At 45.0% G+C, this 144179-nt stretch overlaps 1 protein-coding gene across 2 annotated transcripts; it reads right to left on the minus strand.

The window, feature by feature from the left end:
- Positions 1–12849: 12849 nt before the first annotated feature.
- On the minus strand, positions 12850–94550 carry PER3 (period circadian regulator 3). 2 transcript variants are annotated; one of them, XM_068238923.1, is made up of 22 exons: positions 94432–94550; positions 74124–74713; positions 71193–71344; positions 70826–70941; positions 67429–67630; positions 65365–65413; positions 50854–50996; positions 49506–49584; positions 47225–47331; positions 44073–44229; positions 42271–42376; positions 39077–39205; positions 36524–36650; positions 34392–34533; positions 33572–33699; positions 30342–30539; positions 27151–27408; positions 25723–26474; positions 24472–24664; positions 16328–16505; positions 15325–15475; positions 12850–13465 (listed from the first exon to the last, which is right to left on the minus strand). In XM_068238923.1, the coding sequence occupies exons 2-22, from the start codon at positions 74423–74425 to the stop codon at positions 13265–13267; spliced, it is 3870 nt and encodes a 1289-aa protein (XP_068095024.1). In that variant the 5' UTR covers positions 74426–74713; positions 94432–94550; the 3' UTR covers positions 12850–13264. The 2 variants fall into 2 exon arrangements, with proteins under 2 accessions (XP_068095024.1, XP_068095025.1); XM_068238924.1 differs by lacking the exon at positions 30342–30539.
- Positions 94551–144179: the final 49629 nt, after the last annotated feature.

The raw sequence follows: 144179 nt of genomic DNA on the forward strand, positions 1-144179 counted from the left end.
CTGGCATTTTAGGGGCCCTAAACCGTGAGGAGTAGTCTTGAAACCAAATGTCGCAAAATGACCTGTGAAATCCTAAAGGTACTCATTGGACTTTGGGCCCCTTAGCGTACTTAGGGTGTAAAAAAGTGCCACACATGTGGTACCGCTGTACTCAGGAGAAGTAGTATAATGCGTTTTGGGGTGTATTTTTACACATACCCATGCTAAGTCGGAGAAATATCTCTGTAAATGACAATTGTTTGATTTTTTTACACACAATTGTCCATTTACATAGAAATTTCTCCCACCCAGCATGGGTATGTGTAAAAATACACCCCAAAACACATTATACTACTTTTCCTGAGTACGGCGGTACCACATGTGTGACACTTTTTTTCAGCCTAGGTGCGCTAAGGCGCCCAACGTCCTATTCACAGGTCATTTTGAAGCATTTGTTTTCTAGACTACTCCTCGCGGTTTAGGGCCCCTAAAATGCCAGGGCAGTATAGGAACCCCACAAGTGACCCCATTTTAGAAAGAAGACACCCCAAGGTATTCCGTTAGGTGTATGGCGAGTTCATAGAAGATTTTATTTTTTGTCACAAGTTAGTGAAAAATGACACTTTGTGAAAAAAAAACAATAAAAATTAATTTCCGCTAACTTTTGACAAAAAATAAAATCTTCTATGAACTCGTCATACACCTAACAGAATACCTTGGGGTGTCTTTTTTTTCTAAAATGGGGTCACTTGTGGGGTTCCTATACCGCCCTGGCATTTTACAGGCCCAAAACCGTGAGTAGTCTGGAAACCAAATGTCTCAAAATGACTGTTCAGGGGTATAAGCATCTGCAAATTTTGATGACAGGTGGTCTATGAGGGGGCGAATTTTGTGGAACCGGTCATAAGCAGGGTGGCCTTTTAGATGACAGGTTGTATTGGGCCTGATCTGATGGATAGGAGTGCTAGGGGGGTGACAGGAGGTGATTGATGGGTGTCTCAGGGGGTGGTTAGAGGGGAAAATAGATGCAATCAATGCACTGGGAGGTGATCGGAAGGGGGTCTGAGGGTTTGGCCGAGTGATCAGGAGCCCACACAGGGCAAATTGGGGCCTGATCTGATGGGTAGGTGTGCTAGGGGGTGACAGGAGGTGATTGATGGGTGTCTCAAGGTGTGATTAGAGGGGGGAATAGATGCAAGCAATGCACTGGCGAGGTGATCAGGGCTGGGGTCTGAGGGCATTCTGAGGGTGTGGGCGGGTGATTGAGTGCCCTAGGGGCAGATAAGGGTCTAATCTGATAGGTAGCAGTGACAGGGGGTGATTGATGGGTAATTAGTGGGTGTTTAGGGTAGAGAATAGATGGAAACACTGCGCTTGGGTGGTGATCTGATGTCGGATCTGCGGGCGATCTATTGGTGTGGGTGGGTGATCAGTTTGCCCGCAAGGGGCAGGTTAGGGGCTGATTGATGGGTGGCAGTGACAGCGGGTGATTGATGGGTGGCAGTGACAGGGGGTGATTGATGGGTGGCAGTGACAGGGGGTGATTGATGGGTGATTGACAGGTAATCAGTGGGTTATTACAGGGGAGAACAGATGTAAATATTGCACTGGCGAATTGATAAGGGGGGGTCTGAGGGCAATCTGAGCGTGTAGGCGGGCGATTGGGTGCCCGCAAGGGGCAGATTAGGGTCTGATCTGATGGGTAACAGTGACAGGTGGTGATAGGGGGTGATTGATGGGTGATTGATGGGTAATTAGTGGGTGTTTAGAGAAGATAACAGATGTAAACGATACATTTGGGAGATAATCTGACGGCGGGTTTGCGGGCGATCTAATGGTGTGGGTGGGTGATCAGATTGCCCGCAAGGGGCAGGTTAGGGGCTGATTGATGGGTGGCAGTGACAGGGGGTGACAGGGGGTGATTGATGGGTGATAGGTGATTGGCAGGTGATTGACAGGTGATCAGTGGGTTATTACAGGGAAAAACAGATGTAATTAATGCACTGGCGAATTGATAAGGGGGGGTCTGAGGGCAATCTGAGCGTGTAGGCGGGTGATTGGGTGCCCGCAAGGGGCAGATTAGGGTCTGATCTGATAGGTAACAGTGACAGGTGGTGATAGGGGGTGATTGATGGGTGATTGATGGGTAATTAGTGGGTGTTTAGAGGAGAGAATAGATGTAAACAATGGATTTGGGAGGTGATCTGATGTCGGATCTGTGGGCGATCTATTGGTGTGGGGGGGTGATCAGATTGCCCGCAAGGGGCAGGTTAGGGGCTGATTGATGGGTGGCAGTGACAGGGGGTGATTGACGGGTGATTGACGGGTGATTGACAGGTGATTGACAGGTGATCAGGGGGATAGATGCATACAGTAAACAGGGGGGGGTGGTCTGGGGGGGGGGTCTGGGGAGAATCTGAGGGGTGGGGGTGATCAGGAGGGGGCAGGGAGCAGGGGGGGGGGATAAAAAAAAAATTAGCGTTGACAGATAGTGACAGGGAGTGATTGATGGGTGATTAGGGGGGTGATTGGGTGCAAACAGGGGTCTGGGGGGTGGGCAGGGGGGGGTCTGATGGGTGCTGTGGGCGATCTGGGGCAGGGGGGGGGAGAAATCAGTGTGCTTGGGTGCAGACTAGGGTGGCAGCAGCCTGCCCTGGTGGTCCCTCGGACACTGGGATCACCAGGGCAGGAGGCAGCCTGTATAATACACTTTGTAAACATTACAAAGTGTATTATACACTTTGTATGCGGCGATCGCGGGGTTAACATCCCGCCGGCGCTTCCGTATAGCCGGCGGGATGTTGCGGCGAGCGAGCGGTGACAGGCGCCGGCGGAGGATCGCGTCACGGATGACGCGATCGCTCCGCCCATGCCCTTAAATGGACCGCCGCCTCTGTGGGTGAGCCGGTCCTTAAGGGCTCCACTTCCCGGCCGCCTCTGTGCGTTAGGCGGTCGGGAAGTGGTTAAGTACTTTGCAGTACTGGGCGGAGTCTCTTTAAAGTGTACCAGAGCTGGAATGAGCTAACAGTTTTATACAAACCTGGGGCTTCCTCCATCCCCATCCGCCTGGATCAATCTCACGCCGCAATCCTCAGTCTTCTCTGTCTTCTGTACCAGGTCCTATTACTTCCTCCAGTTGGGGCCGGTCTACGCAGGAGAAGTGCGCCCTCTACGTATCTCTCTGGCGGCTGCTGGAGAGATACGCAAATAGCGCACTTCACTTGCATCAGAATGGCCACGACTGGAGGAAGTAACGGGGCCCGGTACAGAAGACGGCGGAGCGGGAACGATCCATGTGCATGGCGCTGGAGGAAGCCTCAGGTATGTATAAAACGTTTAGTTTACTTCCAGCTCTGGTTTCCTTTAACCAGTACACTATCCAGCCACTACATAGACTCTTCGGACAGGATGTCACTGAAGATGATGAGAGGTCATCAGTAGGGATGCTTACCGAATTCTGCGGAATTCAGATTTCCGCGATTCCGATCGGAAATTGGCAATTCGTTTCCGTCACATTGGAACGGAATTGCTATATCGCTAAACAGTAATTCCGGAATTGCTATTCGGAATTCCGTTGGAATGCGGATTTTTTCAGCCAATCAGAAGGAAGACCCTAGACAGAAGCTTAAAAGTGAAAACAACAGGATTTCTGCATGAAAATCGGAATTTCTGCACCAATTAGAGTCTTAACAAAAAACAACCAATCCTACGTTAGCAACCAGCTCCCTAGCTACCTATCATCAGCTATCCCACCCATTTTGTATATAAGAGGTGTGCAGTCAGGAAGCTTGTGGGTTTCAGTCTGGTGTTGGAGAGAGAGGAGAGACAGACCCATACTAGTTGTTTCAACATAAAACAATAGTCTTTTTAAAGACTGTATATATAAACCAAAAGTCTTTTTAAAGACTGTGTGAGAGAGTTAGATTGGTGTGAGCTATATTAGTAGTAGTAAGCTAGGTGTATTTGTAAGAGAGTGACAGTTTGAGTGATAGATTGTACTGTAGTGTGCTAGTAGTTGCTGTGTGGAGAGAGGGTAAGGGCTCGTTTCCACTGTTGCGGTGCGGAATCGCCTGGATTCCACCTCTGATGAAATCGCATGCGGATGCGATTCCCCAATGCGTTTTTTGCCGCGAATTCGCATAGGTGAGGTATATGCGATTTTAACCATGTCACTGCCTGTGTGAATTTACATTGGTACCTATGCAAAAAACGCATGGGGAAAACGCATGCGATTTCCCTATTAAATACATTGCATGCGATTCGCATGCATTCCACTCCCCAGGCGAATTAGTTAGCTCTTTTGTGCGTTTTTTCACCGCTCAACGCAACGCAACAGTGGAAACAGGCCCATTCACTTGCATACCATGTGCGAAGACGCATGCGGATTTGCGATAGTGGAAACGAGCCCTAGACAGAGTCAGCCAGGCTGCAAGCTTAGGCCCGGTTCACATTAGCGGTGGCCGTCCGGAATCGCCGTGCCGGAGCCGGACCGCTTGCAGAACGGACGGAACGGACGCACGGCATAGCAATGAAAGCCTATGCGTCCGTTCACATGCGTCCGTTCTGCCGGACCGGAGCCGGACCGGATCCGGACTCCGGCGTCCGTTCCAACATGCGCTATTTTTTGGTCCGGCTCCCCTGGCAGCCGTATCCGGGGCGGAGCCGGACTGCACCATCCGGCCAATACAAAGCTATGAGAACCGGAGAGCGCACAACACACTGGCTAAAAATCCGGATGTTCTACCCCACTTCCTATGCGTATTGAAGCGGCGATTTTGGATGGGGACACATGGGCAAGCATTTTGGAGTGGAGCAGCAGTGATTTTAAACGTGCTGGAGATGTTGGCAGTATGTCGGAGGTGGAGGTGAGTGCTAAACAGCGGAGGGCCTGATTCCACAGGTCCACCTTCTGCTGACCTCCCAGACCCCAACATTTTTATTCCTTTTCTACTATCTTTTGCCAAACGGATCCGGATCGCATCCTGATGAACACCTGATGCAAACTGACCGGATCCGGATCGGATCCGGATCAGAACCGTACAGTTCCGATCCGGATCCGGTCCGTTTGGCAGAGAACCGCAAGTGTGAACCGGGCCTAAGTGTTTGACAGAGTGAGAGAGTTAGGTGGTGATTGATTAGTTGAGTGTAGTGCAAGTTTTTTTTTTTTGTTTTGTTTTCTAAGTTCATTTTTGTTGTTGTTTTTTATTTAATAATACAAACAAATGAATTCCATAACATTTACGTCAACCCTGAATTATTAGCCATCTGATTGGCCAGCCCTAATCTGTACCAGCAACGTTGCTGTGAAAGGCCTGTAAACACATTCAACAGTACTGCTAGCGAGGGGAAAGCATGTAATTCTCTGGAGTCACACTGAAATGAAGAGGGATATGGAGGTTGCCATGATCATTTCCTTTTAACCAATACCAGTTGCCTGGCAGTCCTGCTGATCTGTCATGCATCAATGTCTGAATCACCCACCTGAAACAAGCATACGGCAAATGCAGTCAAACTGAAGTCGACAATCTGATCACCATGTTTGTTCATGGTCTGTTGATATAAAGTTTAATGCTGGGCATACAAGGATAAGATTATGCGCCGGATCGAGCCGCTGGCACATCCCCGCCGGCGCTCCATATCTTCCACTCGATTCCCCGCTATTGTCCGCCCACGGGGATCGAGCGGGGAATCTATCCGGCGGGTCATCGGACCTGTCGGATATTATCAATCGAGCCATCAGCGGCTCGATTGCTAAGGAGCAAACGCTCCGTGTATGCCCAGCATTAGAGGATCAGCAGGGCTGCCAAGCAATGTGCACTCTGTACAAGGAAATAAATATGTAAGCCTACATACCCCTCTCAATTCAGTTATCCTTTAATGGTATCATCTAAGCCCACCTTTCAGCAAAATCAGACCAGCCTGGGATCCTTCCACCCTGAATACAGATATGCATTTAACCACTTCGGTACCTGCAGCCTCTGCTCCCTTAAGGACCAGAGGCTGATGGTACACTAAAATGCGCATACCGACTAATCGCCGCAATAATCTGTCGCTCTCGCAGGACACACCGCTCTGTCCCCGCCGCAGGCTGCTCTCTTTGCCGTCTCTATGACAGCAGAGCGCTGTGCGCCGGTCAGGAGCCGCTTTCATTGGCATCTGACCCTGTCACTCAATGTAATGCAATGGGATTGGCTTATAGTAATGACAGGGCCAGGAGCCAATGAAAACGGCTCCTGCCCGGCTCACAGTGCTCTGCCGTCATACAGGCGGCAGGGCAGCACATTGCGGCGGGTAGAAAGCGGCGAGAGCGGCGGGGAGGCGCGGTGAATGGGATGTAGAGCTTACGTCGGGTCAGAACCGCAGTTCCACCCGCCCGACGTAGAATTAAACTGCGTCGGTCCGAAATTGGTTAAACTACAAAACAACATCACCACATACCCTTTTTGAGAACATTGGAATGATGACCACATGACCAGTCTATTTACTATGTCACATGTTAGCTAAATCAAGGCGAGGAGATCGAGATGGAGCAGAAAATGCAAGCTGAGATCGTTTTTTTCTTTTGAGAAAAACAAAACAACAAACTGTGGATGCTACAAAACAAAAGTCATTTCGCATTTTAACAGCATTAAAAATTACCTTCGGATTTAGTTAGCAGCCTGTCAGAATTCTGCACACCTGTGAACAAGAAACCAAAACCTTCCTTCACACACACTGAGCTGTGGGCACCATAATTACCACATTCATTTCAGGTGCTCTGTCAACTCCACTGCCAAAGGAGGTTTTTTTTTGTCTTTTCCTTCACAAAAGTTTGAGGGCTCGTTTCCACTGTTGCGGTGCGGAATCGCCTGGATTCCACCGCTGATGAAATCGCATGCGGATGCGATTCCCCATGCGTTTTTGCCGCAAATTTGCATGCGAATTCGCATAGGTGAGGGTATATGCGATTTTAACCATGTCACTGCCTGTGTGAATTTACATCGGTACCCATGCGAATTCGCGGCAAAAAACGCAGGGGGAAAACGCATGCGATTTCCCTATTAAATACATTGCATGCGATTCGCATGCATTCCACTCTTAGGCGAATTCGTTGGCTCTTTTGTGCGTTTTTTCACCGCTCAACAAAACGCACATCACCAACGCAACAGTGGAAACAGGCCCATTCACTTGCATACCATGTGCGATTTGCGATAGTGGAAACGAGCCCTGAACGTTTCCTTTTGAAGTCTATATAAGGGCCAGTGCACACCAAAAACCATTTGATCCACAAACGCTAGCTTTGAAGCTGGTTTTTGAAGGGGTTTTTCAGAGCGATTCTAGGCATGTTTAGAGAGATTTTCTAAACATGCCTAGTGTTTTTTGGAACGTTTTTATGTAGCAGATTTTATATATTTTATATATTGTTACAGTAAAGCTGTAACTGAACAGCTACTGTAACAAAAAGGCTTGGAAAAAAAATGGCTCTGATCTAGCGTTTTTCAGAGCAGTTTTTCACTTTCCTAAACACTGAGGCAGAAATGCCTCAGAAAACCGCAACAATGCTGCAGGATCCGAGTTTGCGTTTGGGGGGAAAAAAAAAACTCTGGTGTGCACATTCACTAGCCCAGCGGTTTTCACCCTGCCAGCTCAAAATCCTAAAACAAAAAGTAGCCAGTCGGGGAAATGTTGACTTTTCTCTTGGTTAGGGTCGGATCTTGGCCGCCGCTATACCTGCAGTGCCTTTTCCTGTGGTTGTGGACACCACAGGTCATTTGGTGGGACGTTTGTAGCTAAAAGCATTAGGCCTCTTTCAGTGTGACGTTAAAGTTGCAAGTTAAAACATTTAGTGCAGAATAGCTCACTGCAATGAAAAATCAATGCCCCGTTCACAGTGCACACGTTGCGTTGTTGACTAACTCTGCACGTTAAGTGAAAGTACTGCATACTGTGCGTTAAATACGCATTATTAGCTGCGTTGGACTGTAATGACTTAGAAACACAGTTTTCATTGCCTGTATGCTCTACTGTATGTGACCGTAACCGGGCATAGCTGCGTTGCGACTTTTTTGGGGCATTGAGTTGTAATTTGCGTTGCAACTTTAACGTTGCATCAACATGCAACGTACTACTGTGAAAGAGGCCTAAAAGTGGTAGCCCAAACTGTGGGACAAAAAGCTGCAAATATAGCAAAGATCAGACCTCAGGCACTTTTTAAAGAAACTTTAGGGGCAGTGGTGAACTATCTGGTATGGGCTCAATCCAGTTGGTTATTTTGGCATTAAGGTGGATTTTAAAGGATACCCAAAGTGACATGTGACATGATGAGATAGACCGTCACTGATAAGAAATTCCCCGTTTTACCTCTTTCTTGCTCTCAGAAGCCATTTTCTGCTGGGAAAGTGTTTTATAGTTGGAATTTCTTATCAGTAAGGGTCACACTGTAGTCACTTCCTGTCTGAGTCAGGAATGAGTCAGCCACTTACATACCTGATATTTAACTCTTTCAGGCAGAGAAAGAAAAAAAGGAACACAGCATAGTTATTTGTGTGCTAGGCACTGTACATACACATATCTATCTCATTATGTCACTTCGGGTGTCCTTTAATAAGAGGGGGAAGCATATGGGACAAAAATCTAGATGTTTGAAGAACCAGGGCCCATATGCAATTCACTTTTTCTCCTGGGATTTCTTCAAGGAGATAATTTTTCATCTTCAATTTATAATAACATTTTAGCACTTTGCCATGGAAAAAGTACAAGAAGTAGGTGAAAAAAGTCAAAATTATTTTGAGTTTTTGTTTACTTGCTGGTCGTTTCAAAGGCATTTTATGTAGAAGTTTTGAAACTATCACCTGGGAGAAAACTCGGGTGAAAAAGTCATGTATATGGCCCCATCAGCCTTAAAGGACATCTGAAGTGAGAGGGATAGAGGCTGCCATATTTATTTCCTTTAAGTGGCCTGGCAATCCTACTGATCTTTCATGCATCAGTAGTGTCTGAATCACACACCTGAAACAAGCATACAGCAAAATCGGTGACACTTAAGTCAAACATCTGATCTGCATGCTTGTTCAGGGTCTACGTCTGATACAGATCAGCAGGACAGCCAGGAAATGTGCATTGTTTAAAAGGCAATAAATAAGACAGCCTCCCTAACCTCTTTCCTTTAAAGCGGACCTGAACTCAGCTCTTTCTCTCTGCTCTAAAAGATAAGAAACAGCATAATAACCTTTTTAGGCTACTACAGTGGGACGTTGCGTTTGATGCAACGTTAAGGTCGCACAACGTGGCCCTAACGCAACGCATATACACTTTCATAGTGCTACATTAAAGTCGCACGTCAGAAAATGTATTTACTATGGAACGAAAACGGCGCATGCGGAACATTTTTTAAAAAAAGGTAAAAAACATTACAATCTTTAATGGGAGCCGATTCAGAGTAACCGATTCTCCGAGAAGAGCCGGAATTCCCATCACTAGTGCAAACAGGAAGTGGGTAACCCCATCCCACTTCCTGTCTACTTCCCAGTGTTTCCATGGAGATGACAGGAAGAGAGGCGGGAAATCTCCTCACCGAGGGCAGCAGGAACAGTCTGTGAAAGGTTCTAAAAATTCATGCAAATTTGTTAATTTTAAAATTTATATAAATTGTAAATGTATGCGTTTTAGTTGGACCAAATGCAGTACCTGGCGATTTTTTTATTTGCCCAGTTCCCAGCTGTATACATTTACATAACATTTACATAACATTTTGCATCAATTTGAAGTGACTAGAAACTCCAATCACTGCTTGAGGGCTGGTGCACACCAAGAGCGGTTCTGAGCGTTTTTAAAAATGCTTGCGCTTTGAAAAGCGCTTGGCTAATGTGTTTCAATGGGTTGGTGCACACCAGAGTGATTGTTTTTTTCCCCCAAACGCAAACTCGGGTCCTGCAGCATTTCTGCTGATTTCTGAGGCAATTCAGCCTCAATGTTAAGTATAAGAAAGTGAAAAGTCGCTCCGAAAAGCACTAGATCACAGGGATTTTCCAAGTGTTTTTGTTACAGCAGCTGTTCAGTTACAGCTTTACGGTAACAAAGAATAAAAAAATGCTACAACAAAAACTAGGCTAGGCATGTTTAGAAAATCGACCTTGCACAATCTAGAATCGCTCTGAAAATCTGCTTCAAAAAGAGCTAAGCGTTTGCGGTTGCGCTAGCGGTTTTTAGTGCGCACTGTCCCTCAGAAGGGTTTATTCACTAAAGAACTATATAAAATCTCATCCCCAAATCATTTTGTACCTGGATGCCGCTAAAGCTGCACCATACACCTCTCAATCTGCCACCAGATCAACCATCAGATAGATCCCTCTCTGATCAAATCTAACCAGAGTGGGATCTATTGCCTGCCCACCACAGATGGATCAGGATGTAATAGGGTCCTGGGCAAGTTAGTAGATTTGCACCTCCTTGAGTCCTTTTGGTAAGCTGAAGTGTAGAGAGGTCAAAGAAGGCGGTGGACACCCACTGGGCCCCAAGCACCTGCTTAGGTTGCCTGGTGGATAATCCTGCTCTGCTGCTTTGCTCACAAACACTGGTCCACATGACAGCCCAGGGGCCCCAGGTCTCTCTCACTCGCTGGGGCCCCCAAACCACCATGCGACACCTAGAGGGAAGTGTGGGCAAGCCCGCACACTGCTGACAGATTTCCAATATATTTCAGCTCATATTGTCCTAGCGCCACAGCCTGCTGGGCTACTTACCTCCCCTGCCACCTCCTTGGACAAGTGTTGCAGACTCACCTTTCTCGCTGCTGTAAATCCTCCTCCTACGTCTGAAGTGTTTTGGAATTGCCACCGCAAGCGCCTGTTCCTTGCGACACTGCCGCATGTAGAGATATCAGTACATGCGACCCCTTCACATGATACAGCCCCCCAGGAGCAATAGAGAAAGACACAGGAAGAGACCAAGCATCCCACCCTCATGACAGGTGAGCCTGCAGCTCTCTCCACGGGCCCAAGGGTGGTGGTGGGGGTGTTACACTTGGGGGGAACCCAGCTGGGGGTCCATCGAAATTGAACCTTATTATTGACACAAAAATAGGGAGGGAGAAACAGAGAGCCCCAATGGTGCAGCATGTACTGGTTAGGAGGGATTCATGTAGGTAATCAATAGATATACTCACAAATAAGGGTTACCTCCCGGTAACCACTATGAAGGCAAGTGAGGAACATAAACCTGTCCTCATACAGGTAAAATGATCACTCTCTACTGTAGTAGAAGGAAGCTGTGGATAGCAAAAAACAAATAACCCTTCGCAGACTCGCACGCAAATGTTCAAACAAATGCATTTACAGATTCACTCATCCAGGCACCACTGTTATCCCTACAGCTAAGTTAAAAGCCGGGGTCTTAGTTCACAAAGGAATGCATTCTTATGCTTAGTCACCTATACTGCACAGGAGTACCCAGGTAATTGTAGGTGTCCTAACTCTAGCCCTGTAACATGCATAGTGCAGACATGCAAACATTCATTGCATCAAACCTATCTAGGGATTAGGAGCACACATCCTGACGTCCTCTCCTGGGACAGATAGTGCATCTTACCAATCGCACAAGGGAGCTATTGTAATGTGTCCATGCGCACCATGCACATACACCAGCATAAGCTGTGTGCATGCTGAAGCTGAGATAGCTGTAAGCTAGCGGTAAGCTGTGGATACACGTCTCCACCAATCACTGTAGCAGTAAAGTTTGATGGTACAGAGGCGCCAAAAAATTTCAAATCGTTAAAAAAAGAGAGATAGTGGTGGACTTACCCCCAGCCAGTGGGACAAAAGTGGTCTATTGTCAAAAAACAGAAAAGATGGAAGGGAGCACCGTCCAGCACAATTGAAGAAAGCAGCGTGTCAAAGTCCCAACCCCAGTGCCTCCTGGGAAGCACAGACCAATGTAGCACACAAGGACTGGCACCGCTGTATGCAATAAAGATCTTTATTTCATTAGTGTGGCAGTGGTGACAGACCGCTGTTCGCGATTAAACCCTTTATCAAACTGCAATAGCCAAAGGGTTTTAACCCGAAACAGCTGTCTGTCACTGCTGCGACACTAATGACATAAAGAGCTTTAATCTATACAGCAGTGCCAGTGCTTGTGTGCTACATTGGTCTATTTTCAAAAAGCAGATCTTTATTATTCAAAAGAAACCGGAACAGTAGTAACTCCACTTGTGAGGTGCTTCGCAGGCATACCTGCTTCGGAGGAGACAGGCCGATCTCTCTCGGACTAGCAGATGTTCCACATTATTTTTGCCTGAGGATGCGAGTATGCCTGCAAAACTTGTTGCAAGTGAAGTTAATACTGTTGTTCCGGTTTGTTCTGAACAATAAAGATCTGCTTTTCGAAAATAGACAACTTTTGTCCGACTGTCTAGGGGTTAGTCCACCGCTACCTCCTTAACGATTTTAAATGGTTTTATCCTACTTGGTGGCTTTGTACCATGAACCTCTATCACTACTGCCACGCACCCAATTGAGCCCTTTCGACCATGATTTTCCAGAATGGCCGATAGATCATTTCAATCCATTTTTGCCACAAATTAATTGAAACGATCAGTTGGGCGGCCATGTCGTGGCGTCGTTTTGCCAGATTCGATGATCGAATCAGCCGGATTTCCATGCTAAAAATCAAGTAACGCATGGGCACCCTATGCTCTGTCATCTTCCGTTCCTCTGATGTTTTGTATAAAAGGCTATTTCAACAAATCTACTCCTGGCCTTCAGAACCAAAGTTATGTCAAATCAAACCAATTTCATGACATGAGATACAAGGATATACAAAATTTATTCCTAAAAGGTCATTTTATCAGCAGAACCATTTACAAAGAAATAAAATCTTCATAAAACCACACAGTTCTATAACTCTTTTAATGTCAGTGATATTTACAGACGAAAATGCCTATTAACAGTAAGGTTGCACGAGGAAAGCCACCACGATCTAGAAAACATCGGCAAGAGTTCATGTTCGGAAACCGAATGACACACTTTCCAAAAAGTTTGTGCAAAGGGGGATCCAACGGGAAATGTAACAGCTGCATCGGTGGCCAAACGCCGGCTGGCTAGCTGCGAGGTGGGCAGTACAGCGTCTTGGCACAAAGTCAGACCACAAAAATAAAGACCTAGAAATAGATCATCAAAAGTCTCCGTTCCTTCCTCGGACTTGTACAAATTCCAGAAAGAGGGTAAAGCTTCCTGATCCTTTGTGCGGTGAAGAACGGACTTTAAATTAAAACTTTTCCTTAGAAAAACAATGGAGTATTTACAAAGAGTCAGCTCTCCGAATGTGTGGTTTCCCTCGGACCGCAGAGACTGCTCAGGTTCGGAGACTGTTGGTGTTGTGATTGTTGAGATTGTGATTGTTGCGATGATTGAGATTGTTCAACAGTTTTGTTGCAGTTCTCAGCAGTCTCCGCTTTCTCCTCCTCGGCATCGGTGCTCGCTATGCCTTCATTCTCACAGCTCATACAGCCCTGCAGACAGTACGGAGAAACGAGACATTTGTTAGGACATCTATGAAGACATGATTATGTTCTACTGAGTAAAATCAATGGGGTTATGAGAGCCAGCTCCTCCTCCTTATGCAGAGCAGTGCGGTGGAGAAGTGGAATCCAAGTGGATCCAAGGGGGCCCTATGATAATTCTGCTAGGGGGTTCTGTGGCCTGTTGCTGCACCCCAGGTCAAACTGACAATGGCCACAATTTACTAAGCTTAGCTCCTGTCTTTAATAACAATTCTGAGCCATTTTCCTTGTTATGACCATGGTCATAAAACATTTAGGGATATTTACTAAACAAGTTACCTCATGCAATCCCTAAATTTTGTATTCTGTCCTTAAAGAGGAACTGTAACGACAAAACGGCCCCTGGGGGGTACTCACCTCGGGTGGGGGAAGCCTCCGGATCCTAATGAGGCTTCCCACGCCGTCCTGCGTCCCTCGGGGGCCTCGCTGTAGCCCTCCGTGCAGCGGTGACGTAATATTTACCTTCCTGGCTCCTGCGCAGGCGCTCTGATGGCTGTCGGCTCCGAAGTAGGCGGAAATACCCGATCGCCGTCGGGTCTGCTCTACTGCGCAGGCGCAAGTTTCCAGGCGCCTGCGCAGTAGAGCGGACCCGACGGAGAACGGGTATTTCCGTCTATTTCCGTGCCGAAAGTCGCCACAGCGCCCCCGCTGGAGCCAGCAAAGGTAAATATTGAACTGACAGTCGGCACAGTCGCCGGCTGTTCGGAGGGCTGCGGCGAGACCCCCGTGGGACAGAGGATGGCGTGGGAAGCCTCATTAGGATCCGGAGGCTTCCCCCACCCGAGGTGAGTACCCCCCAGGGGAGGTTTTTGTTGTTACAGAGTCTCTTTAAGTTAAGGAGTGATTCCTATAGTTGATTGAATCCTTAAATTAATGTAAAAATTAATGTAAACTTGAGGATTCCTAGCTATTTTATTTTTTGGTACTTTTTACAAAAGTGGTATCTATGTAGAGAGAAATACACAGCAAGCACAATAGAGGGAGGAAGAGAGAGACATCAAGTGAATGTATACACAGACTAAGGGCTGAGACACACTGCAGTGCAATTTGAGATCAGTTTTTGGTTTTAAAAACAAGCTCCCAATGTCTTGCATTAAAATTGTGTTAAAATCTAAATAAAAAAAAAAACAATCATGTGATCACAGAAATTTTGCTACAATTTTAATGCAAGTCAATGGGAGTGTGTTTTTAAAAACAAATATGGATCGATAGATAGACTCAGCCCAGCCAGACTCAGCCCAGCCAGACTCAGCCCAGCCAGACTCAGCCCAGCCAGACTCAGCCCAGCCAGACTCAGCCCAGCCAGACTCAGCCCAGCCAGACTCAGCCCAGCCAGACTCAGCCCAGCCAGACTCAGCCCAGCCAGACTCAGCCACAACCTCTCCTCTCCCTGGCTGCCATACACAAGCTGCAGGTCGGCTGTATTCTCGCTGGCCGGAGGGGCGGAACTACATGCTGCCTGCAGTTGCTCCTCCTCTCCCTATCTACTGCATTTGAGAAAAACTACAAAGATGATAACTTAAGTGGATAACTTACTGGAATGATAAGATAACACTCTCACTGCAAAAGCTGTAAATGAACACTTAAAATACCGATCGATGTGTACTGATAAGTTTTCACGTGCCTTATCACTAGCATGGTCTTAGTGAATTGTGGACGATGTTTCAACCGGAAACACTCATCTGGGTGCTCCTTTAGATAAGGCTTACTTATGTGACAGGTTTGCTTTTGGGTCATGTGCAACAGACAAATCTATAAAATTATAATAAAATCCGACTCCTAACCAGGCAGACGCTGGTTTTACGTACTTGTGTGTCTATCTCATGCGGGATTGTGCGGTTACGGATCCAGGAATGTACTTCCGCCAGTTCTTCTTTCTGCTCCTCCGTGAACCACGGCTGCTTGCTCCTCATGGCCGCCAGCTTCTCCAGATCTGCTTTCAGAAGGGCCTCCTTATCCCTGCAAGAAGGAAGAGCGAAAGCCCAGAAATTATATAATGTGATGGGTCAAGCAAGCCAGCAGGCGGAACATTGTGCCGCTTCAACATTATTATATAATAAACAGAAATGTGTTTATATACAGGAAGGAAATGCTTCAGCTTCGGGATTCTCAGTATCTGTGTGTGATAAATGGGCGACAGTTGGTCACTTCTATATAGAATAAACCGGTCATTTTATCTGTGTATTGTTACTGCACAGACAGCTGTCTTGAAACTAACTATAGGTCACAAAACGCCTGTGTAGCCATGTAAACACTTATGATAGTTGGATAGTGATTAAAAGTTCAAAAGGTCATTTTCTCTGTGTGGGAGCTAAATGAACCAGATTTCATGTCACACTGACATGGCTGCTGTTAACACTTCAAGCCAAGATTTCCGGCTCTTAAAATGAAAACAACAATATAAGACTCCAGGAAAGTTCGGCTTAGGTTCAGATCTAGAGATAAAATTATTTAACTCATGAGTTTATTTTCACTTTAGGTTTGCTTTAATTTTGCCTACATAATCATTAGCAGAGATGGTAAATGACATGATAATAATAATTTCTGCTTGCGTGCAGGTCCGCATTTCAAGGATTTTTCCCCTTAAAGGGAAACTTAAGTGAAAGGGATATGCAGGCGACCATATTTATTATCTTTTAAACAGCTAATCCAGTCAGACATCTGATCTGCATGCTTGTTCAGGGTCTAGATTTTAGAACACTTGGGCATTGATAGTATTCCTTTAAGTTCGGCTTCAGACCGAAGAATCGGATAATTACAAATGACTGTAAAATGTTTAGGTGAACGCTTTGTCGCTGGCTGCGTCCTTACCTCTTGGGAACCTGATAGGTCATCATTATAGGGGTGGGGGTGCGCTCGATCATAGACCAGATGGAATCCCCGGCAGCTTTGGGGAAGGAGTCTGCCTCCATCGCTTCCGGCCGCTTGTGATCCTTCTTGGAGGTGTCCGAAGACTTGCTAGCAAAATACTTGCTGCTGTTACTACTCCCTTTAAAGGGTTAAACAAGAGACGAGAGAATTAGAATGTGATGCAATTACCCATGAAGAGTTATAACGCACACAGACAACATGACTGATTACAACTAGAGCTCGCCAGTGACATGCTAATCCGTCTGGCTGGCATGCCAACTGTACTTGGAGTTGGACCAATCAGAATGGACAGGAAGTGCGTCGGATTGGCCCAATTCCAATCTACGTGAAACTTGCATGAAAGACAGAATGATTAGGTTCTCACTGGCCATCTTGATTCAGAAGACGTGCTACATCACCAAAACAGTCAGCGTACTGGAGGCTTGAGAGAGCATCCAGCGCACCCATCCGGTACAATCTGAAGGCGTTATAGGATCGATAACCAAGCCCCATTAAGCCTTGCGGTAGCAAGCGTTCGCTTTCTGCAATTACCACAATAAAATGATCGGTAGGACACTAATCATTCTGCAAGCTTGGAATTGGGGCAATCCGAATTGGTTGGGAGGCATCAGTCGAGCCCCTTTAGAGGTTCAGGACTTCCTTATCAAGATGTAAGGCTGCACACTGGGCATTAAATCTCAGCAGCACTGATTAAGTTATAACGGTTACTGGATTACCACTTCCTGCATGCACCAAACCCCTACCCTAACCCCATCTGCCAAAATCGGTATTTGTGCAAAGGTCAGACGATGACATCATCCGGGTGGTGGTGGTTTCAATGCCCTACCATCACAATGTGGGGGGTGTTTACCACAATATCAGCCACACAGCGCCCCCTGATGATCTGTTTGAGAAAAGGTAAAGCTATCTCATGGGAAAGGGAGGGGGGAAATCAGTAGGGATGAAGTTCAAGCCTTGGTTAAAAGGTCCCTTCTCATAAACCCATGAGAGGTCTTGTAGAGTCCCTCCCCTCCTTAGTAGTCACAAAGTACGGATACAAACCAAACAAAAAAAACACAAAAGTAAGAGTCATTCTGAACCAGAGAAAGCAGAAGGAGGAAAGCACATACAAGTTTCCTGTAACACACAGAGACATAATCTTTAGTAAAGTAAGTGAAATACTCAAACAATGGTTAAAACTGAAAAAAAGGAAAAATATAGTAAAGAAAAATCGTTAACTGTAACCATTATCTAACAGGAAGTAGCAGCAAAAACATGCAGGGCCGTGGAGTCGGAACAAAAATCATCCGACTCCAACTTTTATGAAACCACCGACTCCAACTCAAGGTACCCAAAATTTCTCAGACTCCTCAACTCTACAGCTCTTGCAGGGTACAAGATTCATCCGACTCCCAATTCCTCAGTTTATAAAAACTACAGGTTCCAGCAACCCAAAATTGCTCCAACTCCATAGTGCTTGCAGGGTGCTGGAGTGGGTAAAAAACAGACTCCAGGTACCTGAAAATTGCTCCGACTCCACAGCCCTGAAGATAGGTCAGACTAGTTGACGAAACACCAAAAACTGGTTAGTTTCTGTGTGGAGAGCTACATGAGATTAGTCTAGTCCTGAGTATTACTTACCCCCATTTACCGGCTATACGGTCGATGGAGCGATGGCGTCCAGCCGCCACCTAGAACGTATGTACTTTATTAAGTAATGTACCGAGAAACCGCACTCTGGTGTACAGTGCAAATTCTACTGGCGGCCTCATGGAAAAACTGGAGGAAAGGATTGGTGGACATGTTGTCTGTAGCAGCCAATCAGACGCTAGCTCTCATTCAAACTTTTTTAAAATTTATTTAAAGCACACCTGCAGTGAGAGGGATATGGAGGCTGCCATATTTATTTCCTTTTAAACTATACCAGTTGCCTGGCATCCTGCTGATCTCTGTGGCTGCAGTAATGTCTGAATCACACACCTGAAGCAAGCATGCGGCTAGTCCAGTCAGAAATCAGTCAGAGCACCTCGCTCTGCATGCTTGTTCAGGGTCTATGGCTAAAAGTATTAAAGGCAGAGGATTGGTAGGACAGCCAGAAAATGCACATTCTTTAGAAGAAAAATATGTCAGCGTTTAGGTCCTTCTCACTTTAGGTGCGCTTTCATTGGGCTCCTATTCACAATCACACACGCGGTAAGGGATTTACTACCTCTATATTTTCAGCAGAGCTAATTTACGCATTTTTTTTCAACATTTACTAACATTTTTTCACACTTTTCCGCATGCGGGAACAATGCGTAAAAAAAAAAATAGGGAAACATGCGTAATCAGGTAGTAAACATGCGTAAACCATGAGTAAAAAAAAAAAAAGTTGCATTAAAAAAAAAAAAAATTGTCAAACATTTTGAAAAAAATTAAAGTCCAGTAAACAGCGCTCAAGGCTCCAGACTCTATTTAAAGGGACACTTAAGTCAAAAAAACAAAAAAAAAAAACAAGTGTTTTACTCACCTGGGGCTTCCAATAGCCCGCTGCAGTTTTCCGGTGCCCTCGCCATCTCCCTCCGATCCTCCTGGCCCCGCCGGCAGCCACTTCCTGTTTCGGTGACAGGAGCTGACAGGCTGGGGACGCGAGTGATTCTTCGCGTTCCTGGCCACAATAGCGCCATCTATGCTACTATAGCATATACCATATAGCAGCATAGAGGGTGCTAATGTGTCTGGGAACGCGAAGAATCACTCGCGTCCCCAGCCTGTCAGGCTCCTGTCACCGAAACAGGAAGTGGCTGCCGGCGGGGCCAGGAGGATCGGAGGGAAACGGCGAGGGCACCGGACAGCTGCAGGGGGCTATTGGAAGCCCTAGGTGAGTAAAACTCTTTTTGTTTGACTTAAGTGTCACTTTAAGTCAATGGGAAGCAAAATATATCACCTGCTACTTGTAGGCGAGATAAAATTGGTAGTCAATTCAGAAATAATGCACCCCTTTTTCTTTGTGAATTTTGATTCTTTGCAGGAATTACTGACTTTTGCGGACATTTGTCCACATTTGCGCACCTTTACTGCACTTGTTACACATGCGGGAAAAGCATGTGCAGGGGCTAGCCCCAAAGATCAGTGGCACGTGCCACGGATCTATTCTGGTGTGCCCTGAACGTCCTCCAGGCAGAGTCAGGGAGCTGTCAGCAGCTGGGAGCAGTGGTGAATAAATATAGGGGGCATGCTGGGTGTTGTGATGCCTTCATAGTGTCATGCAGGGCGATGTGGTGGCTTAATGGCAGGTCAAGGAATGCTATAGGGGGCTGCCAGACAACTTGGAGGCGGGCAGGCCAGCCCTCCCAGCAGAAAGCCAGACCAGCCAGCATGGGTAAGGGGGGGGGGGGCTTCATCCAACTTTTTGCTGTGTAGGCCTACTTAGACTGTTACGTTTGTGTACATTTGGCTCCACCCATAAACACCCACATTCTGTTGCATGGCCACACCCATTTTTTGGCTGGATAGCAACACTCCTGACCATGTGTACAATGTTAAATGCATGCGGTAAAAACATGCGTAAAATTTGGTGAATGTCAAGATGGTCTTATTTCGGTCCGTAATTTACCCCTGTTGCATTTCCGCATGTGGAGAAGGATTGTGAATAGAGCCCAAAGTGTCTGAAGCTAAAGACTTGTTTCGTACAGCAACCAAACGTTAAAAAAACACATTCATTTTTCCTACAAGAGTCTAGCCTTACGTTAACGTGAGGCGCTCAAACTTATTGCTTGACCCACTGAGTTGTGCTCCCATTTTTGCCTGAGGAAGCGGGGTCACGCCCGCGAAACGCGTTGCATTTGTGGAGTTGAATAAATTACTTGACAATTCTATTTTATTGAGACTCAAGTGAGTTTTCTTTTTTTGTAAGAGGGAGGTGAGTCCACCTTAACATCCCCCTCTCCTTTTAAGCGGTTTTTAAAACGTTTTACTCTACTCTGGCGCCTCTGTATACCGAGTTTTTGCTGATCTTCTAGTCCACCCTGGGTGGAGGGGTGCATCCCCATCTACTATCTACAGAGAGCGACTTCTTAACCTGAGTGGGGTCAGGTCCTAATGCTCCCCACCTGCATTTCCAGTAGTTGCCTATGGGTAACCCGTGTTTGTGAGTATATATATACATAAAATTGTATTGAACTCTTCATTTTACCTGACAATACTGCACCATATTGGGCTCTCGATTCTCTTCTTGTTTTTAAGCATAGCCTTACGTTAAAGCGGATATCCAGCCCATAACTGAGAAACCAGCAGTCCTCCTGTAAACGTAAGTTATAGCTGCCTGCGCTGTCTTCTCCCCTAAAGCCCCCAAATCCCCTGATTTCGGGTGCATCCCCCCCCCCAGTCTATCAATAGAGTAAACAGACTGGAGTTTCTCTTGGGGGGAGGGGGGGGGGGGGGGTGACCATTGGTTGGAAATCTGCAGTTTGGGGGCTGCGAGGTAGAAGACAGAGCAGGTAGCTATAATATTTTCTTTTATAATCGGACTGCTGGATTTTCAGTTACAAGCTGGATATCTGTTTTAAGTTTAAGTACAGTGAAAGGTTACGTTATTTAGATTGCACAGGCATACATTAAGCAGAATTCCAAGCAAACACAAAAGCAGTCAAAGGAAAGAGTATACTTACCTTCTCCGATAGCGCACCAGCTCACAGAATCCCCCCCCCCCCCCCCCAAATCATCCTTTTAGACAATACCAGTTGCCTGGCAGCCCTGATCTCATGGCTGCAGCAGTGTCTGAATCACACGCCTGAAACAAGCATGTGTCAAGTCCAGTCAGACTTCAGTCAGAGCACCTGATCTGCTGCATGCTTGTTCAGGGTCTATGGCTAAAAGTATTAGAGGATCAGCAGGTCAGCCAGGCAACTGGTATTGTTTAAAAGGAAACAAATATGGCAGGCTCCATAGACCACTTGCTACAGGTGGGCTTCTAAATCGCGTGAAACGCTGTCCATACACTTCAATATTGCATAATAATGCACACCGATTAGTGTTATCACATTATAGTTGAATTAAAAACTTTTAAAAGGACAACTCCAACCACACAACTAAATGCACCGTTAAGTTTCAGGATGAGGCAGATTCAGATTTGAAACGCATGAAACCAGGCATGGCAAACTTGGCCCTCCAGCTGTTAATAAACTACAAGTCCCACAATGCATTGCAGGAGTCTGACAGCCACAGTCATGACTCAAAGGCAAATGCATTGTGGGACTTGTAGTTCCATAACAGCTGGAGGGCCGAGTTTGCCCATGCCTACATTAAACAAAACCGGTTTCAGAATACCCCAAAGTCTTTGCAAAATAGAAGAAAACAAAAAGATACTTGCTGCCAATTGCCCCCTCAGTAACCTTTAGCTTACTTCCTAATCAGAATGTGGCAGGGAGGTGTGGCTATGCCGCAACGCACTGTCCCTCCCAATCAGGATGTGGGAGGGAAGCATGGTCGAGATGCTGCCCACTAACTCTCCCAATCAGAATGTGGAAGGGAGGTGTGGCTAGGCTGCTGCTCACCGCTTCTCCCAATCAGGATGTTGGAGGGGGTGGAGCTAGGTTTGCACTCAGAGCCAATGCAAAGAGGAAAAGGGAATTGGGCATTTGGACGACTGCAAACGAGATACTACCTTTAATTTTAAATTATGAAGCAGTTTTCTTTTAAAATTTTAACATAAAGGAATTCACAAGCATCTTTAATCATTTAGACATAACTTACATGACTGGAAGGAAGAGAAAGGGGAGACTGCACAGGGGCATTAAGCTCACACTGAAACGTTGCTTTCACTCAATGAAAATTTAAAGGACAACGATTGTGTAAAGTTATAAAATTTCAAATGCATACATACAAATGTGCATTTTGTAAGTCAAATGCACTTTAAATAACCTTTTTTCTCCTATGATGCAGTCACTTTCAGAAGGAATTGAAAATCTGAAAGATCTGTCCTGGACTAGTCCATCTCCAAATGGGAGATGCTCAGTTCTTCCTTTATTTTTAACAGCACTTGCTGAACTGCACCAGCTCAGTCCAACTGCCAAAATAGTGCACAAACAAGGCTGGCTGGTATCTTTGTATAGATCCTTTCCAGGATCTTTATTTTTACCTTTATTTTAGTAAAGAATAAAAGGTAATACCGAGAAGCTCCCATGAGGAGATTGTCTAGTCCAAAATCTGACAGATCTGTCAAGTTTTTACTACCTACTGCAAGTGACAGCAACATGGGAAAAAAGTAATTTGTAGTGCATTTTACTGTGAAAGAAATTTACATTTTAATTGTATGTATTTTACACTTCTTAACAGTGGCAGTCCTTTAAACTAGTCTGCATTTATGCCTGGATTGGAAGGTAACAGTTGTACACTAGAGGTATGCATAGGAATGGATAAGGGTCCGGGCACACTCATGCGTTGCATTCTGTTGCAGCATTGGCACCATTCAATTATAAGGAACTAGGCATTAGGCCCATGTGTGTATTATCGGGTGCTAGGTTGCCACATGTCGTGGCTGCGCAGCCCTGTGTAGTACGGCGGTGGCGGCACACAGATGCGGATACCTGCGGTTTTATTAGGTAGGATGGGACAGCTCTGCGTTGCACATGAGAATGCATGCAGCAGTGCATAGGTGAGCATCACACAATGATACTGCATAGCTGAAATCAGCTCAGTAATGGGGCAGTGTGGCCACGCCCTCATGCAGGAAACACTCCACATGACTGGACACACTGATCCCGCATTGCTGAAATCAGCTCAGTAATGGGGCAGTGTGGCCACGCCCTCATGCAGGAAACACTCCACATGACTGGACACACTGATCCCGCATTGCTGAAATCAGCTCAGTAATGGGGCAGCGTGGCCACGCCCTCATGCAGGAAACACTCCACATGACTGGACACACCGATCCCGCATTGCTGAAATCAGCTCAGTAATGGGGCAGCGTGGCCACGCCCTCATGCAGGAAACACTCCACATGACTGGACACACTGATCCCGCATTGCTGAAATCAGCTCAGTAATGGGGCAGCGTGGCCACGCCCTCATGCAGGAAACACTCCACATGACTGGACACACTGATCCCGCATTGCTGAAATCAGCTCAGTAATGGGGCAGCGTGGCCACGCCCTCATGCAGGAAACACTCCACATGACTGGACACACTGATCCCGCATTGCTGAAATCAGCTCAGTAATGGGGCAGCGTGGCCACGCCCTCATGCAGGAAACACTCCACATGACTGGACACACTGATCCCGCATTGCTGAAATCAGTTCAGTAATGGGGCAGCGTGGCCACGCCCTCATGCAGGAAACACTCCACATGACTGGACACACTGATCCCGCATTGCTGAAATCAGTTCAGTAATGGGGCAGCGTGGCCACGCCCTCATGCAGGAAACACTCCACATGACTGGACACACTGATCCCGCATTGCTGAAATCAGCCCAGTAATGGGCAGCGTGGCCACGCCCTCATACTGGAAACTCTCCACATGACTAGACACACTGATACCGCATTGCTGAAATCAGTTCAGTAATTGGGCAGTGTGGCCACGCCCTCATGCAGGAAACTCTCCACATGACTGGACACACTGATCCCGCATTGCTGAAATCAGTTCAGTAATTGGGCAGTGTGGCCACGCCCTCATGCAGGAAACACTCCACATGACTGGACACACTGATCCCGCATTGCTGAAATCAGCCCAGTAATGGGCAGCGTGGCCACGCCCTCATACTGGAAACTCTCCACATGACTAGACACACTGATACCGCATTGCTGAAATCAGTTCAGTAATTGGGCAGTGTGGCCACGCCGTCATGCAGGAAACTCTCCACACGACTGGACACAGTAGCGGCTTTTAATTTCATGACCTTTGCAGAGAGCCAGACATAAAAAATGGATTTCAAAATCAACAGTCTGATTGGTTGCTATGAGCAACACAGTCTTCCCTCACTCCAGCGGTTACCCCGAGGCCCAGTGTGTTAGTGAGTCCATTGTTTGAGCATTGTCTAAGAAAATCGGTACTTGGCATACTCACTACTACTACTACTACTACTACTATTACTACTACTACTACTACTGTCGCCCTGCTGTGCTCATTACCTAGGCCGCTCGCAGAGGTCCCGTTTGAGGTAGAGCCATTTGAACCGGAGCCCAATGAGCTGGAATTGGCAGATCCGCTTGCTGAGGCCGCTGACCCAGTGCCAGACTGGGAGTCCTCGTGTAATAAGAGGTCAAAAAGTTCACTAGAATTGGAGTGGCTGTCATTGTTCCCGCTGTCCTCTGCTGGGTCCGCCTGTGGGGAACAAATGTGAAGAAACGTTAAAAAAAAATGCACGTTGAAGCAGAATTCCAGTTTTTAGGGACTCCTGAAGCGAGAGGGCTATGGAGGCTGCCATATTCATTTCCTTTTAAGAAATACCAGTTGCCTGGCAGTCCTGCTGATCTTCTGCCTCAAATACTTTTAGCCATAGCCCCTGAACAAGCATGCAGCAGATGAGGTGTTTCTGTCATTGTCAGATCTGACTAGATTAGCTGCATGCTTGTGTCTGGTGTGATTCAGGCACTACTGAAACCAAATAGACCAGCAGGGCTGCCAGGCAACTGGTATTCCCTAAAGGAAATAAACATAGCAGCCTCCATCTCTCTCTCACTTCAGTTGTCCTTTATTTTTTGCTTTTATTTACAAGTGCTTGTAAAAGAGCAGATTTAAGTACCCCACAAAATGTCATATTTGTGTGTACATTTTTTGTGGCAGTCACATGTCCATGCTACCTCCCCCCCTTACTGAAACTCTGTATTAAAGCCACCAGAGCACCAAAAGTTAAAGAGACAATGAAGCGGAAAAAAAATGTATGATATAATGATTTATATGTATAGTACAGCTAAGACATAAAACATTAGCAGCAGAGATAGGAGTCTAATATTGTTTCCAGTACAGGAAGAGTTAAGAAACTCCAGTTATCTGTGCAAAAGAGCTTCACTGAGCTCCACGACTTTCAAAGTAACAGAGAAACTTGTTATAATATACAATACTGTAACATTTAACAACGAAAAATTTGTAATAAAAAAACCTGTATTGTATATCTTGTACATGAAGATAACTTTGTATCTCTGAAACATTGTAAGTCAAGTCGTGTGTAAGTAGGGAACTCTCTTTATTGCCGTAACGTCATTACTCCAGGCCTTTGGGTCTAACTAACACTTGATGCAGTCCCTGAAAGGGCGTACAATTGTACTCTTCCTGTGTTGTGCTCTGGGAAGTGAAGAGTGGTGTGGTGTCTATCAATTTTTTTTACTTAAAAATCACACGCGCTAAGCAAGCAGACCTCAATATATATGTATTGGACTTACACATTTGATGTCTACTTGGCTCTCACTCTTGGTCCCCTCTTGAGGCTCTGTTGGTTTTGGTAACTCTTCTTGAAGTAGTACAAGTTGAAGCGGAGAGCTGCTTCTTGAGTTACTGAAAAGTCGTGGGTCATCACTCTGAGCGTCCTGCTGGTCCTCTGCAGACATGGGGGAAGAGGCACGTGACGTGGGGTCCACAAAGTCTGTGGGAAACTGGGATGGCACATTCTGGGGGATGGTGGGCGTTCCAGTGTATGGGTAGCCAGGTGGACATGTGTACGGAGAAGGAAAATAGGACTGAGGTATCTGCTGGTTCATGGGAGGGTACATATTGTAGTTGGGAACAAAGACAGCCATGAGGGTACCCATGTAAGGAGAAGGGAATCCTGGGAATGTCTGAATGTTGTAGGACATGTTGGGTTGTGGTATGGACTCAAGAGGAGTCCCGGAAGTGGTGGTACAGTCTCCTGCCACTGTGGAGGTCATTGGTGGGATCTGAAATCCAGGCATGGGGTAGGCTGGTTGGATTGGGATCATCACAGGAGGAGCAAAGGCCATGTTGGAAGGGCTTGGGTGAGAGACCTCAGATGCTGGCCACGATGGAGGCAGGGGACCGGGCTTTCTCGGCCGTGGAGGCTGATTGGGATGAGAACCATTACTGTCCGAGGATTCCATGGGCTTCTGCCTCTTGTGCTTACCCTGTTTTTTACCCTTCTTCCAGGCAGCAGGGGTAGTTTGATGAGAAGATTGTTCCCCTGCGGAAACAAAGCAGATCAGTACAAAGAAGTTTTAAAGACAACGACTATACTACTGTATATACTAAACTATACGTCTAGAAATTTAGATCTGACTGAATAAAAGTATAGGGGGTCGACGGGTCACGAGTAATGTGTGCACTATAAGTGACATTCCTATTTTAAGCAATTTACCCAGTGGTAGGGGACACTTTCTTGATAAAGGAAATGCCAAGACAACACAGGTCTGAAAGTCCTGCCCACAACAATTACCAAGGAAAAGACTTGGGGGAACACACTGGGGACTGGACGAGTTATTGGCTGCATTTAAGGGACAGGAAGGGTTAATGGCTGCAATACTTTATGCAGTGCGGTCATTAACCCCTCCTGGTCCCTAAGTGCAGCCATTAACTTGCTGAGTAGACTTATACTTAAGTCAATGCAAAAATCCAGCTTAAGAGGCTCAGATATTGGAGTTGGCTTATACACGGGGTCGACTTATATTTGAGGCTATACGGTAACTTACTAGAGCAAAACTTCATCTAAAACAGTAACACAAAGCTGTTATATACACAAACACACAAAGCGCTGCGGAATATGTTGGCGCTATATAAATAAAAAATAATAATAATAATATATTATACACATGCATACGCTCAAAGTGACAAGGACATTACGAGCAGACAGAGCGATATACCTTGGATACCCTGTTCGTGGGAGCAGGCCTTGCTGCGGCTATCTTGCTGCAGGTAACTACTGTAAGGAGACTGCAAAATTCTCTGCCGAAACCGGTCGACATAATTCTGCTCCTCTTTCTGAGTGTGAGCGGACAGGACCTCCTTAGTCAGCCCAACCTGCTTGAATTCTTCAGGAACCACCGTAGAACCGGGTGCTTGCGTAGGCCGCATCTCTATCTGCTCACTGCCAACAGTGGCGTCTTCGATGGCTGTCACCTCTGGGTACATAACACAACATACACACTGATATAACAAGTAAAGCAAAAAGTACTACTTACAACAGTGAAAACAAAAACAACTAAAATATAGTTAATGCTGTAACCCAAGCTGCAAAGAGTCCATCAAGGTAAAGCTAGGTTTATGTCACACCAGAGACTCTATAGCGGGGACAACTCTCTGCTCTGTGTCTAAGTTGTTACTTTTAAAATTAATCTGAAGTGAAAATAAACTTAAGAGATAATTAAATGTATGTGTTGTACAGCTAACAAATAAAACATTAGTAGCAAACAACAGAGTCCCATATGGTTTTCCAGTACAGGAAGAGTTAAGAAACTTCAGTTATCTATGCAAAAGTGCTTCTCTAAGCTATTACACCCACTGGGTTAAAACAGCGCTGTTTTCTGAAGCACATAAACCGCCAAGAAACAGCGAGACAACTTGAGATAAGGTTTTACTGCAGAAATGTTCAAAGGGTCACTATTTCTGCTATGTTTTATAGCTTTATAGACAGAGTGTGGTTTCTAAACTGCAAATATGACAGAATGATGTAATGTTATAAAAAAATGTATATAACTGAAAATGAAAACAGGAGATTTTTCTTTGCTACTAATATTCTTTGCATTATCTGTACTACGCATAGAAATCATCATAAGTTGTTTTTTTTCCTGCTTCAATGTCACTAATAATATGCAAAGCATCTGTTCGTGACTATGCCACACTAAAGCCACATACGTGACGCCTAATGAGATACTAATTATTGTGAGTTGATGCGAATGTTATGCAAATTGACCAAAGAAATGCACCGGAGGCATCCAAATGGCATACATTTGCATCAACTCAGAATTGTTAGCTTCTTAGGCTGCATTTCCACTTGTGCGGTGCGAATCGCCGCGGCAAAAATTCGCATGCGGATGCGAAATTCGCATGCGGGTTCATGCGAATTTTCATGCAAATTCGCACGCGAATTCGCATGGATGACGATGTATGCGAATTTAACCATGGCACTGCTGGTGTGCTTTTCCATTGTTTCTATGCGAATTCGCATGAAAATTCGCATACCCAAACCTCATGCGAATTTCCTATTAAATACATTGTATGCGATTCGCATAGCGGTATGCGGTATGCGAATTCTGATGGCTCTGCCATGCGAATTTTTTCTGCACAGAAAAACGCAAAGGAATCCTGACAAGTGGAAACAGTCCCATTCACTTGTATTGCTATGCGAATTTGCATGTGAAAAACGCATGCGAATTCGCGATAGTGGAAATGAGCCCTTAATGGCCATTCCTAAGCGACATGAATCTGGCATAGGTTTGTCAGCTATCAAGTCTCAAGTGTTCCATAACAGACATTTTAAGTCAACTACTGATGCCTCAGGAAAAAAAAATTCAAAAATAAGGAATGTGAGACAATAACTGTAAGAAAAATATATAGCAGTAGAACGTATGCCTCTCGATTTGTGAAGGTCTCATCTTCTTATTGTACATATCCCGCTGTATCCAGATGGCCTTTGTTCAGTGCAGTTATAAATTAGGAATTTGGTTGCTTTGGACAAAAAAAAAAAAAGGCCCATTTCTCTTATGGAACGGTGTCTGGACGCGAGGAAGAAGAAGTTGTTGGTGGTGGTGGTGGTAGGGGGGGGGGATATTGTAAATGGAAAAGGGGGGCAAGAAATGGCAACAGAAAGCAGTATGCACTGCCATCTATGTCCATCTATGTAGCAGATGGACAAGCAGGAGAAAGTGTTACTAGAAAGTAGCTAGTGGTACAGACAGGAGCGTAACTAGGGGAGGGAGGGGGGCGCGGCAGCCCCGACAACTGCAGGGGAGGCCGGCCCAGAGGTGTGGGAGGGCCCAAACTACTAACCTTCCCTCCATCTGATACTTCAGATCAGGTGTTTTTGTGGCTATACATTATGGGTGTGAAGATCACTTGTTTTGTGACCCTATGGGCCCCCAGGCTGTGAGGGTAAGGCATGGGGCCCCTTAAAAGTTTTGCTGGCAGGCCCCAAGATTTGTAGTTATGCCCCTGGGTACAGAAATCTGAAGGGGTTCCCCCCCCTTCTAAGAGGGTAAAAGAAAAAAAAAAGTCAGAGGGTTAAAAAAACACCAACCTGGAAAAAAAAATTAAGTGGTTTAATTTGGGGTCCTGTTGAGTCCACGCTGAGCCAGTACATAAGAGCTGCTAGTACGAGATAAGAAACAAACTGTGCCCTGTAACATGTCTGAGAATATAATCTCTGGCAATATGAAACTGGAACAAGGCTGATTTCGTCAATCCTATTTTGAAGTCTAAAGAAAGCCAACACATACAACTCACGTTTAATTGTTTCAAAGTCACCAGGACCCCTTTATCAAGGCAGCCAATAGGATGATGTCCATTCGATGATGACTAGACAAAGGGGTCCAAGTGGCTCTAAAATGTAGTCTTTTTATGCGATCGATTATATTTCATGGCTTTTTGTTATTTTTTTGTCCTTTTTAAATGCTGACTTTCTTTGGACTTGTGAACCAAGTCTGTGCACAGCAATCGGTTTAATTTGCGAGAATAGCCAGAGAAGCAGAACAGCTGTTACAAATAAAGAGTTTAGGTGATGGTAGCACTAACTGCTAGTCAGTGACCATACGAAAATTCTTACATTTGTTTTAAGGAGATGATAAAGGAAAAACAAAGCAAAGGAAAAGCAAATAAAAAGGACAACAAGGGAGACAACAGAGGAGGAAATGTAAAAAAAAAAAAAAAAAAAGTGAAAAAAAAGGAAAGGGCAAAAAAGGGGCAAAAATAAAAAGGGGGGGGGGGGGATACACAACCACAAAGGGAAAGACGAGACTATAAATAAAAGGAGAGCTCATCTGGCAGAGAACATTTTTTGGCTTCTTCAGAAGAAAAATGAGACGACTCCTCCAGGATATGTAGAGATGAAAATAAGTACCTGACTCAGGCTGAGGGACATGTACAATGGTGCTGCTGTAGCTACACTGGCTGGTGATGGATACAACACTCATGGCCTTGATGGACAGTGTGAGGTCGGTCAGCGGAGCTCCCACCACGGCTGCCGTTGTCTGAACGTCGGTTGTGACCATTGACTCCGCGGATAGCTGGCTGGTAGGCGCTGCTAGCTCAGGAACATCTTGCAAGAATACAAGAAATTCGAGGACAATTGAGTATCAAGTTGGAAATATCAAAGTTCTCTACAGTTAAAGTCGGCCGCAGAGAAGTCTACTTACCGGAACCTTCAAAATGAAAGTCAATTTGGTGCGGTAAGCCAGGCAAATATATCCAAATGAAGTAGTATTTCCCATTACAACACCAATTACATGAAGTTACCCTTCATCAGGAGTCCACAGCTTTACCCATTAGCCACCATTATCGCAAGTAGAGATAGTCAAATAATTCAGCGTTGATGGAAATTATATGCTGATGTTATGCTAATTTGTGCAGCTTGGAAACTAACGAATCAAAATGCAGCAGCTTCTGCGTTGGATTGGTCTATTTCCAACTCCATACATTTTCCAAGCTATCAGCATAACATCTGCATCAAAGTCCCCAACAGAAAGCTTTAAAATGTACCCGAGGCAATATGTGAGATGATGAGATAAACTTGTGTAGGAGCAGTACAAAACCTAACCAGGCCTTTTTTATTTTGCTGCTTGAAAGAGTTAATGTCTAGACATAGAAGTGACATCTTCTGTCTTGTGGGTACCTTGTGGGGAATATAGTAAACATCACTGATAAGCAGATTACAGCTATAAAAGTCTTACTGGCAGAATGCAACTTGAGGCCAGGGAGAGATAAAATACATGAACAATTATCCTTTTTCTAACTCTGGGACACTTAATAAGCTGCCACTGATTAGACAGTAAAACATTCAATCTAATTTGTAAATGTTTAAATATAAGAGATAACCGTGGGACATTAAATCATCTTTAGGAGTAGGAGGCTAAATATAATTGTTTATTTCATCCGTTCACTTTCACCTCGGGTTCACTTTAATATGAGACAGCTGGTTAGAGAATGAATATACTTGAGTCAGGAAGATTTTGAGGTGGCGAAACGTAAGGCTGGGAATCCCTTTAAAGATGTCAGCAGCCTGTGCATGTTTCAGCCTACCAGCGTCCACTCATAATAACTGAAATATAAGTTTTAGGTGGAGTGTTCCTTTAACAACGAGGCTTTGTCCTTTCCTCTTCAAAAAAAACTTTCAGACAATGGTGGAAAGAGAACTTGTCATGTTGATGCTCTATCAATCGTCTATGTATATATTTATCTTTTCTTGGGGCTCCCAGGGTGTCCCTAGAGCCAAAGCTAGAGCCATAATGAGGAGACCACTGAGACATTCTCTGATCTCTGCCCTTCACACACAAGTTTATTACTCCCAGTACAAGCAGTGACAATGCCGCTGTTTTGGGAAAAGTTATGATGAGTTTTGATGGCATTTTCTTCGAGTAATTAGAACAGGGTGAGAGGTCACCAGTACCAGGAATAATAACTATAGGGTGGAGTCAGGAGAGGTGTGGTCACGTGTCCAGTTACATCACTTCCCTTTCTTTGATCTGTAGAGCCTTGTAGCGGCTTCACTGTAAGTCACCCAGAGTTTGGCTAATACTTGTATCATAAAATGCAGTTTGTTTTTTTTAAAGCATATTTGTTTTACATAACACTGTTTTAGGAGCCTCGCCTGCTGGTCTGAGAGCAGAAGAGATATAGGCTTGCTTTACTCTTGCAGTATAAGTCCCAACATATCTAGAGGGGGGGGGGGGGGAAAGAGAGAGAGAGAGAGGAGAGAGAGAGAGAAGGAGAGAGAGAGAGAAGGAGAGAGAGAGAAGGAGAGAGAGAGAGAGAGAGAGAGAGAAGGAGAGAGAGAGAGAGGAGAGAGAGAGAAGAGAGAGAGAGAAGGAGAGAGAGAGAGAGAAGGAGAGAGAGAGAGAGAGAGAAGAGGAGAGAGAGAGAGAGAGAGAGAGAAGGAGAGAGGGGGGGGGGGAAGAGAGAGAGAGAGAGAGAGAGAGAGAGAGAGAGAGAGAGAGAGAGAGAGAGAGACACAGAGAAAGGGAGATAGGGAGATCAGGTAAGAGAAAAGGAGAGAGAGAGAGAGAGAGAGAAGAGAGAGAGAGAGAGAGAGAGAGAGACACAGAGAAAGGGAGATAGGGAGATCAGGTAAGAGAAAAGGAGAGAGAGAGAGAGAGAGAGAGAGAGAGAGAGAGAAGAGAGAGAGAGAGAGAGAGAGAGAGAGAGAGAGAGAGAGAGAGAGAGAGAGAGAGAGAGAGAGAGAGAGAGACACAGAGAAAGGGAGATAGGGAGATCAGGTAAGAGAAAAGGAGAGAGAGAGAGAGAGAGAGAGAGAGAGAGAGAGAGAGAGAGAGAGAGGAGAGAGAAGAGAGAGAGAGAGCCAGAGCAGAGAGGGGAGGGGAGAGAGAGAGAGATGGATCAGGGGAGATCAAGGAGGAGAGAGAAAAGGGAGATCAGGTAAGACACAGGAGACAGAAAGGGAGATTAGGGAAGAGAGAGAAATCAGGGCGAGCAAGGATGACAGTGAAAGGAAGATCAGGGAAAACTGGGGAGACAGAGAGAGGGTGAGGGAGGACAAAACCAGAAAACTGGGCCCCTCACCACACTACAGTTACATCTGACTTTGTGAACAGCAAATTACAGTGAAGACATTAAACATATCTGAATACAGTTAAAGTGTACCTGAGATCCTTAATAGTGGTGCATGGGCTTCCCTCGCTGTTATTACTGCCAGTAATCTGGTTAGTCATGCCCTTCTGCGCATACTCCCTACGACACACTCCAACACCCGCGAGCGTTCTGAGCTTGTGCAATACTACGGCGCAGGGCAGCGGGGGGGTTGCTCAGAAGAGCGTGACTGGCCAAAGACAATTGGCCAGGGAGGAGGGAGCCCCAGGTAAGTATAAATACATCACTATTAACTATCTCAGGTTTCCTTTAAACAAAGTTATTAAGAACAAGTCAACTTTAACGGGAATCCGTCACCAGCAGAGAAGTGAATGGGGGTCCATCGGCCTTAACTAAAAGTGAGTCAGGCATATTTCCCCAGTCTTACGGCAGGGGACGTGGAAGCAGCATTCATTACTAGGCTGAGCTGAGACCATACATCTACAGATAATCATACAGATGTGGCTATTGCCTATGATCACTAATTACCTGCTAGGACTTCCAGGTCACTTTGTCCAGCAAGACCCGGCTTGTCATCTTCTGAGGAGGAGGAGGCAGTGTTGATGGAGGACTGGCATTTCCTTTTCAGAGCTGGGATGTTGTAACTCTCCAGATACCTGCAAAGCCAAGACAGCAAGACTGAAACCAACACCTAATAAATGTCACATGTCCGTTATTCGCTAATAAGCAGCAAACTCCATGTAGGATGATGTCGTTTTAATCATTGATATAATCATGCTTCATCCAACCACCAGTGATATTGTATAGAGATGTTAATACATATAGTATAGTGCCCATTACCAGTATATGAACAGTTAACATTCCTTTACTACTGACCATTTCCATGATAAGTGTTTGGTTCTAGATGTTAATAGGGAACATGAGAGGACACAGCTTTGTTTTTTTTGTTTAACCCTTTTGCAGCGAGTTTTTTTTTAAAGGCTTGTAAATGCTGTAGGCCAATTTATTTTAACACTTTTTTATTTCTTCTTTGTTAGATGTTCTAGCTTCTAATTACTACTGCTGTAATGCATATTTATGGCCACTTACCACTAGGGGGCAGTGAGAGACAATAAAAAAGAGGACTTCCACTTTCTATGTTTTCTGCTTGAAGAGAGAGATCAAAGCATTCCAAGAATTTACAGCTAAGCTAGGTTTGCCGACTGAAGACAAAAGCAGTGCTTTATCTTAAAGTGAGATAGCTCATTTGTGGCTGTTAACAGGTTATATAATACAGTTAATTCAGATAACTTGGTAGATGCCAATAGGTCTCCTGTGACAAAACCAAACAATGCTGTAATCACCTTACCTAATAATACTGTCCACGCAATTGATTTGCTGGTAGGAAGGTATATGGGGCCCCTTTCTGGATACGTCGCAGGACGAGGCCACCTGTCCGCCCATCACCGCGTTTTCCTGAGGTCGTACAAAGACGTTCATGGTGGGCTTAGCTGTTCAGTAAGAGAAAAAAGAGCAGACTTACAACACGCTTACATTAAAATCACTGCATTGTCCGGCCACGTTTGTCGTCATCGGTCAAGGACATTTTGTGAGCTCAGTTAGTATATCTTTGCTTTGTGGCTATTTAATTCAGAGTCTAAAGCTGGCCATACACTCTTCAATTATCACTCAATTCTGTAAGATACTTGATCATAATATCGACTGTAATAATTAGATCCTAATATGGATCGAAAACAAAAAAAAAATTATCGTATTTTTCAGATTATAAGACGCTCCTGACCACAAGACGCACCTAGGTTTAGAGGACAAAAACGAGGGGAAAATATATATATATATATATATATATATATATATATATATATATATATATATATATATATATATATATATATATATATATATATATATATATATATATATATATATATATATATATATATATATATATATATATATATATTTTTATTAACCGGGTGCATCCATGGTAAAGACGCATCTTGAGGCTTATGTCCCCTCTGCACCTTGTGCCCCTTTGTATCCCTTGTGTCTGCCTGTGGCCTCCTCTGTCCCCTGTCTGTTTATTTTACCACATTTTTTTTTTATTTCTTTTTGCTACATTTCCTAGCTTCTAATTAGTACTGCTGTAATGTGTATTCATGGACACTTGTCACTAGGGGGCAGTGTGAGACAAAAACAGAGGACTTCTGCTTTCAGTTTTTATATTTTCTGCTAATAGAGAGATCAAAGCATTCCAAGAATTTACAGCACAACCATTTCTGCTCACTGGAGGTCAAAAGCTGTGCAATCATCTCAACCAAGATAACTCTACTGAAGTTGCTAATGGGATAAGCAGCTCCGAAATACATCAAATGCCACAGCTTCTATACCTGATCAGTCCACTTCCAATCTGTATAAAAGTAGCATTAACTTCAAATTATGAGTATGTCATAGACCATCCCCAACGTTTCTGCAGCCTAGCATGGTTTTAGGCAAGATTCACAGTTGTTGCCCCATACTGTTTCCCAACGTTTAAATGAGGCCTTTGTTTTGCTTATGGGAGACCGGCAGGGGATGTCCAGGAGACAAGCAAAGGACACTGCAAGTAGTGTCTGCCAATTCTGCGTTACCATTGAATGCCAGCAGGAACGCTGCCAGTGAACCCCCAAGGTCCATATTTATCACCAGCTTGCCTGGCAACAGAAACGCTAGCTAACACTAGCATGGACTTAGCCTAAACCCTTAGATTGTAAGGCTTTGGCAGGGTCCTCCCTTCCGTTGTGTATTCTACACGATCGTGTTCTCATTTCCTATGATAACCTTGTACTTGTATTAGTGGGCCTACCTAACCATCCCCAAATCGCATGATCATGTATTTTGTACAGTTTGCCTTGTATAGCTTTGCCCGATGTTTTAGAACCTTGTTATGTCATACTTTCTATCATTGTATGTACTTACTGTCCACCACTACGTAATTGATTAGCACTTTATAAATACAATAAACAATAATAATAATAATAATAATAATAATAATAATAATAATCTGTGCTGGCTCAGAATCAGGACTGAACTGCTACTTTATTTGGACTACCAGTGCAGTGTTCTCCGCAGGCCCTTTTAGCCAGGTGCTCCACCCGGCTAGTTTTGGTGACCACCCGGCTGTTATTAGCTCACTTCAACCTATGCTGTCAGCAGAGTTACACAGAGAAACGCCGCCCCTGCATTCCCCCCATCATGCCCCACCCGGCTACCTTTTCATGCCACCCGGCTGGGAAAAAAATCTGGGGAGAACACCGTAGTGATAAGGAGGTTATGCAAATCCTACAATATGATGAAATGTACAAGTAAAAACTAAAGCGAGATCACAAGTTCTAAACCTGTCCATAAAAAAATGACATCTCCGATATACCCTAACCAAGCAATCATACAGGCCGACATATACACTGGCGCTACAGCCGGCTCCAGAACATAAGCCCCTATTACCTTTCTGTGCCTCCTTCTCAGGCCCCTCCCGCTTCTTAGGCAAAGGCTTGCTCCGGGTGTCGATGTACACCTGCTGACCCAGAGTCTTAATGCGGTTGATGTCTGTGCACACCTGTTTCAGCGTCGTCTACGGCAGAACAAGAAATGAAGGAACATGAGAAAAATGAAAGCATTCATTAAAGTAAAGTAAACCAGAGACTAACTAATACATTGGAACCGATACTTACCCAGGACTTCCTCCAGACCCATAGACAGGTCTGAGTCTCTCGTCGTCAGCCGCGATCAGCCTTCATAATATGTTCAGTCGTGTCAGTCAGGGTCTACTGCGCATCCCCGGGAGGTCTGTGCATGTGCAGAAGACCCAGACTGGACCCGACTGAGCCTGCTACCGGGGCTGATCGCGGCTGAACGGCAGACCGCGGTGAGGACGGGACTCAGACGAGCTTATGGGGCTGGAGGAAGCCCCGGGTAAGTATTGGTTCCAATGTATTAGTCGCTGGTACACTTTAAATTTACTTTACAAAATAAATAGCTGAAGAAAGTAACAACTGAATCCAGCTAACATTTGGAAATACGCCTGAAGAAGGGGGCTAGTTCCCTGAAAGCTTGCGCACATCAACTTTACAAAAAGGCATTACCTTACAGGACAACTGAACTGAGAGGTATATGGAGGCTGCCATATTTTCTATTTAACCAATACCAGTTGCCTGGCTATCCTGCTGATTCTTTGGCTCTTGTACTTTTAGCCATAGACCCTGAACAAGCATGCAGCAGATCCACAATTTATCCTTGTTGTAGGAGATAATTAAATAGTCTATTAAAACCTAACTTTTAACACATACATTAAACAACAAGTGCTATCTGTGCTGCCCATGAAGATTTTTGGCATCAGAGGAACAAAGGGACTACGAGGCTAACACCCTTTATTGACCATTAGGTCCACAAGAACATCAGGATGTTTCCTCCTTTAAGTTCTCCTTACTTAGAATGCATGTTGCTAATGCAGTTTAGCACTACTGCACTTAGTATTTGTCCCCTGACAAAGCCCCCAGAGTTTATATGAGTGAAACATGTTGGGCTAGGGGGAGGGTGGTGGTGTGTCTTGAAACATGCATTGTAAGTAAGGAGGACTTAAAGAGGAACTCAAGTGAAAATAATGTAATAAGTGTTTCATTTTTACAATAATTATGTATAAATGATTTAGTCAGCGTTTGCCCATTGTAAAATCCTTCCTCTCCCTGATCTACATTCAGACAATTATCACATGGTGATGTCAGTGGAAGGAGATGCTGCTTGCTTTTTTTGGCAGTTGTAAACATCTGTTAACTGCTATTTTTCCCACAATGCAATGAGATTCACAGACAGGAAACTGTCAGCACTATGATCCTGACATCACACTGTGGGAGGGGTTTCACCACAATATCAGCCACACTGAGCCCCCTGATGATCCGTTTGTGAAAAGGAATAGATTTCTCATGGGAAAGGGGGTATCAGCTACTGATTGGGATGAAGTTCAATTCTTGGTTACGGTTTCTCTTTAAAGAGGAAAAATCCTAACGATATTGTGGGCCTAGCGGTCACTGCGGGGTGTTAGGCTCAAAGTCCCCCATATTTCCCTGATGCCAAAAATCTTCGAGGCAGTACAGGCAGCACTTGTTTTTAATGTATGCATTAAAAGTTATTTTTCATAGACTATGCATCTCCTACAATAAGCATGACATGTGTATTTAATTAAATTCAGCACAGTGTTCAAGCATGCAGATCAGATTTAGCTGATCGGATTAGCTGCATGCTTGTTTCTCGTGTGATTCAGACACTACTGCAGCCAAATAGATCAGCGGGACAGCTAGGCAACCAGTATTGTTTTAAAGGAAATATATATATATATATATATATATATATATATATATATATATATATATATATATATATATATATATATATATATATATATATATAGCAGCCTCCATATCCCTCTCACTTCAGGTGTCCTTAAACGAAACCTTGTTTTCTCTACTTTAAAGAGACGCTGAAGCGGAAAAATATGTATGATACGATTTGGTTGTGTAGTACAAATAATTAGTAGAACATTCGTAGCAATGAAAATATTCTCATTTTTATTTTCAGTTATATTGTGTTTTCATAACATTGCATCATTCTCTAATATTTGCAGTTTACACACTACTCAGCACTCTGGATGATTTCACAGAGCAGGCCAGTGAACTATTGAACTGTCCTCTGGAGAGAAAAAGAAAATACAATGACTGACAGTTAAGATAACAAGCTTCAAAAGACAGAGCTCTCTGCAACTTTGAAAGTCGTGGAGCTCAAATGCCTGTTGTGTATAGATAACAACTGGAGTTTTCTAACTCTTCCTGTACTGGAAACAATATTAGACTCATGTCTCTATTCCTAATGTTTTATTTCTTAGCTGTACTACACATACAAATTCTAACAATTCAGGAAGCTTAGTAAACTACAGCAGTAAGTTCAGGTGCTGCACAGGAAACAAGTAAGCTTGCACTGAACATTAACCACAAATGAGAGCATTACCGGTTCTTTGTGCGTTTCATCCACGCAGTTCCCATTGGAGTCACTAGAGGAGGCAATACTGATGTAATGTTCATAGGAGCCATTACTGCCCAGACTTCCGTAGCCGCTGGAGCCATTGTTGTGCACTGGCTGCAGGAAACAAGAAAAAACAAAGCATGAAACAACAACTACACACGGATTTTTTTTCTGAGCTCAATATGATGAAGCCAGAAAGCCAATGAGACCTCCCCCCCAGTGCATTGTGGGCCAGGACCGGGGAAGAAAGGCAGGAGGGGAACCAACAAAGGTAGAGCTGCATAGAGCAGTGATCTGCAAACTTGGCTCTCCAGCTGTTGTGGAACTACAAGTCCCACCATGCAATGCAGGAGTCTGACAGCCACAGTCATGATTCATAAAGGCAAATGCATTGTGGGACTTGTAGTTCCTTAACAGCTGGAGGGCCAAGTTTGCGGATCACTGGGATAGAGCAATGCGGAGTGTGGAAGCTGCTCATCTAACATGTAGGGATGTTCCAAGGAACACAAATAATTCAGACCTCATGCAAATTGTAAGATAATGATATGCTAATTTAAAGGACCTCTGTCGCGAAAAGCTTGACATTAAAAATATATGTAAACAAACAATTAAGAAGTACATTTCTTCCAGCGTAAAATGAGCCTTAAGTTACTTTTCTCCTATGTTGCTGTCACTTACAGTAGGTAGTAGAAACCTGACAGAACCAACAGGTTTTGGACTAGCCCAATTCCTCGTGTGTGGTGTGTGTTGGGGTTTACAGGGATTTCTTTATTTTCAAAATCCCCTTAGTGAATGGGAGTTGCTCCATCCAACTGCCAAAAAAGTCTGCAGTGAGCAAGGAGGCTTGTCAGCATCTTTGTATAAATCTTTTCAGGGAATGTCTTCATAAAGAATAAAGGCCATGCTGAGATTCCCCTACGGAGAGATGGACTAGCCCAAAACCTGTCGGCAATGTCAGATTTCTACTACTTACTGGAAATGCCAGCAATATAGGAGAGAAGTAATTTACGGCTCATTTTACACAGAAAAAAACCTAACTTCTTATTTGTATGCGTTTTAAATTTTAATATTTTCGCGACAGTTACTCTTTAAACAGTTTGGGTCAAGAGCAATCGAATACAGAAGCTGATTATTCTAACTGGCCCAATTCCAAGCAGCATAAAATTAGCATCAACCCAAAATAATTAGCATCTCTCTATGAAGGGTAGAAAAATCCACGTCGTGCAAATTTATAGCATGATGAACAGGAATAGTAGTGTTAAAAAGAAAAAGTAATTAATGGAAACAACCATTTAGGATATTTTGTTGTATGATTTAGTCAGTGTTTGCCCATTGTAAAATCTTTCCTCTCCACGATTTACATTTTGAAATTTAAATCACAGGAGGCGACCTCTTTAGTAGTGGCAGATGAGCTCTCCGGAATGTTTGTTTCTGAGAATTCCCAGGCCAGTGAAAATAATGTCTGCTCCCCCAGAATGCTCAGGGAGGAGAAGTCAGCACTGCTAATCAGCTTAGGCTAGAGGTGGCCACTATCGGTCCAATTTCTAGCAAAAAATCATTCGAACGATCAGAAATTCTGATTGGATTGGTTGTAAATAATCTCCATTGATGGGCACAACGGATTACAAACCATTATAAAAAAAAGTCGTCCGATTGGATTTTGGTCAAATCAAAATTTGGATTTCCTTGTTGGTTGTGATAGATAGGAAACAAAGATTAGATTGTTGATGGTGTAGTAAACAATTTTTCTTCCGATCAGAAATTCTGATCACTCGAACGATTTTTCGCCAGAAATCGGATCGTTAGTGGCCACCTTTAGAATCACTGGAAGGTCTGGGGTTACATACTAATATACAGCAATATATAGATACAAGAAGCATTCAAAACCATGACAACAAAAAAGTGTGAGTATCCTGAAAAATGTTCCTGTCACTACAGGGCCTCTAATTTTATTTTCTCAGTTCTGCAGTGTCAAGCCCTGAACACACCCTCTACAAATGTCGTTCTAAACTCCTGTAGATCGTTGGGGCGACATTTTGGGGAATGAACGCTGTATAGGCATGCTGTTTGGCTATGGCAGAGTGTGTACCGTACAGTGGAGAGAGGAACTGATGGACAGCCTACTATAAAGTGGCGTCCTTCGAGAACTGGAGCAAGAGAGAATAATGCATACTAGTCTGTCACGAGTTATTTAGCGATTTGCCGTGATGGATTGCTAAAAGACAGTGTAGGCCAGTTGTATGCACATCTCGGCCGAAATCACAGGTCGGTCAAGGATTATCTAACATGTATACGAGGCATTTGTCTCACAACCGCTTTGTTTTGGTCAGTGCATTCTTCTAGAAGTCACGTTTTTGTCAGCGGGCTGGAATTTCGGTCAGGTGTCTGGACACACGTGCAATTGTACCAGCAGACGCAATAATACAGTCACACAGAGGACAAACAAGAAGTCGCCGAGATATTTGTGAATGGCGGCACAATAGCGGCCCATGTGATGGCTGAGTCACAGCGCTAGCCGTGGAATGGTCAATAAAATGCGAGCATTGGTGTGTCTGCCGGCCGCGCATCTGTGCCGCAGTGATGTAATGCACCATTCTTTGTGGCGGTGGAAGGAAATTACCCGTCACAATGGTGGGGGGAGGACAGAGACAAAGCGGGAGCCGCCACCTGGGAAAATTACTGTGCCCTAAATAAAACCAAAAAGGACTCGCACTTTCGTAAGTATTTTTATGTAACAACTGGAGCGCCACAAAGCGATGAATGGCCTGGGCGAGTCTCGCCAAGCTCAGTGAGAATTAATAGAATGCAAAACAGATGCGAAGACGGGTTAATGAGATGTAAATATCCTAGTTTTTCAGCGTAAGGTGGACAGAAACCATGATGTAGACACACAGGTATAATATACAGGTAGTCCCCGGTTAACGAACGAGATAGGGACTGTAGGCTCGTTCTTAACCTGATTCAGTTCTTAAGTCGGAACACTGTGCCATCTCTGTCTCCTGTACCTCCTCTGTGCCTCCAGTGTCCCCTTCTGTGCCACCTCTGCCCTTTGAACCTGTTTATACAAGTTTAAAAGCTATTTTCTCTTTGAATTTTTTAAAAATCGATTTTCTCAAAAACTACAAGTCCGGGCGTTCGTAAGTCGGGGACTACCTGTACTGATATAGAATGATCTCTACCTGCAGTAGAACTTTGTAGATCTGTCCCTGTAAATCCTTTATTTCTTTGTCCACGTTGCCAATTTCGGTGCTTCTAGCAGCAAACACATCTTCATTAAGAGGACCCCTGCAATAAAGGAGAGAGAAGCTTGAGGTCTAAAGCATTTTCATACAGGTACAGACAGGCAATCGTAAATTAAGAAAAATACTTGAGTGAGAGAGGCGCAGTGGCCCGCTGACTCACAAAATTAAACTGAGCCGTGGCTAGGGAGCGTAGAATTGTTTTGTCCAGGCGCGGGCTCAGGACATATGCAGGGGGCCGGTAGAAGCCCTAGGTAAGTTACACCCTTTTTTTCACCTTACAGGTTACCTTTAAAAGTTATTATGCTGTTGCGTATCTTTTAGAGCAGAGAGGAAGTTCTGAGTTCAGGTTCACGTTAAAACTATTTTTATTTATGTAGAACTGTCCTTTTGATGTCATTAGATTAAATTATGTATTTTACTGTCCATCAGGAATATTGGGGAAGGGGGGGGGGGGGGGGAGTTTGATTAGAGAACTGTACATAAAGCGTCAGTTGTATTTCCTCCAGTCGTCCGGTATGGCCTCACCTGAAAGATACCAGGCTCCGCCCACAGGAGCCACAGGCACAAAACTAAAAGCACACTTCTGCCTATGACCCCTCAGATTTTACAGAGTTTCCCCCAGAGAGCAGGCACCGCGTTGTCTTTCTCGAGCTGTCTCCAGTCTGGGAGTTGGTAGTTTTTTCACCCGTTTTTCTGGAATCTCCTTTAAGGTTATTTGGGGTCTTCTGGAGGGCTTGTTATGGTCCTGCGCAGGCCTAGTACAAGGTTTTCTTGTAGTGCGCCTGCACAGGACGCTCCCGCCAACGCAAGCTTGAGCGAGGATGCGTATGGCCAGGCCGGGCAGGCGCAGTGGCAGTCGACTTGTAAGTCGACGGTAAAGAAAAGGAGCCATGGCGGGGGACTGGAGGATCATTTGGTAACATTGCAGGCACAGGGAGGCTGCAGGGGGCTGGCAGAAGCCTCAGGCAAGTTAAAGTTTTTTTTTCTTCCTTTAGGTCAGCTATAAAGAAAAACATTTCTTAGTTACAGCTGATAGAAAGTCTGCAATAAATCTGCAGTGTTTCTACTTCCTGCTTTCACGGAAGCAGATATAGGGTGAACACCCTGTGTTTTCTGCTGTGGCAGTCAGCTGACACAGCTGAGAGATCAAACTACACTTGTGATTAGTCAGAGATGAGGGGGATTAGACTCTCTAAATATACACAGGGTGCATTTCTCCAAGTTTCCCTTCTATCCTTTGCAAGAGTTCAGGTCATTTTAAAACCTTACAACAAATAGCCAGTGCTGCTGCATGCGCATCAAAACGTTCCAAATTATTTTGCGTGACAAATTTCACAATCATAATGGCCAAAAAAAGAAAGACATGTATAAAAACAAGTCCATAAAAACATGGATTAGCACAGTGAGTTTCTCATAGTTTATACCACTGACCGCAGATTGTTATTGGTCTATCCAAAATCGCCCAGCTTACAGCCTATGCACAAAATGGACGACCCACAATCAATATTGGTCATGTGTGGTCCCACCACCGGCGCACACCGAGGCCTCATCCACACACACCCTCTCTCTATAGGACCTTCTCCTTTTTAAACCTGCGTGTAAGCTGGAACTCCTCCCATCTCATTGAATCTCTGTGGGTCAGGGAGGGGCGGAGGTGAATACATCATCATTACACCATGTTTCGCTCTCTACAGGCTTCCTCGCCAGGCGCAGACAACCTCCCTGCTTCGGTTACTTACGTTCTCACTTTGTGCCGACCGATGATGAAGGCCACCTTTCTGCTCCAGGGGTTGACGAAGCTGGACCAGCTGGTATCCAGAGTAATGTAGTCCCCATTCTGGGTGCAAAACCTAATGGGGGAGTGCTCAAAGGGCGGCTGGCCGGCGTACTTCAGGACTAGATATGAGAGAGACAGAAAAGATTAACAACGATCACATAAATACAGAGGAGACAAAGTAGCAAAAGCCAAAGCAGTATGAAACAGCCAACCAGCTACACGGAAAGAGCGATTGTGGACGTCTTTAGAATTCATCCTCATTTCTAGTGTCCCTCCTTTACCAAAACTCTGCCCATAGCTTTAACTAAGGGAATGAGCCCAAGTAGTCCAGAAAAGTTGGCATCTTCATTCCAGGGCATGAGAAGAACCCAGCAAGCCCCTGAAAATTTGTCATGGGCAATATGGATTCCAAACTCTCACTGCCTTAACCATTAATCTCTCCATCTTCAAAGGAACCAGAGGTGAGCAACATATGGAGGCTGCCATATTTGTTTCCTTTTAAAGAATACCAGTTGCCTGGCAGTTCTGCTGATGTGTCTTGTCAGCCTGAAACAAGCATGCAGCTAATCTTGTCAGATTTGTCATAGACATCTGATCTGCATGCTTGTTCGGGGTCAATGGTTTAAGGTATTAGAGGTAGAGGACAGCCAGGCAATGTGTATTTTAAAGGAAATAAACATGTCAGCCTCCATACCCCTCTCACCTCTGCTTTCCTTTCAGGGCATGGCAGTTTCGGCGCCTCCCACGATGCAGTCCAAGCGTCGGTCACGTGATTACAAACACTTCCTCCTTCCGGGTTGAAGGAGGAAGTGTTTGTAATCACGTGACGCGCGTGGAGCGCATCGTGGGAGGCGCCGAGGGACGGACGGAGAAGACGTCAGACAGGTAAGATTGACCCCCCCGCCCACTCCGCACAGGTTTACTGGTAGATATCCGGATAGCAACTATCTGGGTATCTCCCGATTCCGGATTTGAGCAGCTCTAGTGCCACACACGATACAATAAAATGATCTGATTTTACAGCAATTCAATAAAAAATATTGTTTCTACAGAAAAATCGAAGGTTTTTTTTTTTTTTTTTAATTCAAGAGAAAATTCTGATTGCATTTTTGCATTTCCTTTTTTTACCCGATTTTTCTTGATTGGGAGTGGCTGAAATTTATGATCTATTTTTTGCAAGATTGCATGGTGAGTGGGAAATTGACAATTTTGTAATGTAAGTTTTCAATCTTTTTTTTTTTTCTTGGTCATTGGTCACATTTTTCAAAATGTAACAATCAGAAAAATTGATGGTTAATCTTGAATCGAAAAAAAATGTAAAAAATTGTATGGTGTGTGCTCAACACACACCATACAATCTTGGTTGTTCAATCTGTTGGCCCTTATACTACATAGATTTGGTAAATCTGTACAACCAAGATTGTATGGTGTGTGTTGAGCCTTAGACTGACTTTCAGAAAGAAGACAAGGGGCCTTAGATTACTGTTTTGCTGTGAGGACTATAACAGCACAGAAACGGGACACACCTGGTCGGGGTGGTTAATAGATTTCCTCTCTATGGATTTAGCTTTTGTTTTCACCACACAGCAGTAAAACGAGTCAATTTTTCTAGAAAATGGACATTGCTGGGGAAATCAGCAGACAAAATGAAAATATAGGTAAATCGAAACCTTCAGTTTTACTAGTGCTCTGTAGTTCTAAACCAATTCCTGTGGGACTGCAGGAGAGCGGAGGGGGGCAGAGAGGTGACTCAGGTTGGCCCTATACCTCGGTGCATTCTGCAACACAGCAACAGCCTGTCTGCAATGAAAATCTCACAGGAGCTTTGGGGGCCACTGGAAAAGGCTTGGAGGGGCCCGTTTAGCCCTCGGGTTGGTATTTGGTCCCCCCACCCTTTAAACCAATCACTGCGCCTTGGCCGATTTGCATATTCACAGCGGCTTGTTAAACATATACATTTGGTACTTAAAAACGAAACAAAAAACACTTAACATAAACAACAACAACACAAAACCCCAAAACACAAACTCACCAGGGGATGCCAAGTCTAGGATAACGCGATTTAGAGGGGCAGCACGTCACAGGTGTCCTGGGGCTTAAAGTGTATCTGAACTGTGGAGCGTTTGTAAACTCTTCTCTCGTATTCTAATAATCACAGCTTGCATATAAAAGTGTCATGCAAACTGTATGCAGAATGGAGCCGAGCCAATGAAAGACCCAATCACAAGCTGCATACAACTCCCATGCAGGCCGCAATACTGGACCATCCCTATAGAGGGAGGTAAAGTATGTAGTCAGTTATGCCTCAATGAAGAACTTTCCCAATAGCTTTTAATTCATCTCCAGAGTTCAGGAACATTTTAAGAAACAGCTGTGATAAAGCTCTAGAGTCAGTTGCAATGGAATACAATCGAAGCAATTTAAAGTGAACCCGAGGCAAAAATACACTGAGAAACAATTTAATTTATCCTTCTACTCATAAAAATGATTTTTTTTTATCTCTCCCTTGCCCTCAAAAGTTGTATTCTGCCAGGAAAACGTATGGCTGTAATTTGCTTATCAGTGATGTCTACTATATTCCCAACAAGGTACTGAGAAGACAGAAGCAGTCACTTCCATGCTTGAAAATTAACTATTTCAGGCAGCAAAATAAAACAAGTAATGCAGCCTGGTTATTAATACGTTTTGTACTGTACATAAATATTAAAAAATAATAACCTGAACATTTGTAAAGCGCTTTTCTCCCATAGGACTCAAAGCGCATAGTTGTGTCTCAGATTAATACAATAATAATAATCCAAACATTTGTATAGAGCTTTTCTCCTGTCGGACTCAAAGCACTCAAGAGCTGCAGCCACTGGGATGCGCTCAACAGGCCACGCTGCAGTTTTAGGGAGTCCTGCCTAAGGACTCCTTACTGAACAGGTACTGACCCTAGCCCGGATTTGAACTCAGGTCTCCCAAGTCAAAGGCAGTGCCCTTAACCACTACACCATCTACGTTTATCTCACCATGTCACATAATGCCTCGGGAACACTTTAATTTTACAGTAAGTTGGAACTGGGAGAATGCTGCCCCCTGCTGTTCTAGCAGAATACGACAGTGATCACTTACTCTTGCGGTGCATGGCAAGCATTAACGGCCGATCCTCGGGGTGCAGATACATTAACACAGAGGTGCCCACCAGGTCTTGCGGCAAATAACCCAGCAGCGGCACAGCACTGAAACCAGAAAATGCAGCTGAGTCAACGTGTTTACAAACAGCAAGGAGGCAAGAAAACGTCTGCTAGATTTCTACTGCTGTCTGTTCACATGAAGGAGCATTTCACTCGTTTATCGCAGTGTTCTCCCCAGGCTCTTTTAGCCAGGTGCTCCACCCGGCTAGTTTTGGTGACCACCCGGCTGTCTTTGGCTCACCTCCTCCTCTGCTGTAAGCAGAGAAGCGTCGGCCCAGTATTCTGTCATCTTGCCCTGCCCGGCTACTTTTTCATGCCACCCGGCTGGAAACAATTTCTGGGGAGAACACTGTATTCACTCATGCACTCACAGGAATGTAGAATCTCAAGAGGGACAAAGACCACGATAAAAAAGTACTGAATACAGACAGGGGTCACGCACACCTGCAGTGAGAGGGATAAGTAGGCTGCCATATGTATTTACTTTTAAACAATACCAGTTGCCTGGCTGTCCTGCTGATCCTCTGCCTCTAATACTTTTAGCCATAGCCCCTGAAGAAGCATGCAACAGACGTTTCTGACTGATGTATGTCTGGATTAGCTGCATACTTGTCTCAGGTGTGTGAAATCAGACACTGCTGCAGCCAAAGAAATCAGCAGGACAGCCAGGCAACTGGCATTGGTTAACAGGAAAAAAATAAGGCAGCCTTCACATACCTTTCACTTCAGTTATCCTTTAAAGGACCACTATCGTGAAAAAAGTAGGCAGTTAAAAAATCGGACAGAAGTGACAGGTTTTGGGCCAGTCCATCTCCTCCTTGGGGATTCTCAGAGTTCTCTTTGTTTTCAATAGCATTTCCTAAACAGCAGTTAGACTTTGCAATTGCTGTTCAGGAAATGCTGTTGAAAAGAAAGAAAACCCTGAGAATCCCTCATGAAGAGATGGACTAGTCGGTTATGTCAGATTTTAACTGCCTACTTTTTTCGCAATAGTGGTCCTTTAAGACACACTCTTTCAGAGGCTTTTTTTTGTTGCCCCATGAGCGAATATTCTGTGCAGAACTTTTCTGTTTTCAGTTTGCGCCAAGACAACAGAATTAGAATTGCGTGTGACGTGCACAGGAAAAAAAAACAGAAAGCTGTCCAATTGTTACCGCGGAGAAAAAAAAACATTAAAGAAAAAAAAAAAAAAAATAGTGTGGCAAAACTCACAGGATTCAAACAAGTGTGCGCCCTGCTTCAGTATTTTTTAGAATTGGTGGCTTAAGGCTCAGATAACACATAGGATTATGGTTTGAACCTGCGGTTCCACGAGACTGTGTGAGCGATCTTCACGTTTTAAGGCTGGAGCCAGAAAGCATGCGGTACGCAGAGTGAATAGGGGAACTCAGCGTTTGTGCGTTCACCAGCATTCGCGTCTCACTGACCATCCGATCACAGCGATCAATGCTGCAGCGCCCCCCCAGTGTGAAACAGGCCTAATAAATCAAGTTTGAAACAGGGATGGAGGCCCCCAATGCATAAATGATTGGCTAATAAGCTGTTACTCTTATAAACAGAGAGGTAATCTTACCTCTCGAAAAATTTGGACCAGTTTATTGAAAGATATTTTATTCGAGCACATAAAAATGACAACGCGTTTCGCGGGTGAAAAACCTGGTGTCTTAACTGCTATGGCTGTATAGAAAGCATTTTTTTTTTTAATTAACTAATCCAAATTCTTCAAGAGAGATAAACTTCCCTCTCTGCTTATAAGACTAACCACTTATTAGCCTATCTTTTATGCATTGGGGGCCTCCACCCCTGTTTTAAGTGTCTTGTCACACCTCTTTCAGAGGTAATAGTTTTTTAGCTGTCATAAAGAACTTCCGGAGTGCGACCACCCAGTTCCTGTCACAGACTTGGAAAACCGAGCGGGGAGGGTTCATTTCCCGCCTGCTCTGACAGTGGTTGCAAAGATTTGCAACCCACCTTTGTGAGTAAATATATCCTTAGCAATTTGCTTTTCTGAATCTTACACAATTTAGCACCCTTGGGCTGCTGGTTTCCTTTTGTCTTTTAGATGAGCCTGGGGTTGTTACAAATCACCGGAACCATAGACATAAGCAATCTGATAAATCATACTACTCCTCAGCAACACAGATGGACAGAAGGCATGGCACATCAACAGTTAAAAGGACGTTATCCTGTCAAGTACAAAAACCACACACAAAACTTACCGATCATCCACTTCTAGAAATACACAACCAGGGGTGTGCGTTGTGGTAAAGATACGCTTTTCCAGGGGAATTCTGGGAGCTGGAGAAATAAACAAAGAAATACTCAAATACTGTACATACAGCTGGGGTTTATTTTAAAGTACAATGCAATCTGCTATGATACAGCACCATATTAGTGGCCAGATCAGTGGTTAACTCTTTAGCAGCCAAATTAATTAGCGGCTGCAAGTGCTCCAGGCCAATTTATTTTACCACATTATTTTATTTCTTATTTGTTACAGTGGGTTGCTTTTAAAAATAGTACTGTTGTAACTTGTATTTATGGCCACTTGTCACTAGGGGGCAGTGTGAGGCAATAACAGAGGACTTCTGCTTTCAGTTTCTATATTTTCTGCTAGTAGAGAGAGATCAAAGCATTCCAAGAATTTACAGCACAAGAAGTTCTGCCGACTGAGGTAAAAAAGCAGAGCTCTTATCTCAAACGAGATAACTCTACTGAAGCTGCTAATGGTTAAAGGAAGACTGACGCAAACAAATGTAAAATTTAAAAACACTCACATATAAAATGTGCCTTTCACTCAAAGTAAAATGCATTATAAATTAAGTTTTTTCTGTTGCTGTCACTTATGGTAGGTAGTAAAGATCTGACCAATTTTGGACTAGTCAACCGCCTCATAAAAAATTCTCAGTATTACGTTTATGCTTTACAAAAGCACTCCCAGGGAAGTATCTATACAGAGCTGTCAGCCAGCTTCCCTACTGGTTTTCACGCTATTCTGGCAGTTGGACTGAGCGACTACAGTTCAGTAAGTGCTTTTGTCAATAAAGAAATAACAGACTCCCCCATGAGAAGATGAATAGTCCATAACCCGACAGATCTGTCAGAAATGTACTACCTGCTATAAGTGACAACAACATAGGGAAAAAATAATTTAGTGTATTATACTCTAGGAGAAATGTACATTTAAATGTAATATATATATATATATATATATATATATATATATATATATATATATATATATATATATATATATATATATATATATATATTTTAATTTTTTTGGGAATAGAAAGACATCCCGCTGAGAGCCGGATTATTAATCATCACAGTAGCTCGACTACCAGATATGCCCCACTCGTAATTTTGAATGAAATCATATTGGCTGTTGTAAGCCACACCCCCGATATCAGCAATGCTGAGAGAAGGATCTTTATCCATCACAGCAGCTTGACTACCAGATATGCCCCACGTGTAATTTTGAAGGATGAGATTGGATTGGCTGCTGTAAGCCACACCCCCGTTTCAGCACAGCGTGATAAATACACATAAAACAATGAGGTTTACCTTCGTATCCCGAGTGGATCTTCTCCACTAAAGCCAGGCAGCAGACCTCGGGCTCCATGTCCGGAGACGTGCGCACTCGCACAGAGTACGGCGTCATGCGATAGGGACTATACCGGGGCTCGTGCTCACGGTCCTTTCCTCCCCTTCGGAAAAAAATGAATGGTTTTATTTTAACAGCAGGACAAGCAGTTCCATTATAGAGTTCAACATGAATTTCTGACCAGAAATGGACAATAAGACGCCAATAACTCCAGCGTAAGCATATTTAAAAAACGTATACTCATAAGTTAGTCATTTCTCCTTAACATTTGCCTTAGACTAGAATAAGAACACATTAGTAGGAATGAGACTAAGCTCCTCTGAGGACAGTCAGTGACATGACTATGTATTCTGTAATGTGCTGCAGGTGATGTCAGTGCTATATAAATACATAATAATAATAATAATAATAATAATATGGTAGGAGATTAGACTATGACTTTGGCAGGGATTACATTGTGAGCTCCTCTGAGGACAGTCAGTGACATGACTATGTATTCTGTAATGTGCTGCAGAAGATGTCAGTGCTATATGAATACATAATAATAATAATAATAATAATAATAAGGTAGGAGATTAGACTATGATTATGGTAGGGATTACATTGTGAGCGGCTCTGAGGGAAGTCAGTGACATGACTATGTACTCTGTAAAGTGCTGCAGAAGATGTAAGTACTATATAAATTAATAATATGAAAGTACATTAGACTATGTGAGCTCCTCTGAGGACAGTCAGTGACATAGCTATGTATTATGTAAAGTGCTGCAGAAGATGTCAGTGCTAAATAAATAATAAGAATAATAATATGATGGTAGGACATTAGACTAGTACTATGGTGGAATTAGATTGTGAGCTCCTCCGAGGACAGTCAGTGACATGACTATGTACTCTGTAAAGCACCATCAGTGCTATATAAATACACAATAATGATAATCCATCATATTCAGTTGAAGTTTGTTAGCAGTGGTTTGCCTGCAGGCAGTTCAGACAGTTCTGTTTGCACATGTTCATGCACGTTGAAAGGTGAGCTGGCCGACAACAGCAGAAAGCGTTGCAGAACTCGTGGATCTATTTTTAATCTGCGCTTGTTATTTTCTTAGAGTACTGCCAGATTCCACCCTTGTATGCAGCAACAACATCGCACATTGTACTGCATAGCGAGGCCAAGCACGACTGCTTTCATGTTTCCAGCAGGTCGGACACGTCACTGCGGCCGTCAGCGCAGGCCAGCAATATCCGCGGCTGCTAATAACTCCCCGAGCATGTTTATGTAACCAAAGCAAAGCGCTAGGAGGAATAAAGGGGTAGCGGAACTATTCTCTGCAGTTCAGACGAATGGGACAGAACACATGTCGCCTTCCTGTGAAATCAACAAACATGTGACAAACGGACTAAAAAGCAAAATCGTGTTCCAACCGCAAAGTACGACGCACACTAACTCTGCGGCCGAATCTGTCAAAAGTTGCCTCTGATACGCAAGACAAACAGAATGACGATTTTCAGCTTTGATGAAATGTACGGAGACTGTTGGGCCCAGCAAATTACAAAGCCTTTCTACACACTGCGCTGTAACACGTTACGCTATGCTAAGGCTGAGTTTAAAAAGACACTTTTGCAGAGATAAAGTGATGCTTTTCTTGCCCCACAAACACGTTATAGGACACCTGATGGAGGCTGCCATATTTATTTCCTTTTAAACAATGCAGATTGCCTGGCTGTCCTGCTGAACCTCTGCCTCCAATACCTCTAGCCATAGACCCTAAACAAGCATGTAGATCAGATGCTTGACTGTGGCTGGCTTCACACATAGGGCTTGATTCACTAAACCGTAATAACTCAAATATCACACCTTATCAAAGATATCACACCTTATCAAAGATATCACACCGTATCAAAGATATCACACCGTATCAAAGATATCACACCGTATCAAAGATATCACACCGTATCAAAGATATCACACCGTATCAAAGATATCACACCGTATCAAAGATATCACACCGTATCAAAGATATCACACCGTATCAAAGATATCACACCGTATCAAAGATATCACACCGTATCAAAGATATCACACCGTATCAAAGATATCACACCATATCAAAGATATCACACCTTATCAAAGATATCACACCTTATCAAAGATATCACACCTTATCAAAGATATCACACCTTATCAAAGATATCACACCTTATCAAAGATATCACACCGTATCAAAGATATCACACCGTATCAAAGATATCACACCGTATCAAAGATATCACGCCTTATCAAAGTAGCATAGCGAGCGGTACGAACCCGCAGGGGCTCAGGGCTGGACGACTGCCATTGGCAATTAGCAGGCATAAGTTTGTATTTTAAGCACTGCACATCAATCCTGCCCTGAGTCCCTGATGAGTTGTACGACGAAACGCATAGCCGTGACTAAGGGGCAGGAAGTGTTGCAGCACATGGAGGAAATGTCCTCGGATTCTGTTTTATATGCCTGAAAAGTTTGATGCATGCGAGTAGCGCTACTTTTACTATTGTTCTTAATAAAAGGTTTTACACTATAGAAGCTATATCTAGTTGCAGTGGGCCCGTGTCCATTTGTGGTGAGCAGCTGCAGGACGCCGTTTTTGGGGGACCATCTATTGCAACAGGACTGTTCACACGTGTTTAATGCTGTCTGTGGCTTGGGCAGCAGTCCCTGGAGGTGCTGGGTGCACAATGAATTGTTGAGGTGGCCCCCATAAATCTATAGACACCGATTTTACTGGAAGTGGTGTCCCTCATAAGACTGGAAAAAAGCCTACGCTATGTTTTGTATCAACTTTTATTGCAGGTCTGTGAGGATCATCGTTAGTACTAAGTTGGGAAGCCATGTGATCGTTACGCTGAGTGTGAGAGAGGTCCCTAGTGGTGGTGGAATATGCACAGGCGGTGAAGCTGTAATACACCACACGGGAGATATATGGTGGAAGACCCCCAAAGCAATACACCCTATGCGATGATCTGTTTATTTTTACTGTTTTTTTAGGTGCATTAAAGTGGAAGACTTGGAAGAATGCCTGCATATGGTTGCATTCTATGGACTTTAACCAGTGGACTGTAAGGCAGCGCATGGTTTCTGTGAAGTACTTATCCTTTGATGCCTAAGCTTAATAAACCCCCACCAGAAAAAAATAAATAAATGGCTCTTTCCTGAGGCTTAGACTTCTAACCTTCCTGTACCCCATCTCCTAACAGACCCTGAGCTCTGCTCGATGCACCCATTTCTTTGCAATAATTCCTGGCAATGAATCGAAGCACCCTTGCAGATAAGGTTTGTAGGCGCGAGGCACTCTCCGTTACAATGCCAGCAACACCCAAACCATACACCCTTCTAGACAGCCACGCTGGCATCAGCTACATCGCAGGCTAGGCTCCAGAGACCAATCACTGCGTCAGAACCAGCCACTTCCTCCTCCACTTCCTGTCACCGAGGACAAGCCAGGAAGAGGGGGAAATCTCTCCAACAGAACAAGAAACAGGTCCACTTTAAACTCCTAGCTGTTCTACAGAGGGTACTTTCATAGTCAGCCTTCAGGAATTTATAATCTTGCACATGTTGCAGCCGGTATCCAGGGAAACAGCCATCTGTGTTCTGAAACTCAGGAGTATATAGTCAGTGGCTGCATTCCGTCGCTATGCCGATACACTGGCATCTTCTGAACAGCACAAAAACAACATAGCGGTAATTACGGTACGCGAGTGTGCGACCGCGTGAGCCCGACACGCAGCCAGCTGCTGATGTGCTATAATCTGTTCATTACATAATCTCACTGTGCTGCTCATTATCCGTCAAGTCAGATGTAATGAGGGGATAAAACTTAAAGAGGCCCTGTACCGACAAATAGTGGAATGCAATAAATGATTCAGGATACACACTTTTACGTTAAATATCCTGGTTTCAGGATCAGAAACACTTCCTACAGCTGTATATTGGTATGAAACCGCGCCCTCCCAGTGATGTCACAGCCTAGGCTGATTAGATGCAGTACACGGTATTCTAACAGAGCCTCAAAAATATAAGTACAGGTAGTCTCTGGTAAACAAACGAGATAGGGACTGTAGAATCTGTTAAGTCGGAAAACAATGCCATCTCTGTTCCCTTGTGTATACAAGTTTAAAAAACATTTTTTTTCTTGTAATTTTGGAGAAAATGGATTTAAAAAAAAAAAAATCAAAGCCCAATTTTTTTGGGGGAAAAAATATGACTTGTTCCCATAGAATCATAGGCCTGGAGCACACCAAAAACCGCTAGCAGATACGCAAAATGCTAGCAGATTTTGAAACGCTTTTTCTTCTTTTTCTGCAGCGTTTCAGCTAGCGTTTTGCAGTTTTGGTGGCGTTTTTGGTGTAGTAGATTTCATGTATTGTTACAGTAAAGCTGTTACTGAACAGCTACTGTAACAAAAAACGCCTGGCAAACCGCTCTGAAGTGCCGTTTTTCAGAGCGGTTTGCGTTTTTCCTATACTAAACATTGAGGCAGAAAAGCATCCGCAATCCAAAATCTGCAGCAGCCCGGGAGTATGCGTTTCTGCAAAACGCCTCCCGCTCTGGTGTGCACCAGCCCATTGAAATACATTACCCTAGCGGATCCGCACCCGCAAGCGGATCGCAAACCGCAGCCGAACCGCTCTGGTGTGCACTAGGCCATAGAGTCCATGCTGTTTGTATCAGCGGGTTGTTCGTAAATCGGGCGTCCCTAAGTCGAGAGCTACCTGTAAATCCTTTTTTCGTTGACCTGGTCTGGGTGCAGTTGCTTAACTGCAGGAACTGCGCAGTGCCAGCGGAATTGCGGGAAGATTTTTTTTAAAGCTACGGCAACAAGCTTATCTCAGCATACAAATAATGCAAAGCTTCCTATTTCAGATACGACAATGATACTATGATTAGAAGGTACTTGAATCCCTTCCTCCCTTTTGAGGGCTGGTTCACATTGGGGCAATTCTTCTGTGCTTTGCTGCTCGCCAGAACTATCTTCATTTACTATAGAACATTCACTGAAATCAAAAAGTGGACAGTACAATACATGTGCTATGTAAGTAGATCAAGTATTTATCTACTTATATATGTGTATTTTCCCCCCGGCATAGTATGGCTAATCCTCCTGCATTAAAGCTGCAGTGTGCTGAATTGTAAAAAAATGGCCTGGTGACTGGGGGGGGGGGGGGGGGGGGGTCCACAAGCCGTTAAGGGAGTTAAAGGAAATGTATATAAAGTATTATCCACCAGCGCAGGCATAGATGAGCTCATTAACACCGACGGCACCAACACATAGCAGAGACCAGCCTTACAACTATTCCTTGTTCCACTCAGCATGTTATAACATAAGTACCATTTCATTAATGTCATGCATGGATTAGCGCCAGGAAAATGTGAAATAAACCCCTTGTCTTATTGATATGTACAGAATAACAGGACCCTTCAATGACCTGTCTCCATCTATGTGTCTAATTAGCGCGACCTCCATGTATGGAGAGACTATGCAGCTGAGTACGACACTAATAAACTGGCTGCTACTCGCAAATCTTATGTAATCAGGCATGGCAGCCAACGTGAGCTCTTAAAGGCGTTGTCTATGGCTAATCGCCTGCCATTATCTACTGCATGGCAGCAAACCTTTGCCTGACTTTCCATGTGATGTCTAAATATTTAAGCAATTATATCTATCGTTACGTCTAAATAGAGCACTTTGACCATAATGTGAAAATATAGAATACAGTACCTATGTACAAATACATAAGATCCACATTGTGTAAAACGCACTGTTAATGGCTTATTTCTTATGTAGCTGTCACTTACAGTTGGCATACTAACGGTTCTGAACCTTATAGTGATGGGTTTTGGACAAGTCCATCTCTTTGCAAGGGATTCTAAGGTTTATTCTTTGAAAAGCAATCCCCAAAAAAAGACATATACAAAGATGCTCACTGGCCTGCACTCGCACTATGCTCTACTGCTCTTTAGGAATTTCTTACGGAGATAAGAAATTGGATTGTTAATGGACACCTTTACACCTGCGAAAAATAAACTTGCATGGGCATATCTAAAGGTTCAAGCTATTTTTATTCTGAACTGTAAAAGAAAGGGAAAAAAAAATGTTCTGCTTCCCCCCCCCCCCCCCACCTCCCCATGAGTAGCACGATATTTGCATCAATAATAACAGTGGATGGTATGTAAACACACGTTTCCGTGACACAGGAGACCTGCTGCCAACTCTCGACCCCCCGACATACAGATATTGAGCGCAGAACAGCGCAGCGCACTGTGGAGTACTCTGGTTGCCATGGAGACAGTTCCATTACTAATGTACTGTAATCAGATCATTATAAACAGCTCTGTCTCTTAGGAAGCATAGACAGCACATGTCATGGTATGTTCTGGAAAACCACAAGTACCAGCACACCCTTTGCTTCCACACGAGCTCACGTTGATTTGATTAACCTAAGGGTGGCCACACACGATACAATAAAATGATCCGATTTTACGGCAATTCGATAAAAACGATTGCATCTCCCCCCCCAAAAAAAAATAAAAAAAAATCGAAAGCTTTTTTTCATTCAATCGGATTGGATTTCCCGTTTTCTTCGATTTTTATTAATCCGGAATGCCAGATATTTTTCTTCAATCTTTCTAAAGATTGTATGGTGTGTTACATTGTCAATTTATTAATATACACACATTAACTTACACACCCAAGCATTTCCAAGCAAGTTTCCAATCATTTTTATCATAATTGGGGAAAAATTGAACATAGGTGTGTGGTACATTGGTCATATTTTTGAAATGTTACAATACGTCATAAAAATGTATTGCAATTCTTACATTGAACAGATATGTAAAAAATTGTACCTTCCCTTACCTAACCTTCCCTTCCTCCCATACAAGGGACTATACTCCAGATCAGGAGTTTTTGTGGCTACGCTTGTTATAGGAGTAAAGATCATGATGACCACACTTGTTTTATGACCCTTGTGAGATGGACCCCCAGGCTGAGAAGGGCACCAAGGGGAGGCAAGGGGAGGGGTGTGCACATTGGAATTGTAGTTCCGCCACTGGCGACCAGTCATCCGGGGGGGGGGGGGGGGGGGGGGGGAACTGGTGCCAACTCTTGTGCAGTAGCTCCACCCCCTTATATGCACACCAACAGATCCACATAGGGATCTGCCTAGATTGCCGCTCTAGCTCCCGGCGGGTCGGGACTGGGTTGGACTAGAATAGTGTAGGCCTCACTGATAAGGAATCACAGTCATAAAAAAACTTTCCTGTCAGTAAATGGCTTTTAAGAGCAGGAAAGAGAAAAAGGGTCACAGTTCATAGATTTTAGCTCTGGCATACTTCAATGCATGTGTCAGTGAGCAGAGACAAGATTTAAAAAAAAAAAACAACTAGATTTAAATATAAAATAAAACTGTGGGATATCTAAAAAACTCATTCTTAGGAGAAGGAGGATAGATACAATTTTTTATCTCTCAATTTTCAACTTTGATGTCCTTTAAAGGATACCCGAAGTGACACGTGACATGATGAGATAGCATAGTTATTTGTGTGCTAGGCACTATACAAACACGTCTGTGTTCCGCTTTTTCTTTCTCTGCCTGAAAGAGTTAAATATCAGGTATGTAAGTGGCTGACTCAGTCCTGTCTCAGACAGGAAGTGACTACAGTGTGACCCTCACGGATAAGAAATTCCCCTTTTTATCTCTTTCTTGCTCTCCTTTGCTAGTCATCTCTAATACGCTGCCCCCCTCCCCCCACCCCTCCTTTTTTTTAATTGTCTAATTAGTGATATTTTATAATCGTCTCCTCTAGGTTAAAGGGGAACTTCAGCCTAAACAAACATACTGTCATTAAGTTACATTAGTTATGTTAATTAGAATAGATGGGTAATATTTTTTACCCACCCTGTTTTAAAAGAACAGCCAAATGTTTGTGATTCATGGGGGCTGCCATCTTTATCATGGGGCAGCCGTCTTTTTGGTTGAAAGGAGGTGACAAGGAGTAGGAGACACAGTTCCAACTGTCCTGTGTCCTGATTACCCCTCCCAGCTGCACACGCTAGGCTTCAAATGTCAAATTCAAAATGTTAAAAAAAAATTGCACCAAAACAGCAGAACGAGAGCAACATCAGAAATCCCATCATGCTTTGCACAGCATCAGGGGGAAAAAGCCCGGGCAGTTTTCTTCTGTGCAGCTAAAAATGAGGCTTGGATAAGAGAAAAAGTTCTGATGCTGTGAAACTGTTAAAGAAACACCAGGCCTTTTCAGTGCTGCTGAGTCGTTTTATAGTCCGGAGGTTCACTTTAAGTAAAGTGTTTAGGTTAATCAGGTAGTGTGTATATAATGCAGCTAATCTTGTCGGATCTGACAATGTCAGAAACACCTGATCTGCTGCATGCTTGTTCAGTGGCTATGGTTTAAACTATTAGAGGCAGAGGATCAGCAGGACAGCCAGACAACTGGTATTGCTTAAAAGGAACCACAGCTTTCATTGCTGAAATTTGATACCCCATTTATTAATCAATTCTAAATTAATACAAGTTTAGAGCTCTTTAGATTGGAGCTCCCCGGCCTCTGTGGTGATGATGACAGCGGAACAGCTTTGCTGCCAAGGTGAACGCTGGTCACTCCGCCGCCAGGAACACATGTGACCGGGCCACCGACTGATAGGAACAGACTGGATCATCTGTACAGTGCTGGGACAAATGTCACCACTATTAATATGCAAACAAAACGTATCATTCCAGCTCCTAGGAGCCATTTATAGCAATGGAAAAACCAGATGTGACGATGGCATCTTCAGGAAAAGGTCACATTGTACAATCCGGCTTCAGGACTCCAATGCTGCTCCTGCAGAGCGACTGAAGCTGTAGTAACATTAAATATTGATCAGAATGAGGGGTTTGAGATGAACTCCCATCATCTTGGAGAGAGCAGCTGTGTGACAGTCCAGAGACTGGATTAGGCTACAGCCCGAAAAGGCCTGGAGTGAACTTTAATTTTAAATTGGCCAAAAACATCACTCCCGATCGCTTCAGCTGAGAATCTAAAGCTGGCGATACAACTATGAATTTTGCGGCCCGATTTTATCATGCTGTAATCATAATTTTATCAAATTGGACAAAAATCAGTGCTACAAAAAGAATGCCCGATTGGCGATTGGAACAATTTTGGGACGAAATAGATTGACTATCGATTCAACACTGGAAAATCTTGGGCCAACATGGTCAATCAGGTGAGAAGCAATAACCGTATGCGATATCGGGACAAGCAACGAACATGATGGAACCCCCGCGCGATGCCCCCAATGTTAAGGTACCCACCCCGGTTCCTGTGCATTTCCACCCTCCACCTGCTGCGACTGTCTAGCTGTTCCCAGTGCCATTCTCTGCTTCTCCCGAGCGCCGCGCGACGTCACACGCTATACGTGGCAACCACTCATGGCGAAGCAACGGACAAGAAAAGGGGAGCAGCAGGACAGTCCCGGCAGCTGCAGCAGGTGAGATTTGAATGCACAAGCATATTAACATTTTGGCGGTGGAAGTGACATTACGGGGCTAATTCTTGAGAGATTTCACGCTAAAATCGATCAGGAATAGGTCTGCGGTGTATGGGCAGCCAACAGATCTCCCTCTGATCAGATTTGATCAGAGAGAAATCTGTCTCTTGGTCGATCTGCCAATACATCACTAGATGGACGAGCACCTTAACATGTGTCCAGTTGCTCTCGCCAACCTTCGCTGGCCTGTTCTTCCACGGTATGGATATCATTCTTCCGGCAGCTACTCTCTCTTTAGGAAGTCCGCACCCCCAGCAGGATGCTACTTGTAGGTGGATAACCCTTCCCTTTTCATAAAACAGAACACGCTACTCAGAAATAATCTGAGCGGCATGTCAGCAGGACTGCGTCGTCGTCGTCGTCGAGGAGTAGTTTTTGGGTACCTGGAGTCGAAGGTTTCATAAACTGAGGAGCTGGAGTATGTTTGCACATGTCTGTACAACGCTCCTTTCTAAACTGCCACCCAAAATGATCTGCGATGATTATTTCTGGTGAGAAATATTTTAATTATTTACACACCTTACGTGATGCATAGGAAGTGCAATTACTGAGGCACTAGGGTGGATTCATAAGCAATTACTCTGCAGCTGGAGGTGGAGACTGAGTCACCAAAAATGTACAGACTACAAGTCATTATAAATTCAAATGAAAAAATTACAATACAGGCACATCAAAAATGTCCCAGTTCCCAAATAATAGTCTTAATAAATTATAGTACTTCTCTGTTGAAAGAATAAAGCAGAGGAGAAGATTTTATAGTCTTTATTAAAAAAAGAAAGAAAAAAAAATGAACTAAAATTTTGTGTTTAGACTTTTGGGACCATGAGATACGGAAAAAAAAAATATATGCTTAGCTATAGATTTTTTTTAACCTCCTGAGGACCCTGGGCTTATTTAAACCCCCCTAGTGACCAGGCCATTTTTTTTTACAAAATAGGCCACTGCAGCTTCAACGCCTCGCTGCAGGGCCGTTCAACTCAGCACAAGTGACCCCCCCCCCTTTTCTGCCCACCACCAGAGCATGTTATTTATTTTTGTTATTAATTTACTTTTGTTTATTTTTTAAATAAATGGCTCTATTTTTTTCCCTTAATAGGCCCAGCCTCCCTCCCCCCCGCCAGCCAATCACCCTATGGCATCAGCCTATGACAGCGGATCACTCCTGTGCCTGCCAGGGCGACAGCAGTGTCACACGGCTGTCCCCAGTACACGCTGCCGTACATCGCCGTGCTGTACAGTGTAAATAGAGGGTGGTTTCGCCATCTAACAGTCTCCTAGCGGCGTGCGCATTGGCGCGTGCGATCTCCTGCAAAACGTGCCCCCAGGACTGCACGCTAATTGGCATGAGGCGGTCGTTTGAGGGTTAAATAATACCGAATGCCTGGTACACAAAATGCAATTTCCCGTCAGATTGACAGTTGAATCGATAATTCCTGACAGGTTCGATCTGATTTCGGATTGTTATTCAGATTTTGTATAGAAGTGATCAGAAAAAAAAAAACGAACGGAAATCATATCGGACTTGTCGTAAATTATCGATTCGACTGTCAATCTGATGGGAAATTGTATCATGTGTACCTGGCTTAACGAGTTGGCAGAAACCATCCCGGAGGGGCAGGAGGGGGTCCTGTCCCAAAAAACAGACACCATCTTCAATTAGCATAAAATTGCTGAGTCTTTGCGATGATGAAATGGCTTGCAAACTATTTTTTCAACCAACACGTAAAATAAAACAGTTGCAGTATATTAAAAATATAATGTACTGGCGGGGCAGCGCGGTGGCGTAGTGGGCAGAGCACGGTGGCGTAGTGGTTAGCACACTTGACTTGCAATGCTGGGTCCCCAGTTCAATATACCAGCCAGGGCAACATCTGCAAGGAGTTTGTATGTTCTCCCCTTGTCTGTGTGGGTTTCCTCCAGGCACTCCGGTTTCCTCCCACATCCCAAAAACATACAGATAAGTTAATTGGCTTCCCCCTAAACTGGCCCTAGACTACAATACATACACTACACACTATATACATAGACATTTGACTATGGTAGGATTAGATTGTAAACCCCTTTGAGGGACAGTTAAGTGACAAGACAATATACTCTGTACAACGCTACAGAAGATGTCGGAGCTATATAAATACTAAATAATAATAATAATAATTATTAAAAATACCGGAGTCGGAGTATTTATACACTGGCTCTGCAGGCCTGATACTAACTAGCCCCTATCGGCAGTTACTGTGGCCGTACCAGTTGCCGCCACCTGTAACAGGATTTTAACTAAAAGCTTTCTCTCCCTGTTAGGTCCGATGCATATGAAGATTGCTCAAGAAACAAACATTTACTAACGTTTCCTTGAACTATGCACATGTTTATTTTCAGTTTGCTGAGCGGAAGGAGGAGGGAGTGAAGTCTACCGAGGGGAAAGCACAAACAGTCCTTTGCTTTTTGTTGTTTGTGCACAGATTGGGCCTGATTCAGTCCACTATTTCTCTAAGTTCCCTTCTAGGTGATCTCTTCACATTTTTTCTGGCCCGGTTCACATTAGCGTTTTTTTTTCCGGATCGGAACCGGAACGTATATTGTACAAACGGAACGGATGTGAAAGGATCCAATGTTGACCTATGGATCCATTCACATGCGTCAGTACAGATACATTCCGATCCACGGACCTAAAAAATGCTGCAGGCCCTAATTTTACGGACCGTTCTGCTTAGCGGATCGGATCCGGACAAAAAAATGCAGCAGCATTGGGGCAATGGGAAACGGAACGTTCCATGGGGGATGGGGGCATGGGCTGACGCGAACCTGAGTGACGGGAGGGTGAGGGGAGGGTGCAGCAGCCGGGCGGGTGGATAAGGGAGGGTTTATACATACCTAAACTTCTGTAGCAGCCGGCGGCAGAGGCTTCCGTCTTCATGTGACTACATGACGCGTTATGTGACTAGTCACATGACGCGCTGTGTAGTCACAGCGGAAGAGGAAGCCTCTACCGCCGGCTGCTACAGAACATTAGGTATGTATTGCTGAGTGAAAACGGATCTGATCAATCATTGATCAGATCAGTTTTCAATATGTGAACCGGGCCACGGAAAGAGCCATCCGGATCTGGTGAAGCGGAGACTGGATCTGCTCACTGGATCCTTTTTGGCTCAAGCGCTAATGTGAACCGTAAACCTCCTTTTAAGCCAGCAGCAAGCAAGAATTTACTCAGTTTCCCTAAAAATAAGCCATAGCTGTAAACCGACAGAAAACCAGACACTATGCTATTGTAAGGGGGGTGGGCAGTCTCCTAACGCACCCCCCTTGTGGCCACGCCCCCTCCGCTCACCTGTAAATAGCTCCAGTATGCTAAGATGGTTGGCGCCCTTTGACTTGGTCGCCACACATGCGCTGTATGCTGGGTCAGCCCAGTGACCGCGCCCCCCCCCCCCCCAACCCTCGTCATAATCAATGTACACACGTGCTGATGCTAGACGCCAACCCATGCACTAACAGTGTCAGATTTTACACCCGCAAACAAAATATATGTCGTCCCCCCCCCCCCCCCGAAAATTTACCCTAGCACTTCTCTTGGAGGTAAAATATATATAAGATGCGGTCTTATTTTTGAGGAAGCACGGTAATCAGAATCATTTTCACTGCACTGTACAACGGCTTGCTTGGTACTTTTTCAGTTGCAGAGTGCTGAAAAGCTATTTTAAACAGAAGATGAAAAATCATCTCCTAGGAGAAAGCTTAGGAGAAGAAAAGAGTTAGATCAGACCCATTGTGTCTGCTTCACGTTTACATCTGTTAGTGGGATATGTCCAACACAGAACAATGCAGCCGATTTATCAAAACGAGTGCAAGAGGAAAGGGAGCAAAACTGCTTCCTGTGCCAAGTTAAAGACTTATGATTGGTCGCTCCACTTTAGCACCTGTTCTGCATCAATTCTACTCCAGTTTTCCTTGCACTGGTTTTGGTAAATGAGACAGTCCTGTTTTCTGAAGCACTTAAAGATAACCAGAGATCTCGTGGCATGAAGTTTGTTTACTTACCCAAGGCTACCTCCAGCCCCATAAGCACGTATGGGTCCCTCACTGGCCTCCCGCAATAAACCCCGGTATCTGGCTCAGTCGGCTCCAGTCTGGCTCAATGACGTCAGTCTGGGTGTTCTGTGCATGCGCAGAGAACCCCGGCTGACGTCACTGAGCCAGATACCAGGACCGATTACCGCTAAACGGAGGACGGCGAGGGACGCATCTGTACTTATGGGGCTGGAGGAGGCCCCGGGTAAGTAAAAAACAAAACAAAAACAAAAAAAAACACTTCATGCCACGAAATATCTGAGTCTCTTTAAACAGCCAAGAAACAGTGAGAGACAGCTTGAGATAAGGTTTTACTGCGAGAAAGTTCAAAGGGTCATTATTTCAGCTTTGTTTTACAGCTTAAAATACAGAGTGTGGATTCTGAAAGGCAAATAAGGCAGAATGATGCAATGTTATATACAAAGCTATATAACTGAAAATAGTGTTCTATTCATTATCCGTACTACACCTACAATTCATTATATCACATTATTTTCGCTTCAGGTTCTCTTTAATGCCTGGTGTCAGTAATCTAGTAATTGAGGTAGGGGATTGAAACACCTAGGCAAACGTTTGTTTATAAAGTACTAAATAAAGACACAATGTAGACAGACATTTCATATTTGTGCATGGAGTTGTGCTTGTACATTTTCCAAGGACCAGTAAAGTCACAGAGTAAAGTACAGGCCCAGCACACAGGTGCAGGATAACACCCATAGCTGCCTTACAATGATTGGTAATGTGACTACAGACAGCACACAGCATACAGGATACAGCAAATCCTACACATCACAACAGACACAGAGTTGTCAACTCACCTGATTCTGCAGAAGAATGACTTCACTTGAGTATATTCATAGAGAGAGGCTGAAAAGAGGAAAACAAAAACAATTAGTGGACAGTTCAGAATGTCTCACAACCCTCCACTAGAAAGTTACTGATATGTGGAAGGGAAAATGATAGGCTTATTCAAATGACACAAATACGAAATCATGTGATCTACGAGGTTCAGCCAATTAGTTTGATTTATACAAATAAAAAAAAAACAAAACAAAAAAAAACATTATGCATTTTGTCTAGATAGAAAAATGCCTGCTGTGTTTTCCCACCCGACAGACACGGTCCTATGCTAATTTTTGCTCCAAAAGATGTGCTAGTGCTTACCTTGGGGAGGGGGGGGGGGACGTGATCGATTTGCGCCGGAGGTGCATCAGTGCGCATGCACATTGATTAGGACGAGAGGGAAGTGCTTTTTTTTTTTTTTTTTGTTTAAAGCACAATGCTCAGTCTGTCTGCACTTTCAGGGGCATGCTGGGAGGAGCCCTTCCCAGGGGCCAAACCTAGTCACATAGCCATTTGTGTGCAAACCCGGCACCTGGGGGCTAGGTATAATGGCGCTACAACAGTACTAGTATGGCCGGGGCACCCGGAAGTGACGTGCGTGGAGGGCCGGTGCACCCGGAAGTGACGTGCGTGGGGGGGCCGGTGCACCCGGAAGTGACGTGCGTGGGGGGGGCCGGTGCACCCGGAAGTGACGTGCGTGGGGGGCCCGGTGCACCCGGAAGTGACGTGCGTGGGGGGGGCCGGTGCACCCGGAAGTGACGTGCGTGGGGGGGCCGGTGCACCCGGAAGTGACGTGCGTGGGGGGGCGGTGTCCTGCTGGGCACTGCAATTGCTGCAGAGTGGCAGAAGAGGTATAATATACCTTTATTTTGCACTGGTTGTGTGCAAGGCTAGTGCCTCTGCCAGGCTTGGATCGTCCCTGTGTCAGCCGATATCAGAACAGTAAGTGAGGGGCATTCCTAAGTTTTATAGTCATCAATAGACCAAATCTCTCAATAGGGATCCTGTTCAGGGGACTCTTCAGAGCAGGATTTTTCTTAAAGGACACCTGAACAGAGGGGGATATGGAGTGTTCCATATTTATTTCCTTTAATATAATACCAGTGGCATGGCAGTGCTGCTGATCTATTTGGCTGCAGTAGTGTCTGAATCAGAACCCTGAAACAAGCATGCAGCTAATCTGGTCACACTTCCTTCAGAATCATCTGATCTGCATGCTTGTTCAGGGTCTATGGCGTAAAGTATTTAGAGGCAGAGGATCAGCTGGAGAGCCAAGCAATTTGCATTGTTTAAAAGGAATTAACGGTGGCGTAGTGGTTAGCACTCGCGCCTTGCAGTGCTGGGTTCCCGGTTCATATCCCAGCCAAGGCACTAATGCACTATCTGCATGGAGTTTGTATGTTCTCCCCGTGTCTGTGTGGGTTTCCTCCAGGAACTCTGGTTTCCTCCCACCTTCCAAAAACATACTGGTAAGTTAATGGACTTCCCCCTAAATTGTCCCTAGACTACAATACATACACTACATGATACATACACATGACTATGGTAGGGATTAGATTGTGAGCTCCGAGGGACAGTTGTGTGACAAGACAATATACTCTGTACAGCGCTGCGGAAGATGTCGGCGCTATATAAATACTAAATAATAAGTAACACAGCCTCCATATTCCTCTTTCTGGTGTCCTTTAATTTTCTGATTATTTGTGACAGGAAGTGAGAATTTCTCCACTAGTGACACAAACGGCAATAAAACAGGTTCAAACACTTCCCCACATTATGTAGAACAAAACTTCTACATAAGTATAAGTACATGATTTAAAGAAGAACTCTCCCCACCCTATTCGGCAGCCAAAGGGATAAGAATGCCACTGTAACCCCTCATAACTGTTGTGGATCGTATTTTGAAGCCCATTGTTCCGACGAGCACTGCTGGGCGCCCCACATTATATGGTTACTTTGTACAGCACCAAGGAATAGGTTGGCGCTTTATAAATCAATGATGTATGGAAAGCGGTTTCTATGGTTTCCGGCAGACATACCTGTATCGGCACCGATATTCCAGGGCAGCAGGTGAGACTGGGTGGTGTGCTTGTAGAAGACGCTGACATCCTGAGGAGCCAGAAGCTCCACAAATCGCGAGGAGTCCAGAAGCTTCTTCTTACAGTCCAGGATGTAAGCGGCCTGTTCAGAGATGTACACCATCTTCCCAGAGGCCAGAGAGAAAACGATAACAAACGTGTCCTGCAGAATGAGAGAAATATCACGTCATCTCTGAGCAATCAGATGACAAATCCCCTCTCTGTGACCAGCACTACAGGCACTGAACACATGACAAATCCCCTCTCTGTGACCAGCACTACAGGCACTGAACACATGACAAATCCCCTCTCTGTGACCAGCACTACAGGCACTGAACACATGACAAATCCCCTCTCTGTGACCAGCACTACAGGCACTGAACACATGACAAATCCCCTCTCTGTGACCAGCACTACAGGCACTGAACAAACAGATAACAAGTCCACTCTGTGACCAGCACTACAGGCACTGAACACTCACATGACAAATCCCCTCTGTGACCAGCACTACAGGCACTGAACACATGACAAATCCCCTCTGTGACCAGCACTACAGGCACTGAACACATGACAAATCCCCTCTGTGACCAGCACTACAGGCACTGAACAAACAGATAACAAGTCCACTCTGTGACCAGCACTACAGGCACTGAACACTCACATGACAAATCCCCTCTGTGACCAGCACTACAGGCACTGAACACATGACAAATCCCCTCTGTGACCAGCACTACAGGCACTGAACACATGACAAATCCCCTCTCTGTGACCAGCACTACAGGCACTGAACAAACAGATAACAAGTCCACTCTGTGACCAGCACTACAGGCACTGAACACTCACATGACAAATCCCCTCTGTGACCAGCACTACAGGCACTGAACACATGACAAATCCCCTCTGTGACCAGCACTACAGGCACTGAACACATGACAAATCCCCTCTGTGACCAGCACTACAGGCACTGAACACATGACAAATCCCCTCTCTGTGACCAGCACTACAGGCACTGAACAAACAGATAACAAGTCCACTCTGTGACCAGCACTACAGGCACTGAACACTCACATGACAAATCCCCTCTGTGACCAGCACTACAGGCACTGAACACATGACAAATCCCCTCTGTGACCAGCACTACAGGCACTGAACACATGACAAATCCCCTCTCTGTGACCAGCACTACAGGCACTGAACAAACAGATAACAAGTCCACTCTGTGACCAGCACTACAGGCACTGAACACTCACATGACAAATCCCCTCTGTGACCAGCACTACAGGCACTGAACACATGACAAATCCCCTCTGTGACCAGCACTACAGGCACTGAACAAACAGATAACAAGTCCACTCTGTGACCAGCACTACAGGCACTGAACACACATGACAAATCCCCTCTCTGTAACCGGCACTGCAGGAACAGAACCGAGAGCTTCACCAGCTTAATGGGCCAAAATTTGTAACATTTAAAATACATTTAAACGCATACTGTAAATAAAGTACATTTCTCCCAGAGTACAATGTACTATAAATATCTTACTTTTCTCCTATGTTGCTGTAACTTAAACTAAGAAGTAGAAATCTGACAGAACTGATAGGTTTTGCGCTAGACCATCGCCTCGTGAGGAATTCTCAGGGATTTCTTTGTTGTTTTTTTTTTTAAACCCTTAGTGAATGGTACTTGCCTAGTCCAATTGCCAGAATAGTGTGCAAACAGGTAAGGGGGTGGCCTGCGTTATCATTTGTATAGATCCTTTCCAGAGAGTGCTTTTGTAAAGAATACATTAATTACTGAAAACCCCCCATGAGGAAATGGACTAGTCAAAAACTGTCAGTTCCATCAGATCTCTACTAATTACTGTAAGTGACAGCAACATCGGAGAAAAGTAAGTTATAGCTCATGTTACCATGAAAGAAAATTACTTTTTATTTGTATGTGTTTACATGCATTTTAATTTTTACAATTTTTCACGACAGTGGACCTTTAATACTACATTGTGCAGCACAAAGCCACAGGCAGCAATCATGCACACAGCATTGGATTGCTTCTCTTTTCAGATATGATCTAATATTGAGAGGGGCAAAGTGTGGCAGGAAGGTAAGTGATCGATAACAAGTGGCCATGATTGCAAACCATTTTTTTGTTTTTAAACTGAACATCCAGTCATCCGTTAATAGTTAATCCTTCATATTATAATAATAATAGTATCTCCCAATGAACAACACTAGAAATGCCGTATCCTTTAACTATTGCATCACTTCCTTCCGACTTTACACTTTAAATGTTTGCCCTAATGCATCAAACACAGTATAAAAAAAAAAAATTATATGAAACACCAAGACTGCTCTGATGACATTTCAATGCATATTTACACCTCACTGAAGCTAACTGATATCATTACCCACTGCAGGACAAATTATAAGACTGACTCCTAATTAGTGAGCAAATAAAGTAGAGAAAGTTCTCAGTTTCCCCCTGGATACAGAAGGAACTTTACTGCCTTGTTTACACAGTTTATTACACTTCCAAAGCAATCAGTCAATGCAGGTCGGCAAATGCAAAAGCTTAAAGTGAATGTTTACCAATTAAAAAATAAAAAAGTCAGATACTCACCTAAGGAGAGGGAAGGCTCTTCCAAACCCGGTGCCCGGTCCAGCGCAGGATCCTCCGTAGCAGTATTCGACCAGTTCGGTCAAATACTGCCACTTCCGCATGCCGAAGGGAGCTTTCTGAAGCCTTCGGGAGCACTCGGGCTTCCGAAGACGGGCCGCTCCATACTACGCATGCGCGATCGCCCTCTATGATGCGCTCGCACGTGCGCAGTATGGAGCGGCCCGTCTTCGGAAGCCCGAGTGCTCCCGAAGACCTCCAAAGTCCCTGCGGCGGCGGACGCGAACGGGGGAGCCAGCGCAGCACCGAGGGCACCGGGAGAGGAGAGGGAAGGTTCATTAGGACCGAGCCTTCCCTCTCCTTAGGTGAGTATCTGACTTTTTTATTTTTTAATTGGTAACCACTGGCTTTAAGTTTCAACCCTTCTTGTGGCTTGAAAACCAGTCAGATGGTTATAGCTATTCATTTTATGCTGGGTTTAATGCTTTAGAGCAGACAATAGATAAAGTAAAATACCACTTTAACAGCCATGCGCAAATAACCTCTAACAGCAACTAAGCCAGCTATTTTGTACAACTATAGGCTTCACGAACAAATAAGACAAAATAAAGGGCTGTCAACATTCTCCACTCATTCCCAGGAATTGGGAAACGTGAATGGGAGAGTGGGATTAGTACAGGAATAAAGATGATTCAGTCTATCACGGTCTATCCCGCACTGATTCCTGAAGGACAACGTAGCATACCGTGTTCTTTGGAGGATGTTCTGACGTCATCATTTCCAGATCTTCGATGGTGTGTACGGTGTTGTCCATCCGAGAGGTTCCGGTCTCACCGAGGACCTGGAAAAACGCGCTGTTCGCTGTGGGAAGAGAGGAAATGACATCACAGTTAATTGGGTCAAAGGACAGACTAAAGGTGCATACAAATACGCAATTACTGCCACCCGCAAGGATCAGTTTTCGATCACTCAGGTGACAGTTTGGAGCAGAGTGCTGTACAGACGCGTCACCAGCCTTTGCAGGCGGAGGAACACAACTGTATGCTTTGTTAAAGGTGAACTCGTGAGCATGATACAATTTCAGCTAAGTCCGGACAAGCCCCGATCCTCACCTTGCACTTGCCGGACACACTTTAAGGCATAGTTGAGAGCATCCACGGTGCTGGGCTTGGTCCGGTTAACCTTCTCGGGGGGAAGTCGGCGTTTCATTTCCTGCACCATGCTCATTAACTCCTTGTGTGAGCGAGTTCTGTTCATTTGCTCACTAAGGAGGAAAAACATAATATCACAGTTATTACATTTATCAAAATTCCCCTCTGCTCCTAAACTTTAGACACTTCTTGGAACAATTATTTGATTAAAGAAAAAAAGTTACAGAAAGGGTTAAAAAGCAATGTTACACTTAAAGCGGACCCAAACGAAACAATTTTTTAATTCAAAATATTTAGTTGCACCACTCTGACACATACAAAGATAAATAAACACCTCTTCAAGCCTATGAGCATTTCAGTGCATGCTTTTCACCCTTCTCTTTTCATAACTAGGGTTATACAGGTGGCAGCCATTAGCAATTCCTCCTTGGCCGGACACCACCTACTCCACCAGTTTGCCGCATTCAAGCCCGGCAATATGAAAGGAAGGGAGGGGTTCCTCCAATAATTGTAAAATATTTTAGATTTGTCGTCATCATGCAGCTGAAAAAAGGCTGCTATTATAATTTAGAAAATAGATTTTATTTCTGAAATCTTGTATTTTTAATTTGGGTCCACTTTAAGAGACAATTGAAGTGAGAGGGACGTGGCCATATTTATTTCCTTTTTAACTATGCAGATTGCATGGCTTTCCTGCTGATTACCCAATTACCACGGTGCACTTTTTCACCATACGACCCAGGATTGTTCTTTGCTCTCCAATTGCTTTAGATAAGAGTAAGCACACACAGCAGAGAGTTTCTCTGTGCAGGGACTATAAGCAGAAGTGAGGACTGTCGCTCTAAAGAGTTTTTTGAATGACAATTCCCAACACTGTCGCACTCTGAGTTTTTTTTTTGGGGGGGGGGGGGGGGGGGTGGAAGAGACTATTTACACAAAGGACTTTCATGTAGGTTAAAAGCAAGTAGGACAACTACCGTATATTATAAAACAAAATATAAACCGTGGACTTCAAAGGTTTTCATAAGTATCCCTTCAATCATATCAGTTACCACTTTGGAGCATTTATTGGCATTTCCCAGCTTGTATGCTACAACACTTTGCTGCTGAAAACGCAAAATTATAGAGGAAATTTAAATCAACTTTCTGAGGGTGTTTTCAGGTCTTCTATGTACTGATTCCAAGTAGAGATGGCCATTGAGATACCAATTATTCAGGACTGATAGAGGATTACGCAAGTTTGATATACAAATTTATGCAACTTGAAAATGATCCAAATTCCACCTCGGCGGGAATCGTTTGGAACATTGTCAAGCCGCACATATTTGCATAATACTGCATCCATTGGGAATTATTGGCATCTCATGGACAATCCCGCATTCTAAATAGTTTCTCTGAGGAAGAGCAAAGCTAGTGTATAGTCTTTACAGCCCAATTCCATAGCATGCTTGTTTGGAAAGTGGCGGGAAACATGAGGTTTGGTTATTCCTGGCTGGATACAATTTTATTTATTTCCTGCTTCTGGGACCTTCATGACTTATAATCAATACTGGTAGTTTCAGGTACAGGAATTGAGAGACATTGTTTCTATAGCCAGGGCTGTGAAGTCAGAGTTAGAGTCAGAGCAATTTTTGGGTACCTGCAGTCGGATGATTTTTGTAGCCACTCCATAGCCAAGGGCTGTGGAGAAGGAGTAGGAGAAAAGGAGTCACAGCAATTTGGGTTACCTGGAGTCAGAGTTAGAGTCAGAGTCAGTGGTTACATAAACTAAGGAGTCAGAGTTTGAGCAATATTGGGTACCTGCAGTCGGAGTCGGTGGTTTCATAAACTGAGGAGTCTGAGTTGGAGTAGGATGGTTTTTGTACCGACTCCACAGCCCTGTTATAGCAACACACCCAATTCACTGCCACAGTTGAATAAGAGACTTGAAACAGTGAGAACATATGTTAACAGGTCCATAGGAAAGCATAAGTCCATTCTACATGTCTACTGGCTCGCTGTCATCCATTCTAGGAAAGAGGCAGCAAAACATGGGTGAACTGAGCTTCAAGGGGGACATAGAGTCACCATGGCCCGTAGCAGTTTGGGTGGGAGCGGAGGTGTGGAAACGAACAATGTTAATAAGGCTTGAATTTAGTCTTAATAGGATTTCATTGCCCAAGAGCTTTTCAAAACAATGGCCGTGAGAGGGGTATGGAGGCTGCCATATTTATTTTAAGCAATGCCTGGCTGTCCTGCTGATCCTCTAATACTTTTAGCCATAGACCCTGAACAAGCATGTGTAAAGTACATTCATTTCGGTGGAATGATTTCCAGATTTAAGGGTCTAAAAAAACGATACAATTTTTACACAAAAACTTTTAAAACCTAAAATCAGGGGAAAATATATATACACGAGGATCCTTTAAGACCGGCGTGGGTGGGCACACAGGGGCTGCAGGGGGCTGGCAGAAGTCCCAGGTAAGTGAAACTAGTATTTATCTACTTATATATGTGTTTTTTTATTTCTATGTTACTAGGTGTCACTTGTTCTTTAATCAATCGGCGATTGCAATAGCCATTTGTGCTTTCTAGTGGGCCTCAGACTTCTGATTGAAGAAGGGCCGGGTGGAAAGTGACGCCAAGACAAGGACACCCGCGGGGCGAGGAGATGACTGTGAAATGTACCCATAGATAGGCATCAGGGGGTCCTGGGTGAGGGAAGATGGATGAGAAGGAGTTCAGCTCGATCTAAGATAAATCTTAGGCAGCTCTCAGCTCTCCATGATCAATCAGCTGACAGACAGCATGAAACTTTCCCATTAAGACAGAGAAGGATGAGTCAGGAACTGAGAGGCTACTCTACTGGAAGTCAATCATCAGCTGCACAGCATTCCCAGTAAACAGCCTTACCTGTTGCTACTGCCGGTGGACTTGCTCGGCCTGCGGAAACCACAGTTCGATCTCCTATTAGTCTCGTTGACATGAGAATCTGTCCCGCTAGATTCGTGTCCATTGCAGTCATTCCCACTGGACTCGTTACCATTGGAGCCACTGGAGTTCATCTCCATGTCCTCGTGGTGCTCAGAGTTGTGGTCCTCAGAGGTCTTGCAGTTAAATGTCTTTTCGGCAGGGCAGTTTCCCTCGGTGCCGGTTGCTGCCGACCAGCCCTCATTATGCTGGGCTAGGCTCTCAATCTGTATCTCGGTGGTCATGATAGCGGTGGTGTTTTCTTTAAAGATTAGTTAGTCCAGCTTACCATGGCCTCCAACTCTGGAGGGGCCGGACAGATGAGAAGGCGGGGTCAGACAGATGAGAAGGCGGGGTCTGGGGCGTGTCTTTGGGGAACACTCTTCAGGTCTGTACGTGGAAGTCTAACCGTTGACAAATTCTGGGGAGAGTGGAATAATGAACGCTTGTGCACGTCAGAGGCATTTGTGCGTCGGTCGGGGCAGAAGAGCCCAGCAGGAAAACCAAAGGCTGTATTCACAGAAGCAGCATCTCTAGAAAGGAGACAAAAGGAAGAAAGAACACAACTATAAATCTCTAGGTAACAAAATGCTTTACAACAATAAAATGCAGTCTTTGTTCATAACTGTGCAAAACAACTCACATAACAGATACAGTAGGGTCTCCGGTATTTTTTTTTTTTATCAGATTCCCTATCAGAGGTCAATATTTGACTGTATGCGCAACGTCTAAGGCTTGTACACACATCCAAGAAAAGCGAATGACCAACCCGACGACATGACCACCTGTACAAGCAAGCGATTGCACAACTTGTATTTTCCATGCACCAAACAACTGAACCACCAACTCATTTGCATACTGCACATGCAAGCGGAAAACAGACTGCATGATATGGTCACATTCAAAGCAAGTACAAGTTGTTTGAATGACTTGTACACGTTGACAGCCCAACGGTCGCGTGAGTTGATCCGCTGGCTGGATCGGGCAAACCGCCTGTTATCAGTTGCTTGTCTAGTCATTTGTCACACGTTCACACACCCAACAGACCAAGTTTGGACGATAGATGGGTGGAAAAGTTGTACGTGTGTACAACGCTTTAGACCCACTACCGATTGCATAACGCAAAAAAAGAAGGTTTTTTTTAGAGTGATTTTACCACTAAAAAGCATAAACATTTCAGGAAGATTTTGGGCCCTGCTTTTCCTTATGCAGCTCTGAAAATGCTGTATGCAGAACGACTGCGATTTTGGTGAATCGCAATAGCTCCTGTAGGATCGCAGCCATTCATCAGCGGTGAAGTGCTTTTGGAATGGTGGGCGATTACTAGAAAGCCTAAATCGCAGCTGGAATTAGCTCTAGTGGGTCCCAGGCCTGAGGGCTCATTTACACCAGGTGTGCTTTTTAACGTTTTTCAAAGCGGCCACACGTTTCAAACCATGCTTGACTAACGCAACCCCATGGGGGTATTCCAACAACTGCATAGTGATTAGGTTAAAATTAAGAGCTCCACAGCACTGAGTATTGCCAATGACCTCTCACACCCTGGGCCTTTGCTTCTTCAGTCTGCTTCCATCAGACCGCATGTTCTGGGCCATATCCTCCAGAACTTCGAGGCATAGGAGCTCCTTTTTCCCCCTCTGCTGTCAACCTCTTGAACTTCCCTCTGTGCCCTCCCACCTCCAGTGTCCACACCCATCACTTTTAACCCCCCTCCCTCCCCAAGGTTGCTGCTGACGACAGACTGTCTAGTTGAACACTGTGCTGAAACAGTATCCTACGATTACTCCTGTTTTGTGCTTGCTGTATCATCTTTATTTTTTGTAGGTCTTTACATTTTTATCTTTACATGAAGCAATGTTTGAGCCAAACCCAATTCGGCGATTAAACTATTTCTGATTCTGATTTCTGATCTCAAACGTGCTGCATGCGGGATTTTTCTGAGTGATTCAGCATGAATGTGCAAAATCACACATTCGTTTAAAATTCACATTGCAAAATCACTATCGGTAAGCAGTGTTCTCCCCAAGCTCTTTTAGCCGGGTGCTCCACCCAGCTAGTTTTGGTGAGCACCCGGCTGTCATCGGATCGCCTCCTCCTCTGCTGTAAGCAGAGTTGTGCAGAGAACCACTGGCCCGGCATTCTATCATCTCGCCCCACCCGGCTACTTTTTCATGCCACCCGGCTGGAAAACATTTCGAGGGAGAACACTGATAAGGGACTAGCGATTGCGATGTGAATTGAGCCTTGCGCTCTGCTCAGCTGCAGCCGCGACCTGTGAATAAGCTCAGCACCGCTCGGCTTTCATTCAGTAAGGAAGCAACGCTAGCAGCTTACAGTCATTCATAGAGATCCTCGTCTCACCTTCTCAGTTATGTAACAGCTTATTTCCTCTGTCCGGCCCGCACAGGAAGAGATTACTGACACGATGCAGATTACATTGGTCAGAGATTTGCCTCTCATTATAAACTGCTTACACGGGATGCCCCCACCACCTCCGTCACAGGGAATATGAGATGATGAATGAGGTACGTCCATCGCTTGTCTCTCCACGTGCGTCGCGAGCTATCGGGTGACGCCCATTCCGCTGTGCCATCTGGGCAGCCACCAGAGCCGTGGCAACAGACGACACAGGAAGGATACGGGACTGAGGAAGTCTGGGAGGAAACGACACGCAAAGCCTGCCTACACTACATCTCCATGCCTGCTACAGGGCTTCTCAGTCATGCCTGCTTTGTGCTTCTCAGTTAAGTATAGCTCAGTTTCGGCAGTTCGCTAATGTTTACTAAATGTATCTGACAAAGGGATGTAAACAAAAGAGAATGTTATCACCCTCTTTGGATGCTGCCAGAAGCTGCCCACTGAAGAACAAAGTGTTGTGTTTAACCGTTTGACAACAGTCCCCGTCGAGCACGCTACATCACCCTAGCCTGCATGAGAGTCCTGCGCATGCACGGTTCTCTAACTCTGAACCACACATGCGCAGGACTCTCACGTAGAGTGGACGATGGGGACTCACACTGGCGACTTCAAGCCAAAGCCTCCAGCACGACCGGGAGAGGAGCCAGGACGACGCCGGGGGACCTCGCGGCCTACAGTGGGCTGGAGGAAGCCCCAAGTAAGAGCAAATTGTGTTTTTAAAAAGGTGCTCAGGATCCCTTTAAAGCAAAGCTGAAGTAATAAGCTATGTCATCTACAGTCCTAAGGCTAAAAAGGACTTGCCTGGGATGAGTGTCGCCCCCTTGGAGATGTGCCTGAGGAATAAGCTAAAAACACAACTAGCTAAAGCCTGGTACACACCTTCAACTTTGATTGACCAATCCCTGACCAATTTTACCATTTCCATGTAGTATGAGTGTATCTAATCAATCTGCTAATAGTATTCAAAACCGGTTGGCCCCCATACCACATAAAGGTGGCAAAATTGCCCAAGCACCGGTATATCTAAATTGAAGGCATGTACCAGGCTTAAGGACGATCCGATTGGCCGTAACCTTGGCAGCCTCGTTACTGGGCAAACCGATTGGTACAGACAGAAACGGTGAGGGAAAAAATAAATACCGCTAAATTCTGCAACATGACTAAATGCGAAGAATTAACAAAACATCCTTTTTCAGTCAATAGGCCAACTGTCATGATCGCTATTATGTGACGCCAAAGACTAACGACTGAAAGAGCAGCCGAGAAGAAAAAAAACACAAATTACAAAAGCTTAATGCATATAATTATGCCATTATTAGACCTCTGAAAACCAAATCGGGATACATCCGGTCTTTAATTAGCAATTTGAAAGCTTTTCATTTGCAGCCATTTTTAGCTCGGGGCACATAGGCTGACACGATGGTCGTATTTTCCCGTCTCCCCATGAATGCTGTGAAAGCCACACAAGAAGCGGTATAGCGAAACGCGTGGGTGACAAGAAACGCGTGGGTGACCGGGAAGGGTTGCCGCCTTTAATTACCGCATGTAGGGAAATAAACGCTCGATGCTACACATTCTGCCCTGTACCGTCCGTCCACAAAAGCAAATGAAGATTTGCAGAGGACAAGAAAAAACAAAGTAATCAGATCACATCATGGAGGTGTCCTATAAAAAGTTTTCCAGCATTAACCACAAGTGTTGGAACTGTACGGTAGCCAATAAAGCTCTCTCCTGGGACAGTACAGTACAGGCTATAAAGTTGTATTTGTTCTTGGCTGACACACCCACTGGCTGTACATACTGTACGCTGGAGCGTGTGCTGGGCGGGCAGACACATGCTGTACTGACACAAACCACATGCACACACGGCAGTACACGTGACAGACGTCTGGGAACCAGCCTGTCCGGTTCACAGAGTTCTGGGGACAAGAACGAAAAACAGCTGCACTGCCTGTTACATCACCACCAAGATACATAAAAACGCGAGGCCGAAAGAACAGGAAAGAATGACTAACTAAAACAATAGTTAGAAGAGGTAATTAAATAGTTTTCATGACTGACTGTAATCTCCTCTGGAGGACAGTCAGTGGCATGACTAGGTACTCTGTAAAGAGCTACGGAAGATGACAGTGCTATATAAATACATAATATTACTAGGACATTTGACTATGACTATAGTAGGATTAGATTGTGAACTTATCTGAGGACATTCGGACATGACTATGTATTCTGTAAAGTGCTGCAGAAGAGATCTGTGTTATATAAATACATCATTATAATACGGTAGGACATGACGCTATGACGAGGTTAGACTGTGAACTCCTCTGAGTAAAGTTAGTGACATGAATATGTACTCTGTAAAGTGCTGCAGAAGAGGTCAGTGTTCTATATTATTTATTAATTTAGTATGTCTGTCTGTCTGTCTGTCTGTCTGTAGGTATGTAGGTAGGTAGGTATGGCGATCATTCGAAAACGCCTTGACCGATTTTAATGAAGCTTGGTATACAGATCCCTTACTATCTAGGATGATATGTTCTGGGGGTCTCGCGGCCTCCCTGCATACGTGGGCGGAGCTACAAACAGCAAATCAGATTTAAAGGGAACCTTAACTGGCGAGCAAAAAAAAATTCACTTACCTGGGGGCTTTCCCAAGCCTCCCGCAGCCGTCCGGTGCCCGCGCCGGTCCTTCGGTGCCCTCCGGTCTCCCTCCGCCGCTAAGTTTCGTTTTCGGACGACTGCCAGTCGTCCTCGGGCCACTTCCGCATTCCTCGTCGTAAACTGCAGTAAAGCGTGCCGCATGACGCGTTTGGCGTCATGCACATGACGCGTTCGGCGTCATGCGGACGCGCTTTACTGCAGTTTACAACGAGGAGTGCGGAAGAGGCCCGAGGACGACTGGCAGTCGTCCGAAAACGAAACTTAGCGGCGGAGGGAGACCGGAGGGCACCGAAGGACCGGCGCGGGCACCGGACGGCTGCGGGAGGCTTGGGAAAGCCCCCAGGTAAGTGAATTTTTTTTGCTCGCCAGTTAAGGTTCCCTTTAACCCATTCACATCAATAGGGAAAAATATAAAAAGCTGCAATTCTCACAATAAAGCCAGAGTCCCCAAACTTGGCGCAGTTGGTCACTTGGTGACCGAGGTTGAAAACTCAGGGAAAGTAGGCGGAGCATAAAACAGCCAAATTACAGTCATTCATTTTACATGGGAAAATGTGATCTGCAGCCATTCTTACATTATTAATGGCAGGGTTGTCAAACTCGGCCCAGTTGGACAATGAGTGACTGAGATTAATATTCAGGAAAGTGGGTGGAGCCTACAACAGCCAATCAAAATTAACCTACTGGTTTTGAAGGGAAATATTTTATCTGCTGCCATTCTTACACTGATAATGGCAGAGCCCTTAAACCTGGTACAGTTGGGCACTGTGTGACTGGGGTTCAAATTCAGAAAAGAGGGCAGAGCTACCAACAGCCAATCAGATTTGTTTGATTGATTTCGGCCATTCTGTTAGCGGCAGGATTGTCAAACTTTCCCTAGTTGGCCACTGGATGACTGATGTCAGATTTTAACTACTTACTTTTTTTCACTGAAGTGGTCCTTTAACCATTTGCTGACCGATCCATGCCAATTGGCGTGAACGCGGCGACAGCCCCAGGACCGCTCAACGCCAATTGGCATGAAGTCCTGTGGGCGGGGTTTTGCAGGAGATCGCGCAATATCTCCGCTTGAATGATGGAACTCTGCTCTGTCATCAGTCTCCCAGCGGCGAGACTGTTAGACGCTCTGTTGGTGGGCAGAAAAGGGGAGGGGGGGAAAATCACGTGTGTGCTGAGTTGTACGGCCGTGCAGCGAGTCCTTAAAGCTGCAGTGGTCTGATTTGTATAAAATAGCCTGGTCACTAGGGGGTGTAAAGCCTATGGTCCTCAAGTGGTTAACCACTTTCCCCACCACTACAGTATATCTACGTCAGCTGTGGCACTCTCCAAGCCACAGCCACGTAGATATACTGACCTGCCTTAAGCCCTTTTGTGCAGGGACAGGTGCGCTTCAGAGCGCACCCCCCGGCACTGTCGGTTGCCTTACTAATTGGCAAAAGGGAACATGTTCCCTTGTAGCCAATTAGTGACCCCCCCGCGGATGAACGATCACCGCTGTAACAAACAGCGTGATCCTTCATCTCCCCCTCCTCCGTGCACAGATGGCTAAAAAAAAAATGTAAATAAAGCCGCCTCTCTCACCTTACCTCGTTCCAGCGATGAGCCTGCAGCCCGAGCATCCGATCCCAGCTCTGATCTCAGCCGCGTATTGCCGATGACGTCATCAAGCCGGGACCCGGGTCACCGGCAATACGCGGCTGAGATCAGAGCTGGGATCGGATGCTCGGGCTGCAGGCTCATCGCTGGAACGAGGTAAGGTGAGAGAGGCGGCTTTATTTACATTTTTTTAGCATCTGTGCACGGAGGGGCTGCCTAATGGGGGGGGGGGGGTCATACATCTGGCTACCCACACTGGGGGGGGGGGGAGGGGGGGGGGTTTGGGGGTGCAAAAAAACTGCCAGGCATCTGGGTAACTGGGGGGGATGACATCTGACAATGGGGGATCATTTGATTATCTGGGGGAGGGGGTAACCTAATACTGGGGGCACATCTGGCTATAATTGGTGGGGGGGGCAATTCTGGGGGTACATATGGCTATAAAGGGGGAAATTTTATCCGGGGGACACAACTGCCTATAATGAGGGGTGCCAATCCTGGCGGCGTTACTGTCTCTCTGTACTGGGGGGTGGTAGATACATGGGACACATCTGACTATACCGGGGTGCCGATATTGGGGTCACATCTGGCTAAACTGGGAAGGTTGGGCTGATACTCGGGGCACATCTGACTATATTAGGGGGGACATTAACTGGTGGAATGGTTTTATAAACTGTGGTACTTTTTATTTTTAAACTGGAATTGTTAAAAACTGAGAAATAATGCATTTTTTTAATTTTTGTTCCCTTTTTTCAATTAAAATGCCTAGAAAACAAAATTGTTCTTGTGACTAAATACCCCCCATTGAAAGCCTGGTTTGTCTTGAAAAAAACGATATATAGATCATTTAGGTGTAGTGAGTAGGGATAAAGTTATTGCTGATTGAATAGGGACACCGCTAAAGCGTCAAAACTGCTCTGGTCAATAAGGGGAAAACAAGGTCTGGATGCGAAGTGGTTAAATACCATGAAAATGATAACATGTGAGACAACACACAAGCAAAAATAGAGTAAACTGTGCGAAACCGCTCACACCGCTGGGAGGAACAGCATGCTTGCCTATATATGGTGGGCACACCGCAATTCCAGCAGGTATCCCCCGACGATGCTGGGATCTGTAGTACCCCCCATGTTGGCGTTGCGCTCTCCGTCCCAGCTTCAACCCTGGGCAATACATTCCACGAGCTCCCTGTAAGCGGCCTCTATTTGTACGAGGAACAGATTGTTCTAGCCAGGCAGTTTAATGTCCGGGCAGTTATCACGGCGCGCTGTCCACAGCTCGTGCCCTGTGCCCCGATCTTATCTCTCTCCAGGCAAGATCTGGAGCAGGTGGAAGACACACGTTTGAACAACGTGTTCCATGCCACAGGTGGAGCCAGTAAACGATTGTGTAAGGCCGGAAACACAGGGCTGGCACCGGCAGTAGCGATCGCGCTTGCCAAGTACGGGCGGGCATTCACTGGGGCAAAATACACAGCCTGGAATGGCAGCTTACAACATGTACTACGAATTTCATTTCCATTTATTGAACTTATGTAATATCGGTATAAAACTCGGCCAACAAACCAAAAGAGGAGAAAAAAAAACAAAAAACTTTCAATTGCTACATACAACTTGTAATGATGGAACTGGTGCTTAAAAGATTACGAAAGTGGTTTTGGAAATCTGATTTGATCCTAAGGGGTGGTTCAGATGGACAGTATTTGCAACTTTTTAGTGTGATTTAGTTTTGCACAGAATAGGTAAATATTACACCTGTCAGGTTTCTTCTGCTGTCAAAGTCATGAGGAGTGGGAGAGGGGACCTGCTTTCACTCCCTCTTAGTACAGGAAGGGAAATTCGTCCACACCTTCCAGACAGGAAGTTGCTTTCACTCCCTAGGCAATTTCTCTTAGTACAGGAAGTTAAATTCTTCCACACCTTCCAGAAAGTAAAATACAGAGAAAAGGGAAAAAAAACAAAAAAAACAAAAAAAACAAAAAAAACAAACAGAAGGTCAGCAGTACAGCCAGGCAATCTGCATTGTTTAAATGGAAATAAATATAGGTCAGCCTCCATATCCCTCTCCCTTCAGGTGTGTTTTGAGACATTGTAGCTGGAGATGTGAATTGATGGACTAATGGACAGACCCAGGCCATAGACAGAAGTCGGATAAGTACAAATATTCCACACTGCATTAGCAAAATATTATATACATTATACTTATGGCATATAAAACATTTTATTGCTTCCTCTTATGTGCAAATCGCATCAGCCTGCATCCAGTGACCTTATACAGCAGATTTTCATGAAGCACAGATGCTGAATACATCGCCTATCCCACAGATTGCCACTAGAGGGAGCACCTTACACAATGGAATATTTCAGAAAAATCACTGCTGTATGGAACAGTAGGCAGGGAACATGTGAAAAGGTGTCAATTATTTCAGGAATCACTGAAAATAACAGCAGATCCCCCATCAGAGCTGCCGACAGCGAACAATAAGAACACTTCCCCTCTTACAAGAGTTACTGAGCTAAATAGGTTAGTTCCTGGTGGATAATTGGCTGGTTATACCCACCAGGCGAGATCACCAAACGTTTATACCTCTGGTGTATTCAGAAGAAAGCGCTTTCACTCCACGAGAACAAAGGTAATCATTGCTATTTCCAGCATGTCTATGTCAACCGTACAAAGCTCACAATCCATTATCTCTCACATGCTGTATAAGCAAAAGCTCATAAACGGAAAGCAACAGCTGGGCTACAGCACTCCTGACAGCAAACCTGAACTGAACATAAATGTATGAGATAATTGTATGTGTGGCAAAGCTAAGAAATAGAACATAAGCAGCAAAGAAAAAGTATCATAATGTTTTCCAGTACAGGAAGAGTTAAAATAAAAAAAATTCTTCAGTTATCTATGCAAAAGAGCTTCTCTGAGCCCTTCTACCCACCGGGCTGAATACAGTCCTGTTTTCTGAAGCACGTAAAAAGCCAAGAAATAGTGAGAAACAGCTTGATATTAGGTTTTACTGCAGGGAAGTGCAAAGGGTCATTATTTCTGTTTTGTTTTATAGCTTAAAAGACAGAGGACCACATGCAATTCATTTTTTCTCCTAGGAGATAGTTTTTCATCTTCGATTTATATTAATTTTTTAGCATTTTGCAATGAAAAAAAAAGTACCAAAACATAGTTGAAAAGTACTACAAAAATTATTCAGAGTATTTGTTTGCTTGTTGGTGATTTAATAGTCATTTTGACAAGTTTGAAAATCCCACCTTGGAGAAAACTCAGGTGAAAAAGTAAATTGCACATGGCCCAGATTGTGGTTTTAAAACTGCAACTGTGACAGAATGATGCAATGATCTAAAAAACAACAACTATATAACTGAAAATAAAAATATAAGACTTTTCTTTGCTACTAATGCTCTCTTCCTTATCCGTACTACACATACAATTCATTATTTCATACTTTTTATTTGCTTCGGGTTTGTTTGAACTGAGAGGGTTATGGAGGCTGCCTTATTAATTTCCTTTTAAAAAATAGCAGTTGCCTGGCTGTCTTTCGGGCACACAGGTAAAAGGGAGCTGGGAAATTTGGGCGCAGGGTAAAGCCGAAAAGTCTCACCCTGCTGTGGCAAATTTATCGGAGGCGTTCATTACTATTCCAACCACAAGAAGGCGTTCATTACTATCCCCCCTCCAAGGCGCCGTACAGTGGAGGTAAGGTGCAATTCTGCTTCCAGCTATTGCTGGTGGCTAAATTGTGCGCTTTTATCATAATCTGGGCTCCGCCTCTTGCCGCCTCCCGAATGACTCACTAAGCGCTATAGCCGTAATACACACTATGGCCTATGGTGGCGTTTAAATGTCCTTGGCCACGCGGTGCCCTTTTTACCCGTCTTAATCCTGCTGATCTTTTTGGCATCAGTAGTGTCTGAATCACACACCTGAAACAAGCATGTGGCTAACCCTGTCAGAATTCAATCAGAAACACCTGATCTGCATGCTTGTTCAGGGGCTATGGCAAAGAGTATTAGAGGATCAGCAGGACAGCCAGGCAATGTGCATTGTTTAAAAGGTAATAAATAAGGCAGCCTCCATATCCCCGTCACTTCAGGTATGCTATAACAAATCCAGCGCTATGTGGAAAGAGCCTCAGACTGGAGAACATTCCACTGAGGAAAGATTCGCTAATCCAGAACAAAAGAAACGGGAAAACTGAGGAACAGAGGACAGAATGTGCACAAAATGCTGAATATCCCAAGCAGCCGGCAAGAGGGTTACACTAAAAAGTGAGTATAGTCACCTGTAAAGTCACTTTGTGGTCCATCGGTGTATATCCATCTCAGGCTGTCTGCACTGGCCCACCAAGCCCACCCCATTCCAACATGCAGGAAGTGGTCTTCCACCCCGGCACTGAGGCAGAATCCCACCGACAGGGGCTACAGGTGTTGCCGGCTCAGTTTCCCCTTCTTGCCACATGGGCAGATGCCAATTCTAGCCGTCTGGGCTGCAGCTGGCACAAGAGGTGACGTCTAAAATAGGCTCTGCAGACCCGGCCAATATTCGCCATCTCGCGGCTAAGCCAGGGGAGGACAGATTGGCACAGAACTCAGGAGCCAACGGGAAATTTTCAGAATCAGCTACGGTACATCAATACCAACTTAGAGGAAAAACAACTGTAAAACGTTAGACACCAGCTTTACCTTTAAGGGTGTCCGTTAACGGTATAATTTATGTCGCTCAGATGTGATCAGATTTGCAGGGTGCGAAGTCATCGGATGGTAATTATCGATTGTTCCTAAAAACAAGTCGATTAGGGCACTTTCTCTCGAGTTACGATCGCACAATCCAATCAACAAAATTCTGTATTCCAATCGACTGTAGACCCGTGCAATCACCTACTGCGTGCGTTTTCTGTACCCTTCGATCGCACATATCTGATCGAGTGATCGCATCTGAGCAAAAAATATTGTATCGTTAACGGGCACCTTTAGAGCGCCTTCGCGTCCCAACCCCTGGATTTCGCGGTGAGTGACCAGGGACGACATGCACAGACACTTTCCGATTGGTTATAAGGGAGATGTGCGGTTAACCGTTTCCAAGGGCCACATTACATGACATTAAACACATATTCAATACAATGACGCACACACGGCGGTAACCCATAGCAACAATCTACCAAGCAGCACCCCAAAAATAAAAAATGAGTAGAAAAACAGGCAATATATACAGCACCTCTCCGAGCCAAACAATGCAGCCTCCTCACACACGCCACAAACGAGGAGAGCGCCAATCGACAAGGTTAAGCAAATGCTCTTTAATAAAAGTAACCCACAAGAAGTCAGTACCTTCAGAACAGAAGGTATTTCTCAGAGAGGCCCGGCCTTGCGTCTCACAGAGCACACATTACTGGCAGGGCGCAGTATGGAGGGCGATGGCTGCATTTTTGCTGTCAGTGTGTTCTTTATAGAAGGGTAGGAGCTGTGGAGGAGAGGCAGGGCAGGCATGTGCAGCTCTCCCAGACTGCTGGCTCAGAAAAGCATGTCAGATTCACGTGAATCGCAAAGCTCCACGCTCACTGCTCAGCCAAACGACCAATGGGGAGAGCAGGCTGACAGGGGCGCCTCTGATTGGCTGCTAGGAGAATGTCAAGCTGCTGCATGTGTCTGGTACATCAGACTACAGCTCTCAGCTCCTACTGAGCATCAGCCACACAAAGGGGCATGTCTAACCGCCGCTCACTGCCTGACTGCCTAGCAGCCATGTGAGAGGGGCGCTGAATCACTGCCTGAGAGAACCAGGGACACAATGCCACCTGTGGCATGCTGGGACTTGTAGTGCCACACAAGGGGCATGGCTAACTGCCGCTCACTGCCTGACTGCCTAGCAGCCATGTGAGAGGGGCTCGAGAGCTGGGAGAACCAGGGACACGATGGACAATGCAGCCCAGGGAATGCTGGGACTATTGCCACCCAATATAAAGACACACTAAGCAATGCTCAAGTCTGAGGCCCACAGCATGCTGGGACTTGTAGTACTACCCAATATAAAGACACTAAGCAATGCTCAAGTCTGACTCCCACGGCATTAAACACATTATTTTATATACAGTCTTAAGGTATCCATACATTGCTCAATTTCCCATCGAGCGATTAAGCGATTGATTTTATTGGGCGATCAACTTCAGTGTGGTTGACTGAAAGTCAATGGACTAGTAGCCCACACATTACAAGCGAGATCTGGCGGTTCTGCTTCACTAATCCCTCGCATAATGTGCCTCCATACTCTGCAACCAAAAACTGATACAGTGTTGAAATCCTGTGAACAGCAAACGATTCCTTCACGATCAACTGAAATTTTCCATCCTGTCCAATCGAGTAAATTGGTTGAGACAACCAGATGTCAGCCAATTTCCATGGATGGAGTAGAATGGAACAGAATGGATTCTCCCTCAATCCAATAAAATGATTGTATCGTATGGTCGATCATACAGGAAAATGGAGTAATGTATGGGCATCTTAATGATACATTGTATAATCTTACCACATTCTACATAATATGGAGTGACAAAGTATCCATTCCAAAGCACATTCCCTCAGTTTTCCCTTCTACTACAGAGATTTAGTAAGATTGTACAAGATTGCATCAATAGCAAGCATGTTAAACCTGCCCATTAACGGTACAATTTCGGGTACATAAGTAGTCGGAAGGTAATTATCGATTGTTCCCATAAACGGGATGATTACAGCACTTTCTGTCTTCTGATACGGTCGTAAAATCCAACATTACAAACCGACACAATTTGGTTCTCCAATCGACCATAGAATCGTTTCACTATTTTTCTCCATTGTGCATTCTGAATGGTTTTCTGTACAATTTAATGGTAAAAATCTGATTGACCATGCTGCAGTCAAAATTTAGCCCCATACACATGCTAAATGAAAAATCGACCAATAATGACCACCTCTGCCTAGAAACCAGGGTGTGTATGGCAACCACTCGACCCTCTCTCAGTGGCTTGGCCAGTTGCTGGACGGATCAATTTGGCCGAGAGCATTACTATCCCCAATTACCCTGCCCACCGCGTGATGTCACTCCCGTGCCACTGCTTCCCCCTCCCCCTCATAGGAACAGAACACGTTGCTAGCCTACAGGCTAGTGGCACATCTATACAGCCTTAGCCCTGAGCTGTCGCCCAAAAGATTGGATTCCGTTACTGCCAGGCATCCATGTCTGTACAAGGCTTTAAAGGAGAACTGTAGTGAAAGGTATATGGAGGCTACCATATTGATTTCCTTTTAAGCAATACCAGTTACCTGGCTATCCTGCAGATCCTCTGCCTCCAATACTTTTAGCCCTAGACCCTGAGCAAGCATGCAGCAGATCTGGTGTTTGACATTTTTGTAAGATCTGACAAGATTAGCTGCATGCTTGTTTCTGGTGTGATTCACACTACTGCAGCCAAATAGATCAGCAGGGCTGCCAGGCAACTGGTATAGCTTAAAAGGAAATCAATATGGCAGCCTCCATATACCTCTCACTACAGTTCTCCTTTAAAGTAAACCGGAGACATTGCAATCAAAAGGATTTATACTTTCCTGGGGCGACCTCCTGACACCTCTAGTCGGTGGGCAACCTCAGCGTCCGTTCGGTCCCCTCCATTCTATCGCTGTTGGGCACTACTGTGCATACTCAACCTCCTTGGTAGCGCCAATGTGGCTGTGAGCTTTCTGCACCGACGCAGGTAGTTGAGGCTTGCAGCTACGCAGGTGCAAAACTCTCCTGGCCACAAGAGCGCAACCAAAGAGGCGCGTATGCACAGTAGTCCCCGACTGGTTCAACCGAGGAATGTACCGGAGCTGCCGGTGGCGGAACAGACGGGAGTGGACAGAAAACCAGGGGGCTGGAGGAAGGCCCAGGCAAGTATAAATCCTTTTGATCACAATTTCTCAGAATAAGACAGCAGCGAGAGCACTTTCAGCAAACACTTCTCTTTCAGGATAGAATAGCGACCTGATATGCATGGATCACACACAGCACCCTTTTAATTTGTGGATGACCTGATAAAATGTCAGAGAAGCAAGAGTTGCCATAGCAACCAATTAGACATCTTCCTTCTCACAGGAATATAACCAAGAATTCTGATTTTTGCTGCTGTATAAACAGAGCTACCACAACAACAGAAGATCACTAGTGAGAGAAACACATCTGGGTACCTTCAGCATCCACTGCTGGTTGGTACCGATTGGCCAGACGCACACACACCCCTGATCTGTGCTTTGAACTGTTGTCTGCAGTCAATTTGGCCAATTTGGTCGGTTGTAGTGAAATAGTTCATTTATCCCCTAATTGCAATGATTGAAGCCACAGGGAGTCTCCTGCCTCCCACCCCTCTCCATAGAGATGTACATGCAGGTTGGTACAGTCCAGCATGCATCCCCAAGTCTGCACAGGGCTTAAACTACGCACATTGCCTGGCTGTCCTGCTGATGTTTCAGGCATTGGAAGTGTTTAAATCACACATATCCCTCACTTCAGGTGCTTTAAACTGGACCTGAACTTTTGCAGGCAGATATAAAACAAAGAAATGCACCCTGTATGTATTTGGAGAGTTTAGCTTATCCAATTCCCTCTCATCTGTGACTTAATCACCACTGTAATTTGATCTCTCAGCTGTGTCAGCTCAGGAATCTCCTCTGCCGCGGCAGAGCAGCTCATTTGTAAAAACAGGATGTTAATGTCTGCTTCCATGAAAGCAGGAAGTAAACACACAGCAGATTTATTGCAGGATTTGTATCAGCTGTAACAATGAAATATTTTTTCTTTAAAGATTATTATGTTGTTGCTTATCTTTTAGAGCAGGAAGTTATGAGTTCAGGTCCGCTGTAACACCTGGGCTGTAAGCTTAAGTGCTGCTGATAAACAGTTGAACTTCTTGTTGTACTCTTTAGTGTTGGCGTTCAAGCTTGGCACCACGTGGCTCAGAACCTGAACACACGCATTCAGCAACTTCAGCGCGGAACAGCAGGACGGGTAAATCTTCCAGCTTGGAAGGCAGGAGGAAGCGGCAGAGTTAAATGAAACGCACCCCGGCCTGCTGTTCAGTGCTGAAATGGTGAATGCGTGTGTTCAGATTCTGAACCATAGTGCCAAATTCAAACACCAATTCTACTCTGTAAAGCACCAGAGACTATGGTAGAATTAGATGGTGAGCTCCTCTGAGGACAGTCAGTGACATGAGTATGTACTCTGTAATGTGCTGCAGGAGATGTCAGTACTATATAAATACATAATAATAATTATTATTATACTGAAGTATACAGAGGCTGCCATATTTATTTCCTTTTAATCAATACCAGTTACCTGGCAGCCCTGCTGGTCTATTTCTCTGCAGTAGTATCTGAATAACACCAGAAACAAGCATGCAGCTAGTCTTGTCAGATTTGACAATGTCAGAAACACCTGATCTGCAGGATGCTTGTTCAGGGGCTATGACCAATAGTGTTAGAGGCAGAGGATCAGCAGGATAGCCAGGCAACTGGCATTGCTTATATGGAAATAAATATGGCAGCCTCCATATACCTCTCACTTCAGTTGTATAATAATAATAATAATAATAATAATAATAATAATATGGTAGGACATTAGACTATGACTATGGTAGGGATTAGATTGTAGGCTCCTCTGAGGACAGTCAGTGACATGACTATGTACTCGCAATGGTTGGCGAGTATCCCTGAGGCGCGCTCTCTCTCTCTCTCTCTCTCTCTCTCTCTCTCTCTCTCTAAATCTACAGAGGACAGGTTAGTTGCCTACCCCCTGTACCCCACAGCAATCTGCCCTGCCGAGTCCTGGCTTCCAGCAGGGATGGGGTTAAGGGATTGGCTGGACGGGCGCCTCGTGGCGACTCTCTGAGGACACAGCTAAGCGCTGCTCTCAGCAGTTACAAAGCCTGAGAAGTGTTGTCATGTGTGCCCTCCATGCAAGCCACATGATACCGCCTCCCAGTCAGCCCAGCAGATGTTCTGACGTCCGGGTCAATCAGCATCGGAAAAAAAATCCAGCAAAAAACGGGCAGCATGAGATCCCCGGCAAAGACTTCCTGCAGCCATCGAGTCCCAGCCAATCAGAGAGCAGATCAGTCTATGAGCACCGTCAGGCACCCAGCAGCCTGGGGTACAGACAATGCAAAGAGACTACCAGTGCAGCTCAGCCCACCAGGGCCCGCTAGTCTACATTATACACAAACACTAGGCAGATATAGAACTGCAAGCTTACCAACAACTAGGGTCGTATTTACCATAAGGCAATGTAGGCACGTGCCTACAGGCGCCTGATGATAAAAAAGGCGTCTCAATCCCCTCCTCAAGTACCTCCTTCCCTATACAGAGTCCCAAGCAGAGTGTAAATGAGAGGATACTCACCTGGGTCTCTGCATTCCCCTGACCAGATCTCCCAGGGGTACCTCTAGCTATTTATTACTGAGGACAGCTCTGGCTACCTAATACTAAGGGGCACCCGTACCTGTAGTACCTATGATGGGCAAGGGAACTAAAGGGAGAAGTGACAGCGGGGGTCAGACAGCACACTTGCGGTGCAGTTTGGTGGGTGTTTTTAGGTTCCTGGAGGGTGAAGTCTCGGGTGCCAGGATATCTGTGCCTATAGGCTCCTGTGATGTAAATCCATGTCTGCCAACAACCATATATACCTAATGTATATTACACCAAAGAAATCCAGTGTTCAGCAGCCATGCACATGGTGCGATTCAATGCAAAGCAAAAAACTAAAAGCCAATTGCTCGCAAAGTGATGGGACTATGCTATAAAATACATATATTTATTTTATAATAATATCAGAATGCCCCCCAAAAGCAGGCTTACCAGGATACTACATCTTCTTAAAAAAAAAAAAAAGGTACACCTAAGCCAGTCACAGCTGGGCTGGCTTAGTACAGATGGAAATCTCGAATGTATGTACATGCTAATTGTGTTTAATGAATTGGTACAGTACATAGCCCCGCCCAGTGGCCCCGCCCATAGCTGGTATAATATACCTGATGTGCTCGATGGGCGGTTACCTGGAATTATGGTAAAATTTAGGTCACTGTAAACTTAATCACTACTGTACACTGTGTACTTTCTATGTAATCTTCTGGACAAACAAGTATTAAAGTGGAGCTGAACTCTTGCACAGGACAGAAGGAAAACAGAGAAATGCACCCTGTATGTATTTACAGAGTTTAGCCTGTCTAATTCCCTCTCATTTGTGTCTAATCAGAGTTGCCATAGTCTACACAGTCTATTCTATGGAGCTGAACTCCCCATCAGACAGAAATCTGTGCAAGATGCTGCACACACAGATGCTGTACAGACACAAAAGATCAGTATCTGCCAAAGATCCGTTCCTGCCAAAAATCCTTTCCTGCAAATTGCATTCATAGTTTATGATATCTGCAGATCCTCATACACACCTTGTTTAACTGACATTCATCTGCAGATGTGAAACTCCATCCTGGTGGATCTGATCTGCAAATGAATGTCCATTTAAACAAGGTGTGTATGAGGATCTGCAGATCTCAGACTATGAATGCATTTTGCAGGAACAGATCTTTTGCAGATGCTGATCTGTTGAATGTCTACAGCATCTTTGTGTGCAGCATCTTGCAAAGATTTCTATCTGATGGGAAGTGCAGCTCCATAGAATAGACTGTGTAGGTATGGCTCTCTGTGATCTTTCATTTTCCAAAGACTATGGTCTGATGTGTGTATGAGCCTTCAGAACAGACTCCAAGCAATCACAGGAGTAGAAATTAATGAGATGCAAATAATTTCTCTGCATTCAAATTTTATGCAACTTGAACTTGGAAAAATTGACAGGAAGTTATTCTGATTGGTCCAATTTCAAGCAGCATATAATTTACATGAAATTTAACAGCAGGGAGAAATTTGCATTTCATTGATCATCAGTACACAGGTGGGTCCCCAGCCTCTACCAGCACTCACGGGCGGGGGCCCCCCAGCCTCTACCAGCAATCACAGGCAGTGCCCCCAGCAATCACAGGCGGGGCCCCCCGCAATCACAGGCGGGGGGCCCCCAGCCTCTACCAGCACTCACGGGCGGGGGCCCCCAGCCTCTACCAGCACTCACGGGCGGGGGCCCCCAGCCTCTACCAGCACTCACGGGCAGGGGCCCCCAGCCTCTACCAGCACTCACGGGCAGGGGCCCCCAGCCTCTACCAGCACTCACGGGCAGGGGCCCCCCAGCCTCTACCAGCACTCACAGGCGGGGCCCCCCAGCCTCTACCAGCACTCACAGGCGGGGCCCCCAGTCTCTACCAGCACTCACAGGCGGGGCCCCCAGTCTCTACCAGCACTCACAGGCGGGGGCCCCCCAGCCTCTACCAGCAATCACAGGCAGTGCCCCCAGCAATCACAGGCGGGGCCCCCCGCAATCACAGGCGGGGGGCCCCCAGCCTCTACCAGCACTCACGGGCGGGGGCCCCCAGCCTCTACCAGCACTCACGGGCGGGGGCCCCCAGCCTCTACCAGCACTCACGGGCGGGGGCCCCCAGCCTCTACCAGCACTCACGGGCGGGGGCCCCCAGCCTCTACCAGCACTCACGGGCAGGGGCCCCCAGCCTCTACCAGCACTCACGGGCAGGGGCCCCCAGCCTCTACCAGCACTCACGGGCGGGGGCCCCCCAGCCTCTACCAGCACTCACAGGCGGGGGCCCCAGTCTCTACCAGCACTCACAGGCGGGGCCCCCAGTCTCTTCCCAGCAGCCCTAAATCTAGCCAATTAATTACACACATTATGTATAAATATTTTACACCCCCATGCAATATAATATTTATATTGCACACATCATACATATTACACAATGTTTCATGTATATATTTCACCACAGAATATGTTGGCACTTTATAAATCAATAATAATAATTACACACCTCATACATTATATATTCAATATATTGTACACCTGTATATATTTTACAGCCTGATATATATAATACGTATTGTACACATGCACATTACAATCCCCCATGCATTAGAATATATATTGTGTTTATATTACACACCGTGTATAGTATGTATACAGTCCCCATGCAATGCACATATTTACATTACACCCTCCATGCATTATAAATATACACAAACTACAACCCCTGTGCATTGTATATACACAGTATACTGTATACATCATGTATATATTACAACCCCATACATTAAAACATATATACTGTATTTATATTACACACCATGTATACAGCCCCCATGCATTATATACAGTGTAATGCACATATGTTTATATTACACCCCCATACATTATAAATATAAACACACACTATACAACCCCTATGCATGATATATGTATTATAACCTATGAGCCCCCATGCATTATATACAGTGTAATGCACATATGTTTATATTACACCCCCATACATTATAAATATAAACACACATTACAACCCCTATGCATGATATATGTATTATAACCCATGAGCCCCCATGCATTATATAGCACACATCATGTATATATCACACACATATAATAATGGCAGGCAGGCCGCGCACTGAGCTCTTCTCACCTGGCGGCCGCTGCGGGTCGGGGGGTATCCGGCTCTCCGGTTCGGTAATCCGGTGTGTCTCCCGGTCAGGCTCACTAGTATGACTGCCACTCCATGCTCCGCTTACACACAGCACACATTCCCTGTGCAACGTGACATGGCCCCGCCCCACAGCACGCCATAGGCTGAGGCGCCGGAGCCGGGCGGTGATGGACGGGCGAGGGGCGTGGCCGGGAGACAGTCTGCGGAGCGACCATTGGCGGCGCCAACCATCACCTGGCCGGGCACGTTACATAACAGCCGAGTGCAGCAGAGGAGAGCAGCCGGGACACGCCCCTACACGCACGGGGAGCCACGCCCACCAGAGGCGGACACGCCTGCAGCTTTTCCAATACTGCCTGGGTGGGAGGGCGGGGCCAGGGTTGACCGAACTGGGCGTGCTGTGGTCCGCCGCCCGCCTACAACAACAAAGAGGCCGCGCCCACCAGTTCTAGAACATCGAGGACTGGGAAGGGTCGGAACGTGTGTTCTTTTGTGTCACGAGGAGTCGCTCAGCAGCAAGCCCCGGAACCAGCATGAGGGCAATGACAGCTGCATTCCTGGGCCAGAGTCTGGCAGCTGCTGCATGAGGGGGAGCAGGGACACTGGAAACTGCCATAGACATATGACAGGGATGCATATATATTATGTTACCAAACTGACAGCTAAAACTGACTTTCTTTGCATCTATGGCAACAGTGCTCACTGTTTGGAGTATTGTTGCCGCTAGGCTTTCCAGAAAGTCCCACCTCTCCGCAGGAGTAATTATTTGCACAGGGCAGGAGCTTTTGTGCCTCATTTCCAACACCTGCACTAATCCATGTTACTAATACATGTAACAGCGACCACTGACTTACCAATCTGCACGATTCTGATAGATATTTGTGGAATGGATGTATTTTCTCTTAAATGCGTATTAAAGTAAGCTGTAATAACGTCTTCCGATCATTTTTCAGCGCTAAAAAACAATGCATTTTTAGCAGCAGTCAAATCCCCAACTGTAGTGAGAGGTTTATGGAGTCTGCCATATTTCTTTGCATTTAGTCTGGGTGCACACATAACATAACATGAAAAGCTGCGTTTTATGTCAATGTCGTGTGCGTTTTTTTGTGTGCTATTGATGCATTTTTGGTGCATTGGCATTAGCACGTTTTATATCGCAGATGCGTTTTTGCAAGCGTTTTGCGTGTGTTTAATGCGTTTGCTGTTTGGCAGCCCTGCTGATGTATTTGGCTGCAGTAGTGTCTGAATAACACCTGAAACAAGCATGCAGCTAATCCAGTCAGATCTGACAATAATGTCAGAAACACCTGATCTGCTGCATGCTTGTTCAGGGTCTATGGCTAATATTATTAGAGGCAGAGGATCAGCAGGATAGCCAGGCAACTGGTATTGCTTAAAAGGCAATAAGTATGGCAGCCTCGCCCTCCATATACCTCTCACTTCAGCTGTCCTTTAAGAAGGGAGCATTTTTGACCTAGCGTTTTTGTGTGCGATTCCTGGGTTCTGTGCGATCATGTTTGCGTTTATGACTTGCCATGTTCTTTATTTTCTTGATTGCTATAACATACATCAGAATTGGGTACATGCATGTCGTGTGGGAAAAAGAAAACTGTCCGATTTTAAAATTGTGGAAAAAAATCATAAATGCGCAACATGTGTGATTGCCAAGTGGGGGTTTGGGGTGATCGGCATTACTTACTGGGGGGGCTGCTCCTCTGCCCCCCTCCCCCTTCACATGGGATTCGCCAACTTCCCGAGTGTGAAACTGTGACTGCCGCAGATTCAAGCTTCTGACGGTCTTGCACACCTCTGACCGCTCCAGTGAATGCTGGGAGAAGTAGTTCGTCTATGTGCATACACAGGGCCGGCCTTAGGTTTCACAGTGCCCTGAGCGAAACCAGATGTTGGTGCCCCCCCATTCATCCTTTTCGCGCACACACACATGCACACACACGCACGCACACAGGCCCATAAGCAATTCCCCTTTTCTCCTGAGCTATCTCCTAAGAGATAATTTTCATCTTCGCTTTAAAATGACTTTTCAGCATTTTACAATTAAAAAAAAGTACCTCAAAGTTGGTGAAAAAGTACTAGCACAATCCCCCTCTTTAGTGTATATATAGTCAGATGCCCCTTTAGTGTATATAGACAGATTCCCCCCTCCTTTCGTATATATAAGCAGACCTCCTCTTCTTTAGTTTTTATAGACAGATCCCCTCTTTAGTTAATATAGCCAGATCCCCTTTTAGTGTATATAGTCAGATCCCCCTTTAGTGTATATAGACAGATTCCCCCCTCCTGTCGAGTATATAGGTAGATCCCCTCTGTAGTTTATATAGGCAGATCCCCTTTAGTGTATATATAAGCACCCCTGACTGCCCCCCCCCAACCAGGAGGCAGTTGGGGAACCTTACTTTTTCTGCTTGACTTGTGACACTGTGTAGCTGGGGACAGATGATGGCCAGGACTCAGGAGTGACAAGCATCTGAATTGAGGCAGCGCTGCTCCAGACCCCCCCACTGAAGCAGGCTGATCCATCCAATCAGACATCGCCTGTGAGCGAGGGGCAGCACTACTGGCACGCACTGCTCACACGCTCCACAAGAGGCAGCAGCAGGTTCCTGGAGTCTTTGCTCCCATCACCCTTAGCAGGACGTAGAGGCGGAGCTGCTCGCAGCAACCATAGACGGACTTGGAGCACGCAGCCAGGTAGAAATGCGGCCAGGGCCAGTCCAAAGTAAATGAATGCACGTGCGCCCCCCCCCCCCCACTGGGAGCTAGTGCCATGAGCAACTGCTTAGGTCAAAGGCCGGCCATGTGCCTACATCTAGGTGGACTACATGCATTGCGGCCAGAGAGACATGCGACAATGCCGGGACCTTCAAAATGCTGCATCTTAGGTCTCTCAGGGAAAGATAGTATAGTAAATAATGACAATATTGACCTTTTTTTTTTTCTTCTCCCCTGATGACGCAAGACTGCGAAACCGGTTGGGAAGGTAACAAGCGGCACCATTGTCTAGTCTTGCGCTAATCTTCCCGGGGTTCCCAGATTATGGGCCCCGTATGTGAGTTACTGTTTTAATATCTACTGCCTTTTAAAGAAATGTTATCTAAATAAACGGGTTACGCTTAGATAGTGCCGTTTTTGTTTTCCTATGTAAATTCCTGAAACTTTACCTCCATACGGATGTCCACTGGATCTTCACGACGTCTGATGTTCCCTGGACGTTATCTGTGACCTGAGCCATTTCACAACCTTATAATGTGGGTTGTTGGGAGCGGGTAAGCCTTTTCTAGTTTTGATGTTTGGCGGATACCTACCTCTGAGCATTTGATATATTGTGGTGAAGAATTTATCATTCCCTACATATAATGACTTTCTAAACCTGCGCTGATGTAAATAATGACAATCACCCCAACCCCCCTCCACACACAAACACAGATCTTAAAGGGAGTTCCAGAGAATGGGGGCAGCTCTAGAGAAATCCTGCAGTGGTACATGTAAGGCTTGGTGCACTTCTGAGCGTTTTGAAAAGCACTTGGCTAATGTGTTTGAATGGGATGGAGCACACCACAGCGATGTGATCTTTTCCCAAACGCAAACACGGGTCCTACAGCATTTTTGCTGATTTCTGAGGCGATTCAGCCTCAATGTTAAGTATAGGAAGGGCCCTTTTCCACTAGCAATCGCTAGCGTTTGCGCTAAACGATAGCGATTGCGATTCAGCAAAGTCTTCATTTTTCCCGCCGATTGCAATTTTGCTATGCAATGCACTGCATAGCAAAGTGGCAGCAAAAATCGCTCCACGGCGCAATCACGCTTTAGTAAAAAACGAATTGCCGTAAAGGAAATTACCTACCGCGATTCCTATGTTGTGTAGCAAACCCTAGCGATTTTAAAATCGCTAGCGATTTGCGATTCAGCATCGCAATCACCTTTAGTGGAAAAGGGCCCGAAAGTGAAAAATCGTTCTGAAAAGCGCAAGATCTGGGCAATTTTCCAAGCTTTTTTTGTTACAGAAGCTGTTTAGTTACAGCTGTTCTGTAACAAAATATAAAAACCGCTACACCAAAACGCTCCAAAAATCGCTAGGCATGTTTACAGAATCGCTCTGCACATGCCTAGAATCGCTCTGAAAATTCACTTCAAAAAGCGCTGAGCGTTTGAGATTCCGCTAGCGCTTTTTGGTGTGCACTGGGCCTAAGTGAGAGATGCCTGCAGGGCGAGGCCGAGGCGAGAGAAGCTCCAGCCTCAGGGCGCAGTGTAGGAGGGGGCGCACAACTCGCTCAGCTATCATTCCCCTATTGTGATTGAAGCAGAGAGAAATAAGAAAAGGGGATACATAACAATGACTGCAAGACTGTGAGCAAGATAACTAGACATTAAGGTGTTGAGGACCCTGGGGTGCCTCTTAGTCCAATAGCAATCAGTGTGTGACGGGTGGGGTGGGAGGGATGGGGAGGAGCCTCTTAGTCTAATAGCAATCAGTGTGTGCCGGCTGGGGTGGGAGGGATGGGGAGGAGCCTCTTAGTGTAATAGCAATCAGTGTGTGACGGCTGGGGTGGGAGGGATGGGGGAGGAGCCTCTTAGTGTAATAACAATCAGTGTGTGACGGCTGGGGTGGGAGGGATGGGGGAGGAGCCTCTTAGTGTAATAGCAATCAGTGTGTGACGGCTGGGGTGGGAGGGATGGGGAGGGGCCTCTTAGTGTAATAGCAATCAGTGTGTGATGGCTGGGGTGGGAGGGATGGGGGAGGAGCCTCTTAGTGTAATAGCAATCAGTGTGTGATGGCTGGGGTGGGAGGGATGGGGGAGGAGCCTCTTAGTGTAATAGCAATCAGTGTGTGATGGCTGGGGTGGGAGGGATGGAGGGGCCTCTTAGTGTAATAGTAATCAGTGTGTGAGGGCTGGGGTGGGAGGGATGGGGAGGGGCCTCTTAGTGTAATAGCAATCAGTGTGTGATGGCTGGGGTGGGAGGGATGGGGGAGGAGCCTCTTAGTCTAATAGCAATCAGTGTGTGACGGCTGGGGTGGGAGGGATGGGGAGGGGCCTATTAGTGTAATAGCAATCAGTGTGTGCTGGCTGGGGTGGGAGGGATGGGGAGGGGCCTCTTAGTGTAATAGCAATCAGTGTGTGATGGCTGGGGTGGCAGGCATGGGGAGGGGCCTCTTAGTGTAATAGCAATCAGTGTGTGACGGCTGGGGTGGGAGGGTTGGGGAGGAGCCTCTTAGTGTAATAGCAATCAGTGTGTGACGGCTGGGGTGGGAGGGATGGGGGAGGAGCCTCTTAGTGTAATAGCAATCAGTGTGTGATGGGTGGGAGGGATGGGGAGGAGCCTCTTAGTGTAATAGCAATCAGTGTGTGACGGCTGGGGTGGGAGAGATAGAGGGGGGCGCACTTTGGTGTCTCAGCCTTGGGTGCTGGAGGACCTTGTCCCGGCTCTGGATGCCTGGGACATTTTTGAAGAGGGTTCCTCTTTCTATGCTCGTACTTTCTCATTTGAAACCTGATTGTCAGGCCTCTGTATTTTGCTTTGGTAGTGTCAGCGCCACACCTGCAGCGTGCGATGGCAGCCAGCCAGCGGAGTAACTGATCTGCACAAATGTTCTGGGTCACAGCATTACACACAGAAGATCTGGGCAACAGTCACACAAGCAACAAGTGATATGGATCTTCCTGTATAGTCCTCTCTCAGGCCCGGTTCACATTAGCGTTGTTTTACGGAACTGGACATACGGATCAGGCCATGGCCGGATTTCTGGCAAGGCCTCATAGGCCATGGCCTAGGGCACCAGGAAGGCAAGGGGTGGGTTGTGAGCAGCAGGGAGGTAGTAGCATTTAGCTTGCCGAACAGTCATCCTGCTACATAGAGTTTGCACATAGCAGTGGATGGTTACCAAGAGCCGCCTCTGGCACTCGGGGGATGAAGGGGCAGCAAACAGGCACTTACAGTGATCTCTGAGCTCGCCTGTCACTCCTCGAATGTGCCGCTTGCCAAGGAGCTTACAACCTAATACCTGCCATCATGTCACTTACTGTCCTCAGAGGAGCTTATAATGTAATTCCTGCCATCACTTCACTAACTGCCCTCAGAGAAGGTTATAATGTAATCCCTGCCATCACTTCACTAACTGCCCTCAGAGAAGGTTATAACGTAATCCCTGCCATCATGTCACTAACTGTCCTCAGAGGAGTTTATAATGTAATCCCTGCCATCACTTCACTAACTGTCCTCAGAGGAGGCTACAGCTGTGTTGGGGTGTATAGGATGCTGTAGGTCTGAGGGCAGCTGGTGATAGCGGGCCTTGGGTGGTAAAAAGTACAAATCCGGCCCTGGATCAGGCCAGCTGGATCCGGTGAAAACGGTCCGTTTTACAGCCAGTGTGTTTTAAAACGTCCGTTTTCATTGGTTCCTATACGCTGCAAAACCTTCCGGTTCCGTTCCGCTGAGCGAAACGGTCCGGAATCCGTACGGCCGGTTCCGTTGGCAAACTCTAATGTGTACTGGGCCTCACTCTGGGGAGGCATTTGCATCCATCATCTGTGGCAGTCCCTGCAAGTAACAAGTAGAATGAACCCACATACAGGGCCAGCTGTGCCACCCCTGCCATTCCTGAAACAGGAGATCGATAGTCGTAAACTTTAGTCTTGCATTTAAAGAGAGCCCGAGGTGGGCTCAAAATAAAAAAAAAAAGTAGGCTATCTGATCTGCAGGGCTGAGCGGATCAGGTAGCCGCAAAAAAGGCCGCTCCCGTGGGCTGCAATTGTCCCACTTTCACTTGCGTGGCCCCTAGGTCACGACGCTGCACTGAGAGACTGTGTTGTCTCTCACAGCGTGCAGGGAGGCGGGGGAGTGGCAGGAGGCGTGGCCAGGGGAGAGCTGCAAAACCCTGTAGGAACGCCCCTGGCGGGTGTTTTAAACAGGGAATTCCTCTCCCCTCTGTTTACCTGTCGCTAAACTCGGGGGGCTATAGCGGTGGGGGGGGGGGGCAGAGATTGGCGGTTGGGGGACACAGAGCCATGTCATGGGAGCCAGCACTGGAACCGAGGGGCCGAGGAGGATGGGCAGAGCCTAATTAGAATCAAGAGGCTTCCCCCTCCCAAGGTACAATCTACCAAAATATAGTACAATTGTGGGGGAAAGTAAATAAATACACTGCAGACTGAGAAGTAAAAAAAATAGAAGAAAGGTCAAGAAATGATTGAAATTTGCCATGTAATTCATTTATGTTGTTTGATTAACCACGAGCCTGCAGGTCATCATCTTTACTACTAGCACCAACTGCAATCATTTTTAACCACACCCACTTACAATGTGATGGGCTAAAAGTTTTTCTTATAGATATACATATGCACAGAGGTAGATGCTGGTTGTTTGGCAGTTGGAAACAATTGTTATTTCCCACAATGCAATGAGGTTCACAGAAAGGAAACTGTCATAACCCTGGTCATGTCATCACACTGTGGGAGGGTTTTTTACCACAATATCAGCCACATAGAGGTGTGTTTATCTATCAGGGACAACAACAGGATGATTTGCATATTCAGCAGTGACGCATTGTGGGACATCTCAGCGCTCACTGAATAAACGCAAATACCTTCTGTCTGTTTACCAGAGCTGTAAATATCCAAAGAATCGATACTTACCGGGGCTACCTCCAGGACCATAAGCGGGTCTCTCACCGCCCTCCCGTGGTCTGCCTTTCAGCCGTGAATCCCGTGATCAACCCCAGTAACAGGCTCAGTCATGTCAGTCGGTGCCTTCTGCGCATGCGCGGACCTCCCATGCATGTGCAGAAGGCACAGACTAACGCCACTGAACCTGTCACCGGAGCAGATTGCGCCTGAACGGCAGACTGCAGGACGGCGAGAGACTTGCACGTGCTTATGGGGCTGGAGGAAGCACCTCCTTCCAACGCGGCACTTTACAGAGTACATAGTCATGTCACTGACTCCTCAGAAGAGCTCACAATCTAATCCTACCATGGTCATAGTCTAATGTCCTACCATATAATTATTATGTAATTATATAGCACTGGCATCTTCTGCAGCACTTTACAGAGTACATAGTCATGTCACTGACTGTCCCCAGAGGAGCTCACAATCTAATCCTACCATAGTCATAGTTTAATGTCCTACCATATTATTATTATGTATTTATTTAGCACTGACCTCTTCTGCAACACTTTACAGAGTACATAGTCACGTCACTGACTGTCCTCAGAGGAGCTCACATTCTAATCCTACCATAGTCATAGTTTAATGTCCTACCATATTATTATTATGTATTTATTCAGCACTGACCTCTTCTGCAACACTTTACAGAGTACATAGTCACGTCACTGACTGTCCTCAGAGGAGCTCACAGCCTAATCCTACCATAGTCATAGTCTAATGTCCTACCATATTAATATTATGTAATTATATAGTAGCAGTAGGGTATTGTACCGTGTTAGCCATCAGTAAAAGCAAGACGTTTTAAATCAGGATGATACCATTTATTGGCTAACTAAAAATGAATAAGAATAAGCAAGCTTTCGGCCTTGCAGCCTTCGTCGGGCTTACATCCTGTTAGTTTGCAGGCTGGTGGTACAGACAGCTATATACATGCAACATCAAAAGGGAAAACAGATTTTTTTCAAGCATAAATACATACATACAATACTTTAATTGAAACAGAACATCTAAATGGGGTGAGAGGTTGTTAGCTGAGATAAGGATCCTTGTTTACTCCATGTTCACAGACCTGGGAGTTGGACTGACACAGAGGTATCGTAAATTCTGAGTTCACAAGTTCAGCTATATAGGCTGAGAAAGAGTTCAAATATCATCAGCCTCATACCAATATAAAAAGTTTTTGTCCTTATTCAAGCCCTTGTCCACAGCTTTGAACCAATTTATACATTTTGTTTCTGCTATTAATCGATCATTTGGCGTTTTGAAGCCACCCTTCAGGGCAGTGACACGAAGATCATACATGCTGTGTCCGTTGGAACGAAAGTGTGTAGCAACTGGGAGTTCAGATTTGGTATCGTTAATAGTGTACCTGTGTCCATTCATAAGTTTGTGCAGTTTCTCCCACGTACATAACATTGGGGCATTTAGCACACAGGATGTAAGCCCGACGAAGGCTGCAAGGCCGAAAGCTTGCTTATTCTTATTCATTTTTAGTTTAGCCAATAAATGGTATCATCATAATTATATAGCACTGGCATCTTCTGCAGCACTTTACAGAGTACATAGTCTGTCCTCAGAGGAGCTCACAGTCTAATCCTACCATAGTCATAGTCTAATGTCCTACCATATTATTATTATGTAATTATATAGCACTGGCATCTTCTGCAGCACTTTACAGAGTACATAGTCGTGCCACTAACTGTCCTCAGAGGAGCTCACAATCGAATCCTACCATAGTCATAGTGTAATATCCTAACGTATTATTATCTTTTTATATAGCAGTGACATCTTCTGCAGCACTTTACAGAGCACATACTCATGTCACTGACTGTCCTCAGTGGAGCTCACAATCTAATCCTGCCATAGTCACAGTGTAATATCCTAACGTATTATTATCTTTTTATATAGCACTGACATCTTCTGCAGCACTTTACAGAGTACATAGTCATGTCTCTGACTGTCCTCAGAGGAGCTCACACTCTAATCCTACCATAGTCATAGTCTAATGTCCTACCATATTATTATTATGTATTTATATAGCACTGACATCTTCTGCAGCACTTTAAAGAGTACATAGTCATGTCACTGGCGGTCCTCAGAGGAGCTCACAATCTAATCCTACTATAGTCATAGTCTAATGTCCTACCATATTATTATTATTATTATGTATTTATACAGCACCGACGGCTTCTGCAGCACATTACAGAGTACATAGTCATGTCACTGACTGTCCTCAGAGGAGCTCACAATCTAATCCTACCATAGTCATAGTCTAATGTCCTACCATATTATTATTATTATGTATTTATATAGCACTGACATCTTCTGCAGCACATTACAGAGTCATGTCACTGACTGTCCTCAGAGGAGCTCACAATCTAATCCTAACATAGTCATAGTGTAATGTCCTCCCATATTATTATTATGTATTTATGTTGCACACCTCCATCTGTATTTATCTTGCATTCCTATCAGACAGACATTTCCTGCACTCTCGTGTGTATTTGTTGGGTGACATACTGCAGTAAGTTGTGTTCAGTAACAGCACAACACCGACACATGTGCTCTGTCACGTCTCGCTCGGCTGGACTTGGACCTTTCTCCTGAATACTTCTCTTGTTTTCGTCCAGGTAAGCTGGTTGGCGGGGGGCGGAGAGAGGAACCGGCGCCAAGCGACACTATAAACACCACAATAAGGCGGCAGAACTGGAGAGGGAACATCATTTATAACGCCAGCTTTTAAAGTGTACCTGAGACAGGGGATATAAAAAAGATGATACATACCTGGGGCTTCCTCCAGCTCCCTCGGCATCCTCCTGCACGACTGGATTCTTCTCTATTTGGCTTGTAAAGTCCTCCAGTCTGGGCCAGTATGAGCATGCGCAATCCAACTGCGCGCACCCCCCCCCCCCCCCCTCCATTGCGACGGGACCGTTCTGCACCTGTGGAGTATTACAGCACAGCACTCTCCCGGCAACGGAAATGTGATGGGGTTGTGCATGCGGCCACGCATGCGCAGTACGCCCCAGACTGACGGACTTTATGGGCCGAGTAGCAGAGGATCCAGGCGGCAAAGGACTGATCAGCCTGAAAAAGGCTAGAGGAAGGCCCAGGTATGCATATTTTTTTATATCCCCCCATCTCAGGTTTCCTTTAAGCGGGCTTCCAACCACCCAAGAAACTGAAGGTAGAGCAAGGCTGCTCTGAGCTGCTCCCCAGGTCACTGCCAATCCCCCTGCTTTACTTGTCGGGCTGTAAACTCTGGGCGATACCCGATTGTGTGAATGGCTGCTTTACTGTGATATTCTGATTTTGTAGAGAAAAAATTCCAAGCTGGTGACCACCCTCCTCTTCAAGCACGAGTGCGGCCGAACTGCACAAGACCGCGCCTGCGCAGTAACCGTTAACCGCTCTGCGCTGCTGCCAAGGCGCAGGTTTCTCACACGGTTGTAGCGCTGCCGCGCTTGTGCATGAAGAGTAGCGCGGTCGCGATGTGCAGGAGGGTCCCGAGCAGCGGGGGAGGATAAGTATTTGATTTTTGACCCGAGGATCACCATGGGTTCTCTTTAATCTCCCTGATATTAAAGGCAGGGCTGTAGAGTCAGAGTCGAGGAGTCTGAGCAATTTTTGGTTACCTGGAGTTGGAGTGGGTGGTTTCGTAAACTGAGGAGTCAGAGTTGGAGTCGGTAGATTTATGCTCCAAACTCCACAGCCCTGATTGAAGGATTCCAGAGCCGAAAAGATTAGGAGAAACGGAGAGAGAAGTCATGTATGAGGAGCTGTCCTGATGGGCACTGCTCCCCCCAGTCTCCTCTTTCCCACTCCTTACTTACCCAGTGCCCCCCCCCCCCCCCCGATAACCTCTTCCGGGTCGCCGAAGTCGGCCATCACTGCAGGCGTCCTGCAGCACGTGGCTGGGAGCACTCTGCGCATGACTTAATCGTGACATCAAGCGCTGAGCGCTCCCGGCCACGATTGCGCACTGTAGGACGTGCACAGCCAGGCAACCGCCTCCACAATGAGGCCCAACTCCAGTGATTCAGAAGAGGGATCCCTCGTCGGAACCTCGCGGCTTCCCTTCGAGCGCATTCCTGGCGTCTTCTCGGCATTACTCGTTCTTCCTCCTCCGTCGCTTCCTGTCCTTCGGCGAGCCCATGTCCCCCCTGGTGCCCCAGTGAGGACTCTGCACGCGCCCCCTGGTGTCGGGAGCAAAATCAAATTTTTTGTATTGAATGCAATGCAAACATCTGTATTGCATCCAATATAAAAAATTCTAAGTGTAAAAAAAAATGGTATTTTTGATAAGATCATTATTTCTGTGCAGCTGAACCGCAGCTCAAAGTAGCCGTAGCGATCTTGCGCATCCCCAGCTTTCACATGAATGGACTACATCTCCCAGCATGCATTGCAGCAGCCGAGGACACGCAACATGACTGCTGCTACTTTAAACAGCTTCTTCTGCAGCACAGGTAGAAGTAAGATTGAGGTGTGCATAACCCCCTTGGTGGTCTGATTCTTTCCAGATTTTAGGATCTAAAAGCGGTGCAATTTTTTTTGCACCCTTTCAGACCCTAAAACCTGGAAAAAATCATGCTGCTAGGGAGATCTGCAGCAGTTCTGCAATCACTCACTTCCCTGGCTCCAGCGCTGCAGTTATGCCTCCATCCTCCTGGTGGCGCTGCAACTCTAAAATGAAATTACTGGCTGTCGTCATGACGACAGCCGGCGATCTCACCAGCAGGAAGCAGAGCCCCAGAGAGAAAGAAGAATGGCGGCCGACCTCGGGATCCCCCGGGAGGCATGTAAAACCGCCAGCTGCACGCAATACTCTGCACAGACCTCCCGGCGGCTACCCCGAACAGAGGTCGGGATTACCGCTCTTAGCTGCGGTTTTCCGCCCCGGCCCTAGCTCGGGATTACCGCCACGGAGTATATTCTCCTTTAGGACCAACTTTCACCTTTCAGCACTCCTCCCTTTTTTTTTGCCAATAAGGGCTGTTCGCTCTGCGCCACATTCAAACGCCGGTGTTTACACGCTAGCTTTTGAAGGCTTTTGGAAAGCCTTCAAGGGTAGCAGTTCAGGTCCCTACACTGGTTTCCCAGAGACGAGACGCGACGCGATCTACCGCCAGGCTTTTATGAAAGCCTGCAAAAGCTTGTCCCAAATGCTCCCATTCACTTGAAGGGGATGGCGGTAGATCCCAAAAACGTTGCATCTAAACGCCGTCGGTAAACGCCGGGAAAGCATCCATGTGAACTATCCCTGACTTAATCATTACTTATCACAACTTAAATGATCTACTGGTATATCTTGGTTTTTTTCCCCCACCAATTAAGCTTACTTTGGGTGGCTAAGAATTATTTTATCCCAAATGCATTTTAACTACTTGCCGACTGCTCCACGCCAATTGGCGTGAGCAGTGCGGCAGCCCCAGGACCACTCCACGCCGATTGGCGTGAATGGCCATCTATGGGGCTAGCAGGAGATCGCGCGCATCTCCTGCTCGGGGGGCGGAGCTCCGCCCCGCCTTCAATCTCCGGACGGCTTAGACGGCAAAACCGCCGTCTAATAGGGTAGTACAGCGCTGCGATCAGCAGCAGTGCTGTACTGGGGACAGCCGTGTGACACGGCTGTCCCCCTGGGACATTAGACAGCGATCGGCTCTCATAGGCAAAAGCCTATGTCAGCCGATCGCCATGATTGGCTGGCTACGGGGAGGGAGGGAGGAGACATAATAAAAAAAAAAAAACAATATTTATAATAAAAAAATAAAGCAATAAATGTTTATTTAAAAAAAAAAAAACATCTGAGGGGCGATCAGACCCCACCAACAGAGAGCTCTGTTGGTGGGGAGAAAAGGGAGGGGGGATCACTTGTGTGCTGTGTTGTGCGGTCCTGCAGCTTTGCCTTAAAGCTGCAGTGGCCTATTTTACTAAAACTGGCCTGGTCACTAGGGGGGTTTAACACTGCGGTCCTCAAGTAGTTAATGGGAATAATAAGAAAAAAGGGGAACATTTTCTCAGTTTTTGGCTAGTATAGTTTTAAAGACGTTCTGCTGTGGATAAAACCCACACATTTTATTTGCCCATTTGTCTCGATTATTGCAACGTTTAAAATATTTCCCTACCCTAGTATAATGTATGGCGCCAATATCTTATTTGGAAATAAAGGTGCTTTTTTTCAGTTTTGCATCCATCACTAATTACAAGCCCTTAATTAGAGATGTAACGAACGGTTCCAGGCGAACTTTGGGGGTTCGCGTTCGCCTGGACCGTGCGAACTTTTGCGGAAGTTCGATTCGCCCCATAATGCACTATGAGGGTCAACTTTGGCCCTCTACATCACAGTCAGCAGGCACATTGTAGCCGTTCAGGCTACACTAAGCCCTGGACCCCCCCCCCTTATATAAGGCAGGCTCCGGCGGCCATTAGCCTCACTCGTGTGCCTGCTAGAGACAGACTAGGGACAGCTGCTGCAGACTTGTTCTCCTAGGGACAGATTAGTAAAGGTGCATACACACATCAGACTATAGTCTTTGGAAAATGAAAGATCACAGACCAATCTTACCACCCTTAATGTAGTATGAGAGCCATGCCTACACAGTCTATTCTATGGAGCTGAACTCCCCATTAGAAAAAAATCTTTGCAAGATGCTGCACATACCCGGCCTTTGATATGAGCGACCGGAGCGGTCGCTCAGGGCGCCGGCTTCCAAGGGGGGCGCCCAGGGCCAGGCCAAGGCAGAGGCGAGAGAGGCACCAGCATCAGGGCGCAGTGTAGGAGGGGGCTCAAAACTCACTCAGCTACCATTCCCCTATTGTGTATGAAGCAGAGAGAAATAAGAAAAGGGGATACATGGTAGTGACTGCAAGCCAGATAACTAGAGATTAAGGTGTTAGGGGGGTTGGGGGCCCTGGGGTGCCTCTTAGTCTAATAGCAATCAGTGTGTGATGGCTGGGGTGGCAGGCATGGAGGGGCGCACTTTGGTGTCTCAGCCTTGGGTGCTGGAGGACCTTGTCCCGGCTCTGGGGACGCCGAATCTATAGCTGGCTAACTATACTGAGAGCACCTACATCTGACTTCCTATATTGGGGGCACTTATAGCTGGCTACCTATACTGAGGGAGTGCATCTACTCCTGGCTACCTATACTGAAGGGGCACCTGACTACCTAACTACTGGGGCACCTACTTACCTATACGGGGACACCTACCTACCTACCTATACTAGGGGACCTACCTACGCCTACCTACCTATGCTGGGTCTCCTACCTATGCCTAGCTAACTACTGAGGCACCTACCTATGCCTACCTACCTATACTGGGACTCCTACCTATGCCTAGGTAACTACTGAGGCACCTACCTATGCCTACCTACCTATACTGGTTCTCCTACCTATGCCTAGCTAACTACTGAGGCACCTACCTATGCCTACCTACCTATACTGGGACTCCTACCTATGCCTACCTACCTATACTGGGACTCCTACCTATGCCTACCTACCTATACTGGGACTCCTACCTATGCCTACCTACCTATACTGGGTCTCCTACCTATGCCTAGCTAACTACTGGGACACCTACCTATGCCTACCTACCTACACTGGGACTCCTACCTATGCCTACCTACATACAAGAAGATAATAAGGTCGTTGCTTCATTGTGGACAGACCAAATTTGATCAGCTGGACAGTCACTGTTGTTCTATCATTGAGCTACCACAGCCCGGCGACCATATGGGCTTGAAAACCGCCACGGCCTGCACTCTCGCCATGGTGCGCACCAGTCAGGCACGGCCGTCACTACACAAACAGCTGTTTGCGGTGCGTTACACAGTGAGTTTGGTGTGTCAGTGTGAAGCAGAACTCTAATTACACTCCCTGATTGATGTATACACATGCAAGATGTTTTAAAGCACTTTAGGCCTGCAATTTAGCATTCAATGTGATTTCGCGAAGGTTCGCAAACCGAAAATCGGAGGTTCGCGACATCTCTACCCATAATTTAAAAAAAAATAACAATAATATATCCTCTTGACATACTGTACATATTAAAAAAAATCAGTCCCTAAGGTATCTATGTATTTATTTTTTAATTGTCATTTTTTTTTTAATGCAAAAAACTTTTTGGGGTACTATGGGAGAGTGTGGGAGGGAAGGAGTTAATTTAAAATGTAATTGTGGATCATTTTATTAAAATAAATGTATGTAGGTGTAATTTTACTATTTGACCACAAGATGTCCTTGTGCATTATTTCCTATTAGCATACTATAAGTACGCTAACAGGAAGTAATGCATGGATGTGTTACCCTGAATATACAATGACGCAGGCATCTCATTGATGTCGGCAATCATTGGCACGGAGACTTAGATCAATGAATGGGAACTGCTAACTAGCGGCAACAGGAACGAGCGTATAAGTGCGCGTGGGAGACGGCGAGGAGCGCGCACAGCAGCGATGCGGTGGGAGCCGTATATCTACGCCCCTGGAATGGGAACAGTCCTCCCGCGGGGCGTAGATATACTGCCTCAGATTCATCAAGTGGTTAATGGCCACCTGTAGTATAGAAACTGCTGATCACTACCTGCCTTTCACTATGATTTATCTACTATGATCTACCAATCGCTACCAGCCTGCCAATAGAATCTACCTATTATCTACTATTATTGGATTCCCTGATGACGCAAGATTGCGAAACCGGACGGGATGGAGACAGGCGACACTGTCTTACTGGTTGTGGACCAGCATACAAGCACAAAGTCAGGGTTCCCATTGCTTGGGCCCAGTATGTAAGTTTTATTGAATTTTAATCCTCCTTTTATGGCTTATGCTATGTTTTACCAATAAACGGTTTACACTTAGATCTGCCGTTTATTTGCATGTTTTTGTCAACTTTGGCTTTCGGGATGATATGCCTGAACTAAAATAAGGATTGTTGGAAGTTTGGATCCTGGTTATTTCCTGGCCCCTTTTAGCACTGAATGCGAGACATAAAACCTTATAACGTGGGTTGTCAGCAGGTGGTAAGCTCCTTCTAATCCTCTGGGTGATGGTCTATCACATGGATTTATGAGCTGGACGACCACTATGGAGAAATATAGTTGATTGTGAAACAGTGGACTTACCTTATGATCTGTACTGATTTTTAATAGTTTTTCTGTGTCATTTTCATTGGTCATTTCTGCATGTGATTGATAACTGCTTTTTCATTGGTGTGATCTGCTTGTCAATGGTGATATCTGCATGTCAGTGATACCTGCCTCTTGGTAGGGATATCTTCATGTCATTGGTATTTGCCTCTTGTTAGGGATATCTGCATGTCATTGGTTTCTGCCTCTAGTTAGGGATATCTGCATGTCAGTGATACCTGCCTCTTGGTAGTGATATCTTCATGTCATTGGTATTGGCCCCTAGTTAGGGATATCTGCATGTCATTGGTATTGGCCCCTAGTTAGGGATATCTGCATGTCATTGGTATTAGCCTCTTGTTAGGGATATCTGCATGTCATCGGTTTCTGCCTCTAGTTAGGGATATCTGCATGTCATTGGTATTTGCCTCTTGTTAGGGATATCTGCATGTCATTGGTATTGGCCTCTTGTTAGGGATATCTGCATGTCATTGGTATTGGCCTCTTGTTAGGGATATCTGCATGTCATTGGTATTGGCCTCTTGTTAGGGATATCTGCATGTCATTGGTATTGGCCTCTTGTTAGGGATATCTGCATGTCATCGGTTTCTGCCTCTTGTTAGGGATATCTGCATGTCATTGGTATTGGCCTTTTGTTAGGGATATCTGCATGTCATTGGTATTGGCCTCTAGTTAGGGATATCTGCATGTCATCGGTTTCTGCCTCTTGTTACGGATATCTGCATGTCATCGGTTTCTGCCTCTTGTTAGGGATATCTGCATGTCATTGGTATTGGCCTCTAGTTAGGGATATCTGCATGTCATCGGTTTCTGCCTCTAGTTAGGGATATCTGCATGTCATTGGTATTGGCCTCTTGTTAGGGATATCTGCATGTCATCGGTTTCTGCCTCTTGTTAGGGATATCTGCATGTCATTGGTATTGGCCTCTTGTTAGGGATATCTGCATGTCATTGGTATTGGCCTCTTGTTAGGGATATCTGCATGTCATTGGTATTGGCCTCTTGTTAGGGATATCTGCATGTCATTGGTATTGGCCTCTTGTTAGGGATATCTGCATGTCATTGGTATTGGCCTCTTGTTAGGGATATCTGCATGTCATCGGTTTCTGCCTCTTGTTAGGGATATCTGCATGTCATTGGTATTGGCCTTTTGTTAGGGATATCTGCATGTCATTGGTATTGGCCTCTAGTTAGGGATATCTGCATGTCATTGGTATTTGCCTCTTGGTAGGGATATCTGCATGTCATTGGTATTGGCCTCTTGGTAGGGATATCTGCATGTCATTGGTATTGGCCTCTTGTTAGGGATATCTGCATGTCATTGGTATTGGCCTTTTGTTAGGGATATCTGCATGTCATTGGTATTGGCCTTTTGTTAGGGATATCTGCATGTCATTGGTATTGGCCTCTAGTTAGGGATATCTGCATGTCATCGGTTTCTGCCTCTAGTTAGGGATATCTGCATGTCATCGGTTTCTGCCTCTTGTTAGGGATATCTGCATGTCATTGGTATTGGCCTCTAGTTAGGGATATCTGCATGTCATCGGTTTCTGCCTCTTGTTAGGGATATCTGCATGTCATTGGTATTTGCCTCTTGGTAGGGATATCTGCATGTCATCGGTTTCTGCCTCTTGTTATTATTATTATTATTATTTAGTATTTATATAGCGCCGACATATTACGCAGCGCTGTACAGTATATACTGTATATATTGTCTTGTCACTAACTGTCCCTCAAAGTAGCTCACAATCTAATCCCTACTATTATCATATGTCTGTGTTTGTATTATGTAGTGTATGTATTGTAGTCTAGGGCCAATTTAAGGGTGAGCCAATTAACTTATCTGTATGTTTTTGGGATGTGGGAGGAAACCGGAGTACCCGGAGGAAACCCACGCAGACACGGGGAGAACATACAAACTCCTTGCAGATGGTGCCCTGGCTGTGATTCGAACCAGGGACCCAGCGCTGCAAGGCGAGAGAGCTAACCACTACGCCACCGTGCTGCCCACTTGTTAGGGATGTCTGCATGTCATTGGTATTGGCCTCTAGTTAGGGATATCTGCATGTCATTGGTATTGGCCTCTTGTTAGGGATATCTGCATGTTATTGGTATTAGCCTCTTGTTAGGGATATCTGCATGTCATTGGTATTGGCCTCTTGTTAGGGATATCTGCATGTCATTGGTATTGGCCTCTTGTTAGAGATATCTGCATGTCATTGGTATTGGCCTCTAGTTAGGGATATCTGCATGTCATTGGTATTGGCCTCTTGTTAGAGATATCTGCATGTCATTGGTATTGGCCTCTTGTTAGAGATATCTGCATGTCATTGGTATTGGCCTCTAGTTAGGGATATCTGCATGTCATTGGTATTGGCCTCTTGTTAGGGATATCTGCATGTCATTGGTATTGGCCTCTTGTTAGGGATATCTGCATGTCATTGGTATTGGCCTCTTGTTAGAGATATCTGCATGTCATTGGTATTGGCCTCTTGTTAGGGATATCTGCATGTCATTGGTATTGGCCTCTTGTTAGAGATATCTGCATGTCATTGGTATTGGCCTCTTGTTAGAGATATCTGCATGTCATTGGTATTGGCCTCTTGTTAGAGATATCTGCATGTCATTGGTATTGGCCTCTTGTTAGGGATATCTGCATGTCATTGGTATTGGCCTCTTGTTAGGGATATCTGCATGTCATTGGTATTGGCCTCTAGTTAGAGATATCTGCATGTCATTGGTATTGGCCTCTTGTTAGGGATATCTGCATGTCATTGGTATTGGCCTCTTGGTAGGGATATCTGCATGTCATTGGTATTGGCCTCTTGTTAGGGATATCTGCATGTCATTGGTATTGGCCTCTTGTTAGGGATATCTGCATGTCATTGGTATTGGCCTCTAGTTAGGGATATCTGCATGTCATTGGTATTGGCCTCTTGTTAGGGATATCTGCATGTCATTGGTATTGGCCTCTTGTTAGGGATATCTGCATGTCATTGGTATTGGCCTCTTGTTAGAGATATCTGCATGTCATTGGTATTGGCCTCTTGTTAGGGATATCTGCATGTCATTGGTATTGGCCTCTTGTTAGAGATATCTGCATGTCATTGGTATTGGCCTCTTGTTAGAGATATCTGCATGTCATTGGTATTGGCCTCTAGTTAGGGATATCTGCATGTCATTGGTATTGGCCTCTTGGTAGGGATATCTGCATGTCATTGGTATTGGCCTCTTGTTAGAGATATCTGCATGTCATTGGTATTGGCCTCTTGTTAGGGATATCTGCATGTCATTGGTATTGGCCTCTTGTTAGGGATATCTGCATGTCATTGGTATTGGCCTCTAGTTAGGGATATCTGCATGTCATTGGTATTGGCCTCTTGTTAGGGATATCTGCATGTCATTGGTATTGGCCTCTTGTTAGGGATATCTGCATGTCATTGGTATTGGCCTCTAGTTAGGGATATCTGCATGTCATTGGTATTGGCCTCTTGTTAGGGATATCTGCATGTCATTGGTATTGGCCTCTTGTTAGGGATATCTGCATGTCATTGGTATTGGCCTCTTGTTAGGGATATCTGCATGTCATTGGTATTGGCCTCTAGTTAGGGATATCTGCATGTCATTGGTATTGGCCTCTTGGTAGGGATATCTGCATGTCATTGGTATTGGCCTCTTGTTAGGGATATCTGCATGTCATTGGTATTGGCCTCTAGTTAGGGATATCTGCATGTCATTGGTATTGGCCTCTTGTTAGGGATATCTGCATGTCATTGGTATTGGCCTCTTGTTAGGGATATCTGCATGTCATTGGTATTGGCCTCTTGTTAGAGATATCTGCATGTCATTGGTATTGGCCTCTTGTTAGGGATATCTGCATGTCATTGGTATTGGCCTCTTGTTAGAGATATCTGCATGTCATTGGTATTGGCCTCTTGTTAGAGATATCTGCATGTCATTGGTATTGGCCTCTAGTTAGGGATATCTGCATGTCATTGGTATTGGCCTCTTGGTAGGGATATCTGCATGTCATTGGTATTGGCCTCTTGTTAGGGATATCTGCATGTCATTGGTATTGGCCTCTTGTTAGGGATATCTGCATGTCATTGGTATTGGCCTCTAGTTAGGGATATCTGCATGTCATTGGTATTGGCCTCTTGTTAGGGATATCTGCATGTCATTGGTATTGGCCTCTTGTTAGGGATATCTGCATGTCATTGGTATTGGCCTCTAGTTAGGGATATCTGCATGTCATTGGTATTGGCCTCTTGTTAGGGATATCTGCATGTCATTGGTATTGGCCTCTTGTTAGGGATATCTGCATGTCATTGGTATTGGCCTCTTGTTAGGGATATCTTCATGTCATTGGTATTGGCCTCTAGTTAGGGATATCTGCATGTCATTGGTATTGGCCTCTTGGTAGGGATATCTGCATGTCATTGGTATTGGCCTCTTGTTAGGGATATCTGCATGTCATTGGTATTGGCCTCTTGTTAGGGATATCTGCATGTCATTGGTATTGGCCTCTAGTTAGGGATATCTGCATGTCATTGGTATTGGCCTCTAGTTAGGGATATCTGCATGTCATTGGTATTGGCCTCTTGGTAGGGATATCTGCATGTCATTGGTATTGGCCTCTTGTTAGGGATATCTGCATGTCATTGGTATTGGCCTCTTGTTAGAGATATCTGCATGTCATTGGTATTGGCCTCTTGTTAGGGATATCTGCATGTCATTGGTATTGGCCTCTTGTTAGGGATATCTGCATGTCATTGGTATTGGCCTCTAGTTAGGGATATCTGCATGTCATTGGTATTAGCCTCTTGTTAGGGATATCTGCATGTCATTGGTATTGGCCTCTTGTTAGAGATATCTGCATGTCATTGGTATTGGCCTCTAGTTAGGGATATCTGCATGTCATTGGTATTAGCCTCTTGTTAGGGATATCTGCATGTCATTGGTATTGGCCTCTTGGTAGGGATATCTGCATGTCATTGGTATTGGCCTCTTGTTAGGGATATCTGCATGTCATTGGTATTGGCCTCTGGTTAGGGATATCTGCATGTCATTGGTATTGGCCTCTAGTTAGGGATATCTGCATGTCATTGGTATTGGCCTCTTGTTAGAGATATCTGCATGTCATTGGTATTGGCCTCTTGTTAGGGATATCTGCATGTCATTGGTATTGGCCTCTTGTTAGGGATATCTGCATGTCATTGGTATTGGCCTCTAGTTAGGGATATCTGCATGTCATTGGTATTGGCCTCTAGTTAGGGATATCTGCATGTCATTGGTATTGGCCTCTTGGTAGGGATATCTGCATGTCATTGGTATTGGCCTCTTGTTAGGGATATCTGCATGTCATTGGTATTGGCCTCTTGTTAGAGATATCTGCATGTCATTGGTATTGGCCTCTTGTTAGGGATATCTGCATGTCATTGGTATTGGCCTCTTGTTAGGGATATCTGCATGTCATTGGTATTGGCCTCTAGTTAGGGATATCTGCATGTCATTGGTATTAGCCTCTTGTTAGGGATATCTGCATGTCATTGGTATTGGCCTCTTGTTAGAGATATCTGCATGTCATTGGTATTGGCCTCTAGTTAGGGATATCTGCATGTCATTGGTATTAGCCTCTTGTTAGGGATATCTGCATGTCATTGGTATTGGCCTCTTGGTAGGGATATCTGCATGTCATTGGTATTGGCCTCTTGTTAGGGATATCTGCATGTCATTGGTATTGGCCTCTGGTTAGGGATATCTGCATGTCATTGGTATTGGCCTCTAGTTAGGGATATCTGCATGTCATTGGTATTGGCCTCTAGTTAGGGATATCTGCATGTCATTGGTATTGGCCTCTAGTTAGGGATATCTGCATGTCATTAGTATTGGCCTCTTGGTAGGGATATCTGCATGTCATTGGTATTGGCCTCTTGTTAGGGATATCTGCATGTCATTGGTATTGGCCTCTTGTTAGGGATATCTGCATGTCATTGGTATTGGCCTCTTGTTAGGGATATCTGCATGTCATTGGTATTGGCCTCTTGTTAGGGATATCTGCATGTCATTGGTATTGGCCTCTTGTTAGGGATATCTGCATGTCATTGGTATTGGCCTCTAGTTAGGGATATCTGCATGTCATTGGTATTGGCCTCTTGTTAGGGATATCTGCATGTCATTGGTATTGGCCTCTTGTTAGAGATATCTGCATGTCATTGGTATTAGCCTCTAGTTAGGGATATCTGCATGTCATTGGTATTGGCCTCTGGTTAGGGATATCTGCATGTCATTGGTATTGGCCTCTAGTTAGGGATATCTGCATGTCATTGGTATTGGCCTCTAGTTAGGGATATCTGCATGTCATTGGTATTGGCCTCTAGTTAGGGATATCTGCATGTCATTGGTATTGGCCTCTTGTTAGGGATATCTGCATGTCATTGGTATTGGCCTCTTGTTAGAGATATCTGCATGTCATTGGTATTGGCCTCTAGTTAGGGATATCTGCATGTCATTGGTATTGGCCTCTTGTTAGGGATATCTGCATGTCATTGGTATTGGCCTCTTGTTAGAGATATCTGCATGTCATTGGTATTGGCCTCTAGTTAGGGATATCTGCATGTCATTGGTATTGGCCTCTGGTTAGGGATATCTGCATGTCATTGGTATTGGCCTCTAGTTAGGGATATCTGCATGTCATTGGTATTGGCCTCTAGTTAGGGATATCTGCATGTCATTGGTATTGGCCTCTGGTTAGGGATATCTGCATGTCATTGGTATTGGCCTCTGGTTAGGGATATCTGCATGTCATTGGTATTGGCCTCTTGTTAGGGATATCTGCATGTCATTGGTATTGGCCTCTTGTTAGAGATATCTGCATGTCATTGGTATTGGCCTCTAGTTAGGGATATCTGCATGTCATTGGTATTGGCCTCTTGTTAGGGATATCTGCATGTCATTGGTATTGGCCTCTTGTTAGAGATATCTGCATGTCATTGGTATTGGCCTCTAGTTAGGGATATCTGCATGTCATTGGTATTGGCCTCTGGTTAGGGATATCTGCATGTCATTGGTATTGGCCTCTAGTTAGGGATATCTGCATGTCATTGGTATTGGCCTCTAGTTAGGGATATCTGCATGTCATTGGTATTGGCCTCTGGTTAGGGATATCTGCATGTCATTGGTATTGGCCTCTGGTTAGGGATATCTGCATGTCATTGGTATTGGCCTCTTGTTAGGGATATCTGCATGTCATTGGTATTGGCCTCTAGTTAGGGATATCTGCATGTCATTGGTATTGGCCTCTAGTTAGGGATATCTGCATGTCATTGGTATTGGCCTCTAGTTAGGGATATCTGCATGTCATTGGTATTGGCCTCTGGTTAGGGATATCTGCATGTCATTGGTATTGGCCTCTTGTTAGGGATATCTGCATGTCATTGGTATTTGCCTCTTGGTAGGGATATCTGCATGTCATTGGTATTGGCCTCTTGGTAGGGATATCTGCATGTCATTGGTATTGGCCTCTTGTTAGGGATATCTGCATGTCATTGGTATTGGCCTCTAGTTAGGGATATCTGCATGTCATTGGTATTGGCCTCTTGGTAGGGATATCTGCATGTCATTGGTATTGGCCTCTTGTTAGGGATATCTGCATGTCATTGGTATTTGCCTCTAGTTAGGGATATCTGCATGTCATTGGTATTTGCCTCTTGGTAGGGATATCTGCATGTCATTGGTATTGGCCTCTAGTTAGGGATATCTGCATGTCATTGGTATTGGCCTCTTGTTAGGGATATCTGCATGTCATTGGTATTGGCCTCTTGTTAGGGATATCTGCATGTCATTGGTATTGGCCTCTTGTTAGGGATATCTGCATGTCATTGGTATTGGCCTCTTGGTAGGGATATCTGCATGTCATTGGTATTGGCCTCTTGGTAGGGATATCTGCATGTCATTGGTATTGGCCTCTTGTTAGGGATATCTGCATGTCATTGGTATTGGCCTCTTGTTAGGGATATCTACATGTCATTGGTATTGGCCTCTAGTTAGGGATATCTGCATGTCATTGGTATTGGCCTCTTGGTAGGGATATCTGCATGTCATTGGTATTGGCCTCTTGTTAGGGATATCTGCATGTCATTGGTATTGGCCTCTAGTTAGGGATATCTGCATGTCATTGGTATTGGCCTCTTGGTAGGGATATCTGCATGTCATTGGTATTGGCCTCTTGGTAGGGATATCTGCATGTCATTGGTATTGGCCTCTTGTTAGGGATATCTGCATGTCATTGGTATTGGCCTCTAGTTAGGGATATCTGCATGTCATTGGTATTGGCCTCTTGTTAGGGATATCTGCATGTCATTGGTATTGGCCTCTTGTTAGGGATATCTGCATGTCATTGGTATTGGCCTCTTGTTAGGGATATCTGCATGTCATTGGTATTGGCCTCTTGTTAGGGATATCTGCATGTCATTGGTATTGGCCTCTAGTTAGGGATATCTGCATGTCATTGGTATTGGCCTCTTGTTAGAGATATCTGCATGTCATTGGTATTGGCCTCTTGTTAGGGATATCTGCATGTCATTGGTATTGGCCTCTTGTTAGGGATATCTGCATGTCATTGGTATTGGCCTCTTGTTAGGGATATCTGCATGTCATTGGTATTGGCCTCTTGTTAGGGATATCTGCATGTCATTGGTATTGGCCTCTTGTTAGAGATATCTGCATGTCATTGGTATTGGCCTCTTGTTAGGGATATCTGCATGTCATTGGTATTGGCCTCTTGTTAGGGATATCTGCATGTCATTGGTATTGGCCTCTAGTTAGAGATATCTGCATGTCATTGGTATTGGCCTCTTGTTAGGGATATCTGCATGTCATTGGTATTGGCCTCTTGGTAGGGATATCTGCATGTCATTGGTATTGGCCTCTTGTTAGGGATATCTGCATGTCATTGGTATTGGCCTCTTGTTAGGGATATCTGCATGTCATTGGTATTGGCCTCTAGTTAGGGATATCTGCATGTCATTGGTATTGGCCTCTTGTTAGGGATATCTGCATGTCATTGGTATTGGCCTCTTGTTAGGGATATCTGCATGTCATTGGTATTGGCCTCTTGTTAGAGATATCTGCATGTCATTGGTATTGGCCTCTTGTTAGGGATATCTGCATGTCATTGGTATTGGCCTCTTGTTAGAGATATCTGCATGTCATTGGTATTGGCCTCTTGTTAGAGATATCTGCATGTCATTGGTATTGGCCTCTAGTTAGGGATATCTGCATGTCATTGGTATTGGCCTCTTGGTAGGGATATCTGCATGTCATTGGTATTGGCCTCTTGTTAGAGATATCTGCATGTCATTGGTATTGGCCTCTTGTTAGGGATATCTGCATGTCATTGGTATTGGCCTCTTGTTAGGGATATCTGCATGTCATTGGTATTGGCCTCTAGTTAGGGATATCTGCATGTCATTGGTATTGGCCTCTTGTTAGGGATATCTGCATGTCATTGGTATTGGCCTCTTGTTAGGGATATCTGCATGTCATTGGTATTGGCCTCTAGTTAGGGATATCTGCATGTCATTGGTATTGGCCTCTTGTTAGGGATATCTGCATGTCATTGGTATTGGCCTCTTGTTAGGGATATCTGCATGTCATTGGTATTGGCCTCTTGTTAGGGATATCTGCATGTCATTGGTATTGGCCTCTAGTTAGGGATATCTGCATGTCATTGGTATTGGCCTCTTGGTAGGGATATCTGCATGTCATTGGTATTGGCCTCTTGTTAGGGATATCTGCATGTCATTGGTATTGGCCTCTTGTTAGGGATATCTGCATGTCATTGGTATTGGCCTCTAGTTAGGGATATCTGCATGTCATTGGTATTGGCCTCTAGTTAGGGATATCTGCATGTCATTGGTATTGGCCTCTTGGTAGGGATATCTGCATGTCATTGGTATTGGCCTCTTGTTAGGGATATCTGCATGTCATTGGTATTGGCCTCTTGTTAGAGATATCTGCATGTCATTGGTATTGGCCTCTTGTTAGGGATATCTGCATGTCATTGGTATTGGCCTCTTGTTAGGGATATCTGCATGTCATTGGTATTGGCCTCTAGTTAGGGATATCTGCATGTCATTGGTATTAGCCTCTTGTTAGGGATATCTGCATGTCATTGGTATTGGCCTCTTGTTAGAGATATCTGCATGTCATTGGTATTGGCCTCTAGTTAGGGATATCTGCATGTCATTGGTATTAGCCTCTTGTTAGGGATATCTGCATGTCATTGGTATTGGCCTCTTGGTAGGGATATCTGCATGTCATTGGTATTGGCCTCTTGTTAGGGATATCTGCATGTCATTGGTATTGGCCTCTGGTTAGGGATATCTGCATGTCATTGGTATTGGCCTCTAGTTAGGGATATCTGCATGTCATTGGTATTGGCCTCTTGTTAGAGATATCTGCATGTCATTGGTATTGGCCTCTTGTTAGGGATATCTGCATGTCATTGGTATTGGCCTCTTGTTAGGGATATCTGCATGTCATTGGTATTGGCCTCTAGTTAGGGATATCTGCATGTCATTGGTATTGGCCTCTAGTTAGGGATATCTGCATGTCATTGGTATTGGCCTCTTGGTAGGGATATCTGCATGTCATTGGTATTGGCCTCTTGTTAGGGATATCTGCATGTCATTGGTATTGGCCTCTTGTTAGAGATATCTGCATGTCATTGGTATTGGCCTCTTGTTAGGGATATCTGCATGTCATTGGTATTGGCCTCTTGTTAGGGATATCTGCATGTCATTGGTATTGGCCTCTAGTTAGGGATATCTGCATGTCATTGGTATTAGCCTCTTGTTAGGGATATCTGCATGTCATTGGTATTGGCCTCTTGTTAGAGATATCTGCATGTCATTGGTATTGGCCTCTAGTTAGGGATATCTGCATGTCATTGGTATTAGCCTCTTGTTAGGGATATCTGCATCTCATTGGTATTGGCCTCTTGGTAGGGATATCTGCATGTCATTGGTATTGGCCTCTTGTTAGGGATATCTGCATGTCATTGGTATTGGCCTCTGGTTAGGGATATCTGCATGTCATTGGTATTGGCCTCTAGTTAGGGATATCTGCATGTCATTGGTATTGGCCTCTAGTTAGGGATATCTGCATGTCATTGGTATTGGCCTCTAGTTAGGGATATCTGCATGTCATTGGTATTGGCCTCTTGGTAGGGATATCTGCATGTCATTGGTATTGGCCTCTTGTTAGGGATATCTGCATGTCATTGGTATTGGCCTCTTGTTAGGGATATCTGCATGTCATTGGTATTGGCCTCTTGTTAGGGATATCTGCATGTCATTGGTATTGGCCTCTTGTTAGGGATATCTGCATGTCATTGGTATTGGCCTCTTGTTAGGGATATCTGCATGTCATTGGTATTGGCCTCTAGTTAGGGATATCTGCATGTCATTGGTATTGGCCTCTTGTTAGGGATATCTGCATGTCATTGGTATTGGCCTCTTGTTAGAGATATATGCATGTCATTGGTATTGGCCTCTAGTTAGGGATATCTGCATGTCATTGGTATTGGCCTCTGGTTAGGGATATCTGCATGTCATTGGTATTGGCCTCTAGTTAGGGATATCTGCATGTCATTGGTATTGGCCTCTAGTTAGGGATATCTGCATGTCATTGGTATTGGCCTCTAGTTAGGGATATCTGCATGTCATTGGTATTGGCCTCTTGTTAGGGATATCTGCATGTCATTGGTATTGGCCTCTTGTTAGAGATATCTGCATGTCATTGGTATTGGCCTCTAGTTAGGGATATCTGCATGTCATTGGTATTGGCCTCTTGTTAGGGATATCTGCATGTCATTGGTATTGGCCTCTTGTTAGAGATATCTGCATGTCATTGGTATTGGCCTCTAGTTAGGGATATCTGCATGTCATTGGTATTGGCCTCTTGTTAGGGATATCTGCATGTCATTGGTATTGGCCTCTAGTTAGGGATATCTGCATGTCATTGGTATTGGCCTCTGGTTAGGGATATCTGCATGTCATTGGTATTGGCCTCTAGTTAGGGATATCTGCATGTCATTGGTATTGGCCTCTAGTTAGGGATATCTGCATGTCATTGGTATTGGCCTCTGGTTAGGGATATCTGCATGTCATTGGTATTGGCCTCTGGATAGGGATATCTGCATGTCATTGGTATTGGCCTCTTGTTAGGGATATCTGCATGTCATTGGTATTGGCCTCTTGTTAGAGATATCTGCATGTCATTGGTATTGGCCTCTAGTTAGGGATATCTGCATGTCATTGGTATTGGCCTCTTGGTAGGGATATCTGCATGTCATTGGTATTGGCCTCTTGTTAGAGATATCTGCATGTCATTGGTATTTGCCTCTAGTTAGGGATATCTGCATGTCATTGGTATTGGCCTCTGGTTAGGGATATCTGCATGTCATTGGTATTGGCCTCTAGTTAGGGATATCTGCATGTCATTGGTATTGGCCTCTAGTTAGGGATATCTGCATGTCATTGGTATTGGCCTCTGGTTAGGGATATCTGCATGTCATTGGTATTGGCCTCTGGTTAGGGATATCTGCATGTCATTGGTATTGGCCTCTTGTTAGGGATATCTGCATGTCATTGGTATTGGCCTCTAGTTAGGGATATCTGCATGTCATTGGTATTGGCCTCTAGTTAGGGATATCTGCATGTCATTGGTATTGGCCTCTAGTTAGGGATATCTGCATGTCATTGGTATTGGCCTCTGGTTAGGGATATCTGCATGTCATTGGTATTGGCCTCTTGTTAGGGATATCTGCATGTCATTGGTATTTGCCTCTTGGTAGGGATATCTGCATGTCATTGGTATTGGCCTCTTGGTAGGGATATCTGCATGTCATTGGTATTGGCCTCTTGTTAGGGATATCTGCATGTCATTGGTATTGGCCTCTAGTTAGGGATATCTGCATGTCATTGGTATTGGCCTCTTGGTAGGGATATCTGCATGTCATTGGTATTGGCCTCTTGTTAGGGATATCTGCATGTCATTGGTATTTGCCTCTAGTTAGGGATATCTGCATGTCATTGGTATTTGCCTCTTGGTAGGGATATCTGCATGTCATTGGTATTGGCCTCTAGTTAGGGATATCTGCATGTCATTGGTATTGGCCTCTTGTTAGGGATATCTGCATGTCATTGGTATTGGCCTCTTGTTAGGGATATCTGCATGTCATTGGTATTGGCCTCTTGGTAGGGATATCTGCATGTCATTGTTATTGGCCTCTTGGTAGGGATATCTGCATGTCATTGGTATTGGCCTCTTGTTAGGGATATCTGCATGTCATTGGTATTGGCCTCTTGTTAGGGATATCTGCATGTCATTGGTATTGGCCTCTAGTTAGGGATATCTGCATGTCATTGGTATTGGCCTCTTGGTAGGGATATCTGCATGTCATTGGTATTGGCCTCTTGTTAGGGATATCTGCATGTCATTGGTATTGGCCTCTAGTTAGGGATATCTGCATGTCATTGGTATTGGCCTCTTGGTAGGGATATCTGCATGTCATTGGTATTGGCCTCTTGTTAGGGATATCTGCATGTCATTGGTATTGGCCTCTGGTTAGGGATATCTGCATGTCATTGGTATTGGCCTCTTGGTAGGGATATCTGCATGTCATTGGTATTGGCCTCTTGTTAGAGGTATCTGCATGTCATTGGTATTGGCCTCTAGTTAGGGATATCTGCATGTCATTGGTATTGGCCTCTTGGTAGGGATATCTGCATGTCATTGGTATTGGCCTCTTGTTAGAGATATCTGCATGTCATTGGTATTGGCCTCTTGTTAGGGATATCTGCATGTCATTGGTATTGGCCTCTTGTTAGGGATATCTGCATGTCATTGGTATTGGCCTCTAGTTAGGGATATCTGCATGTCATTGGTATTGGCCTCTTGTTAGGGATATCTGCATGTCATTGGTATTGGCCTCTAGTTAGGGATATCTGCATGTCATTGGTATTGGCCTCTTGTTAGAGATATCTGCATGTCATTGGTATTGGCCTCTGGTTAGGGATATCTGCATGTCATTGGTATTGGCCTCTGGTTAGGGATATCTGCATGTCATTGGTATTGGCCTGTAATGCTTGCCAAGTTACTATGGGCTTGATGCACTAAACAGTGGTGAAGTTCACCCAGTAACGTGTATGGCACTGAGGGCTTAACGGGCGTTAGTACTGGTAAAAGTGCTTTACCTCCATTTAGTACATAAGGGCCTATGTATTATTTTTTATTTAAAAGAAACCTGCAATGAAGAGCACCTCACGTTTTACTCTTACCTGCGGCTTCCTCCATCCCCCTGTAGTGCATGTGGTTTCCTTGGATTACATCCAGTCCCCTCCATTGCACCGCTGTGAGGCCTGTGACTAGCAGGCCACTGTATATGCGCAATCCTGGCTGTGCGCGCCACCTGATGGAACAAGCACGGTTACAGTGTTTGTGAGCTGTACATGCGCAGAATGCTGTTGGCTACAGCAGCACAATCAGGAGTGTGCACAGCTGTGACCACGCATGTGTCCCATGACTAGGCTAGTCTGGGAATGTATTGGGCCGGACTGCGGCGAAACGGTGGGGACTTGGCGGAATCCAAGCAACCAGACAGATTACAGGGGGCTGGAGGAAGCCCCAGGAAAGTATAAAACTTAGGTACATTTAAAGCAAACTTAAATAAAAAAAAAAAACTTATGATATAATGAATTGTGTGTGTAGTTTGGATAACGAATAGAACAATAGCAGAAAAAAGTCTCGTATTTTTTTATTACAGTTATGAAGCTTTTTTTTTATAACATTGCATCATTCTGTTATATTTGCAGCTTAGAAACCACATTCTGCTTTTTAAGCTATAAAACAAATTAGAAATAATGACCATTTGAACTTTCCTGCAGTAAAACCTTATCTCAAGCTGTCTCTCACTGTTTCTTGGCTGTTTAAAGGACACCTGAGGTAAGAGTAGTATGGAGGCTGCCATATTTATTTCCTTGTAAACAATGCCAGTTGCCTGGCATTCCTGTTGATCTTCTGGCATTCCTAGTGTCTGAGTCAAAACCCTGGAACAAGCATATGGCTAATCCAGTAAAACCCGAGACAGCTGAGTCAGAGTACCTGATCTTCATATGCTTGTTCAGGGTCTATGGCAGGCATGGGCAAACTCGGCCCTCCAGCTGTTACGGAACTACAAGCCCCACAATGCGCCTTTATGAGTTATGACTGTGGCTGTCAGACTCCTGCAATGCATTGTGGGACTTGTATTTCCTTAACAGCTGGAGGGCCAAGTTTGCCCATGCCTGGTCTATGGCTAAAAGTACTAGAGACACAGGATCAGGAGGACTGCCAGGCAACTGGTATTGTTTAAAAAGAAATACATATGTCAGCCTCCATATCACTCTCACCTCGGGATCCCTTTAAGTGCTTCAGAAAACAGGACTGTATTCCACCCAGTAGGTCGAATTGCTCAGAGAAGCTCTTTTGCATAGATAACAACTGAAGTTTTTTAACTCTTCCTGTACTGAAAAACAATATAAGACTCTTTTCTTTGCTGCTAATGTTCTATTTCTTTGCTGTACTACACATACAATTCATTATCTCATACGTTTATTTTCCCCTTCAAGTTTGCTTTAACATTTTTACAATTGTACGCAGGGGCGTAACAACAGACCCTGCAAGGGATGCAGCAGCAGGGGGGCCCAGAAGCCACAGGGGGCCCCGTTCTGAGAGACTGACAACTAAGAGCAAGGAGAGAAAAAACTTTCTGCACTCTGCAAATTGTTCCAATGACTGCATCTGCTCAGCCACTGATAAAGAATCATACAAAGTTTGCAGACAAAGATTTGTAGACAGTCCCTATTCAGTGTTCAGCAGGGTCTTCTGTACAGCGCTGTTCTGCTGGTGGGAAGGGGCCCCATCCAATGTTTCGCAGGGGGTCCCAGTGATTTCTAGTTACGGCCCTGATTGTACGTCTTGATGTGTGACATTGTGACATGTGACATGCATGCTTATGGCCTAGTAAAGTGTGGTTAAAGGGAGTGTGGTATATCTATACGGTGCTTACAGCATACAGCCTAAGTTTATGTACTTTAAAGGAATACTGTAGGGGGGGGGTCGGGTGAAAATGAGCTGAACTTACCCGGGGCTTCTAATGGTCCCCCGCAGACATCCTGTGCCCGCGCAGCCACTCACCTATGCTCTGGCCCCGCCTCCAATTCACTTTAAAGTCTGAAAACCGCTGCGCCTGTGTTGCCGTGTCCTCGCTCCTGCTGATGTCACCAGGAGTGTACTGCGTAGGCACAGACCATACTGGGGTTGTGCTATACACTTCTGGTGACGTCAGCGGGAGCGAGGACACGGCAACGCAGGCGCAGCGGTTTTCAGACTTTAAAGACTAAAATTCCAGAAGTGAACTGGAGGCGGGGCCGGAGCATCGGTGAGTGGCTGCGCGGGCACAGGATGTCTGTGGGGGACCATTAGAAGCCCCGGGTAACTTCAACTCATTTTCCACCGGCCCGCCTACAGTATTCCTTTAATATTATGCCCAATGTTTGGCCCTTTAGTCAGGTCCTGATGATTGGTGTGCTGAACACCATGCAAGGCTTTATCATATTGTCCATGGTCCACAGAACAGTAAACTCATCCAGAACAACATTTCTAGACCCATCAGATGAGGACAACAGCTGCCTCTGAGCTGCGCGATCGCTTTGTATTCAGTCGCGGTTTGTGCGTGTTTTGTCTCTGTTCTGTTATGTAACTCTTGCAAGTACAGTAATTATATTACTTTGAATCTGTTCCCAGTTGTTTTCCATTCTAGTTAAAAGAGCAGCATTTTAGAACAGAAACACGTGCTACAAACATCTGTCGCTGCCTGTTTATATTCTACCTAATTCTGTCAATCTACCAATGTGATGGGCAACATTACTGAATAAACATTAGTCATATAGATAAAATTAAATTATGTACTACCATGGCTTCCAACCATCCCTTTTTTGGAAGGACAGTCCCTCTTTAGGAACCAAATCCTTCTGTCCCTCTTTCTTCCTCATTTGTCTCTCCCTCAGGACTGATGTACAGATCTGTGTAAATATATAGAAACACTGTTGGAGGCGCTCTGTATGACTAGCAGCAAATACACATATGTTTAGGATTAAATGGATCTATACAAAAGTTCTTTTAACTGCAGTGAACCACAGATGTAAATGTAGCGCATCACATTGGTAAATTGACCTGAAGAAGTGGACCAGCACATTTGAAACGTGTTGTCTTCTTATGTGCATGAATAAAATCTTATACTTACCTTTGTGGTTTGTCGTGTAGGAGTTAAAGAGAAACCGTAACCAAGGATTGAACTTCATCCCAATCAGTAGCTAATACCCCCTTTCCCAGGAGAAATCTTTTCCTTTTCACAAGCGGATCATCAGGGGGCTCTGTATGGCTGATATTGTGGTGAAACCAGTGCTGGGCCGAAATTACGCATTAGCGTAATTACGCATCGTAATTCACTACAAATGCACCGTAAGCGTTACGTGTAAGGTTACGGTATTACGCGTAATTAATTACGCGTAGACCGTAGGGTTACGTTTTACGCGTAACAAATTACGCGTAGGACAGTAAACTCCCATTGAAATTACACAGTCTGCCGTAATCGCGTAATATTACGCTCCCGTATAATATAAAAAAGCCGCCGACTTTAAGGGTTAATAGCAAAGCCCCCTTAAGTGCTAAGAGCCTCAAATTTGGAGAATATATTAAGGAGATCAGAAGGAATAAGAGGAAAATTTTTTTTTTCAAAAAGACCTTATAGTTTTTGAGAAAATCGATGTTAAAGTTTCAAAGGAAAAATATATACATTTAAAAACCCGCCGACTTTAACGGTTAATAGCAAAGCCTGCTTAAAATTTAGGAACACCAAATTCACAGGGTATATTAAGGGGATCAGTGGGAATAAGAGGAAAAATTTTTTTTCCAAAAAGACCTTATAGTTTTTGAGAAAATCGATTTTTAAGTTTCAAGGGCGAAAATGTCTTTTAAATGCGGAAAATGTCAGGTTTTTTTGCACAGGTAACAATAGTGTTTTATTTTCATAGATTCCCCCAAGTGGGAAGAGTTTTACTTACTTCGTTCTGAGTGTGGGAAATATAAAAAAAAACGACGTGGGGTCCCCCCTCCCAGACCTCTTTAACCCCTTGTCCCCCATGCAGACTGGGATAGCCAGAATGCGGAGCACCGGCCGCGTGGGGCTCCGCACCCTGACTATACCAGCCCGCATGGTCCATGGATTGGGGGGTCTCGGAAGGGGAGGGGCAGCCAAGCTTTCCCCTCCCCCTCCGAGCCCTTGTCCAATCCAAGGACAAGGGGCTCTTCTCCACCTCCGATGGGCGGTGGAGGTGGAGGCCGCGATTTCCTGGGGAGGGGTTCATGGTGGCATCTGGGAGTCCCCTTTAAAAAGGGGTCCCCCAGATGCCCACCCCCCTCCCAGGAGAAATGAGTATAGAGGTACTTGTAGTACCCCTTACCCATTTCCTTTAAGAGTTAAAAGTAAATAAACACACAAACACATAGAAAAAGTATTTTAATTGAACAAAAAACATAACCACGAAAAAAGTCCTCTAATATTCTTAATTAACCATTAATACTTACCTGTTCCTTTAAAAGCCAGTTCCCACGCAATATCCTCGGAAATATACTAATCAGTTACAATGTAATTGCGTAAGTGCTATGCGTAATTATAGACATGTACCGAAATTGAATGTCAATGCCGTAAGCGTAATTTCGTAATGCGTAATAGCGTAAAATTACGCGTAATGATCCGTAAGCGTAGCTTTCTCCATTACGACCAGCACTGGGTGAAACCCCTCCCACAGTGTGATGTCAGCACCATGGTTCTGACATCACACTGTGGGAGCCTTGTTGCATTGTGGGAAATAACAGCTGTTTCCAACTGCCAAAAATGCACCATCTCTTTCCACAGACATCACCTGCCAGCAGTAAAAATTTCACCATGTGATAAATGTCAGAATGTAAATCAGGGAAAGATTTTACAATGGGCAAACAAGAACTACTAGTAAGTCATTTATAAAAGAGTTATTGTAAAAATAAAGCACCTTTTTTCATTACATTATTTTCACTGGAGTTCCTCTCCAGATCCAGATCCATTTACTCCTTAGCATACATGTACTTGCGACTAGATATATAGGGCGCCACCAACAGTGTTTCTAGATGAGTTGTAACTGTTTGGGGTCCCGTATTTCAAACCCCAGTGTTTCTAATACATCCAAGGAGTGCGACCGACCAGAACCTGCTAAGTGGACCTGGAATACCGAGTGGGAACAGACATTTTCCCATAGGCTTGAATGGTGGTTGCAGATTATTGCAACCCATCCTTGTGAGAATAATACTTACATTACATCATAATGTACAAATCATACTGCACCATTTGGGCTCCTGGTCTTTGTCACTTAGATACTTGGAGGCGTTAACGACCACCAGGAATCCCACCAGCTCCTATGTAAATATATACTATGTATTTTTGCATTTAAAGTGGACCTGAACTCAAACCTCCTCTCTGCTCTAAAAGATACACAACAGCACAATAACATTTAAACAAAATACATTTATTTGTTACAGCTGATAGAATTACTAAAATAAATTTGCACCGTTTCTATTTCCTGATTCATGGAAGCAGACATATTGTTTACAGCCTGTGCTTTCAAATGGGCTTATCTACTTATCTGCCATAGGCAGTCATGTGACACAGGGGAGGATCAAATTACAACTTGTGATTAGACACAAATGAGGAGGAATTAGCCTAAACTCGCTAAATACACACAGAGTGTCTTTCTCTATGTTTTCCTTCTGTCCTGTGCAAGAGTTCGGGTCCACTTTAAACATGTTTTTAGTTGACTCTAAAATTAATTCCCGTCCTTTAACCTCCCTGGCGTTCTGGATTACATTTTTTTCCGCTTGCTGTAGCTAGTGTATTGCTAGCTACAGCAGTACGCCACGCCGTCCGCATCTGCATCCACCCTCCCAATCCCCGCCGGCCATACTTACGCGTCTGAGATCCCGCGAGAAGAGTGACTTCCTATCGTCGCTTCTCCCGTCGCCATGGTGATGATCGGACATGACGTCATGACATCATGGGGAGCTTCGATCCTTCCCATTTCGGGGGGACAGCCCCTTTAGCGGCGCAATCGGGGGGTAGCGGCGGCGATCGGACAGAACATGTAGCTAGCAAAGTGCTAGCTACATGTTCTGAAAAAAAAAAGTAAGTAAAAAGACCCTCCAGGGGCTGAGCAATCCTCCTTGGCGTACATGGACGAGCTCAGCTCGTCCATACCGCTAAGGAGGTTAAATCACTCAGTGGTGCCCAACTTTTTTTTACCTGAGGGCTGCACTTCATATTAACATAAATCTCATGGGTCAGAACACATACATACAAAATTTAAATAGAAATCTTTAACATTTTTCTAGTTAACATGGCGTCCCCTTGTGTCCAGGCCTGGCCCACCCATTACGCCAAGTGAGGCGTCTTCCTCAGGCTATGGAAGTCTGGGGACGGCACCAGGCAGGACCAGGAAGTGTGCCTGGCCTGCCGCCACCTAGCTTACTGTCGCCCACCTGGCCGTGGGGAGGGGAGGCCCCATCGTAAGTTGAGCTGGAGGGGAGGGGGAGCAGTGGGCACACCGGTGGGGAGGGGGGTCGGACCCCCCCTTCCTCATCTGGGTCCCTCCGTCTGCTTTCCCCCTCCACATAGTAGGCCAGGCAGCGTGTTGCTGCACACCCCTAGTCATACATAACATTTTCATAAGAAAAATATGTTTGTTTTATAATTCAAGCCATTCTGTCCTGGTTCATTTTCCTTCATTTTAACGTGTGAAAATAAGAAAAATAAGAAAATATATCAATCAAACAAATTTTTTGGTAGAAAAATACATATATTTAGATAGATCTGTACATCAGTCCTCAAAAAGATGGACAAATGAGGAACAAAAGAGGGACGAGGATTTGCTCTTAAAGATAAACTACCCCTCTAAAAAAGAGACAGTTGGGAGCTATGACAGGAGCTGTACAGTAATTGGACATCCACTGCGCCGCTCTGCATATGTATGTAATTGGCACCGCCCCCTAGATTTTCCCATGAGTCACATGATTCAGGCGGCTTCATGGCAGGACCGGCGCTGGAGTTTGTACATTTCTGCGATTTCAATCCGTCGGTTCATATACTGTACATACATCCCATCCATATGGGAAATATTTTTGTTTTTTCCCCAGAATACTTGTTAGGAAGACAATACTCATATTTCTTTCCATTATTATTTATTTTCCATTATTTACAATAATGATTATTTCTTCTAGCGATTGTGTGTGCGTTTGTTTTCAGCATTCTTGTACACATCATTGTGGCTTCTGTTACACATCCATATTCTTTGTTACCGAGCAGTGATGTAATGCACAGAATTAAGATACATACATTCTTGTGTTGGCAACATACAGTATAACTAATTCATCTTCATTCATATAACGAGTTCTGTCTATTACAGTGTGATAGGCTATATGAGTGAAAAAGAAAGAAAGGGAAAACATTATTTGATTGTTTATAGTTGGCCTTCTCTCTAGGAATCCAAAAACTAAAGGTACGTACAGACATGCAATAACTGTTGGCTGAAACAGCTGAAAACAACCGCTTTAGTGGTCAATGATTATGTGTGTGCTGCGGCCGTCGATTGATCCTGATCAGGCATTGGGATGTGTTAAGTATCTATCCTTAACCATTTGAGGACCAGAGGTTTATATTGCTAGTGACCAGGCCGGTACTTTACAACTTTAACGGTTTATTGTTCAGTCATACAACTTAGCACCAAAATGAATTTTATCCCCTTTCTTCTCACAAATAGAGCTTTCATTTGGTGGTATTTGATTGCTGCTGCAATTTTTAGTTGTTTTTTTTATAAATGAAAAAGTAGCAATTTAAAAAGAAAGAAAAAAAAAATATATATATTTGTTTTTTATTTTTTTTAATTATAAATGTAAAAAACAGCCTGCCAGCGCTGATCGCAGGCTGGCAGGCTGATAGCTGTTCCCCGCTGTGTTTACAGACGGGAGCTCCAGTCTAATTACGCTCCTCGCGAGCTGACGCCATATGGCATCATGGAGAAACAACAGAGCCACTCTGCCACCGCCAATCGGCGTTAGTTGGTCGGCAAGCGATTAAAGTGTACCTGAGATGTTAATTTTTGGTGTAGTTATACTTACCCCCAGCCCCATGAGGTGCATGGCTCCCTCGCCATTCTCTCCATTCTCTTGTTATCCTCGCTGGTAATCTGGCCAGCTGTGGCCAGTCGCGTGTGCGCCTCTGTTGTGCTCCTCCCGCCCCAGGAGTGTTCTGCGTCTGCGCAGGTGCAAAATGCTCCCGGCAGCAGAAGGCACGTGTGTGGCCAAGCTGTGCATGTGCAGAAGAGGGCGGAGATGATGGTGAGGAAGGCCACACACTCATGGGGCGGGAGCAAGCCCCAGGTAAGTATAAATACACCAATAATTAACGTCTCAGGTTTCCATTAACAACCACCGATGCCCGAGCATAACCGATTACAATGCTATTTTCAAACTCCCCCAACCAATGGAAGCCGCTCCATCATGTGCTGATTGTCGGCCCCCCACCCCCTCCCCCGAACATGTCACTAGCCTCAAGGCTAGCGATGTGTCTGTACAGCATTGTTCCCCAAATTGTCGCCCGAGGAATTGTTTCCCTGTCCCCGATGGGCGATTATAATTGTATGTGTGTATTTAGCTTTAGGGTCCATATATTCATCCAATTATGATTGGCCAATCACTGACCAATTGTACCACCTCTATGTAGTATGAGGGTTAACAGATTGTGAATACTATGAGTAGATTGTGTAAGTAAGCTCTCATACTACATCAAAGTGGGAAAATTGGCAAATCAAAATTGGATGTGTGTAGCAGGTTTCAGTGTCTGTACAGGTGTGTCACGATTTGGTTGGCCTCCCCTCTGGGGATCAAATAATTGAAAGCGTGTATGGTTTCCCCTAATGTTATTGGCCTCCGAATGAAAATCTGGAGTGTGTGGAGAGTTATGCCATTACTGTTAGAGATTTAACAACATTATTACCTAAACTGCAGTATAGTAAAACAACTACAAGATGTCACTGTCTGTAAAATGTGATGATGATCTCTATGGCATTGTTATTTCCTGTATTCATCCTGTGTTCCTCTCTGTCCTAAGTATGTTGCATTTCCTGATGGTGGTGTAGGAGTTCCTCTCTGCATGTTTTTCTTCAGTAAAAAGAGTTCTAACTTGTTATAATGGGTGTGTGTACAGAGCACTCTGCTCCATCACTTACATAAAAACAAGGCACACCAAGAGCTCCAATAGTGTAATATGTACTGGTAAATGGTTACTAGATAGAGTAAAGATTAATACTCACAAACTAGGGTTACCATTAGGCAACCGCTGTAAAGGCAGGTGGGGAGATTTTCCTGACCCCACTCAGGAATAAGAAGTCGCTCTCTGTAGATGAGAAAAAGGGGGTTCAACCCTCCACCCAGGGTGGACTCAATATTATGCAGGAGAACAGAGGCGCCAAAAGGATAAAAGGAAGCTAAATGAGCTTAAAAACCAAATTCTTGGTAAATAGAGGAGGTAGTGGTGGACTTACCTCCTCCAAGTAGACACACAACGACTGTAGTAAAGACAGTCAATATATTTTATTTATGAACTCCAAATATGCAACGCGTTTCGCAGGTTTGATCCCGCTTCATCAGGCAATAACGGAGCAATAGCATATGTGGTCAGTAGAAGAGCCAGGCACCTCTATTTACCAAGAATTTGGTTTTTAAGCTCATTTAGCTTCCTTTTATCCTTTTGGCACCTCTGTTCTCCTTCATCACTTACATAGTTGGTCCCCCTGCCCAAGGACTTCAGATATCAACACATCACGCCCCCAATAAAGATGGCCTCCAGGCATTCAGTAATCCAGAGTGTGGGGTGGGCAGATGTTCCCAAAAAAGTCATTAGCCTCGCCTTTTTTATTTTACACACTTTGCTCTAGCTTCAACTTAAGTTCTCACAGTGGGACGCTACACATCTTCCCACTTCTCTCTCCATTGGACAAGTATGGGGCAACAATTTGGTTAATAAAAAGTTACTGAAAGGGTGTATAGACCATGTTTTGCTTTGCTAGAATGGTTTATCAGTCACATTGCCTCCGCAGACCCTCCCAGATTGTTCTTTTATCACTAATTGCAGTAGATATGGCTGAGCAGACACATCAGAGAATTTCTCGACGTAGGATTTTGAGTCTGTAATAGAAGGATAAAAAGATGTTTCTTAGGATATATCCAGACTATGACCGATTAAAAACTGATACGTTGCATGTAATTCTGTCTCCTGTTTCAACTAAACATTTTCATATATTTTATTTCAGTTTTTTCACCAATTTTCTGTGTACAGCAAATCGGACTAAAAATGGATGTGATGACAACTTTTTATTTTCTGGAAAGAGGTTTTTCTAGAATAGATATGTTTAGATATCTTAGTTGTCTGGGCATTCTTGTGGTCTGGGTGCTCTTTATCATACAGTGCAGGGGTTCGCCAGCTCTGCAAATATTAGGCCCTCTGCACTGATTGATGGGGAATTAAGCTTCAGGAATCAAATCTCAGCTGTTGGGAAACATTCCTTCTTTCACCTAAGGAACATTGCATGCAACACCTCATACCTCCAGCGGGTCTTCCAACCCTAGTTCATGCCTTCATCACAGCACGGCTGGACTGCTGCAATGTTCTCTATACAGGCTTTCCAAACAAAGACCTGCATCGCCTGCAGCTAGTACAGAATGCTGCTGCAAGGCTGCTGACTAGCCAACCCCGCTATTGCCACATAACTCCAACCCTTCTCTCACTCCACTGGCTACCAATGAAATGGAGAATTCTGTTTAAGATTGGCTTATTGACATTCAAATCCTTGTACAATCTAGGCCAGGCATGGGTAAACTTGGCCCTTCAGCTGTTACTGAACTACAAGACCCACAATGCATTTGGCTTTATGAGTCATGACTGTGGCTGTCAGACTCCTGCAATGCATTCTGGGACTTGTAGTTCCATAACAGCTGGAGGGGCGAAGTTTGCCCATGCCTGATCTAGGCCCTGGTCCTGGATACCTGAAATACTTGCTTCGAAGTTTCACACGTCACCCACCTGTGGGCCTAGAGTAGACCCTCGTGCCGGTGCAAACCTCCTGCAGGTACACCACTCCTGCTATACCGTATTGCAAATTTCAAGAATGGAGACTGCACACAAAAGGCTTCAGCAACAAGCTGTATTCAAAGCATGTAGAGGCACAAACACAACATGTTTCGGGCGGAGCCCTTCCTCAGGTGTGCCACATCCATCACCTGTGACACCTAAATACCCCCCTACAACAGGAAGTCGTGACAATCACATGACCAAAACAAACAGTGAAATATATCAATTGTCTAAAGGGGAACTACACCTATGGTGTCTACCCCCGAAGCAATAACTGAGGATTAGGACACCCAAATATAGTTAAGTTTACAAGATGATTCATATACAAAATACAATACTACTGTTCTATCATAATTTAACGATACCAATCTTGAAAAAGTCCTGTTATAACGTTCTGAACAATCCGTTTCAACCTAGGAGAGAAAGACATCATAAAAAACACTTCAGACTCAGATTTTCGTTTAAACCTTTAGGGCATACACAGTCAAATTTTCTTATCCATTTAGCCTCACACTGTAATAGCAGTTTCTTCCTATTACCACCTCTTGGAAGTTTTGGCACATCCTCAATTACAAACCACCGTACCTGGCTCGCCCCATGGCGAGATTGTAGGAAGTGCCTGGATACAGATGTTTCATATTCTTTTTTGCCTAAAGCAAAATTGGATATATCCCTCTTGTGTTCTTGTATCCGTTCCCTAACAATGGCCCCACAGCAATTACATCCCAAGCACGGGAACAATTTGTTGCGCACCGATAGCTTTCATGCTGCGACCGTGAAAAAGGGCATCCCAAAGGGCCAGTTTTTAAGAGCCCGGCGGATTTCGACGAGGATTGAAGATTATGATAGCGCTGCAGAAGGTCTTATTAAGAAAATGACGGCGAAGGGTTATGAAAGACATGCTCTTCAAAAGATCAGTGGGGAAGTGAGGTCTATGACCAGGGAAGAACTATTGTTACCCAAAGAGAAAAATAATTCTGATCGGTTGCCTTTTGTGTGCAACTATGGCCATTTGTCTGGACGAATTCGTTCAGTAATGCGCAAATTTTGGCCTATCCTTGAACAGGACAAAGCATTTGGGAAATTGTTTACTGAACCCCCTGTGTTTGCCTATCGTAGGGGGAAAACTATAAAAGATTGGGTGTGCAAATCAGATATTCTTATCAAAAAGAAAGAAATGACCCCGAGTGCCAAGAAAGGCACGTTCCCGTGCTTGGGTTGTAATTGCTGTGGGGCCATTGTTAAGGGCAACAGTATCTCTCACCCTTCCACTGGTGTCAGCATGCCCATCAGGGGCAGATTTACATGCTTGAGCTCGTACGTTGTTTACGGGCTCAAGTGCCCCTGTGGGTATGTATACATTGGGAAGACAGAGAGACCTGTGAAGGAACGGATACAAGAACACAAGAGGGATATATCCAATTTTGCTTTAGGCAAAAAAGAATATGAAACATCTGTATCCAGGCACTTCCTACAATCTCGCCATGGGGCGAGCCAGGTACGGTGGTTTGTAATTGAGGATGTGCCAAAACTTCCAAGAGGTGGTAATAGGAAGAAACTGCTATTACAGTGTGAGGCTAAATGGATAAGAAAATTTGACTGTGTATGCCCTAAAGGTTTAAACGAAAATCTGAGTCTGAAGTGTTTTTTATGATGTCTTTCTCTCCTAGGTTGAAACGGATTGTCCAGAACGTTATAACAGGACTTTTTCAAGATTGGTATCGTTAAATTATGATAGAACAGTAGTATTGTATTTTGTATATGAATCATCTTGTAAACTTAACTATATTTGGGTGTCCTAATCCTCAGTTATTGCTTCGGGGGTAGTTCCCCTTTAGACAATTGATATATTTCACTGTTTGTTTTGGTCATGTGATTGTCACGACTTCCTGTTGTAGGGTGGTATTTAGGTGTCACAGGTGATGGGTGTGGCACACCTGAGGAAGGGCTCCGCCCGAAACATGTTGTGTTTGTGCCTCTACATGCTTTGAATACAGCTTGTTGCTGAAGCCTTTTGTGTGCAGTCTCCATTCTTGAAATTTGCATACCTGAAATACTTGTTGCAACTGCATCACCCCCCCCCCCATCTCAGATCAAAAGGATCTCATCACTTGGTCACCCCCAGAGTTCATCTCAAAACTTTTGGAGACTGTCTTCTGTCATGCTGCCCCCACACTTTGGAACTCCCTGCCACATTCAGTCAGGACATCTCCATCCCTGGAAGCATTTAAGTCCAAGCTGAAAAGCCATCTGTTTGGTCTGGCATTTATGAACACCTGACTATTTCCTGTGTAACACAGTCCAGCCTGCAACCTTCTCTTGATCTGAGACATATCTATGTGGTTTGAGTCCTATGGGAGAAAGATTTACAATGTTATTGTATTGTACTGTACTAAAATAAAGTATAGTTGCCATTTTGTTTTAAAAGCTCTCCCCTGGCGTGCTCCTCTCCATGGCGCTGTCTAGGGGAGGACAAACAGGCAGTTGTCACACACATACACTCTCTGTTTGAAATGCCTGGTGTCACTGGTTGCGCACGTTTTGTATTGACTTTTATTACTAAAAACGGTATCTGCTTTGTGTTCAGAGTCCTGGAAAATGATGCAGGTTGGGACTTTGTGCTCCACTCACGTTGTGATTCCCTGAATGAATCTGATGAAGATGCCAAATGTGAGCGTATCCTATCCTTAAAGAGAAACTCCAACCTAGAATTGAACTTTATCCCAATCAGTAGCTGATACCCCCTTTTACATGAGAAATATGATGCTTTTCACAAACAGACCATCAGGGGGCGCTGTATGACTGATTTTGTGCTGAAACCCCTCCCACAAGAAGCTCTTGGACCGCGGTATTCTGGGCAAACCGCCACAATGTAACAATGTTCACAGACAGGAATTAGCTGTTTACAGCTGTCTCTAACAGCCAAAACAGCTAGGAGCAGCTACATAACCTGCCCACAGTAAAAAATGTCACCATGTAATAAATGTCAGAATGTAAATCGGGGAGAGGAAAGATTTTACAATGAGCAAACACTGACTAAATCATTTATACATAATTATGGTAAAAAATGAAGCACTTTTTTTACTACATTATTTTCACTGGAGTTCCTCTTTAAAGCAAACTTAAAAATAAACTTGTGAGAGAATGAATTGCATGTGTAATACAGCTAAGAAATACAACAACAGTAGCAAAGAAAAGTGTCTCATATTGTTTTCCAGTGCAGGAAGAGTTACAAATCTTCAGTTGTTATCTATGCAAAAGAGCTTCTCTGAACTCTTCGACCCAGTGGGTCAAATACAGTCCTGTTTTCTGAAGCACATAAACCGCCATGAAACAGTGAGAGACAGCTTAAGATAAGGTTTAACTGCAGGAAAGTTCAAAGGGTCATTATGTCTGCTTTGTTTTATAGCTTAAAAGACAGGGTGTGGTTTCTAAACTGCTAATATGACAGTATGATCAATGTTATAAAAAAGCTATTTAACTAAAAATAAAAATATGAGACTTTCTTTGCAACTAATGTTCTATTCATTATCTGTACTACACATACAGTTATTTTTACCATATTTTTTTTCCCACTTCAGGTTTCGTTGATGTGTTGTAAGGAGGCGCGGAGGAGCAGCCGCCTCTGCTCAGCGTGAGGCGGCTGCTCCCAATAAAGGCATGGCGGAACGCGGAGAAACCGCCGCATCTGACGCGGCGGTTAGTGCATGCGATCCTATCGCCACTGGATCCCAGCGCGGGGAGGCCGCCGCCCGTACGGCTAGCGGTGCGGCCAACCCCGCGCATGGGGGACCGGAGGGATTGCCGCACAGTGGTGTGGCTGGGACACATAGTCCCTCCAGGTTTAGAGTGACGCGCGCGCACTCAGGCAGGGAAGATATGACAGCCAGAAGTGAGTCAGCTGACCAGGTTGGTCAGCTGACTCTGGCTCCACTCCTCATTGGTCCAGCACTTAGGGAGGTGCTGGGAGTGCAGATGTGTATATATACTGCTAGCTGGTCATTTCCCTGGTGTCTGGCGTTGCGAACACATACGTGGGAGCACTCAGACCTGTAGTCAGATCCTCAAGTGTGCCGGGACCAGCTGGAGCTGTAATCCTACACTTAGCTAGATTCTGTTGATAGCTTAAAGTACTAGTTTGATTGTGATTATCTGTTATGACCTTCTGCCTGCCTGACCATCCTCTTGTATTCTGATCTTGTGCCTTGCTATTCTGATACTCTGTTGCCCAACCCCGGCTCGTCCTTAGACTCTGCTTTTGCCTCTTGATCTTGTACCTCGATATTTCTGATACTCTGTTGCCGAACCCTGCCAGTACTTTAGACTCCGCCTCCGCCTACTGTATTTGTACCTTATCTGTCCGTGTGTTTACGACCTGGCTTGTCCGACCTCGAGAACCGACCTTACTATTGGAGGCGGTTCCCCGTCCTGTTAGTGACACTTCCTCCTGAGTGTCACTTTCAGACTATCCTTCCTACTGTCAGTCTGACTCCTCCCGCCTTGGAGGGTTCAGGTCTTCAGGAGGAATCCGTGCAGTACTCCTTACTGCACTGAAGCCTAGTCCTCTAAGTGTTACTGTGACACCCAAACACTACACTCTACTCAGGTGAACAGAGGTTAGCTGGTATATCGGATTATCGGTGATACTGCAGATCACTTATAATCTGGTATACATCTGTATTTCCAGTGATACTGCAGATCACCGGTAATCAGATCCTCTCTGTGCTTCACCGATCGTTACATGTGTCCATTACCACCTCCAGTGAATTGGATAAACAGTTTCTGTTTTCACAATAAGTGTGAATCAGGCCTAAATGAGTGTTTTGAATGAGCTGGACATAAAATATGCAAGCAGAGGCAAGTCTCGGTACTGCAGTACTCTGAGCTGGGGGGAACTTGTGATTTTTACATAGATTACATTCCACAGAAGAAAGTTGATTTACTGAATGGGCAATAAAGTTTTTTTTGTCTGTTATGCCACACTGTCATTCTACTTTAAGATACAACTGAAATATATCAATTCCATTATTTTGGCGACAGCCTGTTGCGTTGGCGTATTATGCCATACTTTGCTGACGCTGTAATAGGATAATGGCGTTCCCATACAATGACAGTTCTCCTAAGGCTACCTTGTAAGACGACCTCCCCCCATTACCGGATATTGGCGGCATTGTGCCAGGGGGATCGCGCTACAATACGTCCCAATTACCATCCTTATCATTCGCCTCCTCATTCGAATAATTCTTTCCATTCTCAATTTCTTACAGTGATTCCATTTCCATTCAAGGCAGCCTGATGACGCCAGACAGAAATTGTACCTCTGAGGTGAAGGGGGAATTGTTTTATAATAATCCATGAGAGATATTTATATTCCAGTTCCGCCTGACTGTGTCATCCGCGGGATCCAAATGAGATTCTTTTCACTCTGAGATGACAGGGCGACAGGATTATTAGCCGAGTGCAGAGGAGGAGAATCATAAGAGCTGTGCTCAAATTGCAGGCCTGGAAGTTTCTACAGTGTTCAGGTGTAACCAGTGTTCTTAAAGGACACCCGAGGCGAAAATAAACGAATGAAATATTTGTATCCATCTTCCTTCTCCTAAAAATGACTTTTTAAGATATTCCACAATTTTATTTTATGTTTAAATCTACTTTTTAAGTTATAACTGTTTTATTGTTTTTGCTCAATGACACATTCATTGAAGTATGCCAGAGCTAAAATCTATGAACTATTTACCCCTTTTATCTCTTTCCTGCTCTCAGAAGCCATTTTCTGCTAGGAAAGTGTTTTATAGTTGGATTTTCTTATCATTGAGGGTCACACTGTAGTCACTTCCTGTCTGAGTCAGGACCGAGTCAGCCATTTACATACCTGATATTTAACTCTTTCAGGCAGAGAAATAAAAAAAAAAAAAAAAAAAAAAAAGAACACAGCATAGTTATTTGTGGGCTGGGCACTGTACATACCCTGTCTGACATCTTCTTAGGTATGTCCCTTGGCGCCTCCCACGATGCGCGTCACGTGATTAAAACACTTCCTCCTTCAACCCGAAAGGAGGAAGTGTTTGTAATCACGTGAGCGCCGCTTGCATCGTGGGAGGCGCAGAGGGACATACCCAAGAAGACGTCAGACAGGTAAGATTGACCCCCAGGTTTACTGGGAGATATCCGGATAGCTACTATCCGGATGTCTCCCGGATCGGATTTGAGCAGCCCTGCTCTTAGACAGTGCAGTGTGTGAGGGGAATTGCTGTTGCTGAGGTAACCAATACATCTGCTGTATTGATACCAGCAGGCTCTGAGGAGGAGCTCCTCACAAATCATACCTAGCCTGCACTGCTGCACTACCTGTAGAACTACTATTAAGCACTTCTTAATCTGCAGCAGTTTACGAATGGATTTACACTTTTCTTAACTGTAGTGCAGCTCTAGAAATTCATGCTAAACTGCCACTATTTAGGATTTTAGAAGGTTGTTATTATCATACATAACTGTTCTCCCTGCTGGTTAGAACAGTTTATCCACTTAACGACCAGCCCTGTTTAGTATGATCTGTGCAGGGTGGGCTCTTCAGCCCCCAGCACAGATCAGGTGGCAGGCAGGGCGATCAGACTTCCCCCCCCCTTTTTTCCCCACTAGGGGGATGTCCTGTTGGGGGGTCTGATCGCCACCGCCTAGTTGTGCCTAGCGGCGGGAGGGCGCCTTAAAGCCCCCCTCTGCAGCGATATTCCCCCTCCCTCTTCTTCCCTCCCTCCCCTTCTCAATATAGGTGGTACAGGACAGCGATCCGTCCTGTACCGCTTCAGATAGGCTTCAGCCTATCAGATGGCGGCGATCCCCGGCCAATCAGAGGCCGGCAGGGGCGTAGCAATAGGGGGTGCAGAGGTAGCGACCGCATCGGGGCCCTTGGGCCAGAGGGGCCCCGAGGGGCCCTCCCTCAACTACAGTATTAGCTCTCTATTAGTCCTGTGCTCATAATTATCACTTCTATAGATACTTTGAATGGTGGTAATCGCTAACAAGCTGTTCCCCATCCCCTTCTTGCACCTCTGACACTGTAGTTGCCATTTTGGTGCGCAGTGGCAATTGTTATGTATAGAGTGCTTGGGGGGGCCCCACTGTAAAACTTGCATCAGGGCCCACAGCACCTTAGCTACGCCACTGGAGGCCGGGGATCGCCGATCTCCTTTACGTAAAAATGTAAACACCGGGGATTACGTCCCCGGGTGTTTACATTTAGCCTGCGAGCGGCCGTTTCCATGGAAACACAGGTGGAACCAGCCGCCGCCAATCTGCGGTGGCTGGTCGTTTAGTGGTAAGAACTAAAAACTGTCGGTAATGCTTTGATAAATCTGGCCCATAGAGCTGACATCTTCCGCAGCGCTGGACAGAGTAAATAGTCTTGTCACTTTAGGCCCCTTTCTAACTGGCCTGTTTTCATTGTGACGCATTACCCTTTTTTTACCGCAGGATAATGCTGAAGCAATGAACATCTACGGGGCCTTTCATACCTGCCAACATGAATTTGACGCGACAATAACAGCGCATTATCGGGGACGCAGCGACGCAGACATTTTAAAA

The sequence above is a fragment of the Hyperolius riggenbachi genome, chromosome 6 (genome assembly GCF_040937935.1).
Source record: "Hyperolius riggenbachi isolate aHypRig1 chromosome 6, aHypRig1.pri, whole genome shotgun sequence".
Lineage (NCBI taxonomy): Eukaryota > Metazoa > Chordata > Amphibia > Anura > Hyperoliidae > Hyperolius > Hyperolius riggenbachi.

Excerpts from the sequence above, each read along its gene's own strand:
- PER3 (XM_068238923.1), bottom strand. The coding sequence starts at position 74,425 with ATGACCACCGAGATACAGATTGAGAGCCTAGCCCAGCATAATGAGGGC. Across the intron at positions 65,414-67,428 it reads GAATATCGGTGCCGATACAG|CCTCTCTCTATGAATATACT; the intron begins GTATGTCTGCCG and ends TCCTCTTTTCAG. Across the intron at positions 36,651-39,076 it reads ATGAAACGCACAAAGAACCG|ACGACGCTGAAACAGGTGTG; the intron begins GTAATGCTCTCA and ends GTTCTGCCGTAG.